At 42.1% G+C, this 128448-nt stretch overlaps 5 protein-coding genes across 14 annotated transcripts; 1 reads left to right on the top strand and 4 right to left on the bottom strand.

The window, feature by feature from the left end:
* Positions 1-22395: 22395 nt before the first annotated feature.
* On the bottom strand, positions 22396-34890 carry selenou1a (selenoprotein U 1a). 2 transcript variants are annotated; one of them, XM_080781414.1, is made up of 7 exons: positions 34842-34857; positions 30399-30684; positions 29422-29601; positions 29104-29195; positions 28029-28169; positions 26957-27121; positions 22396-23579 (listed from the first exon to the last, which is right to left on the bottom strand). In XM_080781414.1, the coding sequence occupies exons 2-7, from the start codon at positions 30622-30624 to the stop codon at positions 23484-23486; spliced, it is 900 nt and encodes a 299-aa protein (XP_080637540.1). In that variant the 5' UTR covers positions 30625-30684; positions 34842-34857; the 3' UTR covers positions 22396-23483. The 2 variants fall into 2 exon arrangements, with proteins under 2 accessions (XP_080637540.1, XP_080637541.1); XM_080781415.1 differs by lacking the exon at positions 30399-30684 and having other exon boundaries at positions 34842-34890.
* Positions 34891-47078: 12188 nt separating this feature from the next.
* Positions 47079-62188, top strand: mat1a (methionine adenosyltransferase 1A; the record flags this gene model as incomplete). Of its 2 annotated transcripts, XM_080781860.1 has the most annotated exons (10): positions 47079-47351; positions 50589-50666; positions 51214-51336; positions 52362-52474; positions 53831-53974; positions 56372-56497; positions 56969-57061; positions 57596-57778; positions 58818-58951; positions 59332-62188. In XM_080781860.1, the coding sequence occupies exons 1-10, from the start codon at positions 47285-47287 to the stop codon at positions 59432-59434; spliced, it is 1164 nt and encodes a 387-aa protein (XP_080637986.1). In that variant the 5' UTR covers positions 47079-47284. The 2 variants fall into 2 exon arrangements, with proteins under 2 accessions (XP_080637986.1, XP_080637987.1); XM_080781861.1 differs by lacking the exon at positions 59332-62188 and having other exon boundaries at positions 58818-58955.
* A 180-nt stretch (positions 62189-62368) lies between these two features.
* Positions 62369-107303, bottom strand: LOC308328239 (transmembrane protein 150A). Of its 4 annotated transcripts, none has more exons than XR_013965276.1 (9): positions 107054-107303; positions 105597-105871; positions 92750-92797; positions 89333-89419; positions 87095-87162; positions 77052-77179; positions 68906-69083; positions 63113-68102; positions 62369-63077 (listed from the first exon to the last, which is right to left on the bottom strand). XR_013965276.1 is itself a non-coding variant. In XM_080782008.1 (8 exons), exons 2-8 carry the CDS (start codon positions 105659-105661, stop codon positions 67846-67848), a joined length of 831 nt encoding a protein of 276 aa, XP_080638134.1. In that variant the 5' UTR covers positions 105662-105871; positions 107054-107303; the 3' UTR covers positions 62369-67845. The 4 variants fall into 4 exon arrangements, 1 of the variants encoding a protein (XP_080638134.1); XR_013965277.1 differs by having other exon boundaries at positions 63117-68102; XR_013965278.1 differs by having other exon boundaries at positions 62369-63987; positions 64034-68102.
* Positions 107304-110212: 2909 nt separating this feature from the next.
* Positions 110213-118330, bottom strand: ftr14l (finTRIM family, member 14-like; the record flags this gene model as incomplete). The annotated part of the gene is made up of 8 exons (XM_080782876.1): positions 110213-111216; positions 112658-112794; positions 114671-114880; positions 115196-115355; positions 116052-116285; positions 116974-117069; positions 117338-117711; positions 118258-118330. The coding sequence occupies 8 exons, from the start codon at positions 118328-118330 to the stop codon at positions 110833-110835; spliced, it is 1668 nt and encodes a 555-aa protein (XP_080639002.1). The 3' UTR covers positions 110213-110832.
* Positions 118331-120944: 2614 nt separating this feature from the next.
* Positions 120945-126776, bottom strand: LOC308327926 (uncharacterized protein). Of its 5 annotated transcripts, none has more exons than XM_080781569.1 (3): positions 126543-126776; positions 125325-125529; positions 120945-123206 (listed from the first exon to the last, which is right to left on the bottom strand). In XM_080781569.1, the coding sequence occupies exon 3, from the start codon at positions 123186-123188 to the stop codon at positions 121524-121526; it is 1665 nt and encodes a 554-aa protein (XP_080637695.1). In that variant the 5' UTR covers positions 123189-123206; positions 125325-125529; positions 126543-126776; the 3' UTR covers positions 120945-121523. The 5 variants fall into 5 exon arrangements, with proteins under 5 accessions (XP_080637695.1, XP_080637696.1, XP_080637694.1 ...); XM_080781570.1 differs by lacking the exon at positions 126543-126776 and adding an exon at positions 125613-125877; XM_080781568.1 differs by lacking the exon at positions 125325-125529.
* Between the last annotated feature and the right edge of the window lie 1672 nt (positions 126777-128448).

Genomic DNA, 128448 nt, shown 5'->3' with positions numbered 1-128448 from the left:
TTTTGAAATTTGAAAAAAAAAGTTAGCCTCGTTTCTCATCATTTTGGACCATGGGCTATAGCCCATATCGTACGGCATACTATAGCGCGCCGTTTTTCATCATTTTTGAGATTTGAAAAAAATGACAAATGACAAAAACGAAAGGTTATAGCCCATGTTTTTTGAAATTTTGAAAAAAAAAGTTAGCCTCGTTTCTCATCATTTTGGACCATGGGCTATAGCCCATATCGTACGGCATACTATAGCGCGCCGTTTTTCATCATTTTGAAGATTTGAAAAAAAATGACGAAATGACAAAAACGAAAGGTTTATAGCCCATGAGTTTTTGAAATTTTGAAAAAAAAAGTTAGCCTCGTTTCTCATCATTTTGACCATGGGCTATAGCCCATATCGTACGGCATACTATAGCGCGCCGTTTTTCATCATTTTTGAAGATTTGAAAAAAATGACAAAATGACAAAAACGAAAGGTTATAGCCCATGGTTTTTTGAAATTTTGAAAAAAAAAGTTAGCCTCGTTTCTCATCATTTTGGACCATGGGCTATAGCCCATATCGTACGGCATACTATAGCGCGCCGTTTTTCATCATTTTTGAAGATTTGAAAAAAATGACGAAATGACAAAAACGAAAGGTTATAGCCCATGTTTTTTGAAATTTTGAAAAAAAAAGTTAGCCTCGTTTCTCATCATTTTGGACCATGGGCTATAGCCCATATCGTACGGCATACTATAGCGCGCCGTTTTTCATCATTTTTGAAGATTTGAAAAAAATGACGAAATGACAAAAACGAAAGGTTATAGCCCATGTTTTTTGAAATTTTGAAAAAAAAAGTTAGCCTCGTTTCTCATCATTTTGGACCATGGGCTATAGCCCATATCGTACGGCATACTATAGCGCGCCGTTTTTCATCATTTTTGAAGATTTGAAAAAAATGACGAAATGACAAAAACGAAAGGTTATAGCCCATGTTTTTTGAAATTTTGAAAAAAAAAGTTAGCCTCGTTTCTCATCATTTTGGACCATGGGCTATAGCCCATATCGTACGGCATACTATAGCGCGCCGTTTTTCATCATTTTTGAAGATTTGAAAAAAATGACGAAATGACAAAAACGAAAGGTTATAGCCCATGTTTTTTGAAATTTTGAAAAAAAAAGTTAGCCTCGTTTCTCATCATTTTGGACCATGGGCTATAGCCCATATCGTACGGCATACTATAGCGCGCCGTTTTTCATCATTTTTGAAGATTTGAAAAAAATGACGAAATGACAAAAACGAAAGGTTATAGCCCATGTTTTTTGAAATTTTGAAAAAAAAAGTTAGCCTCGTTTCTCATCATTTTGGACCATGGGCTATAGCCCATATCGTACGGCATACTATAGCGCGCCGTTTTTCATCATTTTTGAAGATTTGAAAAAAATGACGAAATGACAAAAACGAAAGGTTATAGCCCATGTTTTTTGAAATTTTGAAAAAAAAAGTTAGCCTCGTTTCTCATCATTTTGGACCATGGGCTATAGCCCATATCGTACGGCATACTATAGCGCGCCGTTTTTCATCATTTTGAAGATTTGAAAAAAATGACGAAATGACAAAAACGAAAGGTTATAGCCCATGTTTTTTGAAATTTTGAAAAAAAAAGTTAGCCTCGTTTCTCATCATTTTGGACCATGGGCTATAGCCCATATCGTACGGCATACTATAGCGCGCCGTTTTTCATCATTTTTGAAGATTTGAAAAAAATGACGAAATGACAAAAACGAAAGGTTATAGCCCATGTTTTTTGAAATTTTGAAAAAAAAGTTAGCCTCGTTTCTCATCATTTTGGACCATGGGCTATAGCCCATATCGTACGGCATACTATAGCGCGCCGTTTTTCATCATTTTTGAAGATTTGAAAAAAATGACGAAATGACAAAAACGAAAGGTTATAGCCCATGTTTTTTGAAATTTTGAAAAAAAAAGTTAGCCTCGTTTCTCATCATTTTGGACCATGGGCTATAGCCCATATCGTACGGCATACTATAGCGCGCCGTTTTTCATCATTTTTGAAGATTTGAAAAAAATGACGAAATGACAAAAACGAAAGGTTATAGCCCATGTTTTTTGAAATTTTGAAAAAAAAAGTTCGCCTCGTTTCTCATCATTTTGGACCATGGGCTATAGCCCATATCGTACGGCATACTATAGCGCGCCGTTTTTCATCATTTTTGAAGATTTGAAAAAAAGACGAAATGACAAAAACGAAAGGTTATAGCCCATGTTTTTTGAAATTTTGAAAAAAAAAGTTAGCCTCGTTTCTCATCATTTTGGACCATGGGCTATAGCCCATATCGTACGGCATACTATAGCGCGCCGTTTTTCATCATTTTTGAAGATTTGAAAAAAATGACGAAATGACAAAAACGAAAGGTTATAGCCCATGTTTTTTGAAATTTTGAAAAAAAAAGTTAGCCTCGTTTCTCATCATTTTGGACCATGGGCTATAGCCCATATCGTACGGCATACTATAGCGCGCCGTTTTTCATCATTTTTGAAGATTTGAAAAAAATGACGAAATGACAAAAACGAAAGGTTATAGCCCATGTTTTTTTTAATTTTGAAAAAAAAAGTTAGCCTCGTTTCTCATCATTTTGGACCATGGGCTATAGCCCATATCGTACGGCATACTATAGCGCGCCGTTTTTCATCATTTTTGAAGATTTGAAAAAAATGACGAAATGACAAAAACGAAAGGTTATAGCCCATGTTTTTTGAAATTTTGAAAAAAAAGTTAGCCTCGTTTCTCATCATTTTGGACCATGGGCTATAGCCCATATCGTACGGCATACTATAGCGCGCCGTTTTTCATCATTTTTGAAGATTTGAAAAAAATGACGAAATGACAAAAACGAAAGGTTATAGCCCATGTTTTTTGAAATTTTGAAAAAAAAGTTAGCCTCGTTTCTCATCATTTTGGACCATGGGCTATAGCCCATATCGTACGGCATACTATAGCGCGCCGTTTTTCATCATTTTTGAAGATTTGAAAAAAATGACGAAATGACAAAAACGAAAGGTTATAGCCCATGTTTTTTGAAATTTTGAAAAAAAAAGTTAGCCTCGTTTCTCATCATTTTGGACCATGGGCTATAGCCCATATCGTACGGCATACTATAGCGCGCCGTTTTTCATCATTTTTGAAGATTTGAAAAAAACGAAATGACAAAAACGAAAGGTTATAGCCCATGTTTTTTGAAATTTTGAAAAAAAAAGTTAGCCTCGTTTCTCATCATTTTGGACCATGGGCTATAGCCCATATCGTACGGCATACTATAGCGCGCCGTTTTTCATCATTTTTGAAGATTTGAAAAAAATGACGAAATGACAAAAACGAAAGGTTATAGCCCATGTTTTTTGAAATTTTGAAAAAAAAAGTTAGCCTCGTTTCTCATCATTTTGGACCATGGGCTATAGCCCATATCGTACGGCATACTATAGCACGCCGTTTTTCATCATTTTTGAAGATTTGAAAAAAATGACGAAATGACAAAAACGAAAGGTTATAGCCCATGTTTTTTGAAATTTTGAAAAAAAAAGTTAGCCTCGTTTCTCATCATTTTGGACCATGGGCTATAGCCCATATCGTACGGCATACTATAGCGCGCCGTTTTTCATCATTTTGAAGATTTGAAAAAAATGACGAAATGACAAAAACGAAAGGTTATAGCCCATGTTTTTTGAAATTTTGAAAAAAAAAGTTAGCCTCGTTTCTCATCATTTTGGACCATGGGCTATAGCCCATATCGTACGGCATACTATAGCGCGCCGTTTTTCATCATTTTTGAAGATTTGAAAAAAATGACGAAATGACAAAAACGAAAGGTTATAGCCCATGTTTTTTGAAATTTTGAAAAAAAAAGTTAGCCTCGTTTCTCATCATTTTGGACCATGGGCTATAGCCCATATCGTACGGCATACTATAGCGCGCCGTTTTTCATCATTTTTGAAGATTTGAAAAAAATGACGAAATGACAAAAACGAAAGGTTATAGCCCATGTTTTTTGAAATTTTGAAAAAAAAAGTTAGCCTCGTTTCTCATCATTTTGGACCATGTGCTATAGCCCATATCGTACGGCATACTATAGCGCGCCGTTTTTCATCATTTTTGAAGATTTGAAAAAAATGACGAAATGACAAAAACGAAAGGTTATAGCCCATGTTTTTGAAATTTTGAAAAAAAAAGTTAGCCTCGTTTCTCATCATTTTGGACCATGGGCTATAGCCCATATCGTACGGCATACTATAGCGCGCCGTTTTTCATCATTTTTGAAGATTTGAAAAAAATGACGAAATGACAAAAACGAAAGGTTATAGCCCATGTTTTTTGAAATTTTGAAAAAAAAAGTTAGCCTCGTTTCTCATCATTTTGGACCATGGGCTATAGCCCATATCGTACGGCATACTATAGCGCGCCGTTTTTCATCATTTTTGAAGATTTGAAAAAAATGACGAAATGACAAAAACGAAAGGTTATAGCCCATGTTTTTTGAAATTTTGAAAAAAAAAGTTAGCCTCGTTTCTCATCATTTTGGACCATGGGCTATAGCCCATATCGTACGGCATACTATAGCGCGCCGTTTTTCATCATTTTTGAAGATTTGAAAAAAATGACGAAATGACAAAAACGAAAGGTTATAGCCCATGTTTTTTGAAATTTGAAAAAAAAAGTTAGCCTCGTTTCTCATCATTTGGACCATGGGCTATAGCCCATATCGTACGGCATACTATAGCGCGCCGTTTTTCATCATTTTTGAAGATTTGAAAAAAATGACGAAATGACAAAAACGAAAGGTTATAGCCCATGTTTTTGAAATTTTGAAAAAAAAAGTTAGCCTCGTTTCTCATCATTTTGGACCATGGGCTATAGCCCATATCGTACGGCATACTATAGCGCGCCGTTTTTCATCATTTTTGAAGATTTGAAAAAAATGACGAAATGACAAAAACGAAAGGTTATAGCCCATGTTTTTTGAAATTTTGAAAAAAAAAGTTAGCCTCGTTTCTCATCATTTTGGACCATGGGCTATAGCCCATATCGTACGGCATACTATAGCGCGCCGTTTTTCATCATTTTTGAAGATTTGAAAAAAATGACGAAATGACAAAAACGAAAGGTTATAGCCCATGTTTTTTGAAATTTGAAAAAAAAAGTTAGCCTCGTTTCTCATCATTTTGGACCATGGGCTATAGCCCATATCGTACGGCATACTATAGCGCGCCGTTTTTCATCATTTTTGAAGATTTGAAAAAAATGACGAAATGACAAAAACGAAAGGTTATAGCCCATGTTTTTTGAAATTTTGAAAAAAAAAGTTAGCCTCGTTTCTCATCATTTTGGACCATGGGCTATAGCCCATATCGTACGGCATACTATAGCGCGCCGTTTTTCATCATTTTTGAAGATTTGAAAAAAATGACGAAATGACAAAAACGAAAGGTTATAGCCCATGTTTTTTGAAATTTTGAAAAAAAAAGTTAGCCTCGTTTCTCATCATTTTGGACCATGGGCTATAGCCCATATCGTACGGCATACTGTAGCGCGCCGTTTTTCATCATTTTTGAAGATTTGAAAAAAATGACGAAATGACAAAAACGAAAGGTTATAGCCCATGTTTTTTGAAATTTTGAAAAAAAAAGTTAGCCTCGTTTCTCATCATTTTGGACCATGGGCTATAGCCCATATCGTACGGCATACTATAGCGCGCCGTTTTTCATCATTTTTGAAGATTTGAAAAAAATGACGAAATGACAAAAACGAAAGGTTATAGCCCATGTTTTTTGAAATTTTGAAAAAAAAAGTTAGCCTCGTTTCTCATCATTTTGGACCATGGGCTATAGCCCATATCGTACGGCATACTATAGCGCGCCGTTTTTCATCATTTTTGAAGATTTGAAAAAAATGACAAAATGACAAAAACGAAAGGTTATAGCCCATGTTTTTTGAAATTTTGAAAAAAAAAGTTAGCCTCGTTTCTCATCATTTTGGACCATGGGCTATAGCCCATATCGTACGGCATACTATAGCGCGCCGTTTTTCATCATTTTTGAAGATTTGAAAAAAATGACGAAATGACAAAAACGAAAGGTTATAGCCCATGTTTTTTGAAATTTTGAAAAAAAAAGTTAGCCTCGTTTCTCATCATTTTGGACCATGGGCTATAGCCCATATCGTACGGCATACTATAGCGCGCCGTTTTTCATCATTTTTGAAGATTTGAAAAAAATGACGAAATGACAAAAACGAAAGGTTATAGCCCATGTTTTTTGAAATTTTGAAAAAAAAAGTTAGCCTCGTTTCTCATCATTTTGGACCATGGGCTATAGCCCATATCGTACGGCATACTATAGCGCGCCGTTTTTCATCATTTTTGAAGATTTGAAAAAAATGACAAAATGACAAAAACGAAAGGTTATAGCCCATGTTTTTTGAAATTTTGAAAAAAAAAGTTAGCCTCGTTTCTCATCATTTTGGACCATGGGCTATAGCCCATATCGTACGGCATACTATAGCGCGCCGTTTTTCATCATTTTTGAAGATTTGAAAAAAATGACGAAATGACAAAAACGAAAGGTTATAGCCCATGTTTTTTGAAATTTTGAAAAAAAAAGTTAGCCTCGTTTCTCATCATTTTGGACCATGGGCTATAGCCCATATCGTACGGCATACTATAGCGCGCCGTTTTTCATCATTTTTGAAGATTTGAAAAAAATGACGAAATGACAAAAACGAAAGGTTATAGCCCATGTTTTTTGAAATTTTGAAAAAAAAAGTTAGCCTCGTTTCTCATCATTTTGGACCATGGGCTATAGCCCATATCGTACGGCATACTATAGCGCGCCGTTTTTCATCATTTTTGAAGATTTGAAAAAAATGACGAAATGACAAAAACGAAAGGTTATAGCCCATGTTTTTTGAAATTTTGGAAAAAAAAGTTAGCCTCGTTTCTCATCATTTTGGACCATGGGCTATAGCCCATATCGTACGGCATACTATAGCGTGCCGTTTTTCATCATTTTTGAAGATTTGAAAAAAATGACGAAATGACAAAAACGAAAGGTTATAGCCCATGTTTTTTGAAATTTTGAAAAAAAAAGTTAGCCTCGTTTCTCATCATTTTGGACCATGGGCTATAGCCCATATCGCACGGCATACTATAGCGCGCCGTTTTTCATCATTTTTGAAGATTTGAAAAAAATGACGAAATGACAAAAACCAAAGGTTATAGCCCATGTTTTTTGAAATTTTGAAAAAAAAAGTTAGCCTCGTTTCTCATCATTTTGGACCATGGGCTATAGCCCATATCGTACGGCATACTATAGCGCGCCGTTTTTCATCATTTTTGAAGATTTGAAAAAAATGACGAAATGACAAAAACCAAAGGTTATAGCCCATGTTTTTTGAAATTTTGAAAAAAAAAGTTAGCCTCGTTTCTCATCATTTTGGACCATGGGCTATAGCCCATATCGTACGGCATACTATAGCGCGCCGTTTTTCATCATTTTTGAAGATTTGAAAAAAATGACAAAATGACAAAAACGAAAGGTTATAGCCCATGTTTTTTTAAATTTTGAAAAAAAAAGTTAGCCTCGTTTCTCATCATTTTGGACCATGGGCTATAGCCCATATCGTACGGCATACTATAGCGCGCCGTTTTTCATCATTTTTGAAGATTTGAAAAAAATGACGAAATGACAAAAACGAAAGGTTATAGCCCATGTTTTTTGAAATTTTGAAAAAAAAAGTTAGCCTCGTTTCTCATCATTTTGGACCATGGGCTATAGCCCATATCGTACGGCATACTATAGCGCGCCGTTTTTCATCATTTTTGAAGATTTGAAAAAAATGACGAAATGACAAAAACGAAAGGTTATAGCCCATGTTTTTTGAAATTTTGAAAAAAAAAGTTAGCCTCGTTTCTCATCATTTTGGACCATGGGCTATAGCCCATATCGTACGGCATACTATAGCGCGCCGTTTTTCATCATTTTTGAAGATTTGAAAAAAATGACGAAATGACAAAAACGAAAGGTTATAGCCCATGTTTTTTGAAATTTTGAAAAAAAAAGTTAGCCTCGTTTCTCATCATTTTGGACCATGGGCTATAGCCCATATCGTACGGCATACTATAGCGCGCCGTTTTTCATCATTTTTGAAGATTTGAAAAAAATGACGAAATGACAAAAACGAAAGGTTATAGCCCATGTTTTTTGAAATTTTGAAAAAAAAGTTAGCCTCGTTTCTCATCATTTTGGACCATGGGCTATAGCCCATATCGTACGGCATACTATAGCGCGCCGTTTTTCATCATTTTTGAAGATTTGAAAAAAATGACGAAATGACAAAAACGAAAGGTTATAGCCCATGTTTTTTGAAATTTTGGAAAAAAAAGTTAGCCTCGTTTCTCATCATTTTGGACCATGGGCTATAGCCCATATCGTACGGCATACTATAGCGTGCCGTTTTTCATCATTTTTGAAGATTTGAAAAAAATGACGAAATGACAAAAACGAAAGGTTATAGCCCATGTTTTTTGAAATTTTGAAAAAAAAAGTTAGCCTCGTTTCTCATCATTTTGGACCATGGGCTATAGCCCATATCGCATGGCATACTATAGCGCGCCGTTTTTCATCATTTTTGAAGATTTGAAAAAAATGACGAAATGACAAAAACCAAAGGTTATAGCCCATGTTTTTTGAAATTTTGAAAAAAAAAGTTAGCCTCGTTTCTCATCATTTTGGACCATGGGCTATAGCCCATATCGTACGGCATACTATAGCGCGCCGTTTTTCATCATTTTTGAAGATTTGAAAAAAATGACGAAATGACAAAAACCAAAGGTTATAGCCCATGTTTTTTGAAATTTTGAAAAAAAAAGTTAGCCTCGTTTCTCATCATTTTGGACCATGGGCTATAGCCCATATCGTACGGCATACTATAGCGCGCCGTTTTTCATCATTTTTGAAGATTTGAAAAAAATGACAAAATGACAAAAAAGAAAGGTTATAGCCCATGTTTTTTTAAATTTTGAAAAAAAAAGTTAGCCTCGTTTCTCATCATTTTGGACCATGGGCTATAGCCCATATCGTACGGCATACTATAGCGCGCCGTTTTTCATCATTTTTGAAGATTTGAAAAAAATGACGAAATGACAAAAACGAAAGGTTATAGCCCATGTTTTTTGAAATTTTGAAAAAAAAAGTTAGCCTCGTTTCTCATCATTTTGGACCATGGGCTATAGCCCATATCGTACGGCATACTATAGCGCGCCGTTTTTCATCATTTTTGAAGATTTGAAAAAAATGACGAAATGACAAAAACGAAAGGTTATAGCCCATGTTTTTTGAAATTTTGAAAAAAAAAGTTAGCCTCGTTTCTCATCATTTTGGACCATGGGCTATAGCCCATATCGTACGGCATACTATAGCGCGCCGTTTTTCATCATTTTTGAAGATTTGAAAAAAATGACGAAATGACAAAAACGAAAGGTTATAGCCCATGTTTTTTGAAATTTTGAAAAAAAAATTAGCCTCGTTTCTCATCATTTTGGACCATGGGCTATAGCCCATATCGTACGGCATACTATAGCGCGCCGTTTTTCATCATTTTTGAAGATTTGAAAAAAATGACGAAATGACAAAAACGAAAGGTTATAGCCCATGTTTTTTGAAATTTTGAAAAAAAAAGTTAGCCTCGTTTCTCATCATTTTGGACCATGGGCTATAGCCCATATCGTACGGCATACTATAGCGCGCCGTTTTTCATCATTTTTGAAGATTTGAAAAAAATGACGAAATGACAAAAACGAAAGGTTATAGCCCATGTTTTTTGAAATTTTGAAAAAAAAAGTTAGCCTCGTTTCTCATCATTTTGGACCATGGGCTATAGCCCATATCGTACGGCATACTATAGCGCGCCGTTTTTCATCATTTTTGAAGATTTGAAAAAAATGACGAAATGACAAAAACGAAAGGTTATAGCCCATGTTTTTTGAAATTTTGAAAAAAAAAGTTAGCCTCGTTTCTCATCATTTTGGACCATGGGCTATAGCCCATATCGTACGGCATACTATAGCGCGCCGTTTTTCATCATTTTTGAAGATTTGAAAAAAATGACGAAATGACAAAAACGAAAGGTTATAGCCCATGTTTTTTGAAATTTTGAAAAAAAAAGTTAGCCTCGTTTCTCATCATTTTGGACCATGGGCTATAGCCCATATCGTACGGCATACTATAGCGCGCCGTTTTTCATCATTTTTGAAGATTTGAAAAAAATGACGAAATGACAAAAACGAAAGGTTATAGCCCATGTTTTTTGAAATTTTGAAAAAAAAAGTTAGCCTCGTTTCTCATCATTTTGGACCATGGGCTATAGCCCATATCGTACGGCATACTATAGCGCGCCGTTTTTCATCATTTTTGAAGATTTGAAAAAAATGACGAAATGACAAAAACGAAAGGTTATAGCCCATGTTTTTTGAAATTTTGAAAAAAAAAGTTAGCCTCGTTTCTCATCATTTTGGACCATGGGCTATAGCCCATATCGTACGGCATACTATAGCGCGCCGTTTTTCATCATTTTTGAAGATTTGAAAAAAATGACGAAATGACAAAAACCAAAGGTTATAGCCCATGTTTTTTGAAATTTTGAAAAAAAAAGTTAGCCTCGTTTCTCATCATTTTGGACCATGGGCTATAGCCCATATCGTACGGCATACTATAGCGCGCCGTTTTTCATCATTTTTGAAGATTTGAAAAAAATGACAAAATGACAAAAACGAAAGGTTATAGCCCATGTTTTTTGAAATTTTGAAAAAAAAAGTTAGCCTCGTTTCTCATCATTTTGGACCATGGGCTATAGCCCATATCGTACGGCATACTATAGCGCGCCGTTTTTCATCCTTTTTGAAGATTTGAAAAAAATGACGAAATGACAAAAACGAAAGGTTATAGCCCATGTTTTTTGAAATTTTGAAAAAAAAAGTTAGCCTCGTTTCTCATCATTTTGGACCATGGGCTATAGCCCATATCGTACGGCATACTATAGCGCGCCGTTTTTCATCATTTTTGAAGATTTGAAAAAAATGACGAAATGACAAAAACGAAAGGTTATAGCCCATGTTTTTTGAAATTTTGAAAAAAAAAGTTAGCCTCGTTTCTCATCATTTCGGACCATGGGCTATAGCCCATATCGTACGGCATACTATAGCGCGCCGTTTTTCATCATTTTTGAAGATTTGAAAAAAATGACGAAATGACAAAAACGAAAGGTTATAGCCCATGTTTTTTGAAATTTTGAAAAAAAAAGTTAGCCTCGTTTCTCATCATTTTGGACCATGGGCTATAGCCCATATCGTACGGCATACTATAGCACGCCGTTTTTCATCATTTTTGAAGATTTGAAAAAAATGACAAAATGACAAAAACGAAAGGTTATAGCCCATGTTTTTTGAAATTTTGAAAAAAAAAGTTAGCCTCGTTGCTCATCATTTTGGACCATGGGCTATAGCCCATATCGTACGGCATACTATAGCGCGCCGTTTTTCATCATTTTTGAAGATTTGAAAAAAATGACAAAATGACAAAAACGAAAGGTTATAGCCCATGTTTTTTGAAATTTTGAAAAAAAAAGTTAGCCTCGTTTCTCATCATTTTGGACCATGGGCTATAGCCCATATCGTACGGCATACTATAGCGCGCCGTTTTTCATCATTTTTGAAGATTTGAAAAAAATGACGAAATGACAAAAACGAAAGGTTATAGCCCATGTTTTTTGAAATTTTGAAAAAAAAAGTTAGCCTCGTTTCTCATCATTTTGGACCATGGGCTATAGCCCATATCGTACGGCATACTATAGCGCGCCGTTTTTCATAATTTTTGAAGATTTGAAAAAAATGACGAAATGACAAAAACGAAAGGTTATAGCCCATGTTTTTTGAAATTTTGAAAAAAAAAGTTAGCCTCGTTTCTCATCATTTTGGACCATGGGCTATAGCCCATATCGTACGGCATACTATAGCGCGCCGTTTTTCATCATTTTTGAAGATTTGAAAAAAATGACGAAATGACAAAAACGAAATGTTATAGCCCATGTTTTTTGAAATTTTGAAAAAAAAAGTTAGCCTCGTTGCTCATCATTTTGGACCATGGGCTATAGCCCATATCGTACGGCATACTATAGCGCGCCGTTTTTCATCATTTTTGAAGATTTGAAAAAAATGACGAAATCACAAAAACGAAAGGTTATAGCCCATGTTTTTTGAAATTTTGAAAAAAAAAGTTAGCCTCGTTTCTCATCATTTTGGACCATGGGCTATAGCCCATATCGTACGGCATACTATAGCGCGCCGTTTTTCATCATTTTTGAAGATTTGAAAAAAATGACGAAATGACAAAAACGAAAGGTTATAGCCCATGTTTTTTGAAATTTTGAAAAAAAAAGTTAGCCTCGTTTCTCATCATTTTGGACCATGGGCTATAGCCCATATCGTACGGCATACTATAGCGCGCCGTTTTTCATAATTTTTGAAGATTTGAAAAAAATGACGAAATGACAAAAACGAAAGGTTATAGCCCATGTTTTTTGAAATTTTGAAAAAAAAAGTTAGCCTCGTTTCTCATCATTTTGGACCATGGGCTATAGCCCATATCGTACGGCATACTATAGCGCGCCGTTTTTCATCATTTTTGAAGATTTGAAAAAAATGACGAAATGACAAAAACGAAATGTTATAGCCCATGTTTTTTGAAATTTTGAAAAAAAAAGTTAGCCTCGTTGCTCATCATTTTGGACCATGGGCTATAGCCCATATCGTACGGCATACTATAGCGCGCCGTTTTTCATCATTTTTGAAGATTTGAAAAAAATGACGAAATGACAAAAACGAAAGGTTATAGCCCATGTTTTTTGAAATTTTGAAAAAAAAAGTTAGCCTCGTTTCTCATCATTTTGGACCATGGGCTATAGCCCATATCGTACGGCATACTATAGCGCGCCGTTTTTCATCATTTTTGAAGATTTGAAAAAAAAGACGAAATGACAAAAACGAAAGGTTATAGCCCATGTTTTTTGAAATTTTGAAAAAAAAAGTTAGCCTCGTTTCTCATCATTTTGGACCATGGGCTATAGCCCATATCGTACGGCATACTATAGCGCGCCGTTTTTCATCATTTTTGAAGATTTGAAAAAAATGACGAAATGACAAAAACGAAAGGTTATAGCCCATGTTTTTTGAAATTTTGAAAAAAAAAGTTAGCCTCGTTTCTCATCATTTTGGACCATGGGCTATAGCCCATATCGTACGGCATACTATAGCGCGCCGTTTTTCATCATTTTTGAAGATTTGAAAAAAATGACGAAATGACAAAAACGAAATGTTATAGCCCATGTTTTTTGAAATTTTGAAAAAAAAAGTTAGCCTCGTTGCTCATCATTTTGGACCATGGGCTATAGCCCATATCGTACGGCATACTATAGCGCGCCGTTTTTCATCATTTTTGAAGATTTGAAAAAAATGACGAAATGACAAAAACGAAAGGTTATAGCCCATGTTTTTTGAAAATTTGAAAAAAAAAGTTAGCCTCGTTTCTCATCATTTTGGACCATGGGCTATAGCCCATATCGTACGGCATACTATAGCGCGCCGTTTTTCATCATTTTTGAAGATTTGAAAAAAATGACGAAATGACAAAAACGAAAGGTTATAGCCCATGTTTTTTGAAATTTTGAAAAAAAAAGTTAGCCTCGTTTCTCATCATTTTGGACCATGGGCTATAGCCCATATCGTACGGCATACTATAGCGCGCCGTTTTTCATCATTTTTGAAGATTTGAAAAAAATGACGAAATGACAAAAACGAAAGGTTATAGCCCATGTTTTTTGAAATTTTGGAAAAAAAAGTTAGCCTCGTTTCTCATCATTTTGGACCATGGGCTATAGCCCATATCGTACGGCATACTATAGCGCGCCGTTTTTCATCATTTTTGAAGATTTGAAAAAAATGACGAAATGACAAAAACGAAAGGTTATAGCCCATGTTTTTTGAAATTTTGAAAAAAAAAGTTAGCCTCGTTTCTCATCATTTTGGACCATGGGCTATAGCCCATATCGTACGGCATACTATAGCGCGCCGTTTTTCATCATTTTTGAAGATTTGAAAAAAATGACGAAATGACAAAAACGAAAGGTTATAGCCCATGTTTTTTGAAATTTTGAAAAAAAAGGTTAGCCTCGTTTCTCATCATTTTGGACCATGGGCTATAGCCCATATCGTACGGCATACTATAGCGCGCCGTTTTTCATCATTTTTGAAGATTTGAAAAAAATGACGAAATGACAAAAACGAAAGGTTATAGCCCATGTTTTTTGAAATTTTGAAAAAAAAAGTTAGCCTCGTTTCTCATCATTTTGGACCATGGGCTATAGCCCATATCGTACGGCATACTATAGCGCGCCGTTTTTCATCATTTTTGAAGATTTGAAAAAAATGACGAAATGACAAAAACGAAAGGTTATAGCCCATGTTTTTTGAAATTTTGAAAAAAAAGGTTAGCCTCGTTTCTCATCATTTTGGACCATGGGCTATAGCCCATATCGTACGGCATACTATAGCGCGCCGTTTTTCATCATTTTTGAAGATTTGAAAAAAATGACGAAATGACAAAAACGAAAGGTTATAGCCCATGTTTTTTGAAATTTTGAAAAAAAAAGTTAGCCTCGTTTCTCATCATTTTGGACCATGGGCTATAGCCCATATCGTACGGCATACTATAGCACGCCGTTTTTCATCATTTTTGAAGATTTGAAAAAAATGACAAAATGACAAAAACGAAAGGTTATAGCCCATGTTTTTTGAAATTTTGAAAAAAAAAGTTAGCCTCGTTTCTCATCATTTTGGACCATGGGCTATAGCCCATATCGTACGGCATACTATAGCGCGCCGTTTTTCATCATTTTTGAAGATTTGAAAAAAATGACGAAATGACAAAAACGAAAGGTTATAGCCCATGTTTTTTGAAATTTTTAAAAAAAAAGTTAGCCTCGTTTCTCATCATTTTGGACCATGGGCTATAGCCCATATCGTACGGCATACTATAGCGCGCCGTTTTTCATCATTTTTGAAGATTTGAAAAAAATGACGAAATGACAAAAACGAAAGGTTATAGCCCATGTTTTTTGAAATTTTGAAAAAAAAAGTTAGCCTCGTTTCTCATCATTTTGGACCATGGGCTATAGCCCATATCGTACGGCATACTATAGCGCGCCGTTTTTCATCATTTTTGAAGATTTGAAAAAAATGACGAAATGACAAAAACGAAATGTCATAATTACATTATGGCAAACTAAACATCTTGTTTGCTCAATGAAAGAGTAAATGTGGGAAACTGGGTAAAAATGTTCCCACAGATGGTTTTAAACAATAACCTAAATCTCAGTTGAGTCGTCATGAACCCTGATCATCACCTTTAGATTCAATCATTCTGGCAGGGGTAGAGGTGTCTGAAGTGGATTTTCATCCCTTGACCTGTCACCTCTGCCTTCAACCTTAAATACAACCTCCAAATTCTTATTAGTGTGAAATGCCTAGTGGCGCAAGAGGAAAGCATAGGTCTCACAAGCTGAAGGTGGTGGGTTTGAATCTTGCTCAGGGTAAACCTTCATTTTTGGGCTTTTTAAGGCAAAGAGCGCCGAAATCCGGCCTCCCTCCTCCCGCTCTCTTTTAGCTCCGGTTGAAAGGGGAGGATCTTTTTAGGAGCCCGCCTCTAGAGGGAAGATCTTTTTTTGGGAGCCTGCCTCCTTGGGGAGGAGCTTAATGAATTTACATATTATGCAAAGAAGTATTTTTTATTTTTTTTATCTCTTAATTAGGTTGAGTTGTTGTGATTCGTTTTAGGTTTTTATAGCTCCCTACCAGCAGTTTTTTTTTGACAGTTTTTTTTTAGGGTTGAGTGTTCTTGTTTTTTTTTGTTTTGTTTGAGGGTTTTTGTTTTTAGTTGGTATTTTAGTTTGGTTTGAGGTTTGAACCTATGGCGTTTGGTTTATGAAGCCTAGTTTTTATCTATTGAGCCACACTGGCATGTAAGCTATAATCGGGAATGTAATACTTAACCCACTTTCGAGAATTTAGATGGACAGTGAAAATGTTAGGTTTGAACCCTGGTTTGAACCCCGTCCCTCTGGTTTCTAAGTTCCAGGTTTATCTTCTGCGCCACACTGACATGTCTGATGTATCGGCGAACGTCTTACTTAACCCACCTTTCAGAAATTAGATGGACAGTGAAAATGTTAGGTTTGAACCCTGGTTTGAACCCTGTCCCTCTGGTTTCTAAGTTCCAGGTTTATCTTCTGCGCCACACTGACATGTCTGATGTATCGGCGAACGTCTTACTTAACCCACCTTTCAGAAATTAGATGGACAGTGAAAATGTTAGGTTTGAACCCTGGTTTGAACCCTGTCCCTCTGGTTTCTAAGTTCCAGGTTTATCTTCTGCGCCACACTGACATGTCTGATGTATCGGCGAACGTCTTACTTAACCCACCTTTCAGAAATTAGATGGACAGTGAAAATGTTAGGTTTGAACCCTGGTTTGAACCCTGTCCCTCTGGTTTCTAAGTTCCAGGTTTATCTTCTGCGCCACACTGACATGTCTGATGTATCGGCGAACGTCTTACTTAACCCACCTTTCAGAAATTAGATGGACTGAAAATTTGAACCAGGAACCTTCTGGTTGAAGGGCCAGTGTCTTAACCAGTTCACCACCATGACTCATGCAGTTGATGCTATTGCACACTCTACAGTGAAAGATTGGATAAAGAGGCAAAGAGGAAAATGCCTGTTCTGGACTTGAACACAGAGCCTTCTGTTTGCAAGGCCTGAATTGGTTTGAACTGGCAACCTTGTATTATTGTGGTTGATGATTTTTGTTTATTGCTTTTGTTTTGTTATTTGACATGTTTTGTTGTTTCAGTTTTTATATTGACTCATTTTTGAGTTTTTTGTTGATTATTAGTTTTGTTTGAGTTTCTTTTAGTTTTGTTTGAGTTTTTTGTTGATTTTTAGTTTTGTTTGAGTTTCTTTTAGTTTTGTTTGAGTTTTTGGTTGATTATTAGTTTTGTTTGAGTCTTGAACCAGTAACCTTTGGATTGTAAACCTCAGGCGTATCTTTTGAGCCACGCTGGGCTGTAAGCTATAATCGGGAATGTAATACTTAACCCACTTTCGAGAATTTAGATGGACAGTGAAAATGTTAGGTTTGAACCCTGTCCCTCTGGTTTCTAAGTTCCAGGTTTATCTTCTGCGCCACACTGACATATCAGATTTATCGGCGAACGTCTTACTTAAGCTCCGAACCAGTTAATTCACTCCCCAACATGTTCAATTGATTTTGCACATCAACTTCAAAGGGACAGAAATCAGCCTCGTTGGGGCATCGCGAGGAAGGCAGCGGCGTCTCTCGGCTGGTTGACTCTGCAGACCTGATCAGATTCCAACCTCCTGAGTTCCGGAATCCCTGGAACCAAAAAATGTATTCATTAAATATGGTGGCTACATCAGGCATGCAAAGTAAAAAAATATTAAAATCATTTTTTTTACCCATTTTGGGTGGGAACCCCTTTTGGTGTTTTAAACATTATGTTATAATTTACCTTTTGAAAAATAACAGATCTACAAGCTCATAGCGCGCCACAGAGTGGCACGCTATGAACTTGGTCTGCTATTTTTGAAAATCGTGAAAATGTGCCTGAAACATGTTCCTGGAACAACGTTTTCAGATGGGGGTCGATGGCCAAACACAGATAATTTCTGGGGTCCTTGACATGAAATATTGAGCACCACTGATACAGAAACATAGGTAGGCCTATTTCAGAAAAAGGGTCAGTCACGGGATTCCTGCCCAGCAATTTAGTAGTGCAAGCTGGATTCGGTCACTGAGTTTGGAGTTGGGATGGTAATATTCATTCCATTTTTAATTTGGCTTGGAGCCTAAAAGGTTAAACTAAATGAAAGCGAGAGTAGGGCCAGCTATAGCCAACCAACAGGGTCTTGTCAGTGTTGGGTATATTATGTGACTTCATGGGCCGGGGAATGTGACTTAACCCATTTTGGTGTTAGCATTATGTTATGCTTTAGCTATTGAAAAATAGCAGATCTACAAGCCCATAGCGCGCTACGAGCTTGTAGGTCTGCTATTTTTGAAAAATCGAAGAACGACTGACATAGAAACATAGCTTTTTCAGAAAACTGTCAGGATGTAGAAGACATGATTTTTAGAATCTGATCTCGGGTCAGAACTAAAGAAGGGGGACACGGTGGCACAGTTGGTAGTGCTGTCGCCTCACAGCTAGGAGGTCCTGGGTTCGATTCCCGCTCGGGACGCTGTGGGTGCTGGTGGCGTGTTTCCTCCTCTGCGTCATCAGTGCCCATACCCGAGGAGGGGTTGGTGAAAGGGCCTTTCTGTGTGGAGTTTGCATGTTCTCCCCGTGTCCCTGTAATCCTGGTCTCTAAACTGCCTCCCCCTGGCCAGCCGGGGCGCCTGATGGAGGGGAAAGGAACTGGTTGGAATAACGTGTTCCCTAGTGGACAGAGTGCAAACTACTCTTGGTGGTTACATTAATAGCATTTTCTTGAGAGGATTTCAGTATTATTGTGGCACTGTCAGCCATGCACAACCATGTCTAACAAAGTAAAATACACAAACCAAGTTTGTACAACTGTACAAAAATAGATCGGGTATCTGAACTCCACTTTTTAAACTCGAACATTAACAGGTGATATGCACACTGCATTGTCAATAACTGCAAATAAGCGTAATGGTGAATATTCTTTAACCTCATTATAGTAAAAAGCCTATTTTGTTCTGCGAAAAATAAAAGCATACTAGTTGAATTCAGGGGGGGGGGGGGGTTCAGATCGGTGACATCATCATCATACCGGGAAGTTATGCAGGAACACCTGAGTGGCAAAAAAAAAGAAAAAACTACTTCCTGGCATACATTCCCATACATCCACACAGAAAATCTGATTGGATTAAACAACGTTAGACTAACTTTGCCACTCAATTCATGCATGAGCATAAATATCTCTATAGGATCCACAGTCTGTTTTCGCCCACATGCGCCTCTCTCTATACCAGACATCAGGCAGGCTGAGGCAGGCTGTTAGCCTGGCGTAGCCATACTGATATCGATGCGAGGCTGGGGAAATTTCCATTGCAACGGCAGATTAAGGCTGGATATGCGATGCTAAGGCTATGTATTATTTGAAATGTCACTAGAGGATACTCCCTTGAGTTGCAGCAACTCGTTTTCAAGGGGGTCCTCAGGGCACAACATACAACATACCACAAAACAATAAAGACACAGGCTCTGCCCCATCACAAACCCACTACATAACATCAGTATACTCCTAACCCCAGAGTATCAATAAAGACACAGGCTCTGCCCCATCACAAACCCACTACATAACATCAGTATACTCCTAAGCTTCTTCCACCATAAGACCCCCGGCTCGCTAGGGTCCTCAGTGCCCTGGCACACACGTCTCTAGAGCCCCACTCGGTTAGCACACTGGTGCTGATAGAGCTGTCTTGCAAAGCAAACTTCTTCCTCATCTTGCCAATTAGTGCGGCAAACCTCATAATGGAGTCCTGGTGAGGAAGAGGGGATAGAGGGTTTGTTTAACTGGCGGCAGAGGCATGAGGAATATGCCACAAATGCCATGACAGCTTGATATGAAACTACTGTACATTTGTATTAATGAAGTAATTAATTAACTTATGGCACCAGTGTTTCCCCTATATGCATTATTGTGTGGAGGCGGGCCACCACAAAATCATGACCAGCCACCACAGTATGATGTTTTTGTAGGCGGCCGAGAATAGGGCAAAAGAAAAAGGAAAAAAAGGGGCAATATAGGGGAAACACTGGGCACACATAATGATCACATTCTTCTGGCTATAGGGGAAACACTGGGCACACATAATGATCACATTCTTCTGGCTATAGGGGAAACACTGGGCACACATAATGATCACATTCTTCTGGCTATAGGGGAAACACTGGGCACACATAATGATCACATTCTTCTGGCTATAGGGGAAACACTGGGCACACATAATGATCACATTCTTCTGGCTATAGGGGAAACACTGGGCACACATAATGATCACATTCTTCTGGCTATAGGGGAAACACTGGGCACACATAATGATCACATTCTTCTGGCTATAGGGGAAACACTGGGCACACATAATGATCACATTCTTCTGGCTATAGGGGAAACACTGGGCACACATACAGTGCATCCGGAAAGTATTCACACTCCTTCACTTTTACCATAGTTTACTGAGACACGTGACTACACGTCTCTCTGCATGCGTTTAATCTGGATAAAGAGCATCTGCTAAATGCATGCATCATCAACTGTAAATTGCTCTTATTCCACTGTCCACAGTCATGTTAAACAATAATCATTGACATTAAATTATGTTCATATTCTTTGTGAATAAATAAAACTATGGCTTTGTAACAAACTAAATAGCAGCCAACATTCGTCCTGTAACAATTCCTCTACAATCACTTATGCAGTTACGTGTCGTTCCTGAAGAAAAACGCTGTGGCTATAGGTGCTGCACCACTGTACCAGTCACAGTTGGCACTGTGGTAGCCTAGGGCAGTGGTTCCCAAAGTGGGATCCGGGGTCCCCCAGTAGTCATTGACTCCTTGAGGGGGCATCGGTGGCCAAACGGTCTTGATATCGGAAGGTCGCTAGTTCGTATCCCCGGACCGGCACGTTAAAATTACCGTTGAAGTGCCCTTGAACAAGGCATTGAACCCCTACCATGAAATGTTCTATGAGCAGGGCCTGGCTGTAAACAAGTTCTTGAGCTTAGTCCAGTTACCCTGGGTAGTAACTTTCTTTCTTTCTTTGAGGGAGCTAAATGATAGTTTGTAACCAAATGGGTCTGTAACTCTGAGTGTACACATGGAACCACTTATTTTCCAATATACATGGGGGTCCCAGAGACAGAAATGCCATTAAATGGGGGTCCGTAGACTAATGCATGTCAAACTGGGGGTCCTTGAAATTAAACACGTTGAGAATCACTGCTAGAGCTGTAAAAATCTTCTCTTAGGGGGTCCGTGGGCTAATTAGTGTCAATCTGGGGGTCCTTGACATGAAAAAGTTTGGGAACCACTGGCCTAGTGGTTTTCAAGTGTGTACAAATGTTACGCTCTCAAGAGTTAAAAGGTAGTGTAAGTGATTTTCTTCGGTTAAAATAAGTTTTAAATAGCTCTATTGCGATAGTAATCATTGCTATAGTGTTCAGTAACAGTGTTAAATAGCTCTATATTGTGACAGTAATGATTGCTACACAGTAATGATTGTATAGTGTGTTCAGTGGCAGATATTGGCACGTCAAAAAATCCCTTTCACCTAGAAACTTTTAGTGATTTAACTTAAACGCACAATGTATTCTCAATGGCAATAGCACAAACTTTGGCATGCTACTACTAGTCCTACATACTTACACCTATAGCAATCCCATTCAAACCTATTTAGGTTAATCTTATGGTGGATATGTTTACCTGAAAATGAATCTTTGAAATGTTTCATAGTTTTAGAAATATAGTGCTTTTAAATTTGAGAAATTCAGAATGGGGGTTAATGGCAGATTTTGGCACCATTCACACTTTTCCGGAGCCATGTGTGTGGCTGGCACACATGTTAACTGTATATGAGATGATTTGTGTATACAGTGACAGTACAGTAGAGGGACCCCCACACAGTAACTCTGTCATTTCTCAACCATTTCGGACGTGGGGCTGCTCGCCGGAATCAGCCCAGCCCCCTGGGCGTGTTTCTGGATGTTCCGGGGACCCCCAGAGACCCCCACATGGTAACTCTACCGTTTCGGACGTGGGGCGGCTCGCCGGAACCGGGCCGGCACCCTGGCTGTGGTCCTGTGGGTCTGGAACCCCCACACAGAGTTGCACCACTCAATTCACACGGGTAAACAAATATATAAACAAATGCGTCGATTCAGACAGTATAGTGACTACTGTCTGAATCAACGTATTTGTTTATATATTTATTAGTATAGTCACTACTAGAGCATCACCAAACCAAGTAAGGTTAACTAAAATACTAAATGTTAACTTCCTGTTGATTTTTCCATTTGAAGATCTGGATCCAGATCCACAGATCCAGCATGGGTTTTCTTCCTCTTCACGTCGATAAACTGCTTTTCAATCATTAGATTTGATTAATTAATGACATTTTATTTGATGGAACAATCAGTGAGAAATTGCATTTGTGATTAAGCTTTTCCTTAATAAGAACACAGGACGGCGTGATGAGGTTCCTAGAATTTATTGTGCTCTGCATTCACTTAATAGAATACACATTAGACACACGTCTCACACCGTACTATTCAAACTCATGCAGTCACCGACTTCAAGGAAACCAAGAACAGCCACCAACACAACAGTAGCAGGTGAGTCCGTACGCATCAAAGCATCGAACCTGCTCCTATCCCTGAAGAGTTTAGAGTCAGGTCGTCATTAACGCACACGCACAGAGCACACGCTGCACATCGGTCACGCTGGAGGCAAGCTTGGTTACCCGAGTAGGTGAACCGCACCACACATCTCAAAACGTTTCATTTGACTGACCCCCGTAACTCCAGTTTGCAACATCGAACCAATTTGGTTCCATGTTGTATACTCAAGAGTTACATACCTGTGAGGGTCTATTTAGATTAAACCCCCCTGAGAACCGCCTCATCAGACAAATACGCATAGGAAGGGCACTATAAAACAGACAGATACTAGATGTTAATATCGGTGACCTCAGTAGTACAACGCGGTAATGTAGTCAAATATAGATTCAACCATTCGGTCAGTGGAAGAGTTAAACTGCCCAACACAGGTTCTGACTTCAAGTTTTGCCTTTGTTTTAGTGTTTTTAAAAACATACTCTTAGCTGCTGGATGCGTACACACTAGTACGGTCAAGTGAGCAATGTTGAAATAAAAAAAAATTGTCGTGCATTCTAACGCATCTAATTTATTTGCTACACACTGCCTTTTTATCTGCGTAAAGTTAAAGTAGCCCAAGCGTAAAGCGATATTCGACGACAACAACACAGCGGAGATCACCCGAGTAAATCTAAATCATTCACATTATTGCTGGTAGAATTTCAAAAATGGACAGAGACTACATCTCAATAACTTAACAATGTAAAAAATGGCATGTCTATTGGTGAAAATGGCAACATTACAGCACAGGCAATCCCAAACGATCAGGCAAAAAAAAATATCTCAGCAGATAAACATGTGTAAGTAAGCAGCAAACAACTGTGTCCAAGTCTCTTTTTCATACTTTCTAAATATAAATATAATATCGCTGGTCTCTAATGTGACAGAAAAAATATTATATAAACGCTATTTCACCGGCACAATTTTCTTGACTGCCTCTAAAACATCAGCATTTTCCACTTTATTCCCAAACTCCTTCTCTCTGTGTTCCAGAAGGATGCCCTGCAATACAAGAAAAATGTTGAAAAGGTCTATTCACACTAGGGATGATAATAGTTAATCAATGAATCGCCGTTAAGAAATTCTGTTAGACGCAACATTTAACAATTAATCGAAAATTCTGCGGTTCTATCATTAGGCGATTTTCTGTGAATGTAATGCCGTCTGGCCGAGGAATGCACATGTGGGCCAGTTTAAAAAGATGGTCAAATAAATATTTGATTAAGGAATATAATATGCCTTTTGTATTCTTTCTGTATATCAACAAAATGTAGATTTGTGTTAGACATGAGGGAAATTAAGATTCTTAGATTTATTTAAAAAAACATCAGTCATCAACTAACCAGTTAATCGATTGATAAGGTTATCAAATTTATTAATTGATAATTCCCATCCCTAATTTACACAAATGACTGTTTCTCTACACCTGTGGTTCCAAGCTAAATGGTCCACAAGAGTGCGCTGAAAAAATAGCAAACAAAACACTAGCGGACACCTCAAGTGGAATGTTGTGAGCCAAGCAACTGAACAATACACAACTCGGAGGTTCTCAAACATGTCTGGATCAGGGAACACTTGAAAATCTTTAGTGATAAAGCTGAGACCCCCCAAACATGCTCGCACACATTTTTCACACATGTTCAGAGGAGAATTCCATGCTAGAATGCTTTCTTACCTTTCTTTGTAGTCATTACATCCCCACCAAAGAGGTCCTGGTGTTTTTTTGTGCAAAAACTCCTTAATGGCTATTTTCCCTACCATAAGCCCTCAATGAATTGCATTGGATTGAATGGGAATTGAATGGGGCTATGGGGTGTTATGCTAGTTCGCTTATTTCCATCGAAAGAAGTAGTAAAGTGTGCCGCTTGGGATATTATTTACATTATGAAGAGAGGATATATACAAAGAAATTATAATTTTGAGCGATGGAAATAAGCGAATTAGCACAACACCCCATAGCCCCATTCAATTCCCATTCAATTCATTTAGGGCTTATGGTAGGGGAAATAGCCAATCAGGAGCGCTTTTGCACAAAATAACACCTGGACCTCTTTGGTGGGGACGTAACAACTACAAAGAAAGGTAAGAAAGCCTTTTAGTATGGAATTCTCCTTTAAGCATCTGAGCCCTATATCTGGTATGATGAATAGACAGTTTTGTCCACTCTCAGAGTTACTCTGTAATGGCCCCTACACACTGCAGGAGTTTTAAAGTTGTCGACGAGTCATAAGATCGTTGTGAATTTCACACTGCAGGAGTCTTTAAAAAAAATATATATATTGGCTGTCATTATATCTTTGTGGCTTCCACACTTAACGATTGATCGCCAACCAGGGATCACACACTGCAAGAGTTCACCAAGATGCGATCCAGACCCGATACATAATTATAGGCAGCGGCTAGATCATTTCCCTCTCTCCCTCTCTCCCTCTCTCCCTCTCTCTCCCTCTCCCTCCACACACACAGGAATAGCTGCCATTTTTATTTTTATTTATTTTTTATTAGGGATGCACCGAAAATTTGGCCACCGGAAATATTCAGCCGAAAATGGCTAAAAATGTATTTTCGGCCTATTCGGTTTCGGCTCAAATAAGCCGAAAAATATCACCGAATAGTAGTAGTGGTCCTAAAGTTGTGAATCGATATAATTCAACTAAACTGCGGGAAAAACACAGCGGGAAAAATGTACAAGCCCAAAGCGCTGTGCATTGCGACAGGTAGATAACTTGTAGATCTGCTACTTCCAGCGCAGGAAGGGCTTATGACGCTCTTTAATATATTTATATACGCTCCAAAAAGAGTTCATATTTTGCGGGAGAGACGGATGAGGAGCAGAAACGCAGCGCCAGCATATCGATCCATTCATCACCACGGAGAGCGCCCTGGATGAGGAGATACGAGTCATTCTTTCCGCCGCGCTAACATGGGAGTCAATGACAAGCTAATAGTTTCACAGAGCGTTAGCATACGGCAAGCGAAAAGCGAAATGCCAAAAAAAAAAAAAGTAATTATTCTGAATATTATTATCTCGCCCCGCGTCGTTTGGACGTCGCTAGGACGTCCACAGACGTCTAAGGCACCTCTCGGTTCCAATCCTTATGACGTTTCAGGACGTATTATGTACAAAATGTGTTAACTATGCATCATCGACGCTGCGACAGTCACAACACACGAGCAGCAGTCAGCAGACGGAATGCACAGACAGATCCGACACAACTTTATTGCACACATCTGTGCTTTCATCGTCGCTTCCATAGCCTTTTAAATCTTATTTCCCATCCACAGGCACAAGCAAAGTATATATCAGCAGCTTCCACTCGATGGTGGTGGTGGTCTGGATGGTGGTGGTGTTGTCTGACGAGGGTACTAGCTACTAGCTAGCATGGGAGCTAACATTAGTTTAGCTCTGGTCCATATCGTTAGAAGGAGTCCTCCTTAATAACACTATAGTACTTTCCATCCGTTCCCCAACTAAACCCCTCACACTCGATGCTGAGTTTACACGGGCAGAGTGGCAGACACAAAGACGAATGGGAATATCATTTGGAGCAGCTACACGTCTTTGCATCAACATGTTGCTGGTTTCCATTATAAATGAATGATAGACTATCCTTGCGTCTGCCCGTGTTTAGTTTCACTATCCAGTGTCCCCAGCAGGCAGACCTGTCAAAACTATGCACTTCTCAGTTGAGAAGTGCATGCTAAGTTCAAACCCACCTCTAGTATATTACTTTCCCCAGCTATCTCATTCCACTTTCATTTATTTTATTCCATAGTCTTAGTTTTTCCCTAATAAAGTTGTTTTTATTTGTTTTCTCATGTTCCCCTTGAAAAGCATCTTTAAGTACTCAGAGAAGCATTATATAAATAATATTATCATCACTATTATTATTATTAGGTCAGGTCAAATAGGCCTATTGATATGCGATTAAAAAGCCTCCAATTAATTAGATGTTTTTTAATGGACCCATAAGTGTTTATTATTTAATTTAGGTTTTGCCATAATCATGTCTTTTGCCATAATCAGGTAGCTTTACAACAAAGATGTATTCGGCTAGTCGGTATTCGGTTTTCGGCCAACTGTTTCCTATATTCGGTATTGGCCAAGAATTTCCCTTTCGGTGCATCCCTAATATATACATATATATATATATATATATATATAAATAAATAAAATCTATACTGTCGACAGACAGACAGAAGGCAGCAGTGCTGTGAGCAGTGCGCTCTCATTGGCTGTAATACAGGCCTTATCTGGGCGCAGTCGCAACCCAGTGCATACTGTACGATATCCAATCGGCGACAGAGTCAAATATCAAACATGCTAGATGTTCAGAAATGGTCGGGGAGGTGTCAGCGAGCACTTTTAGTTAGGTTACCTGGTCTCCCGCGCCGATGACGAACACGCCACCCAAGACGAAGCCCTCGCCGTTCATGTTGCCCTGGTAACCAGCTCGCCAAGCCCGCATGAAGTTCTGCCACACCCCCAGCCGGATGAAGCCCAGCCCCCCCATCTTTCTCTGCAGGGGCCCGTAAAAGTGTTTCTGCAGAGATACATACACACACGTTGGTTAGACATACTAACAGTCCGACAGGCATTAGTTCGACAACAGTCATTCCTGACGCGGTGCACTTACAACTAACCCGTGGCTCTCGGCATGCGCGGCAGGTTAAAACTAACCCGTGGCTCCCGACATGCGCAGCCGGTTACAACTAACCCGTGCTCAGCCATGGCTTCATGCTAGGTTAGATTTAGGGTTGGGTGTCGGACTCATGTTGATCCTTCCCCACCCGTCATTCCTCTTCGATGTCTCCCTTTTGACTGATACCTGTCCATTCAAACTCTAGACGGGCCCGCCTGCTGCACCCCATTCAACTGTGATCACCCGATAATCAAGAAAATGTTCGTAATCAGCACCTTAGAAATACCCCCAGTATGTGATAATCAACATACTGCGAAATCCGGAAGAGAAACTATGGGAGCGTTTGCTTTTCGTGTCAGTGATGTCAATGACGGAGGCGCGCCGTGTCTGGTGGCCTTGAGCTACGTGAGGCACCGCTGAGCGAGGCGCTAGCCAAGCGAGTCGCCGTGCCGAGCGTTGCGAAGGCCACCAGACCCGACTCAGCGCCATCCGAATTACGTCCCGATAGGCAGAGAATAGTATATATTAGTAGCCCTTGGTTTCCATGCGCCGACAATAGAGTTGGAAATGACACGTTCAGCAGGGGGAGTGCTTGACCAGGCTATGTCTGCACCACCACATGCAGTCCGGGGGAATACAGCCAAACACCACAATGTCTAATATGCCAGTATGGCCATATTCCAACGTCCTGATAACGGTTGATTTCGTATATTTAATACAGTGATAACGGGTAGCGCAGCCTCGCCCGGCAGCTGGCGAAAAATAGAGTTCTCAACAGGCTTGCTATAGATAATAAATGGTTACATACGTGCTCATCTATGTAGATGTCTCCAGCGAAGTGCGGTTTGAAGTCCTGGATCTCCGTGCCGATGTTCTCCTTCACCACGGCAACCAGAGGGACCCCGAGCTCTTCCAGCTGGGACCGCAGAGAGGACAGCTCAGAGGCCTCCTGCAGACAGACGGGAAGAGAGACAGACAGCTCAGAGAGAGAGACAGACAGCTCAGAGAGAGACAGACAGCTCAGAGACCTCCTGCAGAGAGACAGGAAGAGAGAGACAGCTGTGAGAGAAAGAGAGAAAGAGGCGCCAGATCAAGACAAGAAGAGTGAGACGGGAGACACAAACTGACAGGGAGAAACATATCCTTCTGTATATTTAAACCAGTAGTCTTCAAAACGGGGTCTCCTGATCCCCAGGAGAGCTTGAGGAGGTTCAGATCACTGTGTGGACCCATTAAGACCCTAGGCCGATTCTGAAAATGCCGTCTACAGCAGTAGTTTCGAAACTTTTTACTTTTCAAACTTCAAAAAAATAGCAGCTGTACACGATTGCAGCGCTGCACAAAGTGCTGTGAGCTTGTACAGCTGCTATTTTTTAAGTATTATTATTATTTTGCAGGGATATAAAAAAAAGGGACATTATCCTGCTGCGTAATTGGACAGTTCCTAGAACCCCTGGCCTTAGAGTGAAACGAGGAAATGGTTAAAATCACACATGAAAATATGTTGGGCAGAGTGAATGGAGAAAGTAAAATGAAAGACATGGGACAGATTTTGGATTTATATTAACCTTAAATTAATACAAGAACATCGTGTTGTGTTTTTAACTGTTGTTCTGTTTCTTGGAATGGCTGTTCTGTAAATGTGTAATATTGTTAGGCTGTGCTGTATTGTACCGAACTTATATTCTGTACTACTAAAATAAACATTTGATTTACAAAAAAACATTTTGAAAAGCCACTGGCTGAATCCTTCATCTGCTTGCTTGGCCGCTGACTGGCAACCTCTGGGATTAAGTTATCAAACGGAATTCTGTCACCTCTCTGCACTCTACTCTAATGACTGGCAACCTCTGGGATGAAGTTATCAAACGGTATTCTGTCACCTCTCTGCACAAAAATCATCCAGGCCGCCGTACTGCCATGACCACAGCCCCGTTCTTCTCCCACAGCGTCTTGGCCTTCACCACCTTGTCCTCTGAAAAGGACAGCGGAATCAATACAAAATAAACCAACAGGTTTAGTTTGCAGGCACGGTTTGCACAATTTGTCAGTGTGAATAGCATAATGCAGTAGTCACTGGTTCCCAAACGTTGTAGATGAGTCAAGACCCAATAAATACATTAAAGTTTTCCCAGCACCCAAACTAGTGAAAATAGCAGATCTACACAATTTGTGGATACAAACAAATAACATGTTCTGACCATCTTGCACGGAGCGCAGATCGGCATCCTCCAGGTGCTCCAGCGAGGCCAGGGCAGTTTTGGGCAGACACAGGTTAGTGTTGGCCAGGAAGATCCCGGCTAGTGCTGCCCCGACAGCGCCCAGACCCAGAGACCACATCCCCATTCCTAACAGCTCCACCTCCAATGCGGAGGACAACACTACAACCAAAAAATAAAAATAAACGGGGGAGAAGAAAAGAACAGAATAAAGCAAGGTCATCATTAGAAGAATATGATTGCAAGAGTTTAAACGTATGAGACATTATTTTGGGGGTGCGGGACTCTCTATAGCTCTCTCTATATATAGCTCTACAGTCTTTGCTGCTTGCTTTCAAGGCTGGTCTACTTCAATTTGAGGCATTTTGGGGGCTTTGTTTTTTCCCGTTTAGACATTCAATCTCCCTAATCTCCGGCTTGCATTCTGCAAGCTTGTAGATAAGCAACTTTTGCCAAATATTCGGCCTGAGGAGTTCATGACATGTGGTTGTTAGTTAAGATGCAAGGCCCGAGGACAGGGACGCTGAAGTTCATGTGGTTGTTAGTTAAATACCCCACCCAATTGGTCAGCTGATTGCCACATCAGCGTATGACATGTGGGTCTTGCAAACACCAAATGCAGCGAATTTACCCCGGCCTCGAGGATATCTGACTGAACTAACTCCGCAAGCGACGTATCATATGCCATTTTCTTTAAAACCTTGAAAATGAGGGGGTTTTTTAATTGTGAAACTGATAAATAGGAACTTAAAAGTATACTACTATGTTCCAATGTGCAAAGCCGCCACTATACAATTATTCATGGCTGGATTAAATGGGTCAGCAGGCTGCAAATACTTTCTAGACTTTCAGGTGGTCCCTGATCCAGAAAAGGTTGGGATTCGGGAAGGAACCGCTGCTTTTTCTAAATACTGCACGTACGAGCAGCAACACATTTGCAAACATGCTGTATGTCTTGCCTGAAGGGGCCTTGCTTGGGTCAGGGCTGTCGGCCCATTTGGCTTTGCTCTGGTGAAAGAGAGCAGCCTGGGTTGTGGTGGTGGGAGAGGAACACCTGACCGCTGCCGTAGTGGGCTGTCTGTTCAGAGAGAAGCCGCCTAGAGGCAGGGAGGAGCAGTGCAGTAAGGACAGTCTCCACCTCAGACTCTGTGCACATCTGGACAGTACAGGGGTAGTAGGGGCCATGGAATTTGACTCTGTCTCCCTCTACACTCTCAGCCACACAGTACACCAAGTACAGTAGGCCTACACATGAAGAGAAGGACACATCTGTTCTGTAATAGACAAAAACATAATTTTCTTTGCCAATGACATTCCTAGTAATCTAAAAGCAGGGATGCATGCTGGGACGGGGCAGGGCAGAGGGTGCCTCCATCTGCTTCTGATCCCCCCTGCTACCACTCTGATTGCCTTTATATGCAGATGCAGCAGCAAGTATTGCAACATCCTTCATGAATAAAGGCAAACCCTTTTCCCGAAAGGCAGGGAAGGGAACTGCAGCAATGAGGGTGCAGATTAGGGATGCTCTCTGCCACAATGTTATGCTGCCCACAGACAGTGTATTTGTAGGCTATAAGTTAAGCAGCAGGAGGACGTTTGTTAGCAGCTCAACCACTGAAACCAAAACAAACGTCCAACACAGACAAAAGTAATTACTCACCTACTGCTGCAGGTTCCATGTTTAAGTAATTGAAAATAATTATGGTCGTGTGGTTTAGCAGGAGCACTGCGTAACTTTGGGAAAGTGACATAGTAGCTTGTTTACAACTGAAATGGACTTCCTGTACACTGACTTCCTCTTCAAAATAAGTGCCACGTGTAATGATTAGTCAACACTAGTTTTATTTCTAAGTCTACAGGACGTTAACATCACATTTGAGTTCCTTTTGAATGCCTGCCAGATTTCTCTACATAACCATCTCAGTTGTTGGTGCGCAAAATGGCAAATGCGCCTGGCATGCCTTTGATCTACCGCGCAGTAAACATTTTGACGACGCATGCGCACTGGAGCACCTGTTGTGTGCCCCCTGCCTATAAACATTGAAAAAGTAATGCCTCTTTATTCCAAACCTACAGGTGCAGCGTTATTGAAACATTGGCCCATATCCTAACATAAACAGCTTGAATGTGTTCCAACTTGTTGACTTTTTAAAGCATCCCCAGAAAACACTGATAGAATCTGCAGCCTTTGTCGTCACAAGTCTTTTTCAGCTTCACATTCAAATATTACATAATTAGAAAATAAATATAACCTAAAACTGATGTATTTTTGATTGATTATTTTGATATCTGTTCGATACGATATTGCATTTTAATAAGCCAGTACCGATATGATGACCATCCCTAGTGCAGATGCTAGCAAACAAAAGTAGGCTCACTTGGATTAGAAATTAGAATAGGAGTGCAACTATCAATTTAACGATCAATTTGCTCAGTGATTATTCAATCGATTACTTTTCAATTGAATAATGAAGCATGGATTTTTAGCTTAAAAAGGTCAAAATATCAGGCTACTCTTAATACTGTAGTCTGTAGACCTAAGCAACTAAATGCACCGAAGTGGTAAAAACATATGGGCAGATAAAAGGATAACTTCAGTTATGTTGACAGACGCAAAACTCGACTCACACGATTGTTATTTTTCTCAGACTGCACACGCCCATGGCATGTGCATAGTTGTGCTCGTGTGTGCACAGCATGTGATGTGGACGGCAGGCACTGCCACACACTGGCTGGCTGGCATTGTGCAACGGTGCATTCTTCATATGAAATCTGGGCTAAGTAACCCAATTGTGTGAAAGTCAAACTAGTTTCCCAGGTTTTAGTTCAGCATACAATGCATACCCTACAATGGAGAAGTGAAAATGCATACAATATCCAACTCTCTTATCTTATACAGACCATCAAATCACAATAAGGGGCGTAACTTAGCCTAAAGCAATTTGTTTTTCAAAGTTACTACATTGGCGGTGATACTGGATACAGCAGTGGTTCTAAATGTTTTTAAGGACTTTTAATACCCCCTAAAAAGATTTCTTTTTTAAATACATTACTGCATCAAAAGCAATCTACTATACTAGTGATGCACCGAATATTCGGCCGCAGAAAATATTAGGCAGAAAATGGCAAAAAATTCATTTTCGGCCTATTCGGTTTCGGCCCAAATAGGCAGAAAATATATCACCGAATAGTGTATGCAATTAATGCATTCAAAAGAGCTGAATACATGTTTTATGGATCCATAAGTGATTATTATTTAAGTTAAGTTTTGCCATAACCATAACATAACATTTGTAGAATCAAACTCAGGTTAATGGTTTAAGTGGAGATACTAAAACAGCGATATTCAGTTACACTTCATACCAATTATACTGTGCGGGTGTAAGGTAACTAGGTATGTTAAGTGATAACCACTTTCAACATGGCATTATAGGCAAAAGCTTTCTAAATCTTTCAAATTTTCCAAAGATCTACAAGCTTGTAGGTCAACTATGTTCGCTATTTGTTGTACAACAAAGTATATAGTGCTTAAGTGGAATTCTGGACTCGACCTGTCTGAGAGATTATTTATTCTTTACTTACTCTGTATAAACATACTATTAACTATACTAGTATGAATACTGATCAAACAGTTCAGACTTTAAGAGTATTTATTTTACTAAATAATATCGCATTATTCATATCTCTCTAGCTACTTTCAACTGTACAGCAACTAGCCATCCTGCTTCCTGCTTATTGCCGTTGCTGCTAGGACATGCATCTCGCCACATGGTAAGGCTGCAACGATTAATCGATTTTGAAAAATAATTGTTATTTGCAGGCAGCCCTACCACATGGATCAATAACACTACTGTAGATGTCAAGCTGCCTCGGTCCACAAGCGGCATACTACCATTGAATCCTGCTTGCTCTTATTAAGCCTTTACACACTACATAAAGAGCGACATTAGACACAGATTCGTACTGTACTGTAGCACTCAACATAATATGCAAGCTTTGAAGAAAAAAGAAAAACAAAAGAAAAGGTAACAACTTAAGAGAACAAAACGTTTCCCCCCTCAAACGTTTGAGTACAGATCGATTCTATAAAAACTAGTCACACTTAAATGCAGCCTTTGTAATCCTATGCTATCTAGTATCTAGATAATAGATATCTACCTCAAATGGTAAACACATGTGACAAATCTGAAAATACTAACTCGCCACTGTCTCCTCTCTGGGGTGCGGGTTAAGTGCAGTAGGCCTAAGCAGAAGTCGAATAGATCTAGCTCATCCAATTCCAAACAGTCTCCTAGCTCACTGCACTTGACTGACTTGTGTTGCGTTAGCATTTAGTGGCAGGCAGACAAGACAGGAGGGCAAAGAGCTCAGGCTGATAAGGAGCACCCATGGCGGCATTCTGCCATCGGTCCATGGCCGCGAACCGGAACTGTCTGGATTCCTCACATGCCATTTCTGACACAGACATTTACTTCTGTCTTTTTTCCAACAAAATAGTTTAGTCACCACCAATACATATTATGCACTGTGGAGATTTCATTCACATTTGGATGTGTCATTTGAGACATGTACCGTACTACTCCTAATTAGTTTTCAGTAGGCTAATAGCCTACTGAAAAATAATTTATGCTTACATTTGGAAAGTTCACTTTGCCTCAGTCACACCACTCTGCAATCACTGTGACTGTTATATAGGCCTGCTGTAGATATTTCTTTATCATTTTATTTATCCACACCGTTTATGAATCTTAAAATAAGCTACAGTAAAATCACCAGCCTTGTAGGACGGTCAGTGGTTTTCAACCAGTGGTCCTTGAGGGGGTTCCAGGTGGCCCCCAGCTAAATGATGGAGACTAGATTTGCTAACCAAATGGACCCTTATTCGATCTTTAACTGTTTGAGTGCAAAATGAAAGCTCTCAAGTGTTAAATTAACAAACATCTGCATTATTTAATGAAGTCTACACAGTTCGAGAATGTAGAATAATTGTTAAAGCTCCGATTGGAGCTTTAAATTAAAAGGGTTTAAAAACACTGTTGCAGATGGCCTTGCATGGGGCCCAGTAGAGCTAGCTCGCCTGATCATTAGCATTAGGCTATGACTCATATTGTGACTTATTTGAACGCCTCGGACAATTAAATCAAGAGAGATTAGACAGAACCGTTATGGTGGTGAGTGAGTGAGTGAGTGACACACAACGTTACACGACAGTTTGCTAGCTTACGCTCATGTCGGTTTTCTTTCATACATAACACACTAACACAGAATCAACCATTAAAAAACGAAGGAAAAGAGAACAGAAGCCTATAGCGATTGAAGCATATGAACTGCAGACTGCAGCATTTAGAGTGTGAATTGCATTTGGATTGAACGTAAAATGAATGAATGTAAACAACACTCACAGTCACAGTGGATAGCAGCAGCAATGGAGCCAGAGAGACACAGACAGCAGCAGTGTCAGGTGACCAGGCAGTCACTGTGCTGTAGCAGCACAGATAAAGAGCGGAGCAATTGAGCAGGCCAGATAAATCGCAACAGATTGCTCGATCAAAGTACTTGAACTTTGACACAGATCATCTCAGATGTAAAACTAGGACATACTGTATGTGAGATAAAAATGAATTATATAAGCATATATAAATGTTACATAAACACAGGGCAATAACAATAGCAAGAACTGTATTTTAAATTGATTATTCTATTGATTACTTTTTATTATTGTAGCACTTTTTGGTTAAGCTTGTAGGAAGGAAGGAAAAAAGTGTGTGTGTGTGTGTGTGTGTGTGTGTGTGTGTGTGTGTGTGTGTGTGTGTGTGTGTTAGGGTGACCAGATGTCCCCCTTTGTGTGGGATATAGTCCCTCATTGCCAGGACTTTTCAAGCGTCCCACAAATTGAGACCATGTCCCACATTGTGACTAGCAGTGTTCAAATGCCCTGTAAAGCTCTCATTGCCTCTTTCCTGCAAAATGTAAGTCTGTCAAAATAACATGAGAAATATCCCCTAGGCTACGGTACCAAGTCATACTACCCATGACCAAAATTTGCATTTACAACCAAATGTGAGATCAGAGGGGTTTGATAATAAAATGATAGGCATTATTTGGCCTATATGGTCGAATATGACATCAACGCATTTGAGTAATAAGTTGCTAACGCCGCCCCGTCCCCCCGGTTCCACACAAATACTTCTGTCCCTCAAATGAACAGTTTGGATTTGATTCTTGTCATCCTAAAAGGGCATCAGCAGCTACAGAACAACAACAGGTAAGTGCTTGTCTATGAAGTCTATGTAATAGTGCATGGCTCTGCAGTGCAGGGTGACAGGTTTGAACTGCATGGCCAAATTGTGTCTCTTTATAGACGGAGCTTGAAACAGAACCTGTATTCTCAGTTGAGATTCTGGTTGGTTTACATTACTGGTCAGTAGTCAGGCTGCATTCAGGTGTTAATGGCAATACCAAAATAAGTCGGAAGTCCATGAGCCAGAGCTCCAAATTTGGGCTCCTAATCTGAGCATTATATGAAAATATGCCAGAATGGATATAAGAGGCAACCTTCTTATTTAATTTAGTTTACATGTTAGAAGAATCACAAGGAAGAGAGGCAGACCACAAAACACCTTGCGCCGTGATCTGGATGCAGATCTGGCCACACGGGACAGCTGGAGAAGATGGCCCAGGACCGGGATGTCTGGAGAGCTCTTGTTCGTGGCCTATGCCCAAAGTTGGGCTATAGGCTGTAAGTACTGTAAGTAAACAATGCACTTACAACTTACAAGCAGTTTCAATTGAGTGATTGAATACTTTATTAATCAGAGTACAGTCAAACACTTGGTATAAGGATATCACAGAAAAAGGTCCTTGCGGTAAAAATAACAAAATTATAATTATCATAAAAAAGATATTATAAAACTAAAAAGCCATGTACATGTTGGGGGAAAAAGGGGGTTATCAAGAGGTGGAGGTAGTCACTTGACTACCTCCACTTGACCAATAATTTCCTCTCCCTTTAGCCTGCCCTGCTGAAATGTGGATTTTCACCTGTTGCACCTGCTGTATTGAAATTCAGGCCTGCCGGGAGTAATAATAATAATAATTACTTATTATTCCATGTACAAGTTGCTACAGTCATTAAACGCAAAGGAATAGAGTTGTTCCGATAACGATACCAGTATCGGAAACGCTTTCGATATAGGCCTACTGCCTAAAATGCTGGTATCGGCCTTGGTCAGTATGCCAGTCTATGCCGATAAAATACCACATCATTTATCACATAATGATATTTAGTCATATTTTGATTGCTTCCGTTGATGTTGCACTACTGTTTTATACTCTTACTGTACTATTAACAGTATTTTACAAACTTGTAGGTAGCTGCACTTTAACAATTATTATGGAATCTTCATTTATTCCTAGATCAGTATACATAGTTCTCACTCTGAGAGTGTAAAAATGCATGGTTCCATTTGTAGGCTACACTCTTGGAACCCCCTAAACGAACCCATAGGGTTCCTGGTACCCACAGAACCACTTTCCTAGATTTGTTTTAATGACTCACTAGTATTGAAGATAAATCTGTATTGTCATTGCTTGCACGAAATAACGAAATTCAGTTCAGAGCTTCACCACTGGCATACAAATAAACATACTGTAATAAATAATACTCAAAGTGCATAATGCAATAGTGCTAGTGCAATGTAATAGTGTAATACTACCAGAGGGCAGACGTTGGATAAGATGGTGTGCTGGGTGGAACTGGTAGGATGTTAGTCCTATCTTTGGATCGGTACTGAAGTTATGGGAATCGTTAGGCCTACCGGGAAGGAAAAAAATGGTATCAGCACATCTCTAACCAGGAATGCAGATTTGTTATCTTAGTCCAACATGCACTCCTATTTCAATCATACTGTAACATAAAATATATTTGGAAGAACAGGGCACTTGTGTTATGATGATATTGTCATTGACTAGTAGAAATATATAATTTTTGTTCTAAATATCCACAGATATACCAACTAGACAAAGTATAATGTAGTATGTTTTCTTCTGCATATCCATATTTCATTTATGCATTTCCATATTTATTCTCCCTTCAATTCTTGGTGGTTCAGATATTTTTTAAACAAGGCTCCCCTCTATGGGTGACATGGCAGTATTGACAATACGTCTCCACTCTCCAGGCACTGAATTTACAGCAAGAGGGATGTACAGTAGGAGGCCTACAACTAATACTGTTCAGCTACTGTACATACATGAATACTTTAATTACTTTACTGAGCTATACTGTATATAATTACTTTTTTCCACCTATATATGTATGAGAGAGAGCATGGCGAGCTGTTTCTGTAAGACACACAGCATAATGATTAATTCAGACAGACAGACAGACAGACCAATGGTCCTCACAGTGTCCGGAGACCCCAAGAGCCCCTTGAGGGGTCCCCAACAAAATGTATTAATACTAATAATACAGTATAGCACCAAAGTCAGTTGTAATCACTTTAATCCTATTTTATGCAAAAACAGACTATGTACAAGCTCACAATGCTTTGCGATGTGACACGTACAACCATTCTAAAATCTACATTTACACAGATGCGAGGGGAAATCTTTTCATATCGGGGTACATATACATAATATTATAAACGTGGGTGTCCTTGACGTTAAAAATGTTTGAGAAGCACTGACACACGCACACACACACACACACACACACACACACGTTTGAACTTCGACCCCTGTGAGGAGGTCAGGCTAGACCAGCAATTCCCAACCTGTGGACCAGGCCGGGGCCGAGGATATGGAAAGAGGGCCCAGGTAACATTACGAGTTGAAATGTATATTTTTAAAATAATTGTCATGTTTTGTCTTTCTTTAAAACCTTCAAAAATGTGTTTCCGTTATGGGACCAATAAATAGGCAGTTAAAGTATAGGCTACTACACTGGTTCCATTGGAACAAGATCATAAGATGGAACGCAGAGTGTACTCTTTTTGTACTTTTTTCTGTATGTGTCTATGGAGTTAACATTACTCTAATAGACCCCCAGGTGTGGTTAGAATATTGAAATATGTCCCAAGGCCCAATCAAAATACACCAGATATACAGTAGTGACATCACAATATCATCTCCTCCCCTAACCCCTTCCCCCGTTATCATAAAACATCAGCTTATCAGGCTTAACATGATGGGCCGCAAAAGGACTTTTGAGATATTCAAGTGTGCCCTGATCCAGTATGGTTGGGACAGGCTGGTCTGTACCGATGTGGTCCTCGTTTCAGTTGGAGGCGAAGTTTGACCCTGTCCCACTGTGGAACACTTTCGCCCACATTGTTTACCGATTTCTCTGACACATTCTCAGAAGCACACCTGCACCCCCTGTGTGTGTGTGTGGTCAAAGGGTAATTGTGGTAATATAGTATATACATCGTATCCTCTCTATGACCTTACAACCATAAGCAGAGGAGATATGTGTTGCCACTGTTATGTAACACCAATAATTTGTTAAAAACACAGCTGTAGTAGCGCACTACTGTATGTGCACTGAAGGTAGGCCATGTACACTATAGCTGCTTCTGAAAGTAGGCCATGTACACTAAAGCTGCTTCAGATTTCTCCATCTTTGCTTTTTTCCCATATCACCCAGTATTATACCTATACTGACTAACAGCAGCTTGAAGAGAGGCCATGTACAGGCTGCATGCTCCCCACAGCCTAAACTTTAGGCTGAACTTTATATAGGCATTCATTTAAGCCTTATACTTAAAGACTTGTAATTGTAATGTTGCACTCATCAGGAATGTGCTGAGAGTCCAAAATGGGTCGTAATAACTGGCCCCAAGCCAGCTGCTGTAGTCCTTCTGACCATGTACGTCTGCCATGTGCTACTATACGTGCGTGCGTGCATATGTCCGTGCTGCGTGCATATGTGCGTTTTAGTCCGACTTTAGGCTATGCAACTGCTGCATGTTGAGCCTGTACTGCATTTCCACGTCATATTCATTCATCATGGTAAACAATATTTGTGCAGAGTTCTAATGGAGAAAAGGAACATCTGTGTTATCATGGCTGTCAGATATAAACATCACTTCTTCCACAATGCACTCCCGTTTTCTGCTGAGGGGTTCAAGAATAGGTCTCTTTATGGCAAGTGTGTGCTGTTGCTTGTCTCAAACACACACACACACACACACATGCACGCACACACACACACACACACACACACACACACACACACCCACGCATGTGCACGCGACAGTAAACCTACTACCAACTGAAGTAGTGTGGATGGGGAGTGTCAGACCGACAGCCAATCAGAATGATGGTCTTGTACCCCACCTACTGTTTGACACTCACAAAGAGCAGCCATTGGTTGGGATGCCACACTCCCTCTTTTGGTGAATCGGGCGAATCAGAGGGCTTGGTGGGAAGTAGGAAAAGGGAATTGAGCCAAAGCCACAGTGCTTCATGGAATCTGTTGATTAAATGTTCTGTCTGGATATCGCTTATTTAAATACATGAAGCAAATACAGATATGTAGCTTGGGTTAAGTGTGCTCTAGTGAGCAGTTCTGCAATCACCAGTGAAGCAGGGAACCAGATTTTACGGCTCATGCTCATAAAAGACACGCATGCACGCACACACACACACACACACACGTGTTTTCTGTGAATGGTAAACCATGCAAGGAAGAACCCATTCATGTTCATCAGGATAAATTGGTGTTTCAGTGTCTTGCTCAAGTACACCTGGGGGAGCTGCGGGGATCAAACCGGGAACGTTCAGTTTCTCAAGCGACTGCCCTATAGAGCGTCGCAGTCCCGCCCCCTACCAGGGCCCAGGAAATGATTCTATGTTCATTTTCCTCAGACATTTCAAAAAGTATTTATTTAAAGACCTTTTAAGCGTCGTACAAAGCCAACTCGAGAGAATGCATTGGGAATTATTTCCTGGGCCTGGCGTGGTCATGAAAGGGGGCGGGACTGTAACGCTCTATACCTTCTGAGCCACTGCCGCCCTGGCAATGTGTATTGTTATGCAGTTGCTTGCATGAACAGCAAGTAGCAACACATGCCAAACTAATCTCTCTCTCTGCAAACACCCCCACACGCACGGGCACACGCATGCACGCACACACACACACACACACAAGCCTCTCCAACATTGCGATAAAAGAGCCATAAGAGGGACTGGCACGGTCCAGCTTCATCTGCCTACTGCCATCCGGATAGGACTAGTTAGTAACCACACACACACACACACACACACGCACGTCGCACACACTGCACCGAGGGGGGAGGGGGGCACAGGACAGGTCCTTGAACCTGAGGAAAAATAAACAGGTGTTGCTAGTCTGTTCCCGACGTCAACTATCCTGTTCATTCAGGTTTGTGTGTGACTGACCCAGGGGTCCAGAGCATGACCTCGGGACTGAACCGGACTGACCAATCCTCAAAGAGCTCAGCCGCGGCTGAGCTCTTCTACCCAATCAGGTAGAAGGAGGAGTTGACATGGTCACCCTGCTGCTGTCGAGTGTCCTTCCTGATCAAGTCAATCTATGATTTGGGATGAAAGTCCGGTACTGCAATTCATGGTCCCCATCTGCGAGTTTTGTGCCTGGGAGGACCCCCAAACAAGCTTAAAAGATATTTCCAAGATTTTCAAATATGGTTATAGTGGTTAAACTAACAAATTGTTCTGAGCCCCTTAACTTGTTAAGCCCCAGCGGGGTCCAGGGGGGAAATCCCCAGAATCAACATTGCAATTGCAGATTGATTAGGTCTGATTAGATTTATTGAATGCTGTTCAGAGGTAAACAGCCATCGCCCCCGCCGGCTGGGGCAATGGAGCTCAAGAGGTTGGACCCCCAGGCCCAACTTTGAGAACCACTGCATTAATGAACTCTCTCTCAAACACACGTAAAGAGTGTTTGTCTTTATTTACACACAAACACAAATGCGCACATGCATGCACACGTGCAAAGCAAGCTTAACCACTTCTTTGCTGACCGAAGTCCCCCATGGGGCAATACTAGGCCCCCGTCCTTTTTTACCACCAAAAATCGTTGCAGAAAATAGCCAATCTACAAGCACTCACAAACACACGTCGTGAGCCTGTAAGTCTGCCATAAGCGCCAAATGTTTGCTCCAGAACCAGGACGCTAGGGTTCAGGTTATTAATCCCTGCTGAAACTTGTTTGGACTCTTTGTTATTACGTTGATACTTTGTCCCAGTTAGATTAGAGATGTCAAGCAACCTTGCCCTCTGGTCCGTGTCACTGCTAGGGCTGTCACAATCATGGAAGTTGACTTGACGATTGACTGCCATACACATGGATTAAAGCAAAAATTAAATCTCATGCTGCTATAGGCCAAGTACTAATATGTAATGACAATGACCAATGCCAATAATCCAAATAATAATCCAAAAATAGATCATAAATAATTGCACACTTTCAAATGTCTTTAAAATAGCAGAACAAGTTGATCTGCATGCTTGTAGCTCAACAGCTGTGAGCTTTATTGTTTCCTCCCTTTTTCGACATTTCCCCATTTGTCAACATGGAAATGAATATGACGATGATGCAAAAATAAGCTCATCTCAAATTATTGTGATCGTGCGAATATATAATACTTGCGACTGGCCTATAGTCACCATTAGGTATTGTGGGGTGGCATAACCAGAGTGGATGGACATTGGCTAGCATAGTGTCAGTTCAGCTTGCTCTATTTCTTTGTCCTTCCTCAGTGGGGTCCAGTGAGGCTCTAGATGGACATTCAGGTGGGTTTGAACTTTGAACTCCATTCATGGTCGCACTAAGCAGTGGGTTTCATAAACCCACCGACTCACAATGAACTCTCTGAACTGATAATAAGAATGGTTATTTGTATTGGGGGTGGGGAGGGGGGCGGGGCGGGGCGGGGGTCGCGAGACATGGCCAAAGCATTTCCGGGGGTCCCCAGCCAAAAATGTTGAGAACCCCTGTTATAGAGGTAAAATGTGTAAAAAGAAATATAAGATGAGGATGCAACCCGTTTTCTTTTTATAGGGGCAGACGGTCAGACGGAGTGGACCAGGCTGTTGCAGGTTGTAGCTATACTTTCGGTGAATATATGAAAACGTGGTCCAAGTGTAGAGCCAACTCATGCCCAGTTTACTACATTACCCATTGACTTAGTTCCATGGTGGTCTATGTCTACGTAGTGATATATTAAGTAGGACACTCTGCTTGAACGTATGTAGGACTCTGGAGGACGGGACACTTGCACACAATGCACTCCAAAATTTATGAAAAAAACATCATTTGGTGAAAAATTGAATTGAATATTTATGAAAAACTATGCATGTGTGCATCATCAATTAGCCTTAACCTGATCACCAAATCAAATGTAGATTGATTGATTGATTGACTGACTGACTTCTTTACAAACCAAATGCACAAAAAAACACATTCATATATGTATGTAACCTGTAAGTGTGCGTGGGTGCGTGCGTGTATTTGTGCACGCACAGAACGTACAGTAAATTTGACAATCAGGTTGTGTCCCCTCCAAGTAGACCCATTGGATAATGCAGTTGGGTGTATTTATTGTGGCCCCAGACCATCTCCCACCTTTCAGGTTATGACACGTTGTCAAAGCGGTCATCATACGATAGCACTTATCTTAAGACTGTATCTGGGTGATGATTAGCAGGAAAGGCCTGGACACACACACTGACCTCTCAGGCCTCTCATCCCCTTGCCCTGTGAAGGTCGAGTATGTTTTTTATGATGTGTTTTTGCGTATAAGATCAAGTTCATAATGAACCAAAATGACCTTCTTCCAGAGGCCAGTCACTGATTGATTGTGGAACTGCTAGTTTCGCGAATGGTCTCCTATTATATATGTATGTCCAGACAACGGATGCTAGGTTAACGTGCACATTACAATAATCATTAAAAAAATGTCTATTAAAATCATATTATAGATGTAGGCCTAAACCCGTTAACAATCCGGTATAAAAAATAAGAATGCCTATAACCTTAAAATTAGTGTTGTCCCGGTCTGATCACGTGATCGGAAATCGGCACCGATCGGGTGATTTTCAAAAGATCGGAATCAGGGGGGGGAAAGATCGGCTGCCAAGTTTTTCCATAATCATGCAGCTCTATAACTGTGACACAGACATGACAGCAATGGTACAAAAACTGTTTTAAAATGCCTTGGGCAGTGCATGGGCAGTGTTGTAATCTCTAAACTGGACCCTCGTCTGGTTCTGACAGACTGGTAGTGTGTGCAGGCTGGGTGGTGTGTGATAATAACTGATAATCCAGTTGAAGTATTCCTTTGGTACGGCGACAGTTTGTGAACCATTAGCGTGATACTGTCTCGTGATACTGGACAGTATCACGCTAAAGGTTCACAAAGTTTATTACACAAACAGGGAACATATATAGTGCTGGATCATAATGACGTGACAATAAGATATGAGACATAGAAAGGTGACATGATAATGACTAATGCAGCAAAGCTGTCCTTGCTGGCACTGAGATGTCTCTCGTAGCCTATCCATAAAGTATGCTACACTACAGGCAGTACACAATACATAAAGTACACTGTATCTCAAGTTCAAGTACACAGACTTAGATGTACATGGACAACTCATAACATAACAGGCAGGGCATCAATACTATATCCATACAGTATCATGATATTTGACTGGATATCGGATAGCGGATCGGGACAAATCGGTATCGGCAGATACTCAAAATCAAATGATCGGAATCGGACAGAGAGCAAAAGAACGTGATCGGGACAGCCCTACTTAAAATACAATTAGGCTTAGCAGAACACCTTTGAACACCTTGGTAGTTCATCCTCTGTCCCTCCGCCCCACCCTTCCCAGCAACATTTTATCATCACAAATGTTTTACTTCATATTTTGGTTCTCAGTTCTATCGTTGTACAATTTGTGGCACTATAAACTGAACTTTAAGCACATGCCACACTTAAAGTCTATAATTAGTGGACCGGAGTCCCCCAGGGCTGTATAATAGGGGCCCTGATGTTTTCGCTCTAAGCTAAATATCTTCTCTGAAAATAGAATAGAATAGGGACACTAGGGTTCCTGTGGTTAAAGTAAGTTTAGTCAGCGCATGCACTGCACTCTCCTAAAGTAGCCTGGCTGGAACCCCTCCTGATTGGCTACATTGGTCTTTGTCTCACTTTGCTACTCAGTCTGGCCACGGTCCAATTTGACTCCTATTTCCATATACTGTACTGTATACAGCCAGGCAAGTCAGGAAGTGACTCCAGTTTTACATTGGACTACATGGCACATGCAGACCAATCAGAAGCCACAAGTCGTTTTCTCTCGTTTGGGCAAGGAGATAGGTGGCTTAACTTTCCAGACTGTGCAGCGAAGTGCACAGTCTGGAGAAAACGCTGAACGTAGGCCCCCGTAGAGGTACACATGAACTGATGTGGTTCGGCGAACAGGGCCTTTCCCTGCTCTACTGTGAGCGTCCATGTCTCGGGCCCCGTACAGCAGTACCAAATCTACCGATACTACTGTAGTGCACTGTCTGTGAACCGAGGAATAGCCTAACTCACCCGTAAAACAGTGATGAAACCGATTTTCTTCACAGCTGATGTATTTCCGATGGGATCGGCATGCTTTATCCCAGTCGCCGTCAAAGCTGCTGGTCCCAAGCTGTAAGGGAGAGAAGCATTTTACTTTACTCAATGCTAAAAGCTGGAAGCCATGTCAAACTGAAATGAGAAGCAGGTGGGAGAGAGAATATACATGTGCCAGCCAGTGCACCGTCTGTGTTACAGCAAATACAAGATTTGTTCTATTGCACCATTGTGGAAATACAGTGGTGTTAATCTAAAAAGATAATAGTTCACAGAGTAGCTGCAAAGACCGTCAATGTTTTGCCAAAATGGATTCCACATTTGTGAGTGTCCTTAGCTGGCCGTTTCTCCACGTTCTGTGCACGTGTTTATGTATGCGTGCATGTGCTTTATGTATTGTTCATTTAAAATGTACCAGGAATAGTCCCATTGAGATAAAAAATGTCCCTGGCCTAAATGGCAGCACAACATAATTTGAACGTAAGAAAAAATAAAAAGAGAAATGTGGACGCACACAAAACACTGAGGCCACCCCTTACTTTGTAGAATGTATCATTTATTGCTAATTGGGTGGATGACTATTGTACTGTACTGTACACAACAAACCAATAATGTGTTAAAAAAATTGTAACCTATTTCCCTGTGTCAATTATCTAATATGATCCTGGGCTCTACACACCCTCCGCCAACCTAGTCCCCATATATAGGGGACAAGGGGAGAGCAACGGACTTGAACCCATGCTTCCTTCATGCCTGAGTGTCCAAGTTGCTGCTTTACACCTGACAGGGGGGAACACGTTATTCCAACCAGTTCCTTTCCCCTCCATCAGGCTGGCCAGGGGGAGGCAGTTTAGAGACCAGGATTACTGCATGTTTTTTGTGAGGGTACCTACCCTAGGGGACACGAGGAGAACATGCAAAATCCACACAGAAGGGCCCTTTCGCCAACCCCGCCTCGGGTATGGGCACTGATAGTCTCTCAAGACAGACTGTTGCCTAACAGCGGAGGCGCTGTTTTCCCGAATATTTGACGATGGGATTCTCAGATTGGGGCACTGATGACGCGGAGGAAACACGCCGCCAGCACCCACAGCGTCCTGAGCGGGAATCGAACCCAGGACCTTCTAGCTGTGAGGCGAAAGCACTACCAACTAGTCCTACTATATACTATACTACGAGTAAGACGCGCAAACGCGGGAAGCGAACGCAGCTCGTACATATTTGGGTTTTGGACGTATAGCACTTTGGGGACTCCTTATATGGTGCCCCTTTTGTGCCCATATATGGAGCTGAGTGGACCTGGCCCCTTTTGTGCCCATATATGGAGCTGAGTGATTGCTGATGCAACACACTCCATATTTGGATAGCGGGACAGACACACGGACAGACACACAGACATGATCTGCTAGGTCTCATAGTAAGTGCTCACTGCGTTCGCAACTATACTACTAGCAGAACAGAACACAACAGAACCAGTGTGAAGTAACTATACATTTACTCAAGTACTGTACTTAGTTGTACAACTGAGGCATTTTTTACTTTACTGGAGCATTTCAAATTGTCTGTACTTTCACTTCCACTCCACTACATCTCAGAGGCAAAATATTGTACTTTTACTCCACTACAATTAGTAATTTCTATATTATATTGCAGTATTGATACTTAAGTAATAAATCACCCTAATAGCAGCATGCACGCAAGGGGTTAAACTGGGAGTATTCAAATGAAAAAGCCCTCCCATCAACAACACCCCCCCTGGAATGGTCTATCCCACACACCAGTTCACATGACGTACATGTGTGTGTGTGTGTGTGTGTGTGTGTGTGTGTGTGTGTGTGTGTGTGTGTGTGTGTGTGTGTGTGTGTGTGTGTGTGTGTGTGTGTGTGTGTGTGTGTGTTGTCTTAGCCATATATAGGACCATGTGCACATAGACGTGCTGTTTTGTAGGATAGATTTTGTATTGGCTGCAGGGCTTCAACTCTCTCTCTCTCTCTATTTCGTCTACCTCTCTCTCTGTCTCTCTCTCTCTCTGTTTCTGCCTCTCTGTGTGTTTCTCTCACAAGCCTTCCAGACCCCAGTAGGATTACTGAACCAGAAGCAGACCTCCACAACTCCCTGTCAACTGACTGAGGACCTCTATCTACTTCTCCCCCGGAGTGTGTGTGTGTGGTTATTTTTTTCCTCTCTTCCTTTTTTATTTTTTTGCGAGCTGCCTGGCGGTGTAGAGAATGAGTGATTCACTGGAGGATGGGTCTTTCATGTTCACGTCAGAGTCTGTGGGAGAGGGGCACCCAGGTGAGGCTGAACCACAACTGCATGCATGGGGCTTCTTGTACAGAAGTGGTTCTTAAACTTTTTTTGTTTTTTTTCCTCCCAAGGACAACCCTAAGTAAAAGGGTCCATTTTGAAAATTGGAACCCCCCCACAAGGAACCCCAAGGGTTCCTGATGGAGCCCACTTTGCGAACCACTTCTGTGTAGAGAAAGCTCCAGTGTTATTTGTTTCTCTGTTGATGACTGACGAGTGACAGTCACACTGTCAGAGGTCAGGTGATGTGTCTCCACTTTTTGTGACAAAACTCAACTTGGCCTGTCTCTTAGGGCTCCATTTTCGTCACCGCTAAACCCCTTATCCCTAAACCTCTTGGCCTTTTTTGTGCTCTTTTTACCACCTCTCTACACCAAATCTCTTTGCCAAAAAACCCCCAAGATCAACAACATAGATCTGCTATTTTCTGCAATTATTATTATTATTATTAATATAGAGATGATATGGTTCAAACAGTGACCAACCTTTGCTGGCACAAATTACATAGATCTCCTAAACTCCATTCACTATCCAGGCTTGAATGAAACGGTATTCCATTGATATACGACTCTTACTCAACATGTGTTTACTACGCTCTCATTCTTCATGGGCAGTAAGTAGGGGGGGGGGGGGGGGGGAGTATAGGGTTGCATGCTAAAAAAGAAAAAAAAGAAATGTTAACTGAGAAACCAACCGCTGTGAAAAGTATAGTGAGCCAGTACTGGCATGCTCACATTTTGCAGTTCTACGACTCACCTCCCTGCACGGTGTACATACAGCTAGGTTTAGGAGATTAATCGGAGTTATTTACAAATCCAAACATGTGTGTGGACATAATAAATCCATCTGTTACAGCAGCAATACAAAGCTTGACATAATAAATCAGCTGTCACAGCCAGCAATACAAAGCGTGTAATTATGCTGTGGGACTTAGAGCCACGATTATGGACTATAAAAATGTCCTTTTTGAAGAATGACGAATTGTGCACGCACTCGCGTGTGTGCGTGCACATGTGTCTGTGTGTGTGTTTGTGCGTTGTGCATGTATGCGAACATAGTTCTCTTTCCTTTTTTTCCGTGGCCTCCCATCTCCTGGAACCACGTTGAGCTTCTTAGTTTGTTTTAACCATCCAATCAGAAATGTTAAAATGCACTCTGCCCGCTCTGCAGTTTTTGGACTAAACGATGTTGTAAAACACCTGGAAATGTGTAACCTTTAAATTGACAATTGGTTAGGATTTTATCACAATATGCGGCTGGACAGTTAAGATTTGGAATGTCACTATAAGTAGTAGTGAAACATTGATGACGTGTCATGAAGATTCATAACCTTTTAACCGTGAAGTAAAACTTTAGAATCAGAGAGGTTCCGTCTACTTGTATCTTCACAAGTTCAAACAGTACAATAAACAGTTCAGATAGAGCAGAAGAAGACTTTTAGTTCTTCCATATACGCTAAAACACATTCATAACTTTGCCATTTCCCAGAAAAGGCAACACTGCCCATCTATACTGCAGACTGCAGTGCATGTGTGGTGTCACAGTATCCCTTGCAGACAAACCTATTCAAATATTTTATTTCAATACATATTTCCTGTAATGAGATGCCACGTGAACACGATAAGATTCCATGGGCCTCTAGCTAGTCTGTCCCCAACATGTGTCCCTGTTCCCTAACGTCTGTGATGGGACTGGAAGCTGCTTGGTCAGCTGCAGTTTGGCACACGGCTGCGTGGCCTTGGCTCTGAAGGCCACAGTCAACACGTTTCCACCTGATAACAGACCTTGAGGTCTGGACGGTTCCCACAGACACTTGGGACAGTCTCTTGGTAGTGGGACCGTATGGAAGTATACGCACAAATACTCAGTATTTGTGTACAGGTATGGACGTTACACGGAAAACAGACCATGTAGGAGAGGTACGTACGTGGCCTGGCAGCATGTGACATCAGTTGCAATATTGCATCGGACAACGAGTAAAGTTTACTCGGAAGAGTATAGAGATTATCAGTAAGCATTTGTTTTATTTGTATTATCCCTGAGGATTTCACCGTGTGCATATTGCAACTATGAAGTTGCAATTGTCAACGATGAAGAACTTTTACATTTATCGTGTCATTGTTTGAAAACTTGACAACATAAACTGTATTTAACTCCTCCCATCATGTCATGCAAAGCAACTTATGTTGATGATAATTGATGAGCAAATAGTTTTTATGTTTCTGATGTAACCTTTGCATTGCATTGCTTCAGCAGCATGACAGAGAGAAAGAGAGAGATGAATGGGCGGGGGGGGGGGGGGGGTATTGTATTGTCTGGTTGCACTTGCTACTGTGCTGTCCCACACTGGAATCCAACCCAGGAGAGGGACAACAAAACAAAACTCTTCCCGTTCAAAAAAATGAACATCATTTAATCAAGTATAAACACCGGTCAAATAATGAGATCTGGGATTACCAGATGCCAGTCTCACTACATTAGGCATTTCAGCAGAAGCTGTTTTTGCAGAGTGACGTTACAAAGTGCAAGATCAGATTAAATGCCATGAACCCTGGTCAACAAACAGCAGGGTAAATGGTCAAGTAAATACTGTATGTGCAAAAAGAAACAATGTAGTTCTACAGAGAGAGACTGGGACACCAGGTAAACATCAAACGTAGCATCTGTCTACATGCTATATGAGGTCAAGAAAATATGTCTAAATGAAAGAATGAACATGAACCAAGTAAGCCCTGCCTTGCTGTGAAAACAGCTGATCTACAAGCTTGTGGACGTGCTATTTAGTTTTTGTTTTATTTCCAGCCTATAATGACATGTCCAAAACAGGAATGCCAAGTTTGAAATGTGGTTAATTAGCTAATGTTCATGAATATGTGGAGAATTAATACAGTCTTAAAATGTCTGCTTTGGCCGGCACCGTTAAGCCAGGATTACTGGCTGCAAAGAGCAGCTCAAAGATTTACTGGTCTACAAATCATGGTGCGATTGTGCGTCTCGCGCATGCGCACACACACACACACACACACACACACACACACACACACACACACACACACACACACACACACGTGTGTGTGTGTGTGTGTGTGTGTGTGTGTGTGTGTGTGTGTGTTTGTGTGCTGCAACAGTTTTGTTCTACTACACTTATATAACCATGTCTGGACCTGCCGATATACTTGTCTTTAACCTTGGCTTCTCTTGTTTGTTGTCCTTATTTTTCTACAGACAAGATCTGTGACCAGATCAGCGATGCGGTGCTGGACGCCCATCTGAGACAAGACCCCGATGCGAAGGTGGCCTGTGGTGAGTGGCACACCTAAACACATGTATACCTAAAGACCAGCAGTTCTCAATCGTTGTCATGTCAAGGACAACGCAAATTGATATGCATTTATTTAGCCACAGATCCCCATTTTGAAAAGATTTTGTGTCTGGGACCCCCAAAAACAGAAGCTGTGTGTCGTTAAGTGCAAGTGTTCAAGATTATTCAACATTTACACAATATTTGTGTTTATTATTTGTATTTTTAAATAGCACATTGTCACAATTAATTATCATTGTGACACACAGTTGACATTCATAGATTATGACGATTGATTGTATTAGACAGTTCACCTAAGTCAAAGACAGGCCTTCTACGAGATGTTTTTAAGATTTTCGCTGAAAATGACAGGCCCAAAATAAGGATATATAATATATTTTGTATTAAATATCGTTTTTTTCTTCATTATTATTATTATTTATTAACTGTTGCACCCCTAATCACAAGATATTCATAAATACATTGGATTGTGCACAATGCCACAAGCACAGTAGATAGGCCTAACCGGGCTCATGACTCCACTGACAGAGACCGTGTGCAAGACGGGCATGGTGCTGCTGTGTGGCGAGATCACCTCTCGTGCCAACGTGGACTACCAGAAGGTTGTCCGAGACGCCATCAAACACATCGGCTACGACAACTCTGACAAAGGTGAGAGGAACTAAGATGGAAACATCTGCTCTGTGCAGCACAGCGAAGTCCCGGGGAGTCTGCTCTCTGTTTCAAGGATAAGGACAAGGTCCAATTTTCACATCACTAATTAACGAAAGTAAAAAAAGACTTACTTAGACTTTAGTTCCTCCCGTTCCTACTGGAAAATTGGGCGACGATTTCCCTCCATTTGCTCCGGTCGACTTCTTGCTCCATGCCAGCTGACACCCATCTGGAGGAAGCAAAAAGCAAAAAATAATAATCTGGGTATTATTATGTGTATTATGTGCAATTTCATTAGCTTTAATAAATATGCATGGACAAAAAAAAGCAATAAAGGGTCAATCGATTGATAAAAGTGCTAGTACTGTATATCAGAAAGACACTGAAGGTAGGGTAAGTGATATTTCTTGGTTAAAACAAAAGGTTTTTTGTTAAAAGGTTAAATCCCTATATTCTGATAGTAATCATTGCTACAGAGTGTGTGTTCAGTAACATGGGGTCTCCCTGTCTCTCCAACTCTTTAATAAACAGAAAATACATGTTCAGGTAGGTGACACAATTTCAGCCAGTCAGGAGAGAGTAGGCATTTAGCAGAAAAATTGTTATACTGTTCCAGTTCCAAACTTTTGTTAATTTATTTGTATCATAACTTACAATTCCACTTGTTTATTTTGTATCCGGGCTGCGTTAGTGCTCTATATCTTGACTGGATACAATTGTTATCCCGATTCGCGACCTGAAAATGCAATTTTCAGGACATGGAGACTCCCGTTACTGAACAAAAACTCTACAGCAATGAGCAATATAGAGCTTTTTGACAATTATTTGAACCAAAGAAAATCACTTACCCTACCTTTAAAGTACATGGGTAAGAAGCAGAGCAAGAAGCAGTCATGACACCAGGGTGAACCCAGTTGCTGAGCCCTGGTCCGTCCCTGTATGGGTGTGCACTGCAGGTTTTAAGACGTGGTCCGTCCCTGTGTGTGTGTGTGTGTGTGTGTGTGTGTGTGTGTGTGCGGCAGGTTTCGACTATAAGACGTGTAACGTCCTGGTGGCCCTGGAGCAGCAGAGTCCAGACATTGCCCAGGGTGTCCACATTGACAGATCAGAGGAGGACATTGGAGCTGGAGACCAGGTATAGGAAACACTGCTGGACGTTGCAACTAGTCGCACTCACAACTTGTCTCAACTCCTTGCAACAGAACAGTTTTAAGGTCAACCAAATCAACTCCTTGCTGCAACTGCCGTCTATCTATCTATCTATCTATCTATCTATCTATCAATGCACCAAGTCTCTGTACGTCTGTAATCCACGTAACTCGAGAACACACACGTTCCACACCACCACAGGGCCCCTGCCCAGGGTCCATATATGGAGCTGGCCTGTTGTGATATCACAACACTCCATAATTGGGCATGTCTGACACAGAACTCCAAATATATAGGAATAAAGGGACACAGAGAGAAACATACATAAATCTCCATATATGGGCATAAAAGGGACACAGGGTGGAACATGTACTCTGCATTTCCGGTTGTCCAGAACCAACACAAAAGCCTTATTTGGCATGCTTGACAAATAACTCAACTCCATATATTGGCGTAAATAACTGGGCATGCATTTCCGGTTATCCAGAACCAGCACAAAAGCCTCTGGCCGGGCTCTGGACCTGATCACCCCTATATCTCCATATATGGAGCTGGCCTGTTCTGACACAACACGGGCATCGCTCCAGTTGGGGGTAATGGTAGTTGCATGTTGCAAGGAGTTGCGTTGGTGAATCATTGGTGCGGTTTGGGCATTGCCCCCGGCACATCACACAGGCCTGCAGTAGTGGAAAGTACTTCAGTAGTAGGCTACTTATAAAGTACTTCAGTAGTAGGCTACTTATAAAGTACTTCAGTAGTAGGCTACTTATAAACACCCCATTATGGCGGTCCCTCAGGGAACCGTACGACTAGTGTCTTTTCTGTTATTGTGGAGAGAGCTTTAGCTGTCAAGCAAATTTTTAGGTACTTTTACTATACTTGAGTATTTCCATTTTTCAATACTTGATTCTTCTGCTCTCAGAGGCGAACCTTTTTACTGCACCGCAGTTATCCGAGTTACGTTGTAGATTTAGATTATTATTATTATTATACAGTTATCTGAGTTACGTTGTAGATTTAGATTATTATTACGAAACATGCATTAAGCAGTTAAGCCCTATCTTATACTTTTTTTTCTGATTCAAAAGTATAGCCGATGTTTATGTTTGTAAGCTGAAAAAGCTTGTCAGTAATGTTACAGATTTATATCCTACATTTAAGTAGTTTGAACCATATATTCTTCATTGGGCCTAATAAATCAGGTAACAAGAATCACATGCACTGTGTTAACAGGTGCAAGGTAAACCCTACTGGAAACCTGTATTGGATGATCGATTGTTATCGTGCAATTATCATTATAAATCAGATTGACTGTTTCTTCTCCCTCTCCACCTGCCTATAGGGCTTGATGTTCGGCTATGCCACAGACGAGACAGAGGAGTGCATGCCACTCACCATCGTCTTGGCCCACAAACTCAACTCAAAGATGGCGGAACTCAGACGTGATGGCTCCGTTCCTTGGTTGCGACCCGACTCCAAGACACAGGTGAGACTGGCGGTTCCACGCATGCAGGCTTTAGCCGAGTGCTCATGAATTGGCTCTTTGTTTTCCATGTTGGGTGACTTACGGGGATTGGCTTTGGTGCCAGCGGACAGAATTGGATCAACGGCAGCCTTGACAAAAAGGCATCAAGTTTATGTTCCCTGGAAAACAATAGACTTTTGACTGCTATAGAAGCAGTTTATGAAGAAATGTTGATTTAATGCTCTTACACTGAAAGATCAAAAAAATGGGTGAACAATGGCTTTGAGAAAGTGGTTCATACATATCTCAAATGAGTCAATTGAGCAAAAAGCTTTCAGACTTATGCCAGATTGTGCTGTATGGCATGTGTATTGTTACGGTGCCAGTATAGTATTACTGAATTAACGAACAGTAGTACAGTAGCAGCATGTGATGTAGGAACACAAGGCGACATCGTCTTTTACTGAGGCTTTCTGCTGGGAACGCATGCAGCCAGCCAGGAGACGTTTGATGCATGCAGACCCCCCACCCCGACAAGCACTTGGAATTGGAAAGCGTGGTTGAGGCATTACATTTTGTTTGACTCGGTCCCAAGTACCTCTACGGATACTTGCAGGGGGTACATGGAATTTTATTGCGAATTCAGTGAGCACTTACTATGAGACCTAGCAGATCATGTCTGTGTGTCTGTCTGTCTGTGTGTCTGTCTGTCTGTCTGTCTGTCCCGCTATCCAAATATGGAGTGTGTTGTATCAGCAATCACTCAGCTCCATATATGGGCACAAAAGGGGCCAGGTCCACTCAGCTCCATATATGGGCACAAAAGGGGCCAGGTCCACATATACAGTAACAGCGGGACAGACACACAGACAGACAGACAGACATGATCTGCAGGGTCTCAGCTGCGTTCGCTTCCCGCGTTTGCGCGTCGTACTGGTTTTATTTTACAATTTATTCCCAACAGGATGTGAAAATAATTCATTTCAAAAGATCGTTGATGGTAACTAGTGGGACAAACATTTAAGGTTGGGAACCATAGATCTTCAATTTAACCTCACACAACTTGCAGCAATAACTACCTTAACTACCTTGTTGCGAACGCAGTGAGCACTTACTATGAGACCTAGCAGATCATGTCTGTCTGTGTGTCTGTCTGTGTGTCTGTGTGTCTGTCTGTCTGTCCCGCTATCCAAATATGGAGTGTGTTGCATCAGCAATCACTCAGCTCCATATATGGGCACAAAAGGGGCCAGGTCCACTCAGCTCCATATATGGGCACAAAAGGGGCCAGGTCCACATATACAGTAACAGCGGGACAGACACACAGACAGACAGACAGACAGACATGATCTGCAGGGTCTCAGCTGCGTTCGCTTCCCGCGTTTGCGCGTCTTACTGGTATTAGTATCCGTGAAGTTATCCTCTTTGTGATACACATGATTTTGGTGTTGTTGTTGTTGTCTTTATGGACAGTGATGGAGACAGACAGACAGAGACAGACAGACAGACAGACAGACAGACAGTGAGGAATGACTTACAGCCAATTAACGGTCAGTCGTCCGGGACTCGAACCAGGGAGTTGAACTGTGGACTCACGGTATCGTGTCCTTGTGGTACTGGATCTTCTAAGTGCAAAAAGAAAGAAAGAAAGTCATGTCAATTAGTCTTTCTAATCTCACCACACCCTGGTATTTCACACTTTACTGAGGAGCACTACACAATAAAGTTAGCATCCATCCAACATGTATGCTGTAATATGATACAATACGTTACTAGTCCATATCGTCCTGCCCAGTCCCCAAGCATTATTCCTTTGTGCACCACCAAGCTCATAGCACTGCACTATAGATCTGCTATTTTTGAAAACACACCAGAAAATATATATAATTGACTATAAGCGACCGATACGGGATGAGATATAGAGTTCAGTCTACAAAGAACAACTGGAACAGTTGTTTGTTGATGTCCAACAACCAAACCATGCAGGTTCTCTCCTGAGTGACATGCCATTTGACATGACATTTTAACCTTTTAACCTTTTAACTAGTTTTTCTAATAAAAATGTCTGTACTTCTGTTCTGTAAAGCAACTTTGGGTACCCAGAAAAGCGCTATATAAATCGTATATATTATTATTATTATGCCTAGAATGTTTTGACTTCCCGGTATAGGGGGGTCTTCATTGAAAGTGATAGTGGCTTATTGGGTTACAGGGGTGGACGGACTGGAGGAGGAAAATGGCTAATATTAGGTCTGCAGCGAGGGGTTACTAGTGTACTACAGTATACTTTAGAGTTTAGGCCACGTGACAGCTATAAACCCAGTCACTGGACACTGACTGAAGCGCTGAGGCCTGCAGGAGACACTCTGGTACGTAATGTCCCGTGACCTCTGACCTCTAACCCCCCCCATCCCACAGGTGACCGTTCACTATGACCAGAAAGACGGCGCCGTGATCCCCAAGAGAGTCCACACCGTGGTCATCTCAGTCCAGCACGATGACTGTATCTCGCTGGAGGAGCAGAAAATCATCCTCAAGGAGAAGGTACAGTATGATCTTTCTGGGAGCCATATACTGTAGTATGCAACCGCGGATTTCAGCCAGTGGTCCTTGAGGAGCAGCTAAATGATGGAGAGTTGGTTAACCAAATGGACCCTCATAGATCTTTATCTCTTGAGAGTGTAAAAGGGTTTAATTTTACGCTCTCATTACTAAGTTAATTTAAAAGTCTACACAATTATAGATATTGAAAAATACCGGTAATTGTTATTTTGATCATCGCTTGCCTGTTATCTGGCATTGGTACCACATGCAGCATGGAAATGTGGACAAAATCGTATTCACCGACAACAAAATATTCTTTAGGTTTGGGTGTGAGAGGTCTGTGGTTCAAATGCAGAAGAAATAATGGGTCTTTGTATTAAAAAGGTTGAAAACCAATATGAATGACGACAAATCAATTTGATTCCGACAGAGAAGTGATGTCTAATCTTTACTGTACGTCGCCTCCATCAGGTGATCAAAGCTGTGGTTCCTGCCAAGTATTTGGACGACAAGACCATCTACCACCTCCAGCCCAGTGGGCGCTTCGTCATCGGAGGACCACAGGTACGGTTTGTCCCTCATGCACAGGTCTTCAACAGGGGGTTCGGGACCCCATAAGGAGTCTGTCCTCCTCAGGAGTGATTATTTTTATTATTATTTTTACCCCCTTTTCTCCCCGATTTGGTCCTTAAGCCGCAACCGATTCCTCCTCACACACATTTCTGTGTTGTCACTGCTGTTGTATCCTAGCATCACTTGGAGGCAACCCACCATAGGTAGGCCTACTTAAAAAGAAAAGCCTGTGCAATACCTCCAAGCTGGTCTTAAATCTTTCAAAGTTCTGTCAATAGACATCGATGAGACAGTGAGCCAAATATATATACAGTATATACGTCTCAAAGTTGTATGGAAAAAACAGTACAATTTAATAGCAATATGAGTGGCCGATTCATCTTACTCTTCCTCTCAGCTAAGAGGTCCTTGGCCTGCCCTGTCCTTGGCCTGACCTGAAATTAATGCAATACGTTTTGTTTTCGTCATTTTAAAAGACAGATCTCCTCCTCACCATGTTGTGTGGTTCTTCTCTCCTCATGACAGGGTGACGCGGGCGTGACGGGCAGGAAGATCATCGTGGACACGTACGGAGGCTGGGGCGCTCACGGTGGCGGAGCCTTCTCTGGCAAAGACTTCTCCAAGGTGGACCGCTCGGCTGCGTACGCCGCCCGCTGGGTGGCCAAGTCTCTGGTCAAAGCCAAGCTGTGCAGGAGAGTGCTGGTGCAGGTGAGTCACTGAAAGTAGCTGTAAACAAGGTTAATTAAATGAGGTTCGGAAGTGAAGGAAAGAAACATGCGCAATGGGCTATATGCAGCCAACACTTCCGCGTTCAGCTTCCTTAGTCTCAATTGCGCATGTTTCTTTCCTTCCAGGGAGCAACATGGAGTCCACCGTACGGTCTTCGCTTCCTGTCCTCATTTAATAGTACTTGGCTGTAAACAGGAAGTAGGCCTATAAACAGGAAGTAGGTGTACAAGCAGTATTGTGCATTCAAATTGTGTCAGACCACAGACCCAGCCTAATTAGAATAATTAAATGCTAGTAAAAGTATTTAAAAAGTTGTGAAAAATAAATGTAGTTTTTTTTTGTAGAGGGCTCTGCCATCTTCTGACTTATTCTAGTCAGAAGATGGCAATGCACTGACTGTATCCACCTTTTTCTTGTAACCCATAAGGCATAAGTACACACACCAGTACCTTGGCGGGGAAAAAGGTGGATAGCATGGAACACTGCCCAAAAGATGCTGGCATGGGCCGCATGGCACACTGACAAAAGATGGTGGTGTACTCTAGGTATAGCATCAGAAGACTGGTGTACCATGGGTGTACCATTCATGGTTACATTATAATGCCCATATAATGCTTAGCGTGTCATCAGGTGAGATGTTTAGTGCCTAAATAAAAGATGAAGATGATCACACATTACAATATAAGCATGCTGGTCTCACAGGTATTGATGCTGCATGTTTGGGCTGTGAATAAACATATAGCTCCACACTATTTATGACAATATTTTCAAAAACCCAAACTGACTTGCAGTGAATCGGATTTCAAGAAATACAGAAAATAGCCGACCTACAAGCTCACAATGTGTCACAATGCATATCGGCTATTTTCAGTACTATTATTATATTATTTTGTCAGGACTGGAGACACGCCAGCTTGTGAAACCCGGGACAATTACGGCCATCTGGGGCGTCAGGTCACCTGTGTACCCGGCATAGATGCATGGTTGACCTCTATAACACTCTGTGTGTGCCCTACAGGTGTCCTATGCCATCGGGGTGGCCCGCCCTCTCTCCATCTCCGTGTTCACCTACGGTTCCTCCCAAAAGTCAGAGACCGAGCTTCTCAGCATTGTCAACAAAAACTTTGACCTAAGGCCTGGAGTCATCGTCAGGTAAACAAGAGTGAAATGCACCCGCCAGCCGTCGGGGACTGCCCATAAGTTTGACATTAAGACGGTTAAGACTGAGGTTAGGGTTCTACGTGATCGGTTAAGACTGAGGTTAGGGATAGTGTCGTCAGTAATGGGGCGGACTCTCTCTCCTACGCACGCACGCACACACCCACCCCCCCCCACACACACACACACACACACACACACACACACACACACACACAGCTAAGTAGGAAAGCTTATAAACTAAGAGACCTTTTTGGTTGTACCGTGGTTGGCAAAAGCTTGTAAATATGAACACAGAAGAAAACCCTTTACCTGTACTTTTTGTGGTGTGATGTGACAATAAAGCTGATGTTTGCTGTCCCACCACCATGCAGGGAGCTGAACCTGAAGAGGCCCATCTACCAGCAGACTGCCTCCTATGGCCATTTTGGACGACCAGAGTTCACCTGGGAGGTTCCCAAGAAGCTTGTGTACTAAACAGCGCCTTCTGCTGGCTGAGACCTGCTCATCATGTGGAGACAGAACAGAATGAGTCTTTATGGGATACAACCACAAAAAAGAAAGACTATTTCTTTCTTTTTTTGAATCAGTACATTTATGTCGTTGGGTGTGTTTTTTTTTATATAAGAAGAAATAAAGCCAAAGTTAGCACAACGTTATTGAACCAATTCTGGTCTTATAAACTGTGCCTGTGGTTGTACCCCATATGGGTTAGGGTTACCTCGCTGCCATCCCTTTCTTTGACCCTCACGCTCTCTCTAACACACACACACACACACACACACACACACACACACACACACACACACACACACACACTTACTTGACACTACGACGTCTTAAGTCAAGGTGAGATGAAGACTGTGATGTATCTAGATTTAGAACATCACGATAGAGCACATTTCCAGATATGGTACACACATACCACACATATGTCTTAAGACAATATCGCTAACTTACATTTGTGTTAATTCATAGCCTCTATACAATGTGCCACTATGCTGCGGCAAGTTTTCTTTTGTTTGTTTTTTTCTCCTTTTTTTGTTTTTTATGCACAACTGTGAATCAAAGAGTTGGTATTGCACACTAAGCGCACAACAAAGCAATGTCATTTTTGCAAAACAATATATGTTAATGACGTTTAGAAGATTTAGAACACTTTCCTGGGGGTCTTTATGTGTGTAATATGTGGTTTGAGATATTTTAGATTTTAGCAGTGAGCCCAGTGTCTTAGCTCTGATGTCATGGACACTGGGCTGACTTCCTTCCTGGACTACAATTCCCATAATGCTTTGGTGCACTGTTCCTCCTTGTGGATAGGGGGATGGCTGTCTTACTGAGACAACATGTAGTCCAGGAAGTAAGTGAGCCCAGTGTCGATGACATCAGAGACACTGGGCTCACTGCTAAAATCTAAAATATCTAAAACCACATATTACACACATAAAGACCCCCAGGAAAGTGTTCTAAATCTTCTAAAAGTCATTAACATATATGTTTTTTTGCAAAAAGCTTCCCACACGCCATGTGGAGACTGGTGGGATAGCAGCATGTGACACGATGACTATGATAATGATGACCTCCTGGTGTAACTACTAACTGTTCACTGGTGATGGACTAAAGTAATCCTCAACCTCAGTCAAAGTATCAGATGCTCCCGGTCAAACATTACTCTACAAGTGAAGGTTGCTTAAATCAACCGCCTGTCGACACAAATTGTGAGCTTTCATAATGTAGGCCTACTCAACCCTCCCCTCTCTTCCTAGAAATGTAGTGGGGTCAAAAGGGCAAAGTTTGTCTCTGAAATGTAGTGGTGTAAAAGTCACAAGAGTCCAGAACAAGAAATGTACTTAAGTACTTACAGTAAGTACATTATATACACATGGGGGAATTGGCATTACTACATTGGGAGGGTAAAAAAAAAAGGAAAAAGAAAAAAAGGAATAAAAAAACTGAGTGAATATATATTCACTGTGAATTATATTGTATTGTTTCATGACCTAGCAACACTAGCCTCAGCTGTTAATGGTGCTTATATGAAACCTGAAGATATTATACTTGACCTACAATCTCTGACGTGAGACTGAAAAACATATATATCTGAAGTTTTAACTATTGTTCAACCAAAGTCTTAATCTTTTTTTTTCTTTGCTGAAAAGCATAGCCTACACCCACCCCCACCCCTGCACCTCCGCAACAGACATTTCCAAATGAAAACATTTTATGAGATTTTTTTATCATATAGCTTCGTGAGAAGATATGTTTAGTCTTTATTTTGTAATGTATGCCATAGGAACATATTTACAACACCAATCAAGGTGCAAGAACACAGGTCATATATCTGGGTGAGACAAACCCATCACTTAATATGTTACAACCAAAACGGTAAAATAGCAATCTATTAGCCATCATATTCTTTGTTTAGATCTTCCGCTCAGGCCTCTTTGTCAGTGTATCAAAGTGCCTTATATCACTGTGTAGCCAAGCTGGTGGAAATAATTTCACTTAGGATGAGAAAGTTATAACAATAGGTATATATTTGCAATGTTTTTTTTTCTTGTTGCTAAAATCACAACAGCTGGGTTTTAAACGAATGCTCTCACTTTAACTGAAGTTAAAGTGACTTGATGTTTGTACTATAGTGCTTAATTGCGACTTAATCATCTACATTGCTCTGTGGCATACTGCAATTTAAGCAATCACACCTGCAGTAGGCATATTTTGTGGACCACTGGCATTTTAAACATTGCTCCATTCGTACATTCTGATGTGCCTTCTTAGGTAGTCTGCTGTGAGAATTACTTTTAAGTTGCCTGAATGTGATGATGATAAACTTTCCCACAGACGTGTGCTGCTGCCATTTACCCTAGCATGTAGACTTCCTCTTTCCATAGTGCTGGTATTTCTTTAATGCAGCATAGTGTCAAATTCTCTCTCTGAAAATGTGTTAGTTTGTTTACACTGTAGAGCAGACGCTTGTCCTAGAATGTGTACATTAAAGAACTACTTTAGCCAAGTGCCACTAAACACAAAATGATGTGTTAAGTATAGAAACAAATCAATCCTTAAAATCTCTGCTAGTGGATTATTAATATAGGTTTATTCCCCTGACACAGTGGCAAATAATTTCACATCCAATCTTGCTTTCGTCTGTCCGGCATTATGCTATTCCACGAGTTTATTCCTTTAACTCATTTCAGATCTTGTGCTGATCTGTTATTTTCTTGTCAACTTTGAAACTAGAACATGTAAATAATTATTGACAATAAAATATTTTAAAGATATTGTGAAGAATTTGGGTCATTTTTAGTACATTGATCGATCCTACACGATGATCTGTCATAAAGTATGTAGTCTACTGTAAAATAAAGTACACACTGACTGTATATTACATATTGATAACGCTCGAAAACATGATTTCAAAGGTTTGCATTCTATACATAGTTTTATTTTTCAAACATTAAGGCAAATAAACAATCATATAGCTTTTATTAAAAAAAAACAACATACAGCCTAAACCTCTTTGGTTTCTCTTAGAATCAAAACAATAACGATAAGGCACATAGGGAAACGTTCGCTTTTCAGCGGAGAGAGCGTCAGTTAACTGTGAAACAGCCAGGTTTGTTTTTGAGGTGGTCTCACCAATTATGAAAGGATAGCACCAGTAGACTGGCTTTCCTGGCAGATATCTAAAGTTCTAAACAACACATTGGTGTGCATGAGCAGCATAATCTACCAACAGCTAAGGTAGCATTGTCAAGCTTTATACAGCCAGGCCTGCTTTCTTATTCTTTTTTAAACTTCAAGGACCTCCATAATTCTGAGAGTGTACTGTAACTGTACATATGGAACCAAATGGACCCCTTTGTACAGTATGTACACTCAGTTACAGAACATTATGGCTCCATTTGGTTTCTACTTTCTGGGAACCCCATGGAATGGGAACCCCAAAGACAGCTGGGGGTCCCCGGCAGGACCCCACACATTGAGAACAACAGCGCCACCTATCTATGGGGACCATGGCCGAATGGCAATCGCACATTTACAAACAAAGCAAATGGCACTTTTTTTGTACAAATCAATACAAGGATATACAAGGATAAAAGGACATTCCCAACCGCTATGTTACACACACACACACACACACACACACACACACACACACACACACACCCTGAAAAACAGAGAACACTTCCATAAACTTCCAACAAAACAAACGCTTTTGATTTAGCTTTGATTCACTGATTATTGCAGCTGGTGACGCGACATGTTTTCCTGAGTGTAAAGGTCAAAGTTCAATCAGTAAATACCAGTGGTGGAAAGTAACTAAGTACATACATACTTAAGTACAATTTTGAGGCATTTTTACTTTACTTGAGTTTGCGAAACTTTTACTCCACTACAATTATTTGACAACTTTAGTTACTAGTTACTTCGTACAATTTGATTATTGCAAAATGTACATTAACCATAATGGTAACGCATAATGAGTACTTGGTACATTTTGATGCCAATACTTTTGTACTTTTACTGAAGTACTTTTTAAATTCCTGACTAACTGAGTAGTTCTACATTTGCAGTATTGATACTTTTACTTAAGTAAAACAATCGAGTACTTTCCCCCCCCACCACTGGTAAACACAGGTTCCAACTGAAAAGGTGAAGTGGAATGTATCGGATCAGGACATTTCCAGGAAGTGGAAATGTCAATCTGATTATTCATACGACACCCGCTTGGTACCACGAGGTCAGAGGTGGACAGAGTACCCGACCCCAGTACAGTACTTGAGTAAGATAGGAGTACAAATACAACCTGGTCAAATTTACTCCACTACTAAAAACACACCTGTGTGAAGTGAGTGGTGCAACTCTGTGTGTGTGTGTGTGGGGGGGGGGGGTTCCAGAGTCTCCAGAACCACAGGAACGCATCCAGGGTGCCGGCCTGATTCCGACGAGGCGCCCCGTGTCCAAAACGGTTGAGAAATTACAGTTAGTAAGTTACCGTGTGGGGGTCCCTCTACTGTACCCTACTGTACTGTACTGTACTGTACTGTACTGTACTGTACTGTACTGTACTGGCACACCCAAAATCACCATACTGGCGAGCGGAGGGGGAAGCCACAGACCAGTGGCGTGCACAGACATTTAGAGGGGCAGGTGCTCAGGTGAAAAATGTACCTTGGCACCTTTTACAGCTCGTGGAACCGGCAAGTTGCCTTAATAGTGAGATATATAGATGTTGGGGCATAAATAATATATTAGAAGCTTTTTATCAAGAATTGATCAATGGTCACCATGGTCCACATACTGTACAGTGTATACTGTACAATTATTATTTTTTCTCCAAAGGGCACATTGCTGTCCAGAGGGCAAAAGACAGGTGCTCTAGCACCACCTAGTGTCTATCTGTGCGCGCCACTGCTAGTGTGAGTGCAGAAGTGGGGAGAAAAAAAACAGCCAACTTGAAAGTAGTTAAGTACTTTACAGCCTTCTTCGACTTGAGCAAAAGTAAAATATGTACTCTTGGAAATGTACTCGAGTTAGAGTAAGAATTATCAAAACTAATCTAATACTCAAGTACAGATCCTCACAATCTGTATTTAAGTACAGTACTCAAGTACATTAAGTCAGTTACTGTCCACCTCGGCACTTCTCAACCTGGGAGTCGCCATATATATATATACATCACACACACACACACACACACACACACACACACACGGCCAAAGCATTTCCGGGGGTCCCCAGGCAAGAACGTTGAGAACCCCTGAATGATACAGTACATGAGTTTAGCATGGATGCTCCATACAGTAAAACATTACAAGTACAGATATAGTTGGGATAGAAGAGCAGCAGTGGAATTATGTTAAGACATAAAAAGGCAAAATAGATGATATAAAACAGTCTGGGGGGGGGGGGGGATATATTTTGGCTGTGGATAGTGGATACAATCATTTAAAAAGTACAAAACTAGAACTACAATTGTAACAATACAGCCTGGTGTGTTTGTGGTCTACATGCAATGAGCAATGTGACCAGTAGGTGGGAGTAAGTGACCATTTTCCCAATTCAGACTCCTCCATCCATTATATTTTGAGCATGTGCATAAGCACCTCAAGGTTGTACGGCCCACACATGCCTGCCCTGTGGCACTGTAACGTCCTCAGTATGAGCAGAGCCCTGGCAGCTAAGCATTGTCTGTCATTGTCTGTTGCATACACAACCATCTGGGGAGAAAGAAGATTCAAAGGTGGTTCCTACTCTGAGGCTGCAGTTTTTGTGTAATGGCAGTTAACTGCTGCGCTCTGAATACTTTCTGTGAAGTCTCAAGCGGACCAGTTTGGTCTACAATCCCATGACGACTAAAATGATGATGAGCCCACCGACGATTTAGATAGCCCGGTGACGCTTCACGGCACTGTATGCATAATAGCAACATAAGTTACATTTAACATAAGTTACATTTAAAATATAAATTATATCTGTTAGCGCAGACTCATCTGGCACTAATGTATCATGTGACAATTTAAAGAACCAACATGAAGTGGCTCAGCAGTACGGTGTTGAGCCACCAGAGCAGTGTCAACACATAGTTGGCATAGATTCTAAGTCTCTGGGACTCTACTGGAGGCATGGAAGACCATTCTAACTAAATATATCCGCTCATGTGTTCCACTGGGTTGAGATCTGTGGATAAAGCCGATCGCTTGGAATAACTTGGCACTGCAGTGACCTTTCCCTCAAAGAGGGGAAAATTTACCCAAATCATGCTAGGAAAATGTCCCCCCCGACACAGCATAACAGAGCCACCCGCCACCACCACCAATCCAGTCCGGTCTCGTTCTCTTGGTGTAAGCCACATATTACAGTTGAGAATATGGCGTCTATGGTTTTAGCCGAGCATTGACGTTCTCCGTCACCTGAGGAAGAGTTGCTCTTCTGTTTTTCCCTTACAGTACATGAACGCATTAATGCACATTGCACAAGCATCACGGGTCACTGCAACCCCATTGACTCACGTCTTCCACACAGGTTGGAATGTAGATGTCACCGTTTAGTCACTGTTCCTGCTGAGAAACTAGCCAAATTATGACTCTTTCATGACACAAAGCATGATGTGATTAACTGCTTCATTCTGTCATACAACATACCTGTAGGAAAGCACACGCTGGCTCTCTACTCAATATGTCACCCATATGATGGCACAAAATGGCTCCTATTAATATTATTATTTGTCAATCTGCTGCAGTCGCACTTTTAAACGATCTGACTGCACGGCACACTGCTATTGCTTTCAATTATCATTAAATCCCTACTCGCATTAAAACAGCAAAAGGTAAAGGTATTTTAGCACCACAGACAAACTGATATTTGGTACATTCCGTACTGTATAACTTGCAGACAAGACAGGAGAGTGAATCCTGACGGATTCTACACCGGAGGGAAATGCTGCAGGTTTGTGCATAACTCTGGTGACGACGGGGAAGAGAACACACAGAAGAGTAGCGACAACGCTGAGAGCCTCGCTACTCCTCCCCCGCTGGGATTAAAATAGACACAGGCTTTTGTCTCGCAACCTTTATAAAACACTTACGATTTCCTGTAATTTAAGTCAATTAAAGCCCAGAGCTCTGGCTTGAATTACTGTAGCTGCTACGCGTTTGGATTCTGTCTGTACGCCAAATGTCAAATATCTTCCATGCTCTTCTTCGCACAAAGAATATGCACGGTTGGACCTTGTGTGTGTGTGTGTGTGTGTGTGTGTGTGTGTGTGTGTGTGTGTGTGTGTGTGTGTGTGTTCCATCCGTTACTAGGAGGAAATCAACGTAGTTTCCAAACAAACAGGATTTCCGGTCGTTAAGAGGTTGGATTGGTAAGGCACAATTTCTCCAGCATTCAAACAAAGTGTAGTGTCTCTCCCAGAGCATCCAAAGTGGGAGAAAAAAAGGCTTTTTGTAATAGTTTTGTAATAGTAGTCTTTCTAGTTTTTTTCTTACACATGGAGGGAGAACCATACGTTGATGATCAACCACAGTGACGCATGTTCAAACTGAAAATGATTGCCGAAGAACACTGACCTCTGTCCCATGTGAGCCGGAGCATCCAGTCAGACATTTATCGACATCCCAGACTGACTTGACTGGTCTCTGTGGAGCCTAACTTCATCTTCATAGCACGGCGGTGCCACTTGACGACAACGATAATGATTTTCAGCAGGGGACACCACCGTGAGACTAGTATAAGCTCTCTCTCTCTTATGTCTTTTACCTTATTTATATCATTCTGTCCAGCAGCGCGTGCCATGTTACCAGACATGAGCTTTCTCCACAGTGCGACGGACCGCCGCTCAACTGGAGACTGTCACAGGACCACTTCCTGGGGTCTCTGGGAGCATCTGGCTTCTCCTTTATCTGATTGGTCAAGTACTTCCTCTGTTGGACAGAGGAGATAAAGGGGGAGGGGGGGGAGACAGAGCAGGGGGATTGGAGGGGAGAGAAATGGCAAACTCCTCTCTTGGCGCCATGCAAAAATGCGAGCAGGGTCTCTACAGACACGAGCCCTCAGATATCAGCACAATGCAAACCAAGGTGTCCCCCATTGTAGCCCTGTCAACACACGCCTGAGATGGGCTGAGATGGTACAGCCCACTCAGCCCGGCCTGAGATGGGCTGAGATGGTACAGCCCACTCAGCCCGGCCTGAGATGGGCTGAGATGGTACAGTCCACTCAGCCCGGGCAGGCCTCCGTACAGGGATAGTTTATGTCAATTCCTCAAGACGGGTGTGGGCCAGAAATGTCTAAAAAAAAACTCATTCCCACCCGTCACGTTTGACAGGGGTACAAGCCGGCGCTGCGGCTCAATGGTCTGCCCCGTTGGGGGATGGGGGCTACAGCATGGACATGTTTTCAGGCGGGTGTGGGTGGGTGTGTGGACCGGACCCCCCTAACGCCTCCATCTTGTGTTCTCTGCCGGCGGGGCCGAGAGCGCCCCCTCTGGCAAGCACCATCACAGTGTCTCCGGTCACCCCGGCGAACTCGAAGGAGAACGTGCCGTAGAACAGCATGATGATGACGCAGAACACCCACTCGAAGATGGCGGACGCGTGTTGCAGAACGAAGCTCTCCTGGACGAAGAACACGCCACCTGAAGGCCGGGGTTAAGGGGCAACGACACTGCCAATATGAAAGCATAATTTACATTTGTACATCCTACATAACTTCTTTAATATCTAAAATATCAGATTTGAGCTTGTAGATTTTATTTTCTTTTTTTTAAGGTTGAAAAGCTTGAATACGTTTAGAACATTTTAAACAACACAAATCTTGCAACCCTGGCACAAAATGTTTCCAAATACATTTAACCCAGTAAAACCGGGAAGGCTTCTGTGTCATTTTAGATTTTTGCGTTGGCTATTCAAAAAGAGTATGTATGTACAAGCTCACAGCGCATAACTTCGTGCCATGCTGCGAGCTTGAACATCTATTTTTTGGATTAAAAAAAAAAACATCTTGCAAGTACAGTGTATATATTTTTTTTTATATATAAACAAGAAAACATGGATACCATCCTTATGAGAAGGCGGTGGAAATGGATTGGGCATGTCATACGTAGAGAACAGGACAACATCACCAAAACTGCACTTCACTGGACACCAGAGGGCAAACGCAAAAGAGGCCGACCCAAGAACACCTGGCGTAGGACAGTGGAGGGAGAGTTGAAGACCCTGCATCACACCTGGGGATCTATAAAGACGCTGGCCCAGGACAGACTGAAGTGGAGATCCTTTGTTGCTGCCCTACATGCCAGCCGGCGTAAAGGGCAGTAAGTAAGTAAGTAAGAAAACTAAATAAAACCTTTATTAGATTAAATATATTGACAATTGTATTGTGTTCGTGGATGTTTTATTTGTCGTGCCGCAGCACGTCAAGAAGGAACCAAAAGGATACTGAGCACCAGGGAGGTGAAGGCCAGCAGGCTCATGGCCAGGCGCAGGTGGGCCACGCCGTACTCTCCCTGGGTCTTGGCCAGGCGGTAGGTCAGCGCCGACTGCAGACACACAAACAGCATGCTGGTGGGGAAGGCCACGCCCGCGCCCACGTAGTGCAGCACCTTGGCATTGTCCACCTTATGGTCACCGTCACCAACGACAGACATAATAGAGAGAGAGAGAGAGAAAAAACAAATCAAATATATAGAAGAGGTTAACCCGTTCAGGATTTAGAAGAGATTTTGTAGAATCTGGTCTCAGTCCTGAATGGGTTCAGAGAGGCTAAGTATTTATGCCACGTTTAGCTCCTGACCTCACATTTCTGTAGGCTGAAAGGCGTTGGCAGTCAGACACAGAAATAGTATGGCTCTGCCTTATTTACATAGTGACACATGTAACCTAGCAATGGCCAACAGCTGTCAGTGACAAATGAAATGAATGATGAACAATTATTATAAATGGGATTTGTAATGTTCCTTTAGAGCACTTTAGAGAGAACTTAATGTTTATTTTAGAGCACTTTGACGAAAAAAAATCAAGTCTATAGACTTCAATGTTCGTTGGTACATGACGACCGAAAATCTGATATAAATAATAAAAACAAATTACAGTGAACCGTCCTAAAGTAACTTGTTCCACCACAAAATTGTAACTGGAGACCACCTAGACGTGGTCAACAGGGGGCGGCAGTGGGCAGCATTTATAACCAGTATGTTCATAACTGATAAAGTGTTGATTCAGGCACAGATGTATGGCCCTTTTAGATGTTATCTGTACAGACAGACACAGACACAGACACAGACACAGACACAGACACAGAGACAGACACAGAGACAGAGAGAGAGAGAGAGACCTTAAGGAATACAAATCATTGTGTGTACCCCTGCGAAATGACCTCGGTACATAGATACTGTTACTTTTGAATAAATTGCTACTTGTGCAAAGGTTTATTATCAAAGTGTTAATGTAACACAGCTGTTTACTATTTCCATTTATATTCAATATTTATTTGTACATGCATAGTTTTATCTTGATTGTTTTGTTCCACTCTTGCTTTGGCAATGTAAACGTATGTATTCTCATGCCAATAAGCTCCTTTGAACTGAAAAATAAAATTGAAAGAGAGAGAGACAGACAGGCAGAGATGCTGCATAGAACAATAGAAAGCCTCCTTATGCCTGCTGGTCACCAGCACTGTAAGACAATACACAAAAGAGAAAGCAGCTCAGTCAGGACCCATGTGACCACAGGACATTATGCATATGCACGCACACACTCTTATGTGTGTGCGCGCACGTGCGTGCGTGCGAGCGTGCATGTGTTGGCTGTGTGTCCAGCAGACATAGCGATCAGACCCTGATAAGACACAGGCAGCATTAACCCATGCAGGGGGTCTGAAGCCCAGGCTGTAACAATAACACACGTTATGGACCGGCATAGTCTTTACAATAACACCAGTCTGTCCTCTTTGCTCCGCCATGATTCTAAGATAAATAACCATTAAGCGGTGTGCTAGTCTGGGTTTTTTTTAACTTTGCGAGTGACTTTTAAGCCATTTAGTAGTCTACTGACCCTGGCTGGTACATTGAGAACATTCTTTGTGCAGTGGGCTAATCCTTGAAATTACCAAATAAGATTTTGTTAAGTAAGAGTTTCACATTGGTGTGTGTGTGTGTGTGTGTGTGTGTGTGTGTAGAGGGAGGACGGGGACTAGACGTTCCCAGTTTGTCCAGAGTCCTGACAAACATTCACCACCAGTTTTGACCACAGTTAAGGTCCCTGCAAACTTTGCGAAAAACACGTCCAGTATGCAACCACCTTTATTAACCCATTTAGGACTGAGGCTGATTCTAAAGAAAAATTACTTTTACTTTTGGTACTTCAAGTACATCTTGATGCCAATACTTTTGTAGTACATTTTGATTCCCAGACTTTTACTTGTAACAGAGCATGTCTATATTGCAGTATTTATACTTAGGTAAAAACAAACATTTGAGTACTTTTTCCACCACTGACTGAAACACGGTGAGTAAAGACAGCAGAGACACTTAAAGGTTAAAGTGACCGACCGGTCTAAAGCAGGACACTGTGGTCATTTACCTTCCACAGTAAAGCGTCCATTAGATTAGGGAACACATCACCTGCTCCGCTCCTTCACACCTCACCGGCTCTGGCCGGCGTTGCCACATTTCGCGGGAGAAGTAAGCCAGGTCTAGGAACACACAAGCCCAAAAGAAGCGACTAGGCCAACATGAGCACTTTAAACCAATCAGATATTTGAAAATAGCAGATCTAGAAGCTCACGATGCGACCCGTGGACAAAATACATATCCATTTGGGGGTCCTTGATTTGAAAATGTTTAAGAACCCCTAGTTTAAACAACATTTAAGTAAACAGGGCCAAATAAGCAACCACACTTTTGAAACAAGCCCAAAAACCCACAACTACCAGCGACATTCTAAATGCTTGGCTTGTGCTTATAACCACGCCCTGTTTCTGTGGTCAACACGGAACACGGAAGTGCCTCTCGCCTACAAAAACAGCGGACTGTTTGTCTGGTTGAAAAAGTATAGTTTTAGACCATGACGGAGGAAGCGAACTTGAGCCACACGAGATGCCACCAAGCGAGTTGAGGCGCCGAACGTTGCAAAGTTTCGATTGAGCCGACTCAGCGCCATTCGAGTTGCGACCCGACAGCCAGGCACAGAATAGTAAATAATGTTCTGACGAGAGCATTTCCCCCTGCTGGCCAATCACAGTGCGTCCTTGCACAAGTGCACTGGCCAATCACAGAACATCCTTGCACAAGCCGTGTAGAGTTTGGAATGACACCCGCTACCAATATTTACAAGAGACTTTTACAGAACAACAAGCCCAACGTCACTTAGAATAAGCAGACGTGGCAACTCTGGGCTCTGCCCAGAGCTACACACTGTACTGTACAGCACCGCCATATGCTCTGCTCGCCTCACATTAGCTAATGGTGTGTGTGTGTTTTTTCCCTTGTGTCCGAGGTGATGACTAATTGGCAGTAAATAAAGCCACCAGAGAAACCCAGGCTGATATATGTGAACTTTTGCACACACACACACACACACACACACACACACATACACGATAAGTGACGGCCAGGGACAGTGCCATGGAGGGGACCGGGGTGGAGAGAGGGAGGGGAGGGTTTGACGTAAAGGAAAGCTAAAGCACGGTGAGAGGCATGCCGCTGGAAGGTGTCACGCAAGAGGCATTAAGACAAGGAAAAAATATCTCGAAATGTAGAATTTAACCATCTAAGCTCTATATACCTCGTTGTACGATAAGCAGCTAAAATAGGTGATCTACAATGCTTGTAGATCAGTTATTTCAGTTATTTTTTGTGTGTGAAGGTTTTTGCCCATTATGATGACATGCACCAAACAGGGACTCCAGGGTTAATGTGGTTACGCTAGAAGATTAGCCGGAGTTTAGGATAGGCCTACATTACGGTTTTTGGGTGGTGCAGAATCTGTCACCTCACGTCCCGACTCCCGAGACCTAAGGGCTTAAAAACCACAAGGCTCCACAGCAATTGGCATGTACACTACAGTATATAAAAAGAAGTTGGTAGATGAATCGTAGGTCAATGCATTAAAGCTTTTGATGCACATAAAAAAAAGACATACCTAGATGAATTGCACATTGACAAATTAAAGCATTTGATGCATATACGTATAAATATAACAAGACGTATAGGCAGATAGGTTGATGGATTCAGGCGAGGACCTGTAAATCCACAGGGTGACACTGACCAGTCCATCTGCTGAATAAATGAATAGTAATGTGTCTCCACGTGCAGTGCTTAAATCGATAGAGGGAGGTCACCCTGACCTAGCATCGATGTCTGCTGGGCTCCAGCAGAAAGAACATGCCACCTCCCTGCCCCAGCATAATGTATGCCATGGCCCTCTAGGGGCTCCACAAAGAACATGGGCAGAATAATAACAAGCCACGTAGTCCGTCTTCGGTGTCTTTTGTGAACATCACAAAAGAAGTCCCGACTTATTGTGAATCAAAAATGAAAGTAACAACTTCATGCCTTCATACTGCATTAGAAAGGTAAAGACGTGTCTGTTAAATAGCTAAATTATAACATAATGTTTAAAACACCAAAAGGGGTTTGATGAGGAAGTCGTCAATTCATGGGCCTCCTCCGTGACACATTGGTAGCATATTAAGAGTGAAGTTTCCAATTGGGAAATAAATAAATGAAAATGGGAGTACTTTGTCCTCCATTTATTACATTTTTTGGATGTGCTACGCTTTTGGAAATGTTTTAATTCCCACATTTTGATGTGTAGTTTCGGTGTCCTCCATCACAGGCTGTGACAGGATCCCTCCACCGAAGTACGGTATACGATACGTGTCTGTACTTTGAACACAGAAGTAGGACACATATATGGCCCGGTCTATAAGGGACATGTGTGAACATGTGGAACTGAGTCACATGCAGGCAGAGGTTTCTGTGTGTCAATCTGTTGTCGTTTCACACCGTCGGTACAAATACTGTGTGTCAATCTATCCGTTTCACACAGTCAGTAAGAAGTCCAAAATGAGACGTTGTGAAACAAACACCCGGCCCAACCAGACCTATTTATCACACCACACTTGACTTTCAGCCACACCTGGCTTGCAAAATCTCAACGAATCTCATGGAACTTCAAACCACAACAGAAACCACCCATCCGTTTCCCTCACCCAAGAAGAGAGCTACAAGAGCTGCAACTATCCAGCTTGTAGATAATTAATTTTCTTTTTCTTTATGAATTTTATTAAAATCAATTTTTAAATATAAATTGATTAGTTGATTTAGCACCTGCAGCAGTGTACACACCATGTCTTTGTTTGTCAAAACAGATGTCATGGACGGGATCTGTCTGTCGAAGGGGAATGGAGTCTCTGAAATAGTTCATTTATTACGGGCAGTGGTGGAAAAAGTACTCATATTTTGTACTTTAAAAGTATCAATAATGCATTATAGAAATACACTGTTGCAGGTAAATGTCCGGAATTCAACATTTACTTGAGTAAAAGTACAAAAGTATTGGCTTCAAAATGTACTTAAAAGTACTAAAAGTAGTCATGGTCCCCTAGATGACAGTGACGTGACAATTTAAGGCAAGACCTTTTGAATAAACAACAACAAGGAGTTCAAGACCTTTTAATGCCTTTTAAGACCATTACTGCATCAAAATGTATCTATATACTATACTATAAAAACTGGTCAAACATAAACCAAATTGTCAAATAACCCATTTAGGACTGAGGCCGATTCTAAAGAGTAAAACTTCAAATATATTTAAAAACCACACCCGTGTGAAGTGAGGGGCGCTCTTATCATACGTCATCATACATCATCTCATTCTGGCCAATCACAATTTGAAAACACCAAAAAGGGGTTCTATTTTAGGGGGGTCTCCTGTTCAAATATGATAATTTTAGGGGGGGTCTCCTGTTCAAAAATGATTTTTAGTGGGGGTCCCCTGTTCAAATATGATTATTTTATGGGGGTCCCCTGTTCAAATATGATTATTTTAGGGGGGTCTCCTGTTCAAATATGATATTTTAGGGGGTCTCCTGTTCAAATATGTTCAAAAATGATTATTTTGGGGGCGTCACGGCCTGAAAAGGTTGAGAACAAACATAAATAAATGTACTAGTTCCTTTCCAGCACTACAGATGAGAGGGCCTGGGGACTGTGAGGCCCGCGTGGTCAGACATGATGACTCACATCCCTGCCTTTTTCCCGTAAAATGCTCCCAGTTTTCCAGAGTTGTGCTGCTCTCCTGTTTTCCACCCTGGCACAGGACCCCGAGGAGAAACACAGGGGGCGGGACTAGAGCGTTCGTCATGTTTGTCGATTACTTTTTTTCCACTGACAAAACAAAAAAGTTATGACTAAAACCGAGACTAAATAATAATATACTGACAATTTCTTCAACAAATAAAAACTAGGGGGGGGACGGACTAGTGGAGAAGAGATCCAGTAGAACTAAAATACATTACAAGTCATTTTACACTTGGTTCATAACCTTGTTTTTTTTCCCCTGAAGAAAACTCATTTATTTCGGTCATGACCCACACGTCATGGCCATAGGTGAGAGTAGGAACGAAGATTGCTCAGAATACAGACAGCTTTGCCTTCTGGCCCAACTACAGCGACTGCTCCGATTCCCTCTGTCCTCCCCACACTCGTGAACAAGACCCAGAGATAGTTAAACTCCTTCACCTGGGGTAATGCCTCATTCCCTACCCGGACTGCACAATCCACTGGTTTCCTGCTGAGAACCATGGCTTCAGATTTGGAGACACTGATCCTTATCCCAGCCGCCGTACACTCGGCTGGGATGATATAGATATAGAGAGATACACACACACCTCAAAAAACCTTTTTTTGAGGTATCGCTCAATACCGCCATACCGTCGGTAAACAGTGATTTATTACCGCGATAACAGAAACTCCATACCGCCCCGGCCATGCAGCCCCAACGCCCAGTACTGTATATATTCCCTGTGTGTGTGCAGGCCAGGGATTCCACCAGACCAGTTGGGTTTCGCCATCGAGACCGAATGTCAGACAAGATAAGCCACACAATGGCGTAATATAGTTGTGCCCCGCAGGTGATATGGAACATTGTCCCTGGGTGACCAGACATGGTGTAAACACAGTCTGCTGCCACTTCCTGTATCCAACAAGATCACAGGTTCAATGAAACCACGGGAGAGGGACAGAGATGCCACGATGCCTGCCTGGGAATCAATAACAGACGCTCATATTCAATGTCTGTCGTAAAAACAAACTAAAAAAGGTACTGGCAAGAATGTTGTTGTTGTCTCAATAATCAATGATATGTTTCACTAGCATGTTTAAACAAAAATAAATGCTATTATTCTAGTAAATAGTTTTATTTAGAATACTCGTTTATAAAGAAATCTTACAATCAATCTACAATCCGTTTCAAATTTTGCACTGTCCTAGAGCTAGAATCCATACTGAAGTGTTAAAACACAAGTTTGACAGACCTAAAGGGAACAAGCACAATGTGTGTGCTGTGTAACAGCATACTGTAGCGTAGGCCAAGCAGAAAAAAGTTTATTTTATAAGGATATTCCAAATACAATGAAAAAGTGAACACATCTCAAATTTCCAAAATACGCAGTTATTTTCTTTTTTTGGTTGACATGATAGAAAAAATGGATACGTGTTTGGGCACAGAGCCCCCCTGAGCACTGCAGTCTTCTTCAAGTGATGAAATTAGTGCTTTTCTATTACGACGTGAGCCAAATAAAAAACACTGAAATGTAAGTGTTTTGTCCTTCATTTTTCATCTTTTCTGGAATATGCTCGGATTCGGGGTTTAGCCACTGAGAAAACCATTGTTGAAGGTCTTTTTTTTGTGGCTACTTTTAGTACTCCATCTGTAGTCTCCACTTTCGACAGAAACCTCAAGGAAGTTTCATTAAAGCCATCCATAAATGGGCTTTCTCCCTCTCTCTGTGAGACACACACACACGCACACGCGGCCAAAAATCCAAATATTTAAACTTGCAGCAACCATTTCCCGGCGATGCGCAGGCACAGGAAAGGTCTTGAGGTGTGAATCCTTCACTAGGCTGTGAATCGTAAACTGAACCCACGCAGGAACAGAGCTGAGCTCTGTCTGTGAGACGTACGCCACCGTCTTATAAACCTTAGCATTGATCTGTGGATTTCAGACAAACAGGAACCTGTGGGGGTCCTTTCTAACAGTGTGTGTGTGTGTGTGTGTGTGTGTGTGTGTGTGTGTGTGTGTGTGCGTTTGAACATCAACACATAAGCCCGCCGTTGACGTAAATTTATTATCGAGTCTAATCCAGCGCACATTAATCATGCCGTGGTGTTTTCAGGGGTCCTTGACATGAAATATTGAGCACCACTGATACAGAAAAAGGTTTTTCAGAAAACTGTCAGGATATAGAAGACATTTGTAGACTCGTTCCCAGGTCTAAACGGGTTAAAGTAGACCAGACATCCAGTCCAGAAGGCGATCAAGGTGCTGACTGATGTATGTGGCTAGTGGAACGGACATACCTGGAAGTTGCCCACCATGATGAGTCCTGCGGCACAGATCCAGCCCGTGGAGAGACTCGCCGTGTTGAGAACACAGTTCTGGTGCTTCTCTATGACGTGGGCGTAACGCAGCAAGACGATCACCATCACTACAACAGAGAGACAGAGAGAGAGAGTTATGTAGTGATGGGAACCATCGTGCATTTCAATGACTCGAGTCAAGAGCAGTTGAACAGTCTAAGTCCATAATTTATTCTGCCTTGAACCCTTGTCTATAATTTATACATTATGGATAATTAGTGTGGACTTAGACTGTATGGCACATATAGAAGCATTCAGCAATAACAATACAAGTAAGTATTTCATACTACAAGTAAGTATTTCATACTATAAGTAAGTATTTGGAAACATAAGAAGTAGGTACCTGGCCAACACTGTGCTCTCCTTAGCACCATAAGGAAAGTTACAGATCCTTCCCGACTAGTTCACACAGCTCCCTCTCCCTAGCACCATAAGGAAAGGTACAGATCCCACAGGGTCTTCCTAGCACCATAAGGAAAGGTACAGATCCCACAGGGTCTCCCTAGCACCATAAGGAAAGGTACAGATCCCACAGGGTCTCCCTAGCACCATAAGGAAAGGTACAGATCCCACAGGGTCTCCCTAGCACCACAAGGAAAGGTACAGATCCCACAGGGTCCATAAATAGGAATACAAGGTCCACAAACAGGACTACCCTCTACTGACTGTCTTCTCTACAAATACAAAGAGATCTCGGTTAAAGTTATTGTCCACCAGTGGACAGAAGTTGGTTTAAGACTATTCGGATCACTAAGAAGTCCAGGTTTACTACACACACACACACACACACAACACCGCCTTGACCATCAGAACAAAAACAGTTTCAGCTGGAGGCACTCTGAGCATTCCTGGACATTACGTTTCCCCAGTGAAAGAGCGGGAAACATGAAGGGCGGGAAATTGAGACGACGATGGAGTAGTTAATTTGTGTGAGTGTGTGTGTGAGAGAGAGAGCGAGAGAGAGAGAGAACACTGTAGTTAGAGTGGGGTAAATGAAGACGTGCGTGCATGTGTGTGCTGGGGCACAGTACAGAGGCCAGATGATGACATTAATGGGTTAATGGGCAGTGACTGGGAGCATTGTGTTTAAGGAGGAATCCCTGGTCAGCGGCTCTTTGTTCCGCTGCTCATGTCTGGATGTTAAAAATGTCTCAGGAGCACGGCGGCAGGGTTGCCACGTTCTACGAGAGAAACTACGCAAACAAGCCCAAATGAAACGAAAACATTGGGTTGCATGATATCACACACACTTGTACCACTTTAAAGTTACGTTTGGCGGTTCGGAAGAATAGCCCATCTACAGTACACGAAAAGACTAACATTTCATTTTAATTTGTGGGTCCTTGACATGAAAATGAACATTAGGACAGAAACAAGCCCAAATAAGCAACTAGACACTTTAGAAGAAACAAGTCCGCCACCTCCCCCCACAGCTACCAATATTTACAAGCGACTTTACAGAGAAAAAAAGTGGCTTATACGAAGTGGACTTGGCAACACAGCAGCACAGAGTGCAGCGGAGGGGGAGAGGAGAGGAGGGGAAGGGGAAGGGAGCCCCTGGTGTCTTGACCCCAAGCCCATTCATTGTCTCCGGAGGGTTCCACTGTTGTTTTAAGGCTGTCAGCAGCACCTCTGTGTCAGTTAGGGCCTGTGTGTGTGTGTGTGTGTGTGTGTGTGTGTGTGTGTGTGTGTGTGTGTGTGTGTGTGTGTGTGTGTGTGTGTGTGTGTGTGCATGCATGCGTTTGCGTGCGCGTGCGTGGCTAAAAAAACAGCATGAGAATGGAAACTCGAGGTCCACAAGGGAGCAAAACGAAGCTCGGTGCAGAACTTCCTACAATGAAGCACGTTGTCTCCGGCTGGTGTTTTTTTTTTTTTTTTTTTTGCTGTGTCATGGCACGTCTGGCTGATAGCCAGAGGTCTTCAGAGGGTGGGGGGAAGAAAAAGTGAAAGAAGACTGAACTACCACGGTGAGCACCGGAATGTTACTTATATTTGACTTAACGGAGCAAAACAGTGAAACATGGCGGTGAAGCGACACTTTTCCGCACTGCTGGGATTCCTCAACAGTATGGAGGGAGGGAACAAGCAGTCAAGTTTCTTCCCGCTCTCACCCTCATTGGTATCCCATAGGCCAGGGGTGGGCAACTATGACGATGGAGGGCCAATATATTTCCACACTCACTCCCTAGGACCATATTACTGTCGTAGCAAATTATTATTATATTAGCCGATCTACAAGCTACATTCTTTTAATTGGAATCCTGAAAAGTAACATTTTCCTGTCATTTCAAATGCCTTTAATTATACTTGTGTCGAGCAATGAGCTACTAATTTAGACTGAAGTAATTACAGCGGGTCATGTTTGCATGTTGTGGAATTGTAACAGCTGAAACCAATAATGTGGTGGGGGCCGAATGTTACCCCCGAGCCGCCAGTTGCCCACCCCTACCATAGGCAGTCATTCTGTGAACCGTCCAAGGTCACAGTTTGCTGCTGCTCTGAATGTCGGATTGGTCTCGCCGGGATGAGGGCAACACACAGGCTGTGAACAGGCTGCCACGCGGCCTCCACTTTGTAGTAAAAGATAAAATATTTTTTCAGCGCGCGGCAACGCCTGGAAATAGAACACCTGGCGCATCGGAGCACTGCCGCCAGGGTGAGGCGTGAATGCACGCCTGCGCGCGTCTGACGCCGTTGGTGTGGGCTAGGTGACATAGGTCCATTGAAAGTGATGGAGGTGGCTGTTTTGACGCACGCCGTTTGCAGCCCGTGTGTGTTGCCCTTTAAATTGCGCAGCTTCCTTTGTCTGGCATGATGACTTCCTTCAGCAACAAGGTCGCTTCACTGACAGTTCCGCAAGCGGGGTTAATTTATCTGGCAACACATGGTCAGTTGCCGTCGACATCTTTAGCTTGCTCCGATAGGTGTGCTGCCGTATCAGTCTGCTTAGTGTGCAGTCTGCTGTCTGTACGATTATCAGCCTCTCACCCAGGGCAAATATAGTCTTGCTTCTGACTGGCTGGCAGCTTAAATCATGACAGTTTTCTTGACGGTGAATGACGGTGGCGACAGCGTACTGTAGTAAATGGCGACATAATGATGCGCTTGTATAGTGCGTGCGTGCGGGTGTGCAAACGATGAAGCACGCACAGACAGAAGTTTACAGAAGCACCCGCATGTAACATGTTTGGATTACCAGTTGCTGTTGCGCGAGTGAACCGCTGATGCCTGCATGGCGGCACGTCACGTGTATCATCTGAAAGTGATGTGTGGTTTTGGAGGTGATGTCTGAGTATTCCCGTGTGTACTTGTTGGCGGTGGCAAGCATGGGTACGTGTTGTGTGTCACAGTCACACTCCAGCACCGAAATAACCAATAGTGAAATATGCGAGAGATGAAAGGGGGAGGGACCCGCTGTGCACTGATGTGGGAACTGGAAAGTGATGAGGATTTTGACTTCACAGCAAGCTGGGAAGTTGGATCGTGTTTTGATCAAAAACTATATTTGTACAGTAAATATGGCAGTTGCGTGGATGCAATGTAGTGCCGCTGGATTCGGGTGGCATGCAGATTTGTTTGTGCATGGAGAGATGTGTGCTAACAGAGTGGTTTGGTATAGGAGAAGGAGCACGGATAAACGGCCATGTGCTTGTGTACCCCCTGTCCATTAGGGTAGAAGGATAGTAAATAATAAAAAAAGAAATCGCCACAATATTTTGTGTAAAAAAAAGACATTTAGCCCCATGCTCAAATGCCCCCCCCCCCCCCCCCCCCCGTCAAAAACAGCTAAAATCCCTAAAACGAAAGAAAGCAGCAAATGAAAAAAATGTAACACTCATCTTTTACTTTCTCTAATAACCTAAAACATGAACCTTAGTAGATAAAAACTAAAGCTGTCCCTTTAAGAGATTCAGCACAAAACTGAAGAAATATTGTCTCGAGTCACCAAACATTAGGACAACACGTAGCCCAGATCATGGGCTAGTATGTGTTGAATCTCAGCGAGTAGGGCTCCGTTTCCAGAGCACTGAAATCATTTTGGAAAAGCAATTTAAGTTTCTAGCATGGTAAAACAAACAGTAGGCCTATCTCCTCTGGGGCTCGGGAAAAAAAACACACAACTACTCTCTTTCGTCAAAAACTAGAGCGGTGCCTCGGGGAGTCAGTGCCCATGGGAGCCTGGGCAGGGACCCTGCCCAGAGCATAGCCCAGAGCCCGGGCAGAGGACTTTTGTGGCGGTTCTGAACAGATGTCAGAAGTGATGTCAGCGGTATCCCCTTTTATGCCCATATATGGAGTTCTTTACTTTACTTTATTATGGATCCTCATTAGCACTTGCAAAAGCATGGCTATTCTTCCTGGGGTCTTTGTCAGGCATGCCCAAATATGGAGTCTATGAAGATGTCAGAATGTCAGAATTCGGTGGGACGAACCCGTATTTAGGCATGCCTAAATATGGAGTCTGACCCGGGGCAGAGCCCTTGTGATGTCAGCTGTGGCCCGGGCAGAGGCCTTTTGTGGCGGTTCTGGACAACCGTGGGTCCGACCGACTCGACACCGGGCACTGCACTCCCTGTGGGGGTGTGGAACGCACGCCCCAACCGAGTAGGTTGGGGCGAACGGTTCTCGAGTTACTTGGATTACAGACGTACAGACACGTACACACACACACACACACACACACAGAGAGAGACTTGGTGCATTTAGTTCTAGTGAAAATGTCGCGCAAATCTTTGAACATACAGCAGAGATTAAAATAGGGTGCATTTGGCATCCCAAAACGCAGTTTATAGTTAAGGGACGCAATAAAACAACAACCTCTGCATCCAAGGGATGCACTACTGTACTGTTTTTTATTCTATAGTTTAGTTATAATAATCATTTCTTCTTCTGTTTTCTACATGAATATAAGCACTCCTAACGTTGTTGAAGTGGGACTCATCAAAAAGACCATCCCTGCATCCCGGGACTCATTACATTGAAAGCTATTTACATCACTGATACAGTATATTCTTTCACAGCGAACGCTTTTAACTCATATCTTTGTTTCTGCGGGGGGGGGGGGTCCCTGGAACAACATTATTTTCAGCGGTCAATATACATATAATTTCAATGGTGGTCCTTGATATGAAATTGTTTAAGAACCACTGACACAAACAGGTTTTTCTGAAAACTCTCATGATTTAGAAGACATTTGTAGAATCTGGTCTCAGGCTCAATGGATTAAATAAATAAGCTCTACCTTTTCTGTCACTGGGATCCGTTCCTATGAAAACACATTCTCTGGCACGTCGGGAGACAACACTTCCATTGTCTTTAGTTTACTACATGTGAATAAAGACATGAGGTGTGGAATGAGATCAGACCGAGATAAGAATACGAATCATTTAGAGATCAGTGAGTGGGATGAACATAAAGAAGTTCAGTTTAGGAAGTTCGCCCCCATAAATTACTTCTTTTCTATAAATTATAATAATACACAACCCATGAAGCGATTAATTGAGTACGTACGTGAGGAGACCAATGGAAACGAGCCGAAAGGCTTTTTTTGGATTCATCATTTTAGCATACCTTTTGTATTGTACTGTACTTCTATTGTACTGTACTTCCCTGTGCCTGTCCTTTAAATCTGTTAATAAAGTATTCAACCTATCAAAAAAGCCTTGATTTTTGTTTTTGTCGCATCCCAATAAGCCAATAATTTGACGTAAAATTGATGGAAAACAAGTAATGTTTTGGGTGAACTACTGCTATAAAATGGACCCCACAAATTTAGCAAATTCTACTATACATTTGGTATCTATATATATATATACACTGTATACATTTGAGCCGGTAACAAGTTGTTCGTGTACACTTCGGCCGCCGCTCGGTCATTTGGGCAAGTCATAGACTGTGACGCATGCTGAGCATGCAGAGGCACCGATTATCCCAGATGTGTTTCCAACCTAGCACTCTGGTTTCCCTTTCCGTGATGCGATGGCCCGACAATATACACGGAGCAGCGGACCAGTGTTGATTTGAGTTTTACTTATAGTCTCTTGCATAGTTTTAGTTTCAGTCACATTTTACTAGTCACCTGGAATGTTTTAGTGTTCGTCTAGTTTTAGTCGACTAAATATCATAAGATTTTAGTCGACTAAATCTATAGTTGATTTAGTCGAACAAAATGTATTTTGGCGGGCCTTGATGCCGTTGTAACGACAAATTAGTCTAGTTTTTATTTGTTGACGACATTGTCAGTATATTTAGTCTTAGTCATCATAGCTTATAGTTTTAATTTAGTTTTCATCAGTGAAAAAAGGTAGTCGACAAACATTTTTCGTCTTGGTTTTAGTCGGCGAAATCAACACTGCACCACATTCACAGAGAAACAACAACAACTAGAAAGGTCGCAATTTTTCAAAATTGCAAAGTGTGGTTGCCACAGTCGCTTACATAGGCCCCTCCCACTAATATTGCCAGCCAATTACAATGTCACGTCACCCCTGTGATCATGCATAACTACTTCGGAGGATATTTATCTTCCAAAAATCATGTTTTTGCGACAAAAGGTAAAACGGTAAAGGGCCCCAGCACGAAAAGCTACTATACGGCCTGTTTTGAAACCGAATATACAAAAGATATTTTTACACTACTTTTCTTTCACTTAAAGGAGGAAACTGATGACAAAAAGATACAAAAAGAGAGAACTATTTCAACTTCATGTTGACATATCCGTGGTGCAGTAGATCATATCATGGAGATGTGGTCCGGTCCCATTTAGACCTGAAGACATTTCTGCAAATGTCAGTTTTCTGAAAACCCTATGTCAGTCATTCTTAAAGTTTTTCATGTCAAGGACCCCAAAGATATATGTAATTGGCCGCCGACCCCCATCTGAAAATATGTTGTTCCAGGGACCCCCCATGAAGCAAAGATTGAGTTAAAAACGATCGCTCTGACAGAATATATATTCAAAGATTTGCAGATTTGCAGACCTACAAGCTCGTAGCGTGGCACTCTGTGCCTCGTTATGAGCTTGTAGATCTGCTACTTTTCAATAGCTAAAGTATAACATACTTCTTAAAACACCAATATACTGTACAGTACTATGCTGCGTGAATAAACATACAATTTGATAGCATACAGTAGAATAGATCACCCAGGTTTTATGGTTTTTCAATCCTCACACGTGTGCGTGTGTGTATGTATAAGTGTTGCAACACTTAAAATGTAGAATATGACATTTTAACGGTAATATCGTATATCGTATCGATATTGCAATATTTGGCATAAAAACAGAGATTTGTAATACGGAAGTTTACGGAATGTATTGTAGTCGATAGGGCTCGCGTGAGTACATGAACACGTGACCGGGCTGTTTTCTGCGCCCTCAATGTCGCAACTCTGTCTATACTCTATGGCTCTGTTGTAATCCAAACGTACTGTACACGTGTGTGGGTAAAGGGATAGGGTGGCCTGGCTGGGTGTATGACTTGACTACCGCGGCCTGAATGATTCAGCCCTGCAGCGAGATATGATCTGGACAACAGATGTCAATATGAAGTTGAGGATAACATTGACCACTTCTGTGTCTTAGTCATACTTCTCTCTCCTTTCTTTTGCAATCTTTTTTGTCATCAGATGGACAGCTTGGTCATATACTTCTCTCTTTGTTGACGTTTTGTTAACTCATCCTCCTGCCGTTAACCCAGTGGTGGAAAGTAAATAAGTACATTTACTCAAATACTGTACTTAAGTACAATTTTGAGTTATTTTTACTTTACTTGACTCCAATTTCCAATACATTTACAAAATCTGTAGGAGGAGAAGCCGGAGGAAAAGTGTGTTTTCAATTAATTTTCATAATTATTATGAACCTCCCTCCCAAGTCTTGTAAATATGGCGCTTACAGTCTCCACTCTGCAATGGAAAAAAAATACTTACATTTAGTCTTCGATTTCCCCATTATAAATCTATGGAGAACTAATTAATTAATCAATTAAACTATACAACGGATCTCTTAGCAAAATACAAGCACACGATTCCCGATGAAGCCGGTCAATTTGACATATGGCTTGAGTGTGTGCGGCAGAAACTGGGGGAGGAGTAGTGCGGCAAAGTATCGCTCATTTACAATAACAATAGTCTGGTTGCCCCGTTAGGGCAACCACACTAACTAGTAGTATTACAAACGCACACGCTGTGGGGTCAGAGCTGGCTAACAGTGCCGGTCAAACACTGGGACTTTCACTGTCGCCTGCAGGGTTCACACTGGACTGTAACAGTCTGGATGGACGCTGGCCCAGCTTTCCCACGCACCCTGTACATATATACCGACTACACAGGAAAACACACATACACACACACGCACCCGGCCAACTACTCGCATATTCATTCGTTAAATTCTATGTGCTCTTTTAAAGAACATAATGAATTACTCCGCCAACACCCACCCCACTAAGCCTTGTCTACTGCAGTATCTCACGTTAATCTCACATGATTTAGCAAGTGAGAAAGTGTGTGATCATTCATGTCCTATACTGTGTAGCTTACAGTAGACATGTGGACTGGACTGGCAGGAAGACGGCACTTAATATCGTTATCTAAAAGACGAGGACACATGTCTCGTGGTTTATCTGTCCCCGTCCTCCCCAGAGAGGTCTCATGTCGCTGTCAGCCCCCCCACACCCCCCCCCACACACACACAAAGAGGTCCTTAAATAGCCATTTCTAAAGGAACTACTAGAGCACTGCTTCCCAAACACCGGGTTGGGACCCATTTGTGGGTCTCGGACACATTTCTTTGGGTCCCTGAGCTCATTTCTATTTTGGGTCACAGGCTAAAAGGTTTGGGACCCACTGCTCTGGAGCAGGGGTTCTCAACCTGAGGGGTCGCAACGTCGCCAAATAATTTTTGGGGGTTCCCAGACTATTAAAAACAGAAACTGAAAATTGCAACTGGATGGCTGGAAAATGGAAAATAAGAGTTACACATAGTACATGCATATACTTTCCTTAATGATTATATCTGGTTACAGTATTAATTTATGATGTATTTTCGCTATTATTAGGGTTATTGTAGCGGTCAATTTGTATTAGGGGGGCGGGGGTCGCAGAACCTCAGCTCTAGAGCAGTAGTTTTCAAAGTGGTATTTTTAGTTTAGTTTATTTCTCTCGCTCCACAGACACTATAGACAGGTGTAATAGTAAGGACTAAATCTTATTCTCTTATGGGGGTCCCTGCCCTGGCAATAGAATCTTAAAATGGGGGGTGGGGGGGGTCTAAATATTTGAGAACCACTGCTCCAGGATTCTCTCTCTCACAAACACACACACACACACACACACATCTGTAGGGTTATCCTTGGCCTGTGTCCTGCTACCCACCGGGCCCACCCAGCTGTTAGGAATAAAAACACATGTGAACACAGCCACCCCCACCCCAAAGCTACACTGGGATACAGCTGGGAAACATTAACTTAAAACTGGGCAGTGCAAAATGCTCCTGCCATCATGGTGTGTGTGTGTGTGTGTGTGTGTGTGTGCGTGTGTGTGCGTGTGTGTGTGTGCGTGTGTGCTCGCGCCCTTTAAAGTTAACCTATATCGGCTGGTTTAGGTCAGACAGTGTATTTTTGCAGTGGCTGTGGAGAGTAGACGTGTTACGATAATGAAATGATGCAAACACAAAAGTGCAAGTCCTCATCAATAGGTGGGTAGACACTAGACTAGACAGTCAAATACTTAAAAAAAAAGGTAGAGCAAGTTTTGGACTGCCAGGTATTAATTGATTAATTCTTCAGCAATCTTAGTTAAAGACGTTAAACAGCACTTCAGTACATTGTGTTTTGTGCACATCAGCATCATTTTGTGGAATCCGGAAGGCCTGTGAAGAGCTCTACTTGTGGCCTACTGGCAGTTTGCACAAGACATTCGGTGCTGATCGGTCCTGACACAGACAGACAGACAGATGGCTAGACTCCTGCAGAGCCTCATCTTACCCATGAAGGATCCGGTGCTGCAGATGAGACTGAAAAAACAGCTTTCAGGAGGCAGAGTCCCACACTTACTGTAGAGACACACAAACACACACACACACACACACATGAATAAAAAGTAAAAACACACATATATGCAATACAAGTCTATAGAGGAGGCGGAGGAGGAGAAAGAATTAGAAGAAGAATCGACTTGTGAAGATAAAATGTCTATATTAGTCCTATACAACCACGGTACTCAGTGTTTTGTTTTGTTTAACGTCCCATAGCTGGAGGTGACAGGGCGTTGCCAGAGCAACTGGACCAATGATAAAAGCTGCCGTGGGGCTCAACCATTATATAGACGGAGTATAATATACTCCGTCTATATAATGGTTGAGCCCCACGGCAGCTTTTATCTATTATGTTGGGGTCCGTATATATACGGACCTAGCAAACAACGTCCCTGAAAATAATTAATCATATTCCATCATATTCAAGGGCCTTTGGATAGAAATGAGACAAGACTGCAGTCACTTTCAGTTAGAGCACTGCAGAGGGGAGATGTGCGTCTGTGACCATTTGACGCTCATTAACACATCAAGGAAGGCAATTATGTTTCTGCACTGTCAAATAGCCAGTGTGTTGTGTCAAGTGTACATATGAGATTAATAATGTTTGTCTTTTTTATATATTTTGTAACCCATTTTTCACCCCTGTGCCAATCATCTACTGTGATCCTGGGCTCTACACACCCTCCGCCAACCTGGGGAGAGCAACGGACTTAACTCATGCTCCCTTCATGCCTTAGTGTCCAAGTTGCTCCTTTACACCTGACAGGGGGGAGTTTCCCTGGTTGGACGTAGCGCGTGGAAGGAACACGTTATTCCAACCAGTTCCTTTCCCCTCCATCAGGCGCCCCGGCTGGCCAGGGGGAGGCAGTTTAGAGACCAGGATTACTGCATGTTTTTGTGAGGGTACCTACCCGGGGAGACACGGGGAGAACATGCAAACTCCACACAGAAAGGCCCTTTCGCCAACCCCGCCTTCGGGTATGGGCACTGATGACGCGGAGGAGGAAACACGCCGCCAGCACCCACAGTGCCCCGAGCGGGAATCGAACCCAGGACCTTCTAGCTGTGAGGCGACAGCACTACCAACTGTGCCACCGTGCCCCTTGGGGGGGGGGGGGGGGTTTCTGACAATGTGGCCCCCTGAACAGTTTAGTTGAATAGCCCTGTAGTAGTGTTTTCTGTTTGACTATGAAATGACTTTGAAAACGATTTTAATAGAAATAGTTACAATGGCATCTAAATGTAATGTGGTACTTATATGCTTATCGCTGTCGCGAGGATGAGGCGGCACTATTTCTCCCCTCCGAGGGGTACCTGGGACAAAAAGGTTTGAGGACCCCTGCTATACACAGTGACGTCTCTAGGCTTCTAGATCTATGGTCCTGTCCTCCATCCAGCCTGTGACCTGCTCTACGCTGCCTCCAGTGGAGCCAATGGGAAATGTGTCAGAGCAGTCCCGACTGCTTTCTTCATTCTACAGCCACAAAGCTGTCTCAGCTGACTGGGCACGCACACGCACACACAGACACTTCAGCGTGTGCGCGCATGTGTTTGTGTGAGCGTGCATGTGTGTGGACGGACACACAGGGCATCATGTTAAGTGCGAACAGCCATGAGAGTATCCAGTGCTTAATAAGCAGGACTCCGTTTATTATGATCCTAGGTAAGTTGTTCCAACAGCCTACAGGTAGCTTCCTGTTCCAACAGCCTACAGGTAGCTTCCCGACGCGTCTCGTGTAAAGATGGGAATTCACACGGTTCACGACGGCCTTTGATGTTCAAAGCTCAGCATGTGCGTCTGAGAACTAAACAAAGGAGGCGCTCGATTTCTTCTCGAATGTAAGACGACCCCTCTTTTATGGGGAATTCCTGTGTGTGTGCGCGTGCTCTCGCGTGCGTGCGTGTCTACAGGGCAAGTGTAGACCCATGCTTTCTCTGCCTCCCAGCTACACTGCCACGGTGGCAGGCAGGAAATCTCAAGCCAAGTTATTTTGAGAACACACACACACACACACACACCCACACACACACACACACAGGAACTGTCTACTTCAAGCTCACTCGCTTTCTGTCACCAGGATGGCAGAAGGGTCATAGAAGACAATGACAGGGCATTCCTGTTTGAGAGAAAACAAGACAGCTAGATGGAGAGAGAGAGAGACAGACAGGGATTGGAGATCACTCCGACCTGATGAGCGGTATGTTGTCCAGGGTACAACACAGTGTTGATCCGCTCTGCAAGTAAAGATCTTCTTCACACGACTGGTTGTATAGCCTGGGGAAAGGCACACGCACGCACGCACACAGACACACACACACACACAGATTCAGTATTAACACCCGAGACTGATTCTACAAAGGTCTTCTAAAATCAGTAGTTCTTGCACGCAAAAGAATACCCAATGTACGCTTGTATCTAGGCTACCCCATCTATTTTTGAATAGCCAACTCTAAAAATTAAAATGACTAAAAAAAAATAGAAAGAAAAAGTAATCCTTTCTAACTTGAATATCATTGCTGTCGGGCAGAAATCTTAATTTATTTCTTTTTTGGTACATTAATGCCCTACCTCATCATACAAGATTCTTTAATAAACAAAACGTCACTGTTTTGGACATCCAAGGGGTCCACCCGACTTGGGACCATGTTTTAATACATGGCCCCAGAGTGGTCTTGTTGTGCTTTGTTTGTTGTGAAAGGGTGGAAAGACCACTGTCAGTGGGAACGTTTCACCACAGTGAGCGGTCCGTCCACTCAGCGCATGATTTATGGACTTTGGTAAAAACATAAATCATACTTCTGGACACACTGGCATTTGGAATCCTTCGGAATAAACGCTTTCCAATTAAGAAATAATCTTTGCAACCTTTGGCAAACCTCCCATAGTTAATGGTATCCTACATCAATATTTATCACCAATCCATGACGTTAAACATAATCCAGAGTTTTAACTGTTGTAAATACATTTTGTGGAGTAACCATGTTTCCCCCACAATGATTTGGTCCACTTCAGTTAGTGGTTCCCCAAAGCAGTGGTTCCTAAACCTTTTAGGCCGTGACCCAAACTAGTGAAAATAGCAGTTCTACAAGCTCACAAGTTACAACGTGTCACTTGACTTTGTTTGAGCTTGTAGATCAGCTATTTTCACTACTTCTTAAAACATATTTTTTTCTAATTTAGGGGAATTTATTTGATTACGTTTACGTTATTATATTTAAGAAATGTTTTAATTTGTTTTCAACACATGAAAATGTGTGATTCTTTTGTGGAAGTCGTCGTCAATAAAGCTAGTGTGGTTGCCCTAACAGGGCAACCAGACTATTGTTATTGTAAATGAGCGATACTATGCCGCACTACTCCTCCCACAGTTTCTGCCGCACACACTCGAGCCATATGTCAAATTGACCGGCTTCATCGGGAATCGTGTGCTTCTATTTTGCTAAGAGATCCGTTGTATAGTTTAATTGATATTAATTAATTAATTAGTTCTCCATAGACTTATAATGGGGAAATCGAAGACTAAATGTAAGTATTTTTATATTGGAGAGTGGAGACTGTAAGCGCCATATTTACAAGACGTGGGAGGGAGGTTCATAATAATTATGAAAATTAATTGAAAAGGAATTACAGAGATTATTATTAGAGATTAAAATCTCTGTTTTTATGCCAAATATTGCGATATCGATACGATATACCATATTACTGTTAAAATGTCATATTCTACATTTTAAGTGTTGCAACACTTATACATACACGCACGAACATGTGTGAGGATTGAAAAACCATAAAACCTGGGTGATCTATTCTACTGTATGCTATCAAATTGTATGTTTATTCACGCAGCATAGTACTCTACAGTATATTGGTGTTTTAAGAAGTATGTTATACTTTAGCTATTGAAAAGTAGCAGATCTACAAGCTCATAACGAGGCACCGAGTGCCACGCTACGAGCTTGTAGGTTTTTGAAAAATCGTGAAAATGTGTTGCAAATCTTTGAATATATATTCTGTCAGAGTGATCGTTTTTAACTCAATCTTTGCTTCATGGGGGGTCCCTGGAACAACATATTTTCAGATGGGGGTCGGCGGCCAATTACATATATTTTTGGGGTCCTTGACATGAAAAACTTTAAGAATGACTGACAGAAACATAGGGTTTTCAGAAAACTGACATTTGCAGAAATGTCTTCAGGTCTAAATGGGACCGGACCACATCTCCATGATATGATCTACTGCACCACGGATATGTCAACATGAAGTTGAAATAGTTCTCTTTTTGTCATCAGTTTCCTCCTTTAAGTGAAAGAAAAGTAGTATCAAAATATCTTTTGTATATTCGGTTTCATAACAGGCCATATAGTAGCTATTCATGCTGGGGCCCTTTACCGTTTTACCGTTTGTCGCAAAAACATGATTTTTGGAAGATCCTCCGAAGTAGTTGATGATCACAGGGGTGACGTGACATTGTAATTGGCTGGCAATATTAGTGGGAGGGGCCTATGTAAGCGACTGTGGCAACCACACTTTGTAATTTTGAAAAATTGCGACCTTTCTAGTTTTGATTAGAATCGAAATCTGGGATTAGAATCAGAGATAACAAGGTGGGAATATTTTGCTAACGTTGGAGTCAATCCCCCAAAACCCCCGAAAAACTATGTATTTTACCACAGTTATACCTATAACACACAATAATCCATCTATTTTATTTATTTATTTATTTTTCTTTAGTTGTGAGCCACAAGATTTGTATCTTGTACAGGGCTTATATTAAGCAAGTAAGCGTCAATATTTCAGTTGTCTGCTTTTCTGTGAAAGCCCTAACAAATGCTTCCTTTTAACATATTTAACATATTTGGATTTTACCAGAAAGCCAACAACATAAATCACTCAGTGATTTCAACACTTGGCATAGGCTAGCAGCACACAGCAATGACAGAATGCATGCATTGTCAGGGAGCGTGTGAAATACACAACACAAACGTAGCACATTTTTTGTTTTATTTGTGTTTCTTGTTGAGCCTTGTTGTGTCTTGAAATGAGCAGGGAATTTATATTTTGCAAGTTGTAGGAGGGACACATGCAAAAAGCAAAAAGCGACTCGGAGATTTTTCTTTTTTGAATGATGAAATGGTGTTGGTTTGGTGGTGGTGCGACAGTTGTAGTTAGTAGCGTAGTGTTTCAAATAGTAATTTAAGCACTTTCATTTGAAATATCTTTGAAATTTGGGATTTTTGCATGCCATCATGTTTGGTGGGGCACTCAGGGCATTTAGGGGGGCATTGCCTCCCCATGCCCAAGCCTATATCCGGCCCTGAATAAAAAGAGGGCTTTTTAACCTGAGAATATCAATACAGTAGTCCTGTAGGCTAGAATGGAATGGGAAAACACTAAACCAGATATATTTACATAAACCACATGAACCCTAACACCCCTATTCTTCTAGAGCAAACATTGGGCGGGAATATAGCCAATCCACAAAGCTCACAAGCTAATGTGCGTTAAGATATTTGGTGTAGAGGGAAATACCAGTGGACCTTGTGAAGACATGCGACTATCGAGAGGTACAATTAGTTTGAATTTGATTAATCAGATGTATTAACATACCAGTTATCCACAGGGCAGACATGCTGGTTGTAGAGGGCCATGGCATACCTGGAATAGAAAAGAAGAAGAAATATTTTATGGTTATTTTAAGATTGTCAAAGTGAAGGCAGTTAAAAAGTGTAAACGTTTAGTTAGACCACGAGTCAGGTGTTTTTACTGGTTGACAATCATGACCTAATAGACACGTTACAGTAGGCCTACATCCTTTCTAAGGTACTTTAAATAAGCTCAAAACGCGTGGCATTGTGAGCTCAGCTTGCGTTGTGAGCTTGTAGATTTGGTTATTTTGACAAATTCTTTAAGCTTTTTGAAGTGAGAAAAAGACAAACATAGAGAATCAGACTGGATTCCAGGCTAGTACTAAGACCGTGCCAGTGACACGTGGACTTGTTGGGAGTGTCCCGTGGAAGGTCACCTGAACCCAAACCCAGAGGAACCCAGTGACACGGGTCAGACACACACAAGAAGCTAACAGCGTGTGTTTATTCAGTCAGGTCACTAAGCACTTTGGGTCAACTTCTGTTGTTTTCAAATGTGATACACAAATAAAGGTGGCTTGACTTGAGGTCGGTGACTGGATCCACAGTAGAGTGAATGACCGATAGGAGCATACAGATAAGGTTGCCAACCGTCCCTTGGAATAAGGAAACGTCCCTTATTTGGAAAGTAAAAGACGTGTCCCTTATTCAACTGATAGATGACACACTTTGTTCCTTGTTTTTTGGGGTATCATCAATGACATGTCTATCCTACTATAAATGCGCCACGTCTCTGCGTGTGTGCGTAAGCTTGTAATGCACGTAACTCGAGAACCGTTTGACCCACCGACTTCATATTCGACACACGCATTTCAAACCCCCGCAGGGAGTGCAGTGCCCGGCCTCGAGTCGGTCGGACCCACGGTTCTCCAGAACCAGCATAAAAGGCTCTGCTCAGGCTCTGCAATTTCCAGCCTCTGCCTCAGCCAATTGATTGCCATGGCAACCCCACACCTGACAATTGATTAGCCTACTTAACCAGTCCACTTTTCACAGTCAGTCAGCCCTCTTCACACAGAGAGATCTCCATTTGGGGACACAGACAGACAGTTAAAACAGGTGCTATGACAAGTTGACAACGGGTATTATTAGGTTCTCAAGTTGCATCGTTCTCAAGTAGGCCAGTAGCCGACGGGCACGTACAGGTCTAGTATACAATACATTTGAGACAGGCGGAAGGAACACAAAAATGTGCAGCAGTTCAGATCGAACTCATAGACTGTGACGTAGGAAAAAACGCTGTTCCCGACTGTGCTTTCTGCATCCTAATAAGTCACTGGCTTTAGTGGCTTCCCCTCTGCATTCTACCAGTTCTATCTCCACACACAACAGCGGTGAGAGTAACCTCTTCCGACCTGCCATAACTATTTTGGATGTGTCGTCAACCCATTTAGGACTAAGGCCGATTCTAAAAATGCCTTCTAAATCCTGACCATAAGGTTTAAGAAATTACAAAAATGTTGTTTCTATAGTCTACTGTACTCAGCAACAACTGTACATAGCAACAAGAACCCAAAAATGCGTTTCCGTATTGAAAAGCTCAAAAAAGGGGTTCCCGTCCGATAAGTGAATATAAAAGAAATGCAACTTTTTTTAAATAATAATGTAATCGTTTTTGGTGGGTAAATGAACTCTATCATGGCTATTCTGGGGGCAAACATTAGAAAATAGCAGATATACAGTATAAGCTACGGAACTCGGCTAGAGATAGTGAAGATATTTAGTGTAAAAGGACCTTTGTATGGAGCCCGGGGGGGGGGGGGGGGGGGACCTACAGGACATCTGAGGAGAGCAGCAATAACAAGGAAAGGAAGTAAGGAAGAGACTGAAAATGTCACCAGGATGCATCACACACACAGTAAGTCGTTTCTGTAGAATCACTCATTAGTGTGGTTGCCCTAACAGGGCAACCAGACTATTGTTATTGTAAACGAGCGATACGTTGCCGCACTACTCCTCCCACAGTTTTTGCCGCACACACTCGAGCCATATGTCAAATTGACCGGCTTCATCGGGAATCATGTGCTTGTATTTTGCTAAGAGATCCGTTGTATAGTTTAATTGATATTAATGAATTAGTTCTCCATAGACTTATAATGGGGAAATAGAAGACTAAATGTAAGTATTTTTTCCAATTGGAGACCGTAAGCGCCATATTTACAAGACTTGGGAGGGGGGTTCATAATAATTATGAAAATTAATTTAAAAGGAATTACATCAGTCGGCCTCATGGTGGAGCTATAACAGCCCACTTTACGTTTTTCCCTATAACTCTTGAACCGTAAGTCGTAAAATAAAAAAATCTTTTTCCATGGATTCCTTGGGTCATGATGCATTTCCACATATGGGCCACGCCCATTTTAGTCAGGAAAGAAATTCCTGCTAATTTGAATTTTCTCCAAAACACACTTTTGGCTCCTCCTCCTACAGATTTTGTCCAAATCTCACAAAAATCGGCACACATGATCTCCGGACCTATCCGATTAAAACACCAACTGCAGAATTTTGGTAGTGCGTATCGTTCGGCCGTAATCGTCGTCCGAAGATAGTAGGAGGGGCCTATTTGACAAAAAATGCCATAAATCACGAACGGAATGTCCGATCCATTCCAAATTTAAATCGCATGTCACGGGTGGTTCAATCAACCAAGTTCCAAAAGCAATTCCATTTTCATCCATAGGGGGGCGACAAATGTAACCGTTTGTCGCAAAAACATGATTTTTGGGAGATAAATCTCCTCCGAAGTAGTTATGCATGATCACAGGGGTGACGTGACATTGTAATTGGCTGGCAAAATTAGTGGGAGGGGCCTATTGACTGCGGCAACCACACATTGCATTTCTTCAAAATTGCGACCTTTCTACTAGTTTATATTCATATTTGAATAGAAAAGAGAGGTCGCACACAATGCATTGCGACGCATCGTGAGCTTGTAGATCAGCTATTTTCAAATGGTCGAAATATATAGGGTTGAAGTGGTTACAGTAACGTATGTTTTTCTAATCAAAATGTAAATCTCCAAAGTAACTAGTTGCGAACGCAGTGAGCACTTACTATGAGACCTAGCAGATCATGTCTGTCTGTGCGTCTGTCTGTGTGTCTGTCCCGCTATACGTCCAAATATGGAGTGTGTTGCATCAGCAATCACTCAGCTCCATATATGGGCACAAAAGGGGCCAGGTCCACATATACAGTAACAGCGGGACAGACACACAGACAGACAGACAGACAGACAGACATGATCTGCAGGGTCTCAGCTGCGTTCGCTTCCCGCGTTTGCGCGTCTTACTGGTAACTAAAGTTTTCAAATAATTGTAGTGGAGTAAAAGTACTTAATGTTGGCTCTGAGATGTAGTGGAGTAGATGTAAATGTATTGGAAATTTGAATATGAGTCAAGTTGAGTCAAAATTGTACTTAAGTACAGTATTTGAGTAAATGTACTTATTTACTTTCCACCACTGGGTTAACGGCAGGAGGATGAGGATGACAAAACGTGAACAAAGAGAGAAGTATATGACCAAGCTGTCCGTCTGATGACAAAAAAGATTACAAAAGAAAGGAGAGAGAAGTATGACTAAGACACAGAAGTGGTCAATGTTATCCTCAACTTCATATTGACATCTGTTGTCCAGATCATATCTCACAGCAGGGCTGCAGGGCTGAATCATTCAGGCCGCGGTAGTCAAGTCATACACCCAGCCAGGCCACCCTATCGCTATTCTCACACACTAGTACGTTTGGATTACAACAGAGCCATAGAGTATAGACAGAGTTGCGACATTGAGGGGGCAGAAAACAGCCCGGTCACGTGGTTATGTACTCACGCGAGCCCTATCGACTACAATACATTCCGTAAACTTCTTTCAAATCTCTGTATTTATGCCAAATATTGCGATATCGATACGATATACGATATTACCGTTAAAATTTCATATTCTACATTTTAAGTGTTGCAACACTTATACATACTGTACACGCACGCACACGTGTGGGGATTGAAAAACCATAAAACCTGGGTGATCTATTCTACTGTATGCTATCAAATTGTATGTTTATTCATGCAGCATAGTACTGTAGTATATTGGTGTTATAAGATGTATGTTATACTTTAGCTATTGAAAAATAGCAGATGCCACGCTACGAGCTTGTAGGTCTGCTATTCGTGAAAATGTGGTGCAAATCTTTGAATATATATATTCTGTCAAAGCGATCGTTTTTAACTCAATTTTTGCTTCATGGGGGGTCCCTGGAACAACATATTTTCAATTACATATATTTTTGGGGTCCTTGACATGAAAAACTTTAAGAATGACTGACAGAAAACTGACATTTGCAGAAATGTCTTCAGGTCTAAATGGGACCGGACCGCATCTCCATGCATGATATGATCTACTGCACCACGGATATGTCAACATGAAGTCGAAATGAGTCATAGTTCTCTCTTTTTGTCATCAGTTTCCTCCTTTAAGTGATAGTAGCCGTATAGTAGCTTTTCGTGCTGGGGCTCTTTACCGTTTGTCGCAAAAACATGAATTTTGGGGGTTAAATCCCCTCCGAATTACTTACACATGATCTAACGTGTGACTTGAAACTGTAATTGGCTGGCAATATTAGTGGGAGGGGCATATGTAAGACACTGCGGCAACCACACTCTGCAATTTTTTTAAATTGCGAATTTTCTAGTTTGAGCTTGCTTCTCAAACATTTTCATGCCAAGGATCCCCCAAATTATTCGTTTACACACTACACAATCTACAAGCTCAAACACATTGTGAGCTTATAGATTGGCAATTTTCAAATAGCTGATGTAAAGGTCTGTCCACACCAATGCACTCCATGCAACTACTTGCAACGAATATCCACAGTGGAAGTTGCAAGGAGTTGCATTGATGTGGACCGGCCATAAAACTGTTCTGTTGCATTGGTGCAGTCTGAATAATAGGGCTCTAAGTGGTCAAACAGGCTGCATATTTTGGGCTCGTTTTCATAGACCCGTTAATGCAAATTTCCCCTCGCAAAATCTGGCAACGCAGCAGCCTGGGGGTCACTAACAGGCTAAACAACAATTAAGATCGTCTCCATGGCAACGAGTAGCATCCTAAACCTCAGGCCACACACACACACACACACATACACACAGTAAGCCCTGAAGACACACTACAGCTGTCCACATGAGGACCAAAGGCTTGTTCCCTCCCAACCTACTGGGGTTGGTCCCCAAGACCCAAGTACCGTAACCGTGTGGGGTGATGATGGGGCATTCTCTCTTGCTGCCCACAACTATGGTTGGGAAGTTTGGGAACCTTTAGGATTTTAACGGTTCCGGTTCCTTAACAAGTCCTATAGTAAGGGCCAAATTGACACTTACAGTGCTGTAACTCTTGAGAGAGTACAAATGGAACCAAATGGACCCATAAGGCTCTCTCAGGGTGAAATTAAAACACTTGAGAAGCACTGGTGTAGAAACTGTATAGCAGACGTCAGGGTCCACATACCAGCTCTGACAGCGCGATTAGAAAATGGTTCGAAATACGAGGGAGCTGATTCCAGGTTCTTCAATGTCGGAACCGCATCTGAAGAAGAACCAGTTCCGGGTCCTCCAACCCTACCCACCCTGTGGATTGCACTCCCCAATACTAAAAGAAGAAGCCTCCAATCCTTCTAAACTGCTCACAAAACAAAACCTCTTCAATGTGGCTTTTGTAAAGCCTCAGGGCCATCCCAAGCTCCCCCAACACCCCCCCCTCCCCCCTGCATGCTGCTGGTGGTGGTGATACATACAACCAGAACCATAATACATACATTGCATGTAAACTCCACACAACTGCCTGTCTGCCAACATCAAATGAAACATGTGGTAGTCTCTGGAATGCAGCGACTCACAGTTTATGGCGTGCCGCGTCACCCCATACCCATATACCCATTTAGGGTCAGCTATATATCAAGCTGTGGGTCGGGGCCCACTTGTGGCCCGCATAAGGATATTGTAGTGCATGGGACCGCAAATAATTGACAAAACACAAACACTATTTTAACGATACTATATCATTAATATTCAAGAATGTATATTAAAAAAAAAATCCATGGTAGGCCTATTTTGTTTTCTTTAAAACCTTGAAACATGAGTTTTCATACATAGGAACTTAAAGGTATATCATGTTAGTTTAATATAAACATGCTCTGAAAATGCACACAGCCCACCCATCTGTGCACAGTTTACCAACACATATGAGCTTTTCAAATGGGCTCAAATAATGGACTCCCTGGGCAGGCAGGCACACACACACACCCCCTGATATACAGCTACCATCAAGTAGTGCTTCTACTTCCTGTGGTCATGCAAACGCCACACCATCTGCCTCCAGCTGCACAGCAGCAGCCATGAATAATCATCATCAGGAGAGGCGCAGAGATGGGGGCGAGATGGTGAGATAAGAAAGGATCCTACTGAAGCATTCTACAACCAAATTTGGAAACACTTGTAACCATTGGCTAGATGTTAGAGAACAAGGGTTTAGCTCGAGAGAGACCCAAACTTGTGAAAATAAGTTAACCGAGACTAAACTAGGGACGACGGTTAATACCAGGCAAAGATTTGTGTCGATACGGTTGCATTTCCAAGCTGCCGGTGCAGCGTTTTGGACCGTTTTTGAGGAGCACCTCAAGAAAGCAATGCAAAGCAGATGGAAGCCATGCACACACACGGTTGCATAATGGAGTCTGGGAAGCCAGCGGTATGAGTGGGCATGGTCTGACAGAGTGGAAGACCGCCGTCAGGTAGAGCTGAGCCGAGGCTTACAGTCTGCAGGAAAACAAGCATCTGCTCTGAAGGAAAGAGCAGAGCAAAAAAAATGTTTCTTTCTTTTTTGACTTGCTTTTACACTACTACGCTAATAAGTGGAAAACCAAACCGAGTTCTGTCGAAAAGCAAACAGTGAAGGGGAAAAAAGGATGTTAAAAGATTATTCTGGGGTGGAACATTAGCCAAAAATAGACAATGGTATATTTTTGCCAAACAGATTTGGTGTAGGTGAAAAATAGCACAGAGCCAACTCAAATCCAGTTTACGAAGTCTAGAGTCTAGAGGGTTTAGTAGTTAACCCATTAAGACCCGAGGCAGAGTCTACAAATGCCTTCTAAATCAGTAGTTCTCACACTTTCAAAGATTTTTTTAGTAAACCGCTTGAGGGCAATTCTAAATAAAGCAGACCTGGGGCCCTATTTTTGCCAGTGCCTTACCCCTTATCCTCAAACTTCTTTGCCTTTTTCTTTTCTACCATTTTGAAAAACATTTTTGAATAGTCCAATAGCCGATTTACAAGTTCATAATGTGTCGATGTTGATCGGCTATTGAACAATTTTAAAAAGTTTTCAAAATAGTAAAGAAATAACAAAAAAGGCAAAGACGTTTATGGATAAGGTGTAAGGCACTGGTCGAAAATAGGGCCCCCACTAGTCCCCTCCTCTTAGCAGGCTGCATGTGGACCCGACAGCAGTGGCCTGTGGCCGCACAGGGCTAAATAATAATAGGTTTGTTTACATAATTGGGCTCCAGCCAAAGCCATGCTGTGTGGTGAGCAGTGATTGCATGCCTGGGAGCAGTATATGGCAGCCAGGAACAGACCACGTCCGTCCCCCTTTCAAGATTCTATCTATGGCGAGAAGCATTTGAGAACAAGGACTGCCATGGAAACTTGTGGTGTTCTATACATTTCCTAAGTTAAGGGCCCAAAATAACAACATGGCAATAAAGAGCGGGTACAAAGATGTGACACTTCAACTAACTATCTTTTATGGTCACTGTAGGGTGGACAAGAGTTACCGTGTTACAGCTTTCTGTGCTCAGACATACAGACCATGGGACAGACACAGGGACATACACACATTGCTACGTAATGGAGCGGTTAGGCACAGCTCAAAAATAAAACATTAAACAGTTGGAATATGGAGATACAAGGTTTTCAGTTGTTGACAGTGTAGTCTAGCAGCACGTAACCAGTCTGTTTTAACCTTAAACTACTCAACTGCCTCTACACTCCTGGGCAAAGGCATGCAAAGGATTAAATACTAGAGCAATGTATATGCTACTCTTATTACACTGGTTGAATGCTCGATTATGGGTGGTCAATCACTGAATTAATCTCTGTTCGATAACGACAGCTGAACTCAATAACAGACCACTGTCTGAATAAAGAGCCAAAGCTCATATGAACCTGCTTGATTTTCTGCTGTATCCAACATGGCAGCCAGGTAAACAAACACACTGTAATTTAGAGCTAAAGCACTATTTGAAGTGAGAAATAGACATAATGCAGTAATTAACAGAATATCGATTCTATAATCAACACCGGGATGTTTTCCAAGCTGCCCGTGTTGCACTGGACCCACCTGGCATAAATGAATAGACTATACTTTCATTACCGTAAAAGCAATTACATCCTTTTAAAAATCAATCAACCCTTCTTCAGGGTGATAAAGACCCCTCTGATTTACGACCGGATCTAATCACCCTGTTGGGGTTTATTTCTCAATCACCATGCTGCTCCCCATTGATTATCCCTTGCTTATCCATTTCAACACTATAGGGAGTACCAAAATATCGTTGAGGGGGTCAACATATGTGTCGCGTGGTAGCGGCCGTCATACTTCTGGGATTGTCTGGTTTGTTGTACATTGAGCGACTATCCGTATACGTTCTTTTTTTAAAGACAGACAGGCAGTACAATGTACTGAGCATAAGTGCCACAGCAGGTCACGTCACGGGGCATGAGCCAGAAAACGGAATTAGATTTTTCAGCTTTCCAGCATGGAGACGGCATCAAGGAACCCAGATGGACATTTTTACAAAGAGACGTAGGATGGCTTGGATCTCGGCTGTACGGCGCAGAGACATCAGACAACAGACCACCGTCACTCTATTCTGAGTCATGTGGGCTAGAGTTTAAATCCCAGAAACGGGGCGCCGCTAGCTTTCCAGACTCCGCTCCGCTCCCCTCTTGGTGACGTACTGTACACGTTTTTACAAACTATATATACACTTTGTTGCCCCAAATCTCTTAGACAAAAATAGCTGAAAATGTAGATTGGCTATTTTCACCAAATGTATTTAAAAACAACAACAACAAAACAATACAAACAGTGGTATAATGTTCAGACTACTGGAGTCCATGCTACATTCTTTGATATGTCACGGTCTGTCTGGAAGGAGAACGTGTGCAGTAGTCAGTACAAACATTAAATAAAAGACGCCATTGTTTTAAAATAGCAGACAGTCAGGCACCCGAGCTGACCTTTGAAATGACAATCATTATTGAACTGAGAAATGCCAGTGGAAGGGGCCCAGGAGTCGTGGTGGTGAAACACAAACCACAGCAATGATATAAAATGCCCACATCACATTGCGGGGCTTACAGTATTCACATCATGAAGTAAAATAAGTATTTTTGCTAATGGTACGAGATACCAGGGTTGTGGATTGACGCACAGACTCAGGGCAACATGCAATAGTTGGCAGCAGCAGCAGCATAGCATGTGCTGCCTCAATGTCATTAGGGCTTGTGGTAGATGCTTCTGAAGGTGTATTCTATTGTTGTTTGACCAATTCAAACACGTTTCACTCTTTATTCTATTGCAAGCTTGACTACTTAGAATCCTCTTTAAATATTAAAATAATTAGCTATGAGCTCACAACCTTGCCGCAGTTTGCAGATAAGCCTATTTTCGGTGCACTATATACATGATTCCATAGAAGACAATGCATTAGCCATTAGAATAATTGCCTACGTCATTGTTTTTGGCCAAATTGACATTTCTGCCTTAACTCTACAATCCTAACACACACTGCTGCTGCTTTATTGTGCCTGCCTTGTTGCCTTTATGTCCTCAGCCTATCAGAATTCTTGTTACATTCCTAAATCAATATCTGCCTGGAATGTAAGCATTCAAGCATTCTGATAGGCTGACATTGGCAATATTAAGGCATGGTGAATCAGCAGTTAGTTAGGCAGGTGCAAATAAAGCCAGATAAACGTGACTTAGGCTAAAGTTTTTCTCATTATTGCTTAAAGGACCACTTCACCACTTTTTAACCAATCTTCAAATAATTATAATCTTTTTTCCTCACTAATGTTCATGATAATATGCCACATGATGTCACTGGTGGACGTGTTTCTGAACTGCCCACAGCCCTCCTAAGATTTGTGGTATGTTATCATGAACATTAGTGAGGAATATGAAGATAGGTTGAAAAGAGGTGAACTAGTCCTTTAAGTCAACTAGGCGACTTTGGCAGATAGTGATTTTTCATTTCTTCTAAGCAATTATGCTATGAGGGCCGAGGCTAACGAACCGAAGTGACTGAGAACTTTAATCTATGTGTTGGATGCAGATACGGGGAGGCTGGGCTCTAGTGTCAGTCAGATACTGTGTGAAAGCCTTTGAATAAGCACTGCGAAGCACCCCGTGCCCGGCCCGCTATTTACCCAACTCCACTCACTCGCACAGGGAGGGATCGGTGTTGCCAGAAATAAGCAACCAGGGTCTAGGAATACAAGCGCAAAATAAGTGACTAGGCTACGGCTATTTGAAAGTAGCCTATCTACAAGCTCACAACGCACTGCTAATCACGATTTGATGCATTAAGAGCTGGTAAAGCTGCAAATTATTTTGTTTTGTTTTTTTATCATGGAGGAAAAGAAAAGGAATTTTTTAACAATTTTTGAAAATGATCTGGGTGGCACAAGACGTTTTTGCGGAAAAAATTAAAATACATATTACTTAAACAAACATTTAGGAAGCAAGCCCAAATAAGCAACAACAGAACACTTTCAAAGAAAACCTGCAACCACCAATATGTTTACAAGCCACTTTACAGACAAAACCAATCTCAAAGTTGCTTAAAATAAGCGCACATGGCAACACTAACAGGGAGGGATGGGGTTACGCAACAAATCATGACCACTGGCATTCCAGTGCCCAGGAAGAGGGACTCTTGACTCAGCCCCTTGGAAACAAGGCTCCGTTGTGAAGGTAGCAGGAAGGAAATACTGTTAGGAGCTGCCGGAGATCGGACACCGTCTTCTAAAGTTAACTTAGCTGCAGTCAGGTTTGGGATTTTGAAGAAGAAAAAATGCCAAGAGAACCGTGAAAACACAAACATAATTCCTTTAGGGATGCAGGGCATTCATTTAATAGCATGCCTACCTACCCACCCACCCAGGGACCACAACATTTATAGCCAAATTGGAATGAAAAGTCTGCATCTTGATGACATGACCCTGGAGATAGTGTTTGAAGAAAACACAAAATAACTGTCTAAAATAATGAAAATGTGATGCATTGTGATACTTTGCACAATTATTGCACAACACACAAAAAAGATGTGCATCACTATGATCGCTATGAAAATCTAACTCAGTTCCACATCAACGGCCAAGCCAAAAACTGTGAATTGCACCACACACATCCACACACCAGGTGTAACCTTTAAGCTACACTTCTGCTTCAGATCACACAACGTTACAAATCAATGTTACAAATGTTAATCAGTGCACGTGCGTGGTGATGAGTGGCGTTGCAGCCCCATGTACTGTATAGACAGTCAACTTTGTTCATGTGCTTTGAACTCGGGGCCCATCCGTCACGTGTCCCCCAAAAGGGTCACCAATTTCACTGTAACACCACTGCTGGAGTTAGCGAGTGTGAGTGAGCGAGTGGCCAAGATTTTGGGTATTGGAATTTGGCTAGAGATATGCACTTTCACTGCATCTTTTGAAACAGCATCTTAAGAGACCTGAGGCAGATTCTACAAATCACACTTGTCACATTTTTCTAAAATGTTCGAAAAATAGCAGATGTACAAGCTTGCAGCGCCCGCGTGAAGTGACACACTATGAGCTTGCCTTGTATATGGGCAATTCTTCTTTAAATAATTGTTGTGACACATCATACACAAGCTAAAATGTAAAATGACACAGATGCTTTCCCGGTTTTAATGGGTAAATTTACCGTAAAAATAGCTTGCAATGAAACTCATCCCAAGCTAGAGTAGATAGGCTATTTTGAGCATAGGTGTAGAGGGGAAAACCAAAAAATTTTGGTTGACGCAGGAGACCGGACATGAAGTCACATGCAAGCATACATGCACACATTCACAACCGCTAGTCTGTAGTATCGCTGATAATTAGCCTAGAATGTGATCAAAGGCCATACGAGAGGTGATAATCCCACAGCTGTCCAGGACAGAACTAATCCGCACACAGCCAATGACCTGCTGGGCTCCCTGGAATTCAGGCCATTGGGGCAACATGCAGTGGTGCCCTCGGCCCCTCCAATGGGTATCTGTGGTGGGCATCAAATAATGTTTCCTTATCCCATTAAAGCCTGAGGCCGATTCTACACAAGCTAAATCAGTAATTCTCACCCTTTCAAGATGTTCAAAAATAGCAGATGTACAAGCTCACAGTGTATAGCACATTGGCTGGCTATTAAAAAAATAGAAGATATAGATCTGCAATTTTAGAAAAATCGTGAACCTTTTTGCAAATCTTTGAATATATGTTTTTTTAAAGTGAACAAAATATCATTTTGAGGGTCCTTGACATGAAAGGGTTTGAGGACCACCGACATAGCAGGTTTTTCAGAAAACTTTGGGGATTTAGAAAACATTTGTAGAATCGGCCTCAGGTCTTAATGGGTTAATTCATTTAATTTGCTGGGGACCCCCTGGAGCCCCCTCAAGGACCCCTGGGGGTGGGGGGGTCCCCTGAACACACTGGTGAGAAGCAGCGGTCTAGGAGGCAACACTTACACAACCCATATTCCAGTGATGGTCAGAGCTGGCAGGCTGACCGGGAGGATCATCCACAGAGACATCTGCGGTCAGCGCGTTCCCAGACAGAAGCAGCACACCTGTCCTCCTTCCCTCTTCCTCTTTTCTTCTTCCTTTTGCTCCTCGGCCAACCAACAAGAAGCACTCCCTGCTCATCGGGTACGACTGGCATTTAACTCCGGATCAGTGGCATCGTCTCCTTTGCATCACGGATGGACAGCGGAACACGCAGGAGGACCGAGTCGCGAGGCAGCCTGGCCAAAGGGACAATTTACATGTTAGGCATTTAGCAGATGTTCAGCAACTTTCAATAAGCATAGTATCATTATTATGACAAATAGAATGCAGATAGAGCCTATTAGTGCTTCAAGACATGTAGAGGTGAACCATGACCCTAGCATTCGTCTGAACATATATGCTATCTAAATAGCATCCTGTACATTGAAACTATAGGATACCGACAGGAAAACAATGATATCTGGGAAATATTATGCAAATTGTAAATAACAATGAACATCTAGGCCTATATATAATAACAATATATACACTGATTGAAAGTTGAAACTATAGAATAGTAATACCAGGTAAACAATTAACCTAGCATCTGTCAAAAAACAAATCTGAATGGTGGTCTAGAGTCTAGACCACCATTCAGATTTGTACTCTAGACTCTAGTCTAGAGTAAGACAAAACGACAAAGGAAGAAACAAAACATGAGAATGATTGTTCAATATAATGTCTGCAACTCTGCATGTCAGTTGGCAGCATCAGCAGCCCTAAAGGGTCCATTTGGTTCCATGATCCATCTGTACACTCTCAAAGTTAGCCACATAAGAGTCAATTTGGTTCCGTTTGATTGATTACTACATTAACAGTTTGCAGAAAAAAGCACAGACAAGTACAGTTCAATACAAGGTCTGCTAAGAGAGGATTTGAAACCCAAGAAAGCCTATTGCCCATTTCCATTGGGTCCTTCATATTCAATTCACCTATCCATCGCTTATCTGGGGACCCCCTGGAACCCCTGCCTTGGGTCCCCTCCCCGGACCTCACTTTGAGAACCACCGGTCTAGACACGTTTAAGGTCTGCTGCCGAGTCTCCTTTGCAAAAAACGAATCTGCAATATCTATGAATTGTTAATTAGTTTCCCCATTTCTGAGCTGAGCTTGCGTACAGTCAGTGTGTCGAGTTCAGACAGCCTATAATTATCTACGATACAGCAAAGCGTGTGTCTGCTGCTCGGCTCTGTTACACTGTAGCATTTATTCCGGTTTTTAATGCATTTTTCCAGAAGGAACAACCACAAGCTCTTCTAGGCTACCGTTACTAACTAGTAAGTAACTACTAAAGCCACAACTAATCGACGACGCGTGCAATGGGTTTCTTCTTCTAAAGTTTGCCGTTTTCGCTGACTTTTCATTGCACACCAACCAACCTTTTGTCCATGGAGCCGAGCCGAGCACCTCTGGAAGAGTAGAGCGACCCAGACCTTCCTCTAACAGTCAAACAACCACAACCCGAGCCGAGGAGGAGGACACGGAGTTAAAGAACGCAGTCAAACCAAACCACGGTCCATTAAGTTAAGCGACAAAATATCACTCTTTTAAAAACCTCAGCAGTTACTTAATTGACGTGTAATTTTAAAGTGTAAACCGGTCTTTAGAAGTCCACCGTGTGTGTGTTGGTTCTGCAGTTCTGTTGTACAGAAGCGAGCCTCCCCAGCTGTTTGATTGAACTCCACCTCCCAATTAGGTTCGCTCGATAGACCGGCTCCTTCACACCGGAGGGGCGGGGCCACGTGGCAAAACGTGCAGGGGTCTCGTCCCCAGGGGGTCCTCCCCGGCAAAACGAGGAACCTTTTAAATGTACAAATGGGACTTATTTTGTTGACCTTCAGTTATTTCATACTTTTGTACATTTGAACGTTTTCCAGACTTCAAAATAGGCTATCTATTAACAAAAAGAAATGGGGGGGGGGGGGGGGGTCCTTGACATGAAATGATGAAAATGTTTGAGGTCTTGAGGAGGTACCAATTTAATAAGAGATTGTACATTTTAAACAAAATGTAGGCAGAGGCTACAATTATGGTATTTATAACACGTTTAGTTCAAACATAACCTGAACAGAGTTTGTGAAAATAGATTTTATTTTATGGCCACCTAAAGATAGAAAGATAGTGGTGTGGGGGGCGTTGAGGCATAAGATCAGTGGTGTTCATTTAGAAAGAGATCCGGGTTCCGGGACGCTTGACATTTTAACCAAGCGCATCCTTTGTGGGGTTTTCACCAAGGTGATGCGAGCTGATTACTGTCAGTTTCACCAACCTCTGCCAGTTAAGCTTGATGACTTGACGCAGGTTACTGTCAGTTGACCACAAAACGAGAAGAGATCAGATAAGTTGCACTCATGGATATAGGCTAGCTCAGACTCAGAGCTCTGTTTCTATTTATTGAAACATGTGAAATTTTACTAGGATGACCAATTTGTCAAAACTGTGCTGCCCTCTGGTGGTTTAACAGCAGTATATACGTCTCAGTCAGCAATTATCTCATGTAAACAGAATTTGGTAGAAGTTGATAAATTAAACCATTTCAGCTTCCGTAGGAAGGTTCAAAACACATTTGAGTAGGTGGAAATTTTTATTCTGGCTCTATTTTTTGCCATCATCAAACCCTCTACACTCAAGACACTATATGGCCATGAACCCTGGCCTTACCTGTTTTTCATTGTGCCACAGGCCCACGACGTAAGTCACACTTGCAAATTGTACCAAGTTGGTACAACACATGGATATGTGGAGCTGACTATCATCACCTGGATCTCCATATATGAAGATTGCGATGATTGCGCATCACTGCGGTTTTGATAGCACATCAGTGAGCTGGATGCAATCCTACCTGGAGGGGAGAGAACAGATGGTGGAAGTGAACGGAACACTGTCCCCCCCCCTCCCAGTGAGCTGTGGCGTCCCACAAGGAAGCATACTAGGGCCTTTACTGTTCCTAATATATGTAAACGACATGACTTCAGCTTGTGACTGCAACTTGTTCCTGTTCGCAGACGACTCAGCACTGCTGGTCTCGGACAGGAACAAACTGCAGGTTGAAAAGACCCTCAGCTCTGAACTCGGTAGAATCTGCACCTGGCTCGCTGATAACAAACTATCCTTACACCTGGGAAAAACTGAATCCATTCTCTTCGGATCAAATAGTAATCTCAAAAAGGCAGATGGCTTCTTGGTTAGAGTTGGTGATGATATTATCACACGGAAGGATCAAATTACCTACCTAGGTTCCATCCTGGAGGCCAATCTTTCCGGTGATAAGATGGCCACCAACGTAATCAAAAAAGTCAATCAAAGAACAAGATTCCTCTACAGGATCTCCTCACTGGTCGACAAAAACACCTTGAAGACCTTAACAGGAGCCCTTGTACAAGGTTTCTTTGACTATGCATCCACCTCCTGGTACCACAGCACCTCAAAGGCCCTTAAAACAAGGCTCCAGACCTCCCAAAACAAACTGGTCAGGCTCCTACTTGGCCTCACCCCCCGAACCCACCTCACCCCTGCCCACTTTGACAGGCTGGGATGGCTTAGGGTCGACGACAGAGTACAGCATCTTGCAATGGGTCTGGTCCACAAGATTAGATACACCACCAAGATACCCATGTACCTGTCTAAATACTTCCTTAATGTAAACGAAGTCCACACCCACAACACCAGAGGGAGTGCAACAAACCATGTACAACCCAGATTCGGCACAAACAAGGGACTAAATTCTTTTCGCTCCTATGCGACCAAAATGTGGAACGCCCTACCAACAGTCATTAAGACATGTGAATCCCTTGGCTCCTTCAAAACTGCTCTCAAAGGGCACCTACGGATGGCTGCAATTCGAAACTGGCCTCTGTAAAAGCTGAATTTGTATCTGGATTGTACTATGTTTTTGTATGGACGTGGTGTTGGGTGCCTGCACATATGCACACATGGCATCAACGCATGGTGTTGTGTGCAGGCGCCCTACACTCTGTCTTTGTACTATGGATTGTACTATGTTTTTGTATGGACGTGGTGTTGGGTGCCTGCACATATGCACACATGGCATCAACGCATGGTGTTGTGTGCAGGCGCCCTACACTCTGTCTTTCGTTTTCTTTTCTTTTATCCCCCTGTTCCCCTCACTGTATATATACTTTTTTTTTTCCCTTTTCGCTTCCTATATGATGAATTCCTGTTCTGTTCTTTAACTACATAGAAGTGTCTATTTGTTTGTCTCTAAATGTTTTGATGAATTGAACAATGTGGACCCTGTTGTAAACAAGTGTAAGGCTTAATTGGGTCGTCCACTCACAGTTAACAGTCTTTGTATTGAGTTTGTGCTTGAAATGTACTGTAATTCTGCAAACTGTTAATAAAGATTTCAATCAATCAATCAAAACTCATTTAAATGCTCAATCAATTGTGTTCTACCAGCTTCGATCAATTTAATTTTACATTAAGTGTGTTAAGGGTGTTTTTGTGTTGTTTTTTTTTGCCTTTATTGATAGTTATTAGTGAAGATAGACAGGAAAGAGGGAGAGAGAGAAGGGACTTGAACACGCAATGTGCTATCAGGCCAGAGCCTATATATGTGGCATATGCCTGGACCACTAGGCCAGCAGGTGCCAAGCGCCCCATTTTACATTAAGGTTTTAAAGAACAAAAATACCATGACACTTCTACATCAGTAATACTTTTTTATTTTTTTTAAATATGAATGTTATATTATCACTTAAATCGTAGAGTTTTGCCAATTATTTGGGGCCCCACTTACCACCGAAGTCTAAGAACCTAGGCTAAATCTCATAAAAACGGTGGTCCGTGGCTCAAATGCTGAATAAATAGTGGACCGAAAAGGGTTGAAAACCACTGTCTTGTTTGTTTGTTTTTTGTCTGTGCATTGTAATGTCCGTATTGTGGTACTTGAAAAATGAAAAATGTGTTGTTCTATATACATTGAATTGCGATTGAACAGTTGTGAAATTTCAGAGCCTCAATAAAAATACATTAAAAAAAAAGAAAACCACTGTCTTACATAACGCAATCTAGGGTTCCCATAATGGGAAATCCAATACAAAAACTAACGTTGTGTGACCCAGGGGGTAGTGGTTGTGACATCAGCTACTCATACTCATGGCCCACGTACAGTATACATGCAGGTTTATGGCCGTCCCTACAGTTTGATACTGGAGCCAAACCCCCAGACGCTGAAGGCCGGGTACAGAGGCTCTGTGAACCTGGTCTGGACTCTGTGCAGCAGCTGCATGCCGTCGGACACGCTGTAGAAGGCCAGGCTTCCCGCGCTGTGGTCCAGGTACACGCCTATCCGCGAGGACCTGGGCGCAGCTATGTCCGTGCTTTTGTTGTTGTGCACGAACGAGTACTTGGACTCGGAGCAGTAGAGACTCCAGGACCTGTCGTTCCAGCCCAGGCTGCACTCGTTTCCGTTGCCTTTGCGCTTGATCGTCCTGTAGGCCACGGCCACGTCCGTCTCCGTGCCTCGCCAGTCCACCTCCCAGTAGCACGCTCTCCCCGTCAGAGCCTCCCTGCACAGCGCCTGCAATCAATCCATCAATCCACTTGTCAATTCATTGCACCACTTAACCCATTTTGGGCGGGAACGCCTTTTGGTGTTTTAAACGTTATTTTATTTTATACTTTAGCTATTGAAAAATAGCAGATCTACAAGCCCATAGCGTGGCACCGAGTGCCGCGCTACGAGCTTGTAGGTTCTTGTAGGTTCAAATCTTTGAATATATTTTCTTTCAGAGCGAACGTTTTTAACTAAAATCTTTGCTTCTGGGGGTACCTGGAACAACATATTATTCAGATGGGGGTTGGCGGCCAATTACATATATTTTTGGGGGTACTTGACATGAAAATGTTTGAGAACCACCGACATAGAAACATGAGGTTTTTCAGAAAACTCAGGATTTAGAAGACATTGTAGACATTGTAGAATCGTCTCAGGTCTAAATGGAACCCCGTGTGGAACATGACTTTGTAGATCTGCTATTTATGGCTAATGTGTTTTATTCTTAAATTATCACCCGATCATACTACATTACTACAGCATCACACAAGAGCATCAGAAGTAGCAGATCCACAAGTTCGAACGTGCCACGAAGTGACACGCTTTGAGCTCGTCGATCTGCTACTTTTGCTAATGTTAATGAATTCTAATCAGTTTTGGACATGAGACATGATGTTTCCACCTGAGCTGAGAGAGACGATATACTAGGCCACACAATCCGTTGCTCCGGAACTACTCTGCCGGTACTGTGAGAACCAAAATATGGCGCATAGAAGGACTAGGCTCTGTGGGTTGACTCCTGACCGGGCCCCTCCTACGTCTCACCAGGTCCACTCCTGCTCTCACCAGGCCCCGCCAGGACCTGTGCGTTGCACCAGACTCCCAGTACCAGGCACTGCATTCACGAGTGGTGGATTATAATGGCCCTCCTAAAGGCCTCAACAAGGTTTGTTGGGCTTCCTCCTCACGGAGGACACAGGTTGGGGCGCTAACCCATACTGCTCACCTGGGTGCCGTCTACATTCCAGCTGTCACCCGTCTCTCCGGTGGTCACCAGACTATACCTGGTTGTCACATAGTCTATTCCTATGAGTCACTATAAAAATACATTGCATGGATGCACCTGGGACGTATCTTCAGTGATGTTTCTAGTAGTATATCTACATATAAATGTTTAAAACTGCTCTCTGCTTGCATTGCATTCCAAAATATTGCATCACCAGAGTATAAATTGTCAGCAGTGTCTGCCTGCCTGGCAAAGGGCATCAAGGGTTTGAATTGAGCATAAGTGCCTGTGACATACTAGCCGCACTAGCGTCATGTCCAGGAGATGTACTTGTACATCAAGCTGCCTTACGCTACAGAAACAGGAGATAGGCCCCCTGCCCTATGGGCCACATTGCTCGGCAAGTCTTATACTCATCAAACGACAAAGTATAAATTATTGTAAAGTAGTTGTTGGTACCTGTTGCCAGTGGTTGAAGCGGTCAGGGTGCTCTGGGTAGTTCTTGGGGTCACTCATCATGGTGATCTTTCTGTTTCCATCCGACAGGTGGAGGTTGGGGTGGATGCTGTTGGGTTCCACACTCAGCTGACATGAGTCTGCAAAAAAATAAAAATAAATAAACATTGCTTGACAAAATACTTTTGAATGTCATCCTCTAAGGTCCCATAGAAGGTACAGTTACAGTGAAAAATCGTTACGCGGTGGATACAAGCATGACATCCCGTGATTCCTGTCCCTTGGGTGATCCTAAGTCATCCTCAAAGGGGTGCCCAAAAATAAATCTGTAACAGAAAGTGAGCTATTGAACGAAATGGCCACCTGAACTGTTGGCAGTTAGCCTCGGAGACTGCTTTGTACTTTTGTTTAGTTGGCAGTTGACTCAAAAGACACCAAAACAATCTCATAAAAGCATACAATTTGACAGACATGTCCCTTAGGTGACCTCCTAGACATCCTAGAAGACAAAAAATAATCTAAAACAGGAAGTGAGTTATTAACAAAATTAAAAATGACCACCTACTTACTCGCACATATACATGATCTCTAATCTATGAGTATGTGTTTACCTTGATCTCATCTATGCGTATGTGTTTACCTTGCTTATTGTACATCGCTATGGATTAAGTGTCTGCAAAATGCCTAAATTGTCAATTTTAGGTCTGTTTTGAAAACCACACATACTGAACAGGCTTGTGAAAACCACACATACTGAACAGGCTTGTGAAAACCACACATACTGAACAGGCTTGTGAAACAGCCTTTTAAAACCACACATACTGAACAGGCTTGTGAAACAGCCTTTTAAAACCACACTACTGAACAGGCTTGTGAAAACCACACATACTGAACAGGCTTGTGAAAACCACACATACTGAACAGGCTTGTGAAACAGCCTTTTTAAACCACACATACTGAACAGGCTTGTGAAAACCACACATACTGAACAGGCTTGTGAAACAAACCACACATACTGAACAGGCTTGTGAAAACCACACATACAACAGGCTTGTGAAACAGCCTTTTAAAACCACACATACTGAACAGGCTTGTGAAACAGCCTTTTTCGTCATTGGAGATAACTGAAGACAAAAGATAAAGATAAAAAAGAGAAGTATGACTAAGTGGTCAATTATATCACCAACTCCATGTCATGGGTGGACTGGATCACCCTAGCAGTCTCTCACCTTATGGGAGGAAACTGATTACAAAAAGATAAAATAAGAGAAGTGACCAAGTTACATAAGTGGACAATTGTATCATCAACTCAATTTGTATGAGTGGCTTTGGCCAAATCCTTCATTATTAGTCTATTTACTATAAATGTAAAAGCTATAATTAGCACAATCAGTCAAAAAGTCATTGACTCAGTCAAGACACTTCTTACACCATGGTGTAAGAAGTGTTGTTTGGGAAACCCAGCCATTCATTGCCATTCATTCATTCTATTCACCAAACCTGTTCTTCCAACTGCATGCCTCTCTCTCTCTTGATGGTTGATGCTAGTATCAGGTGCTTTGCCACAAGCGTTAGATATTATTGAAGAGGAAGAAAAGGTTCCCTAAAGCCTAAACCTTGAATGGAATTGTTTTCAGTGTTTGGGCCAGCTGTTCAGCAGCAGAGCTAAGGAGGAATAGCGCGTTATTTCCGCACACGTGTGTTGAGAACCACCGGTCTACACCCTCCCTATGACCAAACGGTAGGGTTTGGCAGTGACATGGACACATGGGGAGTCACTAAACTGGGATATTAAAAAATATATAACAACTGAACAGTTGATCAGAAGGCTGCCAAAAAAGGTCTAATCCGGCTCAAGTTTCAATTACAGTTAACCACACGAACCCTAATCCCAGCATTCACATTTTGGGCATGACATTATGAGCAATAAATAAATAAAACGTAAACTGGGAATAATAATCCAACATTTAAAAATTGTGGTTAATTGGTTAGGTGGTTAAAATGGTAATAACTCACATTGCATAAAATCTTCTCTTGTCTTGGGCTCTCGTCGTGTTGCCCTCGGCTCTTCTCTTATCGTCCTGGGCTCTTCTCTCATCGTCCTGGGCTCTTCTCTTATCGTCCTGGGCTCTTCTCTTGTTGTCCTCGGCTCTTCACTTGTAAAGCTAACGGAATCTTTTCTGGTGGTCTTTGCTTCCAGCTGTTCTGTAATGTACACTTCCTTCACTATGGAGAGAAAGAGACACAGCATGTACAGTATAGGTTTTACAAAAAAGGAGAAAAAAACACTTGGTCAGTGCGTAAAAATGGGATTTAGTTTTTGGTCAATTGATTAATAACTTGAATCGAATATTATGGGGGAACATTAGTCAAACATTGCAGATCTTCAAGCTCACAATAATGCGTCACCTTGCGAGACCCATTTGGGTCTGTTTGGTGGACCCATCATTGACATAAATTACATTCTCCTTCAAGAGAGGTCACCTTGGCGTGCGGTTTGGCAAACCCCACGCCACGGTAAAAAGAAAGTCAGAGTCCAACCTGCAGCAGAGATTTTGCTCATTTCCGTTTTGCCGACTTCCTCCACGGTCAGTTTGAGAGCACCGATGGCCCTCTTGGTGGCATCAAAGGAGTAGTATGGAGCCACGCTGACGTTGTTCAGGTCTTCATACCCAGAGGGACCCGATAGAGACTGCCAGCTCTACGGTACAACATAAATACAGTCACATAACACATTTTAATATGCACATTAAAGGACAACACCAGACTAAATAACATACTTATATTGATCGCAAATAACTTGCCATGGTGTCCATTTAGGTGTGATGGGAACTTTTTTTACCCCTTCAGAATGAGACAACAAGGAACAAGGAATCCTGACAAATTATACTCTGGGAAATGCCCAGGTTAATAAAAAATAAAAATGTTGGGGTAATACAATTCAATGAAGTTGAGGGCCGTATAAAATCTGTCCCCGGGGCCCATTTGGCCCGCACTTTGGACACCCTTGCCCTAGCAGCCCTCATAGCATAGAGCGGAGCCCATAAGCATACCTAATTAATCTAAAAGTTCACAATGTGACACGATGCAACGGATTGTGAGCTTGTAGATCGGATAGATATCATAAATATATACATATATTTTTGAACGGTGCAGTGGGTGCACACTCGGGGCATATGCATATGCATTAGGGGCGGATGAAGGGGCGGATGGTGTGCACCAGGCTAGGTGCACACCACTCCAATGACTGGCTTCGGTTTTGGTATGTCGGTCGGATAAACGTCGGCCCCCCAGAGTAATCTGTCCCGGCTGCAATATATTTTCAAATATTCTATTCATCCGAAACGGGATAATAAAAGAAAATAACGGCTCATTGAAGCCCCGGCCTTTGCGTCACCTGTAGAAAGTGGATGTGGTCGTCGGTGTGCGACAGCTTCTCCAGGTCGTTGTGCTTCTTCCTCAGCAGCGTGATCTCCTCCTCCAGGCGGTCCAGCAGCGTCTGGGCGCGCGTCACCGTGCTCTTCTCGTGGGACGTCACCATCTCCTTCACCTCGTTGAACTTCCTCTCCATGGAGCGCAGCAGCTCCGTGAAGATGCGCTCGTTCTCGTCCAGCACCGTCTGGGACGAGTGCTGTCGGAAAAAATAAGTTTACGGGATAAGGTCAGGGGCTGGAAATAGCTCCTCTTCTTTATGGAACACAATTGATTGATCTGTTATTTTCAAAAGATTTTTATACATTTGAAAACTTGAAATGGGACATACTTTTGGCAAGTATATTTTGATACCAATACTTTTGTATTTTTAGATTACATTTAGATTTCAGGACTTTTACTTTTTTACTCTACAGAGTATTTCAGCATGGCAGTATTGATACTTTTACTTACATTTTAGTACTTTTTCCTACCACTTGTGTCCGCCTGATAATACGCCTTAGGCCTCCTCACACCTTCGCAAACAGACTGATGTATGCTTGTTGTATACAAAGGGTGTGATACATCTTGCCCCAATGCATTTCCAATGGGAGTCACATGGTTTGACACAACATTTGTGTTGTATGAGGGGGAGTGGGGCAGTCGAAACACAGCCGAAAGCCATACAACAGCTTGTACTCCTGTAGTCCAAAATGTTGTATCAAACCATGTGACTTCCATTGGAAATGCATTGGGGCGGCCATGACACTTACATCTTGCTTACATCTAGCATGCATCAATGTTGTATGCTAGATCGAAAGGTGTGAGTGAGGCCCTAGGGTTCATGTGGGTAAAAAGCCAGTGCCACCCTCACACAACACAACACAACGCGATACCCAGTCAGTCACCTTCACTGCTTCCACAGCCTGGCGCAGGTCCTGCCATTTCTTCACTCTTTCATCAATCCTCTGTTGAGATGTGTACAGAGTTGTGCCCAGCTGTTTCTGTTTGATAAACAATAGAAATGTTATTGTCAATGACAGACACAGACACACACACACACACACACACACACACACACACACACACACACACACACACACACACACACACACACACACACACACACACACACACACACACACACACACACACACACTCTTGAAATTTCCCCTTGAGAGATATTAATTAAGAACCTAATACAGCACCACACACCTTTACGGGTCTATTTCTAACACCCACAAGGGGGGGGTCACAGCGTCGTCAACTCACCTGTTTCTCAGTCCTCTCCGTGCCGGCGGGGACGGTGTCGTGACCCCGGTGCTCGTCCATCATGCACAGAACGCACACGGACGTCTGGTCGCTGCGGCAGAAGGCCTCCAGCAGCTTGTCGTGCTGCGCGCAGATCTTCTCCCTCATCTGGCCCGTGGCCTTGACCAGCTTGTGCTTCATCAGGGCGGGGTACTCGTAGTGTGACTGCAGGTGGCTCTCGCAGTAGGAGGCCAGGCACAGCAGGCATGACATGGCCGCCTTCTGCCTCCGGCCGGTGCAGAAGTCGCACAGGACCACGTCTCCGCTCTTCCCGACTGCGTCCGCTGTTTGCTGCTGGACCCTGGACTGGCCCTGGCTGCGAGACGATGGCCTGCCTTTTGTGTGGACGTGGATGGATAGACAGGGTTGTCATCATGAGATTCTAGTTTAGTCTTTCTAAACTAGTCATACAAATGATTGGCGATTGCATTGTCTTTTTGACATTGAACATTGGAACATACAAACAAATTGCACAGGGAAGATATTCCTGATGAAGACCCCGGAGGGGTCAAAACGTTGATTCCTGATATCCTATAATAAACTACTGGGAGCTTAAAGAACGGTGTGCGGACTTCCTACCTTCTTCCTACAGGGAAGATATGACAAATAACTTGGATGTACACGTAAATGTCTGACAATGACCGGTACCAATCAAAAATGAATAATGTACTATGGCCAAAAATATAAACATTTTATACTTTCAAAATGTTTATATGTTTAAAATAGTCGACCTACAAGCTCACAAGCTTGCCCATCACCAATTTCTTCAACATATTAATTTACACAGATTGGAAACGATTGTGACGAGTATGCAACAAAATAAATGTGATCAGGCTGATTAGTATTATGTAACAATTAGGACATGCTTGCTTAGTGCTTACCCCCAGTGGAGCGCCTGGAGTTCCCCAGGCTGCTGTGTCGGTCCAGGTCCAGAGTACTAGCATGATTAGACATCTTGTCCTCCTGCAGTGGAAGGGTCAACAGATGTGGCTAAAGTGAGCCGGTGACGGAAAAAAAGGGTTGTCTCTAGATGTTGACAGTTTCAGTGAAACTGGGCGACTGAAGCATGTGTGTGAGAGAATGTTAGCTATGAAGCCTACTGTGTCAAACCAGTATATCTGGTTGAGGCACAACACACCTGACAGCACCTGCAACGCCTTCCACAGGAGTGATAAAGATGAAAGGAATGTTACAACCGATGGTGGAATTTCAGTAGGTAGTAGTAGTACTGTACTTGCCATTTCCATTTTCAAACTAACATTTCAGAGGGAATTAAACTTTCTACTTCTCTACATTTTTATTTTACCGCTTTATTTAAAACTCAACAATTCCATTCCAAAAAATCTAAGTATGCAAGGCAATATGAAAGTTTACAGTGAGCAATATAACAAAATTAGGTCAACAAAATATATCTCTAATGATCTCTCCCAGCTCACACTATACCCCACTTTGTCTGTAGAGTGAGCTGGGAGAGATTAGAGCAGGTGTGAGGACCGTCATTTGTAAATTGTAGCCAATGCAGTGCCTGCCTATTTGGATTTGTGGAACCACTGGGCAAAACTAGCTACACAGAACTCAATAAATTCACCAATTCATTTTTTTAAAAATACATAATTATAGGACAATCAAAATTCCACCAAATTGCCCCCGACCTATGCACCCCTGTCACGCCAGTCTTCTTTAATTAGTTTTCACTAGGACTCCAGGAATACTAACGATCACTTTGTATAAGCTAATGGGGATCATAATAATAAAGAACATGATAGGCCTATTCTACTCAATGGCTTAACCAAACAAACAACATAGGCCTTTAGGCCTATATTTTCCTGCATTTTCGTTAATCAATTATGCACTCACCTCTGCCTGCATGCCTCATTCTGAATTTCTGACCCTGATGAAACAGTTTTAAAGTGTCATTGATAGTTTATACAACATATTTTGAGGACATAATGGCTTATTTGTACAAACATATCGGCATATTTCCTGGCGACACAGAATGGCGTATTTTGGCGACAGTATAGCTATTCTGATTCTCTGCTAGACACATACATTACATACATCTGCTTTCATAATTATGGCCAACGGCGACACCATGTGGACATGTTGGGAAAAGAAACAGACGTCCGCACACAAGTTTAGCCTATACTAGACATAAAAACGTGTTTTGCCATGATTGTTCTATGGTCATTCTCACACTATTACAATGCCCGGTGTACGTCAATGAATATGCCCAACTAAAAAGTTAATTTTATGCAAAAGCTTTGTCCATTTTGACTTTAGTTCACGTTGGAATAATTCATACATCCATAAAAATAAAATCAGTACAAAACACCAAGGTAGAGTCAATTGTTTTTTTATTTATCCATATATGTGCCACTCAGCAGTTGGGAAGAGATGTTACAAGGTTTACCCTTAAGAGAGAAGCCTATATGGATGAATTATACATTATTCTCTAGTGAGGCCATTGAGAAATATTGGGGGAAGTAAATAAATCAAAGACAATGGTTTGTAACAGTGAAAACACATGGTAGTATACATAAAAGCAATAAAATAGTTATCAGTGATTTCAAATTAAAATATGGGGTAAGTTAGTATGGGTAAGACGTTCAAGAACAAAGGATTGGAACCCTTTTCTTGTTTGCTCCCCAAATAGCTCAGCATACATCTCTACATAGCATGCAATAAGGCACCTATCTAACACAAGGAAGAAACCTATATGCTACGGTTTGAAGTACAATTTGTTATCCAAAGAAAATGAACATATTGCTCACCATAATATTCACTCCCGGTTATCTCTCATTCCCTTTCATGTGACCCAAACCATATCTAAAAAAATACATCCGTTTGTAAAAGGTATCTTACACACAACAGTAAATGTAGCACAATCCCATGGAACCCAGGAAAAAATCTGCAAGCCCTGTAAAAGCAAGCTTTTCTCCTGTATTTCTTTTTTAAATTGTTATTAGTATGCACAACTGATCCGTTTGTCCAAGTAATGATATTTTGTAGGACACGAATAAAAGTCAACTATATTTTATACATAGGTAATTGAATTAGTCTCCAAAGCAATAAAAGTGGGCATCATTGCATGTAATGTACATCTGGTGCTGTTAAACAGAGGGAAATGGTCAGTAAATAATTAGGACACAGGTCTTTGTTGGAATATGCTGCCCAGGATTTTTATTTACGATATAAATCCCACCCTCCCGTGACATAATCATGGTCTGGGCCAGTATTTTATCTCTATATACAGCCTATTCAGCAGTGCCAACACCCATCATAGACACAGCAAAAAACAACCCGATAAATATAGAAGCTGGTGGAGCCCAAATCCTAGATCTGTCTGTATGTGAGCCACTGCAACATGTCCTGAAAAGGTCTTGAAACAAAAAGACAAAATAAAACTTAAAAATTCTTAATGGGAAAACAAAATGTATAAGGGTGGAGACAGATCTTACCATCAAAAATGTAATCTTCTGGAACAGAACAGCACACTAGTCAACTATACACATAAAATGAAAAGAAAAATTCAGTACATTTACATTTACATAAGTTCTTTTTTTCTCTCTTTACATGGATTTTGGGCCGAGAAGAAATAGCTGATTTAAATCAACACAATATAACCTCTTGTTCACCACCTGCATAACCAGCCTCACATTAACTGGATTCAAATTCATTAAGAATACCCTGGAGGGTGGTGAAGTTTCTTTTTTTTTTCCTCCTCTCTTGCATTTGGGCAACATTTTATCATCTAGATTATCAAATAACATTTTAAAAGCGTCCAAAAGAGGTCCTAGAGCAAGTTAGGTACAATCCACAAACACGTGTACATGTCCATACACATCTATTGTCACAACCTCTTCAAACTGAGCAGAATGTCCTTGGGTATGTGTCAATCAACAAACGTATCCAGCCATGAACAGCTCAAACAGTTCTAAGTGTCAGGCCTCCCCTTAAAGAAAGAGACATTGTCCATTTGTTGTAATTCATCTATTTAGAATGTTGCAATGTGTTGGCCTATAATCACTACTAACCTATGGGGTGTCCTGATGTTTGCTGTGACTATAATCAAAGCTGGAACTTTTGTGAAACAGAAATGGTGTGCACGCGCAGGTGTGGGATGGGGTTAGGAATATGGCTAACTGTCTCACTGATCTATGTGAATCCTATGATGCCTGGAAAGGGAAGATGAATGGTTAAAGCCTTTGCCACACTGGGAGCACCTGTAGGGCTTATCCGAGGCCATAATTGACTGGCGCTCGCGCTTGACAGGTACGGGAAGGAACACCTTCTGTGGGGACATGGGGCTGAACTGCTGCAGCTGCAGCTGCTGCTGCTTATTATCCTCCATGTGAACCCTCTGGTGTCTGGCGAGGGATGAGGAGTGCGTGAATCTCTTCCCGCAGCGGCCGCATGTGTAAGCCTTGGCGTCGGAGTGGACTCTTTGGTGGCGAGACAGGGAAGAGGAATGATTGAAGCCCTTTTCGCAGTGGTTGCACATGTAGGGTTTCTCTCCCTGGTGCACCCCCCGTTTGTAGAAGCCCTTGGTGACGAGCTGGTTCGGAGCCGGGTACATGTTCTGCAGGTGGGTCTTGTGGTGACGAGAGAGAGAGGATGAGTGGTTGAAGCCTTTATCACACTGAGAGCACCTGTAGGGCTTCCCTCCAGAGTGGACCAGCTGGTGCTTTTTCAGGTGGCGCTTGCGGACAAAACTCTTCCTGCACTGGTTACATTTATAAGGCTTCTCCCCGGAGTGGATCCTCTGGTGCTCCCTCAAGGTGGCGGCAGCTGCAAAACACTTCCCACACTGTGGGCACTGGTGGGGCTTGTCACTTGTTGCTCCGGCATGAGTCTTCTGGTGCTGTTTCAGGTTGGAAGCCGTGGCGAATCCCTTTCCACACTGGCCACAGGTGTAGGGCTTCTCACGTGCATGGAGCTCCTGGTGCTTTTTCAGATGCCTCCTACGAACAAAGCTCTTCCTACACTGGGTACACTTGTAAGGTTTGTCCTCCGAATGCAACTTCATATGCTCCCTTAGGGTGATGGCGGCCGCAAAGCTCTTACCACACTCCGAGCACCTGTGGGGCTTCTCCGGCAAGTGGATCATCTGGTGAGACTTGAGACCGAAGGCGTCCATAACGGAGGAGCACTTGCCAACCATCTCAACTCCAGTAGGGACGTAGGGCTTTTCTTTCATGTGGATCTTCATATGCTGCTTGAGGCTCGCCTCCACCGCAAAGCTCTCGCCACAGTGGACACAGATGTAAGGATTGAGGTCTTTGTGGATCTCAAAGTGCTGGTGGAGATCAGCGATGCTGCCAAAGATCTCCCCGCACTCGTTGCACTGGAGGCCGTGGGCCTCGTGTATGATCACGCCATTCTCAGACTCCACGGTCAGCTCCCCTCCGTGGTCAGACTCCACCTTGACCATGTGCTCAGCCTCTGCCTTCAGCAGAACCTCACCCAGCAGCGCCTCGTGCGATGTCTTTATCTCGGCAGTTGTGTAGCAATGCATCTCCGTATGGTCCACCTTGGTGTAATCATGGTCAGACTCTGCAATAATGGCCTCAACGCACTGTACATGTCCCAGCCCATCTGGCCCCAGCCCCTGGATCTTAGCCAGATCGGAGCTGTGTATCTCCAACTCCAATCGGCCCTTTTCTTCTGTCATAATCTCAGTTTCTGCTCCATAGTGTAGGTCGACCTGACTGTGGGCAATGACACACTCCGACCCAAGTGTGTCAAGGCCCGGAGTGTCACATTCAGTCTCCGACTCGGCCATGAGCACACACTCCAGCCCTACGACCTCCATTTCCGAACCGGATGCCAACTGTTTTAAAAGGAGGGGTGGGGGGGGGGGGAGAAAAAGACAAAATGGTTTACATAATAGTATGCAAAAGAGGACCAATATGGTGCCAACACTATAATAACCTTCACATATGCATGCTATGTTAAGAATATAATTTAGATAGCATATTATTTAAACAGTCAGATTCATCGTTTACCTAGTATCCTATAGTTTAAATGCACAGATTGTAATTTTGATAGTTTTATCGTTTAGACTGGTAGTAGTGCTTGGATTCCAGGTAAACCGAGAACCTGTCTCTCTGCATTGTTTGTATGATTATGGTACCTTGCTTATTGTAAGTTGCTAATTGTCTATGCATGTGTTAAGTGTTCATATATGAACTAGGTAGGTATGGTAGTTTCTGAATTTGTGCAAAAAATACAGGTTAAATGAAATCAGTGACAAAGATAATAGTGGTCCATTCAATGTAATGTTTTGTCAATACATTATAGATCAGGCATGCCTGATGAAGGTCTTAACAACCGAAACGTTGCTCAATAAATCTAATTATGCAAGTGTGCGGGAATACTTGCACACAAAATGCGTCTAGACAATACTGAAACAATTAACCAAATATAAAGTTCCACACTGCTAAGGAATGGGCCAATGGGGTGAACAATTGCAATGAACAGTGAGTTCTCAAACTCCACCAGAAAGACATGACACACCCCAATTACAGTCTGCACCAGTTAAAATTAACAATTCACATTTGGTTTGATATACATCACAACCACTACAAAGACAGGGATCACAACAGGATAATATATGTATACATTGTATATTATACTAGTCAAAAAGGAAGACAGATGATTTTACTATAAGTGCCTGCCTATTTGCATTTACTGGAGCCAATAGCCATGCACGCACTGATAAAACCTGCCCATATGGTGTTGTTTCTGAAAGACGCGCAATATATTGAAAAAAATTATACTGAGACATAATGCCAAATGATATAACAAATGGCTCATGCCTACGCAGATGGATACCTCACAATCGCATAATAATGAATATGGATGACATTATAGCATAATTGTATTGCTCTCTGTGTGGTCCAATGCCAGACTGATAGCTTAACATCATACCACCTAGCAAGCTACGTGATCACTTCGCTAGCCAACTTAGCGCACAAGAGCCAAGAGGAGCATCAGTGGACCAGCTAAGGACTGCTGTGGGCTACCTGCTGAACCTGCCTTCTTAATGCACAAACACGTGGCAGGGCAAACAGGGCGGCGAACAGAATGCAAAGGATGCATGTAAAAGAACAAACGGTAGTTTGTCGTTTTAAGAATCAATGCCAACTACATCACAACACGAGTAAAAGAGTAAACACCGGCACTAATCAGTTTGATGACAGCTAGTAGCACCGTAACAGCTACAAATAGCCTCCATAGCCGCTAGTTAGCAGACTGTGGTTGTTGGGGGGGAACTGGTTAACGACACAACAGCATTGTGTTAGCCGCTAATGCGTTGGCTCATTTAGCCCGCTAACTAGCTTCGTTTAGCATGCAACTAGCAGCTTAAATGCGAACAACAAGCAGCGTTAACAATGATCCAATAGAAGATAATGATCCATAAAGTCTTACGCAGTTTCGTCCCGTTTAATACACGCCGGGCAACACGGAAGGGAGAAGGGCGTGCGCAGCAGCGTTAACAGGCCATCTTGTCCTTCCTCCAGCAGCTAGCAAGCCAACATGACATGATGTCAACCTAAGATGGCTGCCAGCGCGAGCTCAGCATGCTAACGTTAGCATCGTTAGCTTTCTTCCGCCCTTAATCGGGAGCCAAACGAGACCCTCCCGACTCGAGGCCAGCGTTTTAAAACAGTAAATACAACCGCCCGCTCGAGACAAACCGTAAACAACAAAAAACACACCTCATTCTATGTAGAATATAACGTTACTATAAGTGGGGGTTTTTTTAATCGGTGGTGGTAATAGCCGCTAAGCTAAGCCCCGCACAGCTGAGCGCGAGCGCAGACGTTCTTCTCCTTAGTCTCGAGACCATTGGTTTAGCTCGATAAAAAATTAAAAAAAATAACATCCAACACGGCTACGAAATGTATTCCTGGCCGCCATGTACACACAAACTAAAGACACTAACCTCGGCTGGAATTGATTCCGTTAGATCGGTATATCCAGCTACAGACTTGCTTCCACACAGCAGACTGCCAACAACATTAAGCTCCTGTAAGCCTCTTGTTGCTGCTACTAGCAGGAAACAAAGATGGCTAACGTTGAAGACGACGTTCGGTTCAGTCAAAAGCCCGGGAACAGAACGAGCCCTCTTCTTGCACAACGAGAAACGGCTACAAAAACAGCACCAAAAAAAACAGTAAAACACGACACATCAACTGCACGTTAAAGCGTACAACTTAGTAGTATTCCTTACGGTTTGTTCAAGCGAGTCGAGGGGTGTTTGACGGGAAGAGGAGAGCGACAAGACGAGCTTCAATGCGACACAGAAACGTCCCAGCAGCAACACAACAACACTGCTAATGCTAACTAGCCACCAGCACAAAGCTAACTAGCCGGACAACGCAGCTGCTACACCCGCCGGGCTAATGAAGCTAACACCCCGTTATTGAGGACGATTGCGTTGCGATTTTTGCGAACACCGAAAAATGACGCTATTGTCAAACAACCAACCGGGAAAAAAATGTCGACGTCACGTTTTCCACCACTATGACGTTATAAACGGATGGATGATCACACACTTGTATAAAAAACAACAACAAAACGGAGAGGAAACGTTCTGAAAACACTTGGGGAAACGAGACCTTTCCCTTCAAGTCTGTCACTGCCTGACCCAAGATTAGATGCGATGATCGGTTGTGTGGTTTCTGGTCAATAACAAAGTATCTAAACTACAGCCCCAGAAACTATACACATTACATATAACTAAACATATATTCTAGTTTAGTTTCACAGAAAATCCTTCCTCGTCCCTAGTATCCTCCAGGGCCTCGACTGGTCGGGATGGGTTCTCCAGATGCCTGCCTTTAATTTCTCATATTAAATAAAAGTTCTTATTGTGAGACTGTTTTTGACAAAACCCCCAGCACCGTTTAATATGAACATACGTTGACTGACATGATTGACATCCAGGTGAACGAGGGTTATTTCTGCAGCATCAACAAAAAAAAGTACAAAATAAAACGTTTTAACATACGAAGTTGGCTTTAATCGCTATGCCTCAACGTCGCTACGTGAACGTTCATGTTACCTTCAAACTAATAATCCGTTCATAAAGAGTGTTTTTTTAAGATCATCTAGTGTTATCAAATCGACTAGTGTATTTATGCGTCTACTACACACCCACCTTGTATTTCCCCCCACACACGAAGTGAGCACTGTCTTTGATTGTTGTTGGTGGTGGTAAAAGATCGCTTTAGTTGGGGGCTTGCTTTGTGACTCCGAGGAGGAGCTGAGTGAGTGAGGGGCTCAGTCAGTCTGAACTCTGGCTGGAAGCTGCTGCTGCTTGTGGAGTTGGATGTCTGCGTCTCAGTGGCGGCCGGACGGTGTCTCTCTTTCTCTCTCTTCCTCTCTGGATCTCTCTTGCTCATCTGGCGCCAACGATGGAGCCAGCGCGGTACTTAAGTGAATCATTGTCATTCGCACAATACTCGCTACCGCCACCTACAGCAGGGGGGGTCACCCTTGAAAGTACTACTAGGGGTTACTTCTCACACTTTGTAGGTTTGTCATTTTTACGCGACCCTGCCTCCAGTTTGGAGTGTTCATTAGCCATAGTAAATTAGGGACATCTTGGTTCCATTTGACATTGATTGATTGATTTATTAACACTCTCCTAACAATCAATCTGGGCCCCTATAGTCCCAGGGGTCCCCCACTTTGAGAACCACATGTTCATAGAACGATGAAGTGCTGCGTAAAAGGATGAGGGAGAGTGCCAACAACACTGAGGCTCTACTAACCACGCGTCACCAGGCTCCAGCTCAGTTTCAAGGTTTCAACAGTCATGAACTGGTTGATGAATCATTGCTATATAATTATAATAGGTTATGTGACTTATGTCATCTTACAGGGCCTTATATTTTGCCGTATTTATTTTGGGAGGTCATATATTACATCAAGTGTATCCTTCAGTACATCTTAAATTAAGGACATCCTATGAATAAAAAGTATTTGTTTTCGAATACAGTAGCAACAACAAGCAACCCACTCATGATGTATTCCTCAAAACGTCCACATGGTGTCACCGTTGGCCATAACATTTGTGAAAGCGTAATCAGAAATAAGCCATACAAGTTGCTAAAGAATAGAATATGAAGCAATACCAATAAATAATCAATGCTGTCAAGATTAGGCCTATGTTGTTTAAAAAATATAATAGCACGTGGCCTATTATTTTAATTGTCACCAGAATGAGGTTATGTATTCTTCTAGCACTAAGCACAGTCTGAGTCTCTGATTCCATAATGCCTGGTCCATAGCTGATAGCTCTAATGCCTTTGAGATAGGCATACTCCATAGGCTTGTGCCAGTATATCGCGATACTTCCTCCTGCGTTGTATTGTCCTCCCTAATTCCAGATATTTGCCTTTTATGGGTTTTTTTTAGTTACAGATATCGTGATATATCGTTGATGAAATCTCTTGCAATATATTGAATATCGCAATATATCGAATATTGTGATGTTATCGTTATCGAGGGCCTAATATCGCCAGATATCGTATCGTGAGGTACCCATAACCCATATCGTCCCACCCTAAGAGTAAACTAAAATAGGCCATACTATCATGTTGTCAAAATGTGCTGATGGCCGTAACTGCACCGGTCGACAAGGACACAGCTTTCTGGACCGTGGTATTTTGTAAATATATAAGCTTTTAAAGCTATTGACCAGAAGTCCTTAAGGCTATGGACCAGAGTTAATAAATAACTTAAAGATGTATGATAACGGCAAAGATATTGTACAAGTTATGCCATATCTTGTGCATCCATCTTGTGTGGGTGGATGGTGAAGTGTGTTATCTTGCCTTTAATGCAAAAATCTTTGCTTAACACGTGATTAATATGTCAACAAAAAGCTTTAACAACTGTCTATGTTTGAGGCCGCTAGTGATTTTTTTTTTAGTGAATTTAGGGGTGCCTTGGATAAAAAAAAGTTATTTAAAGGGGTGCCCTGAGTCAAAAAAGTTTAAGAATCACTGGCCTATAATAATAATTGAACATAGTATTGTGTATAAATATAATCATATTTA

This window comes from Protomyctophum bolini (genome assembly GCF_963924005.1).
Source record: "Protomyctophum bolini genome assembly, chromosome: 14".
Taxonomy (NCBI): Eukaryota; Metazoa; Chordata; class Actinopteri; order Myctophiformes; family Myctophidae; genus Protomyctophum; species Protomyctophum bolini.
The sequence above is the reverse complement of the archived record's forward strand: the minus strand, read 5'-3'. Positions and strand labels throughout refer to the sequence as shown.

Excerpts from the sequence above, each read along its gene's own strand:
- LOC308328239 (XM_080782008.1), bottom strand. The coding sequence starts at position 105,661 with ATGTCTCTGTGGATGATCCTCCCGGTCAGCCTGCCAGCTCTGACCATC. Across the intron at positions 87,163-89,332 it reads GACAACATACCGCTCATCAG|TAAGTGTGGGACTCTGCCTC; the intron begins GTCGGAGTGATC and ends GTGTCTCTACAG. Across the intron at positions 77,180-87,094 it reads CAGCACCGGATCCTTCATGG|TGATGGTGATCGTCTTGCTG; the intron begins GTAAGATGAGGC and ends TCTCTGTTGTAG.
- LOC308327926 (XM_080781569.1), bottom strand. The coding sequence starts at position 123,188 with ATGGAGGTCGTAGGGCTGGAGTGTGTGCTCATGGCCGAGTCGGAGACT.